Below are 144,179 nucleotides of genomic sequence, written 5' to 3'. Positions count from 1 at the left end.
TCGGGTTTACGCGAAATTCGCTCGTTGATCGAGTGACGAGCGGGACACACTGCTCACACATTATACCGTAAACGCGGTGTTCGCTGCAGATATAATGACAGTTATATCTGTAGACACGCCTAAAGCATGTTCGAAGCATGTTTGCGTCACATATATGTACGCTTTGAACATCTCTGCAGCCAGTTGTTTTGCCTGGCCAGTGTGACAAGGCCACCAAACAAGGAAGAAATACACCTCAGACAGTGTCTGCACGCTGTGTTGTCTATGATGCATTAAATAATAAAATAATTATAAATAAATCTCTATTTCTATCGATAATAATGATGGGACCCGAGGAAAAAAATACAACATTGTCGAGCTTAAGGCTCGACCCGTGACCCATTATCTACAAGAGCTTTTCGGAAGATTATCGCTGAACATATGACATCTTGCAGACCAATAGCCGAGCCTCTCGAATATTTGCCGACGTTACCTGCATCAGTTGGTCTTCATCTCTAACTGTTTTAAGGCTGCGGTCCCACGGCAGCCATCTTGAACAAGGCGTTAGTTCAACCAATAGATGGCGACACGCACCCGTGGGTGGCCGAAACATTGGTTCACAGTGGGATGGCTCGAGCACCATCACGTTCCCCTCGTGGCCTTGCTCGCGCCGCTGCCAGCTGTGCTCAGCTAGCTCAAGTAGCGTAGCCCAGCAAACGGATGTATGCGAGAATGTCAGGCTGGGTATAAATTGTTCTCTGATATAGGGAGATGCGGTTCGGCGGTTGTCACGGGCTTTCGCAATAAATCTTACCAAGAAGGAATCAAATGTTGATTGACGTGTTAATATTCTATCAATAAAAATTTCTTTTGCAGGAATGCACGCTCAGTAGACTCAATCTTCCAAGACACCAGTGGAAGCGGACGTCAAGTAAACTGCTTCGCGATTTACGGTACTTACCTCGCCATTTTATTGACGACTGAAATAACGTCACGAAATATTGTGTTTCACGGGGTTCGGAAGATGTTGTAAAGGTTGTTACATTATAGGTTCCCAGAAAACAAACGCCGTTGCAATATTTTCGGAAGTACCGACACACATAATGTTGTAAGTACAGCTTAGGAGGAATATGATGAAAACCATCAGAAGAAATAGGGAGACGTTTATTTGCAATGATGACGCTATGAATGAACGGCGTTTAGCGACGGCAAGCTATAAGCGTTCGGGAATTTATAAGTTCACGTGATTGCTAACTATGGACATGCGTTTTTGTCGTGAGATGGTGTTGCGGTGATGACCTGATATCGGACGACTCGTGGCAGACGAACAAGCAAGTTTCTTCTCAGCGAATGGTAAGTGTCCAGTGTCAAGCACAACACGTGGCTACCGACGTTGTCGACGTTTCGAACACTTACCGCTTTCGACAAAAGTCCTGGCACCTAGGCTAACTTTCTGGAAGTCCAACGCCATCATGAACAGTAACTGAAAACGATCCACTATTCAATCGGTGGGTGGCGAAACTTATCCGCATCTGCGGAGTCACGGGCGATGCGTACTCTAAGTGGCTCGAAGTTTACACGACGCCTGCCACGACGTCCAAACACGTCATTGACTTTCCTACAGTCACTTTTACCTACTTTTGCCCTACCGAAAATACTTTTCTCTGATAACGCGCCAAATCTTGCTTCGAACAAAATAAACAAGTTTGTGACGAAAAAAAAAAACGGCATCAGGCATCACATTAGTGCACCACACCATCCTGCAACTAACAAGCATGCAGAACAGATGGTGTGCGAAACAACAAAAAAAAAAAGCCTTTTTGAAGCTTACGGAAAAATCAGTTCAGTAAAGAATCGCCAGGTTGTTGTTACAGCAGCACGCGACGGTCTCATCTTACACGATAAAAACACCCGCCGAAGCAATATTCGGCGGACGAAGAGCCACACCCCTCGATCTCATAATACTATGGCTTACGAACGAAGATCGAGAGATTCTCAGATCGGGAGTAGGTAATTGCAGTTTATGCGGTCGGACAACTCGTCTACGTAAGGAATTTCAACGGAAGTCGGGCCTTCCATGTAAAACTTGAGTAGAAAAGGCTCTATGTTGGTTGACCAGAAGGTGTCATCTCTCTGAATACGTTGGATATCAATGCCCTCGAGTGTAAATATAACTAAATCACAAAACTATTTTTGTGTATTGTGTAACTGCCCTTGTATTTGATAGTAGAAGCTATGGTAATGACTTGGACCTTTCACACCAGGCTTATTTTTCTTATTTTTCGCCCCATACTCCTTTGCGGTTTAAGTATGCTTCAAGAATGTTTTGGAACGGGGACACTTTACGTCAACGAGGCCATTTGTTTCAAGTAGTCAATCAGGGAATGCTGCTAGAAATCCGTCCCTCCTATTGACGAATAAGCCGCACTTCTGCACAGTGCAGTTTTCCTGTTCCACGTACAGTTGTAAAGCAGCATCCTCATTGATTCTAGGGTGATTTCAGATAAGATCGACCAAAGGATGGCTAGTCGACATTTTCAAATCAACTGATGTTTTTATATGTTATTGTCTAGTGTCTGGTATGAACGAATCCAAACTTAGTTTTGACTAGAAAAAATACTTGGGGACAGGAAAAATCGTAAGGCATGAGGTGGTGGACAGTTGCATTAACGCGCACTGATGGAGGGGGCCCGTTTGAGAGTGAATAACTAAAGCGATAACATTAGGACAACTCTAATACGTTTTAGGCGCAAACTATGGGTATAGCTTGCTTGTAATATAAAGTAATCATATTTATTTAAAATTTATTTATTTTTCTAAAAATTGACAAACATGCCTGCTCGAACGGCAAATGGCAAACTTTGGAGGTCTGTATCTCATGAAATAATTTAATCATTATGATATAATTTGCAGATATTATTCTACTAATATATAGCTAATATTTAAAAAAATAACTAAGGTATCTGTGTGATACAATAGTTAGGATATATTTCGTCAAACATGGAAAAAAATCAAACAAAGAAAAATTCCGATGCGAATAAAAAAAAAAAACACCACCCTCGATTTTTTTTAAATTCAGGTAACCTGTTATACTCTATTTCGGCATTCATTTCCATTAAAAACATGTTGCATCATTTTATTGAGAAAGAAGATAAAACTCCCCAAAGTAGGGTCCTTTTTCAAAGCCTACACTTAGCAGTGTTTTATACAAGAACTGACTCTGAGTTCCAGTTTCATGAAACCAACACACATCTTTTATATATTTTTATTCAGATGAGGCCAATGATAACTAAAGAAATCGTTCACACACTTAAATTAAGGAGAAACTACTGTGTACAAAGAGGTATCATATTACGGACTAGTGATCCGAGAAAAGATCATGCAGCCATCGGCCACTAGGAACTTTGTTTACTTTATTCTCCTGCGACACTATATGCTATTCCCTCTTCCGCTCTACCTTCATCTCTCTCTCTCTCATATATATCCCTGATATATATCCAGAACAAAAACATGTTCAAGCATTCCCTTTCTGCGTGGTAGTGTTCTGTGGCTAGCAAAAATCATTTCCTCGTTAAGCTCTCGATTATGGCAAAATAGTTGCCGGAAACCGCAGACGACACTCCTCGCTAGTTCTGGCAAAACGGCCGATACAATCTTTTTTTCGCATTTCCCCGCTCGCTGTCAAGGACAAGGAGGTTCGCTTCAACCAGCAAAACATGGCCGCCGACGCCTGTTTACTGAGCAGTCATGCCTGTCGCCATCTCACTCGCTGGCGTCACGGGCGATAATATCAGGCACAAAGGGGCACACCAACCGGCAGCATTATCCCCAAATACTCGAGCCTCGCGTAAATACATAGAGTGTAAACGCTGTCGCCATGTTATCGTAGTAAGACCGCCCCCCCCCCCCCTCCCCCAACGGGGGACTGCAGTACGCGACGGCGTACTAACACAACGGCGACGATATCGACATCGCGGGCTCCGAATTTTCCCATAGTTCTACTCCACGGGCATTTCTCGAAACGCTTGATATTGTGTACGCCCGCCTGGAAGGATTTCAGGCGCGTAGTTAAGATAAGGCGGTTCTCCGCGGCAAAAGAAAGCAATTTCACAAAAGCTTAAAAGCGGCGGCGACGCGTGTGCGGTGAACGCTTGTAGTTTTGGTGTAGACAGGGTGTGTGTGTTCTCGTTGTTGACACCAGCCGGCGATAAGGCACTGCAGGCGGTAGCTCAGTACAGCAAGGGCTAATCCGAGTGACCATCAACGTAACCCCACCGCCAACCCCTCGCGAACCGGTCGCCGACATGGCTCAGGCTGTGTCATGAACCACGTGGTAGAAGCTCGGGTGCTTTCATATCAGCGCGTGGAGGGACGACAGTGCGATTCCGGAAAGTCTTTTTCGAAGGCCGCTGACCACAATTTTTTGTCTGGAGACTTTCCCTCTTTCTTCCTTTGACGTGGATCAAGCTTTGCCGACAGCCTCAGTTGTGACCTCTCTTTTCAAATGTACGTTTGCAGTGAGTGAGCTCCTCAGCCTCGGACTTGTCACTTGTGCACCCAGTAGTTCTTTCACTTGGCAATTATATGCCATCAGTTGGGGTTTAATTTCTATTATTTATGTATACATTATGAAGACGTCCTGGAGCTCCGAACGAGTGTTTTGTGCAGATTACTTTTGCAAACACAAAAAGACTATACCAAAGCAGCGGAATTTTCGAAGTGTTGGCGAGTTGGACCTAAACTCGTTGAAGCAAATTCTTCCGCCTGACTGTTCCACCAAAGTGAGTGCGACAAACTACCTGTGCTACCATTGCTTCATGCACATCACTAAGGAGATCTCGATGCGAAGCTCAGAGCAGTGCCCTGACATATTTGTGCCAGCTGAAGAAGCAATTGAAGATCTAAATCGCAGCATACTACCTACAGATGTGTCGCCGCTGAGACAACCAAGCGTCGTAAGAAGTCGGGACAGGCCTGCCTATGTCAAGAGAAAGCAGACAGAACTGGAGCATGCAGGTTGCTGTCAAGAATATACGCTCAAGGCTACGTATTGCGTACGACAGGGACGCACCATCGGGGTCGTCCGAACCAACATGCTCCACATGCACTGAGTGGGTGGACAACTTTCGGCAGGCCTTTGAAACCGCCACCTCTCTCCGGGAACGTTGTCAACTGCTTACACTCCTGCCGTCAACACTGACGAAGAATGAGGTTCAAAAGATGATTCCACAGGCCTCAATGTACCTCATCAGTAAATCCCGAAAACTCAAGGAAAAGCATGGCGTGTGGTATGAGCCGGATCCTTACACGAGGTGCAAGGTGAGCCCTGAGAACCTGTCTGCTGCCCTAGAGTACTTCACGAAAGACGAGCTACAATGTTCGCGCCAAAGTCCCAACCAGAAGGACGTCATCTCTGTCATGCTCAACGGAGAGAAAACGTTCGTGCCAAAGCGCTTCATGACACGCTCAATACGAGAGGCCTTCCGTATATACAAAGACAAGCATCCCAATTCCGGCGTTGTGCTGACGAAATTTTATTCGTTGCGCCCTAGATGGGTCCAATGTATTCCACACCAGGAAGTGTGCGTTTGTGTGCGCTGCGCCAATTATTATCTTTGTATGGCCGCTCTAGAGAACGTTACAGGCTCAACATTCAACACTGGTGAAATGAACTCGGCATTTCTGTGCGACCCAGCAACAGAACTGTGCCTTCAAGGAGACTGTGATCACTGCCCAAAAGGCCAGTTTCTTACACTCCAGGAACTTGATATCCCGGAGGATGAAGAGATTGTGCTTGCAACATGGGAGTCCGGCGACCTTGTGAAAAAAACTTTGGAACCTGAGACTTTCCTAAAAGTCATCCAAGTGACGGTTGGAAGTTGGGTACTTCACAACCATATCCGGCAAACGCAAGGTAAAGCGATCTACGATGAAAAACAGTGCATGCAACGCGGGAGCATTGTCTTTCATTTTGACTTTGCTGAAAACTGGACCATCGTGCTTCCTGACGAAGTGCAAGCATATCACTGGAAAAAAAAAACAAGTTTCGATATTTGCATGTGTAGTGACAACAAGAAAATCTACAAACAGCTTTGCCATCATCAGTGAGGACCTGTGTCACGACGCCGCTCACGCTTGCTTGGCTAAAAAAGTGAAGGAGTGGGTTGAAGACAACGTTGCGGTATACTCGTACGTGACGTACGTAAGTGACGGCGCCGCCAGTCATTTCAAGAATCGCTACCAGCTTCACCAATTTGTAAAGGACGATTGCCCACAAGCGTAGTGGTTATTTTCTGCATCTGGACATGGGAAAATTGCATGTGACGGAATTGGCGGACTCGTGAAGCACCAGGCCACGCTGAACAACCTGAGAGAACGTTCAGTAAGCGCAATTCAGACGGCCAGGACAATGGTGAGCGTTCTATCAAAGAAACTGAAAGGCGTGCATCTTGTATATATGGACGAAAATGAGGTTGTTCGGTATCGTGAACAAAAAAAAGAAGAGTGGCTGACGGTGCGCGCCTTCCCTGGCATTCAGTCCTGGCACGCGTGGCGGCTCAGCAAGTCATCAACAGAAGGGACCTGTGACGTATATGTAGCACGGACAGTCGGATCTGCTTGGAAGCAACTTTATTAAATGGGTACAGCGAGGAAAACCTTAGCGTAAAGTGCCGAATTTGATTTCCCAAGGACTGCTCATTTTGAATGCAGGGACATCTTATTTATCACATTTTTCTTCACGGGGTATTTAACCTACTGTTTTTGTTGGTGGTTACTAATAATTTTTATCTGATCACTATAAAAAAAAAATCCCAAAATGTTATCCTCGAGCAGGATAAAATATATCGGCTTGCCACGATTCATTCATACACCGAGTGCATCGAAGCTGCTCCAGTTAGGCACTATGGCATCCGTCACCTGAAATTGTTTGTAATCGTAAATACACAGCCAACCTAAATATCTTACTATTATATCTTTGTTTTTGTGTGTGGAAGTAAAGTTATTTATTTTACTCTAGATGTAAAATATACCGGAAGGTACAACTTCACACTGCATCATCTTTTCTCAAATCATTAGTCTCTAATATGATACCACTTTGTACGCTTATGTAAAATGCTGTATATAGTTTCTCCTCCCTTTTACTGTGTGACCGATCGCTCTTTTTATCAATGACCTCATCTGAATAAATGTATATAAAATATTTGTGCAAGTTTCATGAAACTGGAACTCAGAGTCACTTCTTGTATAGGACACTGCTAAGTGTAGGCTTTGAAAAAGGACCCTACTTTGGGGAGTTGTTTCTTCTTTCACAGTGCAATGATGCAACATGTTTTTAATAGAAATGAATGCCGAAATAGAGTATAACAGGGTACCCAAATTTTAAAAAAATCGAAGGTGGTGTTTTCTTTTTATTCGCATTGGAATTTTTCTTTGTTTGATTTTTTTCCCATGTTTGCCTAAATATATTGTAACTATTGTGTCACTCAGATATCTTATTTATTTTTCAATAATAGCCATATATTAGTAAAATAATGTCTGCAAGTTATGTAATAATGATTAAATTATTTCATGAGATACAGATTTCCAAAGTTTGCCATTTGTCGTTCGAGCAGGCATGTTTGGCAATTTTTAGAAAACTAAATAAATTTTTAATAAATATTATTACTTTATATTACAAGCAAGTTGTACCCATAGTTTGTTTGTAAAACGTTTTAAAATTCTCCTAATTTTATTGTTTTAATTATTCACTTTCAAACTTGCCCCCTCCATCATTGCGCGTTATTGCAACTGTCCACCTCTCCCTGCCTTACGATTTTTCTTGTCTCCAAATTTTTTTTTCTGGTCAAAACTAAGTGTGGATTCGTTTATACCAGACACTAGACAATGTCATATAAAAACATCAGTTGATTTAAAAATGTCGACCAGCCACCCTTTGGTCGATCTTATCTGAAATCACCCTCTACCATATTATGTTGCGGGTGAAGAAAGTCTTTGGGTACACGATACTTGAAACAAGACTGGCACTGTACGTTGTGGTTCGACACCCACTAATGTCGTCGTCCTTATAGAGCCTCCTCATTTAATCATTACCTCGTCGCCTCATATTGCTCTTCATCAACAGTAAGTACAATAGGCTACCGCCATATTACAATCCAAGAATTGAAAAATCGAGTCGTTCAGTCCTTGAACAAGTTTATTATTTATATAATGTTATTACATAACATTACGTCGAGACGATCGACGTCCATCGTCGATCTTAAAATACTTACCTATACCTTACAATTGAAAACGAGGGAGTCAACTTTCCGAGGGGGAAGGGGCCCGGTCAAGATGGTGACGACCGATCATGTTGTTCGCCCGATGGTAGCCCCCCGGGAAGTCGAATAAGAAAAAAAAACTAAAAGTTGTTCGATCCCGCTGGACACATTACGACGTTGGTAGGTTTACGGTGGCCAGTGTGGCCACGTTTATTTTCAAAACAAAACGACAAGTCAACGGTAATACCAAAACTTCCAAAATTAAAACCCCATACTTTAGTCCCCAGTCTCAAGAGCCGAATCCCCCGAGAACTTTGAACTTTGAACTTTGAACTTTATTTCAGCATCGTTATGCCGAGGACACCGGACAAAAAGCTAACAGAAGCTAGCTTGACTGGGTCCGGTGCCCTTGCATGTACAGGGAACACAATCATATTTAAACAATCCTAAATAGTTCTTACAATATTCAAATCAAACAATTTAAAATGTTAAAATAAAAATTTTAAAATCACCGACATTAGAGAACATTTTTTTTTTCTTAATTTAACAACACAAAAAAAGTATGCAATGTTTTCTTAGTTATACAATGAATATCGATGCGGTTCATTACAATGTTGTTAAGCAACGTAGGTAGATTATGAGCAAGATACTGCAGTGCATAATTTGTACGGAAATGGGGAACCTTCCAGAATTCTCTACGACGAACATCGAGGACTGATTCACGCTCAGTCAGGTTTGCTAGCTGTGACAAAAAAGCAATAAACTCCAAAGTTGAAAAGGCGTAAGAAAATAGCAAACGATAGTCATAAATACAAGAAACTTTCATGATATTGCAACTCAAATATAATGGTTCAGCACGTGTGTCGTACGGAGCATTAGCAATGAAACGAATAATTTTTTTCTGAAGAGTTATTAGTTTGTTGACGTTACTTTTGGTCGTTCCGCCCCAAACTAAATGGAAGTAGTTGATTTGTGAGCCGAACAGAGCATGATAAATTTGAATCTTTACTTTTGTAGGAAAAAGAGAGCGACAGTGACCGATGATGCCAGCTACCTTTGCCAGTTTGTGAGTTAGAAATTCTATATGATGATCCCATTGCATAAACTCTGAAAAAATTATGCCTAGCGTTTTATGATGACTTACTATTTCAATTGCCTTGTTTCCAATCTTAAGAGCATAACTAGCATCAATATGTTTATTTACAGGTCTAAAAACAATCGCTTTTGTTTTGGTAGTATTTATTTCGAGGCCATTTTTTTCTGACCATAAGAGAAACTTTTCTAAGATAACATTACCTTTAATAATCAGTTCATCGATATTCGTCGCAGAAATAAAAATACTAGAATCATCTGCATACATTATAAAACGTGAGTGTTGACAAATGTTGACGATGTCATTTATGTACACATTGAAACGAAATGGGCCAAGTATGCTGCCCTGCGGAACACCAGACTTCAATAGAGGGAAAAGGGCTGCCGAGAGAACCCTCTCGGCAGCCCTTTTCCAGCCTCGTAGATGCCTCCTTTTCCTCCAGAGATGGACCAATCACTTCAAATTTCACCACTCCCACGTGGTACACTGTCGTCCAATGGTCGGCGAGCTGTCATTATGTCGCTGTAACCGCCAAACCTAAATTCCTTGTAAGGTTGTTCTCTGCAGTTTTTCCAGTCTGACTGGCGCCAACCGCTAAGTTATTGCATCGGGCAAAAAGCGACAATTTTACCCTAAGCGGCGAAACCCTCTATATACAGGCACATTCGGCTAAAAGCCACAACCAGCTGCAAGAACGGATCTGTCCGAGCAGACTACCGAAACCCGAGACGTTTCTTAACGACCGCGGGGAAGCCGCTCCCCACTCCCGGCCGCTCTGCCCCCGCAAATGCTCCCTCCCAAACGCCGACACTCACAAAGAAAGCTAAAAAAAAATAAAACGATGCCGACGCAACTGTAGAAAGATAGACTTTTCTAAAACAAATCTTACTTATTTCTAACAAAAGCCTTCGTTACTTAACAGAGGGTGTTGGTTAATAGATACAAAACTTGAAAGTATAAAAACAGCGGGGACGACGACGGGAACAGGACATCTTTCATTTAGCAACAACACAGAATGGCACAACGATAAATATCGTTGTGCCATTCTGTGTTGTTGCTAAATGAAAGATGTCCGGTTCCCGTCGTCGTCCCCGCTGTTTTTATACTTTCAAGTTTTGTATGTGTTACTTATACCTGTATGTAAATTAGACGCACAAGGGGGAAGGGGGGGGGGGGGGGGTCGGTGGCCGAGTGCATGGTCTAGCGCACACCAGCTCGGAGCACTTGGAGCGAAAGCTCGCGCTGCAGAAGCCACCCCGCCCCTGCCCGTTTCGATTTGGAAGAGCATCGTACCGGTGTTCGGTCGTGTATCACTACTGCATGGTGCACGTTAAAGACCCCAGGTTTGCGGTTGTACCGCACTGGCTAAATTGCTCATCTACAGCTGAGAGTCAGACGCCCACCATGATCTTAAGCCACAATATGGCCAAGTGTCACTACTCTGACGCGTAGCTTATTTAATGACACTATTCATGCTCTTGTTCAAGAGGCTTGTAATACCTGGAGGGGCCATGACTTAAGCCCCGTGGATTCCACAAGCCACTACTTTTTGACACCTGCCTCTTCCTCGTTGTTCCCGCTTGTGCCAGTAAATTAGCTACGGTTCAGAGTAACGACACTTGGCCATATTGTGGCTTAAAATCATGGTTGCCAGTTACCTGAAGCTTTATGTAAAATTACAGGAAACGCTTTTCCGTCCACCACAAATGTTTAAGCAACCCGCGACAGAGCATTGCAATATTGCATCAGCTTCCTAGCACCGCATCTAATGCTGAGGAGGTCGTACTTTTGGATCATGACGATCGGCAGTTGCGTTTGCTCTGAACAAGACCCAAAATGGCGGCGCCCGAAACAATTTTGGGGAACGGAGTGCCGATACTTTAAAGCTCATTTAGTGACTCTAGGCATGAAGTGAACTCGGGTGTATTATTTTCCTCTTCGTCTTTATTGTTTATTGATTTTAATCATATCGAATAATGAACACATGATATCACGCTACGCGCGTGTAATTATTTGTCTGAGATTTATTAACCTGACCCAGTACTTAAACCATTCATTTATCGATAGTAAATCTTCCAATATATTTTTTAAATGTGAGGGTCTAAAGACACGGAGATTGATGATGATACAGACGCCAACGCCGCCCTCGGAATTTTTTTGAACACTAGAAATCAGCAGTTTGTCTGCCATCCGCCAGGTAGCGCAACAAAACACCCAAACAGGTTTTAATTGTTTTTAAAATTACCTTAGCTCTACACCTATTAAGAAACCAAAGCAAGATCATTGCGGAAATTTAATGCATCGTAATGTATATCTATTCCAAACAATAAATGTTATTAGATGCCAATAAATCTGTTTGACGTCCAAAAAAGATATGCGTCAAAAACAGGTAAGTTTGAAGGGCTCCTGGAGCGTTATGACTTTGAAAATGAAAAAAAGCCATCGTCCACCTCTTGGGCAACCATTGTAGCTCTAAATATTTTGAAAGATTTTATCATAGTTTAATTATTTCCTCAGCGGCATTTGAAGTACCATGACTCGAAGCACAAAAAAGTGCTACGTTTCATATAAAATATCTAAACAAAAAAATTTTACACAACATTAAATTTTTTTTTTGCATATTACCAATTATAGGCACTACATCTGTAGCTAATTTCATTGCCCTAGCGCTTGTCGTTAAAAACATATTTGTGGTGAAAAATGTCAATTTTAAGGCAATATTTGGAGGGATGGAAAAAACAAAGTAGTGCAAATACCAAAAAAGTGTATCGTTACATTCTGCTCCGACATCATCTTAACAAAACTGCTATATTGGAACCGTGTTATCTTTAATGGATCGTTCATAAAATATGAACTAGCGGAGCAAGTGAGGGTCCGCGCCATCATAATCGCAACGCTACAAACGCGCATGAACAGTAAAAACCAACACATACATAATATCAAATGAAAGAGGATTGCATTGCCTTTCGAATGACATCAATCCCACAAGACAGTATTTAAAAGGAGATGAGTAATGACCTGCCAAAAAGTACCTAAACTGCCACATTCAGTGGGACCGTGGTAAAAGCTTCTGCTGCGATACAAAACCTCGGAGCACCAGCTTTGTAGCTTTGACCTCCCCGAGCCATTGGACCACAGATATGCCACGGACATCCCGTTTAGTGATTTCCCTACACACCACCTGGAGTGTGTGTGTGTGTGTATGGGGGGGGGGGGGGGACAACCCCTTTCCCTTGTTTTTCTGAAGGCGCCCTTTTAGTTCGCGACGACTCCTCTATTCTCAATGCACCCCCCCCCCCAACCCCCCTCCCTAAAAATTTAGACACACCCCTAATTTCAATTCCAGGGGAAACCCCTGATACCGTTAAGATCCCAAATATCGGGTCCTGAACAAGGAACAAACATAAATGTCTACTCCAGTAGACATCCTGCAAATGTTCACTCATGAATTTGTCTGATGGGTGCTGTTCGAGTTATCTTTACAACGTCTGTTGTAACAATACATCATTTCGATATTACGCGCGTGTACAAGACGTCCTCATATTCCTCACGAGTTCCCGCGCAAGTCTTGAGCTAATGTGGCGATGCAGGCGAGTTGGTTATGCATGTTGAAAGTAGTGAAAGCGCACAATAAAGACGAATACGAAGACGGAGAGGCAAACAGGACAGCGCTCGTCCTGTTTGCCTCTCCGTCTTCGTATTCGTCTTTATTGTACGCTTTCACTACTTTCAACATGCAAGTCTTGAGGACTGGATGTAATTGATTGCTGGAAGGCAGTTGAATTCAGGCTTATTTTCTTCTACACTGCACATTTGCTTCTGAAACTCTGTCTGACGGATCGCATATACCATCATTGTTTGCTTCCCCCTGCTTCTCTGTGAATACTCGCCAACCAGCAGCTTTGTCACCAGCATGCCAGGTATGCTGGTGAACTCCTGAGGTGTTTCGTTTCTAATTTTGTCTGGCTGTACGGAGATCACCATGGCCGTTTCCAATGTACATTGCCTCATATACCTTGTCTCTGATGTTCAAAGGCCTGGGGAGCTTGACCCTTTCAGTCCATTCTCCTTCGAACGCAACGTGCAAGCGCTGAAAAAGCTGCTTCGCAAGCATGGGAAGCCTTTGGAACAGCTGCGCAGTCGAAAGGTAGAGGCACGATCAAAGCATGCAGACAGCCTTCTGATGGTGGGAAACTGGTGGAGCTCAGTCGTCCTCACTGTTCATGGCTGCTGTTGCCGGAATGTTGCCCTCCTCAGTACTGGATGCTAACGTGAGAAAACTTCAAAATTTCTCTGAGTGAACAAGAGAATTGTTTCTTGAAAGATGGCTATGTAGTCATTGCCAGGAACATAGCCCACGTGAAAGGCTCGAAGGAGCCATGCATAATTGTCCAGGGGCCCTAAACTCGTCAAACACAAAGTTGGAGCCGAAAGTTCGCGGAGCGCGCCGATTGGATGTTGGAGACAAAAGCGCCAAGTCATCGTCGTGATCGCCCAATCAGTGCGCTCCCTCAACTTCGGCCCCAACTTTGTATTTGACGAGTTTAGGGCTTCTAGAATTTCTCGTCAAAAAAAAAAAAAAAGAACTGTACTCTGCCTTTTGAATCCTCAAGACTTGGCATTTGCGTTGTTTCACGCCTTTCTGAGCCAAAGCCATTACTTTTGGTAACATTCAGAAAATGGTAAAGTTGCCTTGGGCCAGCAAGTCTGTTACTCTGCCAGATCTGCACACTGTTTAACGTCCTGGAGTTCGTTAGATCATACGACATTTGCGGCCTTGCCTGGACTGCAAATGCAAGCGACATCTGTTTCGTGCACTTACGTTAGACTTTTTCATAAGTTAGGGTAAACGAAAGTTAGTGTAAACTTTCTGCACCTTGCACGGAATGTTTAAATTTAGATGAGATGTTTCCATCATATGAAACCCACTTGCTTCCTAACATGAACATGCCTGACAACATTTTGTATGCTATTGAAGCCTCTTCAATTGTCAATAACAGATTTTTTTATTTTTAGGTGCGATATTCCATTGTTGAGTTTTAGGCCTAGAGCAGGTTGACGTCGTGCCTGCCTTGTGGGTCGGCGATAAACGTTGCGCGTTGCCTGAACACATCAAATGGGATAAAGTGACGTGACAGTGTTGGTTTGGAAGGCGACACCACCTTGGGCTTCAGGGGGGCAGTTTGATGTGTCAGTTGTTTGTTATGTACAAATACAAAATACAATAATACAGAAAGGTGGCACTACTAATCCTTTTACTTTTAGCAGCGTACGAAAAAGCACAAAAACGACTTGAAAGCAGCCAGTACACCTCACGCACCTCACGCACCTGAGCTTGATCGACTTCTCTTGGAGAAGTCGACCAAGCTGACGGTATGCTTCCTGCCAGTCTGTAGCTTAAGGCTTCCAAACTTTTGTCGCTACTGGTGCCTATAGGCCACAGCAAGCGAGGTCGAAATTACTTCATGGGCAGGGCTCCTTCAAATAAATATCGTCATCCATCGCTCACATAATTGCCACAGTATTGCTTTAATACACTAGAATCATAGGCATCCCCCAGTTGAGGCAGTAGCTACGCCGTTTCAGAATGGCTGCAGATTGTGGGCTGAACTTCCAGCGAAGGCAGCCGCATTTTCATGAAAGCAGATCCTCAGATGCCTAAAAACCTCTAGAGCGTGCACCTGTGGTATTTCCAATAGCTCATAGATGCGCCGAGTCGTGATCATACTTAACTTTCCATGTTGATATATGATACAGCTGCAATAGACAATTTATATGTTAGTCCACCTTTTGGCAGAAGTGGCCCTACAATTAGAAAACCACAGACACATGGAGATGTAGAATAAAGACTGTCCCATTACAAGGGGAACACTTGTACTACTCACGGTTACTAGCTGCCAGATTGGCCTTGTGGCAAAGTGTCAGCCTATGTTTTGGTTTCCAGGGATCGAATCTTGTTCAACTGGGGCCCAGCGCTACGTTTTACATATTTTGCAATCTACTTCGAGGTAGCCGGTGGATAGCAAAAATATGTGCTAGGACCAAATGATGCCTGTGCGCTCGGTATTTGATTTCAATGTATTCGACTATTAACATATTTATTTTTCATTTCAATCTTTGTGAATCCGCAACCTTTCTTTGTATTCAGGGGGAGATCTTTCAAAAACAACTTTTTCCTATATTTTGTTTTTATTTGTAGTCAAGAGAAAACCGTGCATGCAATACATTGTTCGGATCAAAATAAAAATTTCTAAAATAATTTGGGAATTTTGGCGTGTTTTTGGGGAAGAACTTGGGAGGGAGTTATTATAGCGAATTGTTTATCGGTGTCATATAGGGCCTAAAACACCACATTGTACTTTTTTTTCAGCATATTTTCATTTTTGCAGAACATTTTGTAGGCTGCCTGGTTAAGACACTTGTCGTTCCCCAGATTTCCATCTATAAACTGCCATCGTACTTGTTCAGCATAGTCTTTTAGTTCATAGCAGCTGAAGTTCTTTATTTGTCGAATGGTCACTTTCTCACTTTTTTGAACCACATCGTGGTCGTTTATATTCACTTAACCGCGGGGTCAGAAGGGCCAGTACGCAAGAAACACCAAAACGTCATCTATTACCTTTTTTTTTAATTTCCAGATTCCGAGTAAACGGAGCCCACCATCGCATCTGCGACGCCGTCAGAGGGCTGTAGCGAGCAGCACCAAGTCACTTGTTTTTTTTTTTTAGAGCGCAGCACTTAGGCGCCTGTTTCCGGCTTGAGCGGCGTCGGCGTCGGCGTAACCGTGAGGTCACGTGACCTCAGGGGGTCACGTTACCTCCCCACTGAAATCCCGTGACCCCCTGAGGTCACGTGACCTCACGGGGGCAACATGACCTCAGGGTGGTCACGTGACCTCAGGGGTCTCCTGTAACCTCACGGGGGTCACTTGACCTCACGGGGGTCACGTGGCCCACGTGAGGCCACGTGGCTTCCGTGGCGGAGTAGCAGGCAGGATGACGAGGTGAGGAGAAGGGAGGACGGGTATACCATCCTTTCAGTACCATTCCATCCTCTTCCTCAAGAGCTGCGCTCTAATTCGGCGTTACAGGGAGTTGTAAACGGCTTTTTTTTTTAAGTACTGCTGGAGAGGAGGTTTCTGTTCTCTAAGTGCAACTTTTATGTCATTCACACCTTGTTTTCAGTTTGGTTAGCACATTTTCTTAGACTTTTTACCGTATGTCAGCAAGGAAGCTGGGCATAACAGCGCCCACCAACACTGCTGCGAGCAGCCTATACTTTGTCTCCGCTTAATGTGGGCCTCTGCAGACGCTGTGGTTCACTTTAGACTTTAGATTGGGGAAGCCTATGCTGCACCAATGTAGTTCCAGGGGCGTGACACATGAACGTGCAGTTGAATGCCAGATTATGTGGCGCTGGTCGTCATCCCTTCCAAGCCAGATTGTCTTGGGTGGCTCGTAGCGCCCGCCATCATTCACTTTACGATATGACAAAGTGTAGCAACTCTGACAGTGTTGAGAACTCTAGTCTTTAAAACTAGGCTTATAAATTAAAGCATTTCATTGTTAACTTGAGCAAATTTTAGTTTCAAATTTAGTTTCACCTTCTGTGACAGGCTATGAACCAGATAGGTGCCACTTTAGGTAGTAAATGAATTGTGAAGCTGTCAAAAAATAAACTTGTCTCAGTCAAAAGCCACAAATATATGAAAGGACATTTGTTAGAGCCCAAGTAAAAAATGTGGGCTGTTGGGATATTTTGTTTAATAACAACAGTGAAGGGAGGGGAAAAGGTGCTTTTCATTTCGCTTTGGTTCCCTAGTTAGTAAAAAAAAATTACACCCAGCAACATTTTTTTCTCTTAGATGAAATAGATTTAATCACATATGTCCATGTGAAATTTACAGCTTTAATCTGTCTAAGGGAAGTTCTTTTTTTTAGATTTGCTTTTACGTATCAAATCTACCACCTTTCTTTACAATGTGCCTACATGTGATTGTAAGTGCTGTGGCTTTTTTCTGCTTTTTTAGTTCGGCTTTTGTGAGAACTTGCATATACCTCAGTGTTAAAAAAGTTTGTGGAGACTCAAGAACTGACAACCGTTTCGCTGGTGTCCACAGCCGTTCTAACCCGCGCTCGTCCTGAGCGCGAGCTAGCTTCACCCGCCTGACATGCCATCTTTATTATTTTCCTTTCGATAAATCCCCACATCATTCCCCCTCTTGGGGAGGGGGGGAGGAAGTTTCTTTTGCAGGTGGTTTTCGTTGGTAACCTCCCAGGAGCAAGCGCCATGATTGCGGAGATGTTGGCAAGGGGCATAGGGATGCCGTAGTGTGTCCAGTCACTGCACAGCCTCTGTCGACTATAGGGTTGCGTTGGGAGCAGTGGCCTCTGCAAGTGAAGCTAGGGTGGCCAGGACAGACGTGCTTCCTTGGTCACCACTCGCCGGTGGGGGGCGGTCGGTGAGGCCTTGGCGATAGGCGGCGGCCGCCCATCGTCTTCAGAATGGTCTACCTCGCTCCAGAATTTGATGACTTCTACGTGGACGTAGCGGAACCGTTTGAGTCTTCCTTTTGCTTGTGAGGGTTATAGGGTTCTTTGCGGAGGTCCCTGTATAATAATCGCCGCCCAATCGGTATGCGCTCCGCTGGTCACCCATAGAGTGACATCACACAACGAGAAGACAGCGAATGGGTTTACTGTACCTGTCGGTTGCCCGTCGTCGAGAGCCGGCAGTCCAGGCCCGCTGACCCTTGTTGTCGCCCTTCGTTCAGAGCTCACAGTCGAAGTCCGTGTCCAGGCCTGCGGACCGTCCTTCCCACGCCAGCGCTGCGAAGGCTGGCTGTCCCGGGCTATCACTGCCCGAGTCTCGCTGCAGAACCACCCCGGGATTGTTGTGGCCTAGGCCAGATGGCCAGGGCTCGCCGTTTCCACTGGTCCGGACTTCAAACTTCGCTGGCGGACCGCTCCGGGGTTCGCCATGGGCCAGGCCAGGCAGCCAGAGTCCGACGTCTCTGCCCAGCTCCAGCCTCGCTCAGCAGCTGTCTCGCGCCAGCTCGTGTCTTCTCCACCGACCGCCTGTCACGTGCCCTCTGCCTTGTCTTTCACTCTCGGCTCCCCCCCCCCCCCCTCAACACCCGGACTTCAGGGGACTTCATGGGCCTCAGGGAGCCACTGGGCTCCATGGGCGGCCGCTGTTGCTGTTTCCGGAGTGGCCACGTTGCAGCGTCCGAAGGCGGCGTAGGTGGTGGTGGCTAGCGAAGCCGGCAGACAATGCCGACCTGTCCGTCGCTCGCTGTCCCACTCACCGCGATGCAGCAGGGGGCTTGCTCTAAGCTGGTTCGCCCGACGCGGACAGACTTGCCCCGTTCCGCTTACAGGTCGCAGCGGGCTTAGAACTGCCCGCCGGAACCGTTCGTCACGCCGAACAACTGTCAGCCACCCTGAGCACTTGGGAAAACGAATGGGCCCGTCTTCCCTCCCGGTGGGCTTCCTGGGTTACGCCGTCTATGGCCGTCTTTCCAAGAAGCCATTCTGCGCAGAATAAAGTGTTAAAACAACACACAACGAACAAGTACTCTGCCGCAGACTGTGGCAGTGGCCATAGCCTCCTCCACCAAATAGCTTGCCGACGGGTTCGTGTACCATGCGGCTGACTCGGCGAGTCTGCAATCCAGAGCTCGCTCCTGGGTCGCCAGGAACAGGAGACTTGTTGTGTCCTACCGCAATCTCCTGTTATACGTCTTCTCCATCGCGACGACGGTAGTGTCCTTTTAAGTCAGCGATGTGAACCGGGCAAGCCTTTTTGTTTGTATCTCGCCGAGTAAGCCTATAAGTAAGACACAACGCTCGAGTCTTTATTCCTCGGGTGCCCTTCTCACCTCGGAGCAAGCGATGCGGCAAAACCACTAGCTGCGTTGCTCAATGCGTGAGTTTCCTTCAGAACAAATAACGATGGTGTAAACCTAGTCCATCTTTTGCGCAAGCGATGGAGATCCAAAGCCTGTGGCGCAATTGCCATATACCATACCCGCGTTCCGCAACGGCTACATATACCATGTGCTACTCGATGTAAGCGTCAGCGTCCCGTTTTGTCCACGTGCATGTGAGCTCTAGGGACTGCTCGGTCCTCGGAGGGGGCGGCAGCTCAGCGAGCAAGCCCGCTTCAATCGTTCACGCCTCAAGGCAAGCAGACAGCTACAAGTCACCCAAATGTCTACCGCTTCATCCCCAACCAGGTCGCGACGCGACATCACTTATTAAAAGTCTTGCTGTTACTGCCACGACCGGCCAGAGTGAAGTCGAAAAATAATCATATAAATCATTTCGTAGCTTTCTTGGAACGACTTCGCAAGAGAGAGCCATCCCTCTGCCCTTCGTGGATTGTTGGAGTGACGCGATGCGACTAGCCGTCTTGGCCCAGCAGTTACAAATCATAGTGCCCATTAACTCGCCTGCCAGCGTTCCCGGTGTCAACCGCAATTTCCGCCAGTTTACCCGACACCCGCTGACAATCTCGTCCGCCAGTGTTCATGGTGTCGACTGCCATTCCCGCGATCTTTCTAACACCCACTGCACAAAAACCCACCTGCACACCGGGCCTCGACAAGCGCTTACTTGCCTACCGCTTCACCCCAAGCCCAAAATCCAAAATCTGCAATGAGTCCTGGCTGTTTCCCCTCCTACCAGTCCTTATCCTGACTTCCAGCGAACATGCCGTACGTGCCTCTCTTCTGCCTCCTAAGACGACTTTCTTACATCTTAACCGCGCTCTTCGGCTTCCCCCGGTTGCATCACCTCCTGCCAACCACTATTCTGGGGTACCCGAGGAAGCGCGACCGCAACCTCGTCTTTTGAGCCCTTTAAGTACTCGATTCGAGGAGACACCTGCTGAGCTCTGCTGTGAGACAAGTCGCCAAAATTCCAACATACTTTGTCTCAACGGGCATTGTTAGCGTTAGTGAATAACCCGCTAAACGGATCCGTGGGACACCCTGAGGACGACTAAAAGCAGAGGCATACCGAACGGGCCCCACGTTGGGCGCCAATTTAATGTGGGGTTCTTTGCGGAGGTCCCTCCACTAATACAATCTTGTGCGCAACAAAGACAAGGACAGCAGCAGAGAAGAGGACACAACAAGGCGGGTATAAGATGTCAAACCAACTCGCCCAAACAACCACTCTCCCTCCACTAATAATCGCCGCCCGATTGGTATGCGCTCCACTCGTCACCTAGGAAGTGACATAGCACAACGAGAAGACAGCGAATGGGTTTAATGTACCTCCCGGTTGCCCGTCGTCGAGAGCCGGCAGTCCAGGCTCGCCGACCCTTCTTGTCGCCCGTCGTTCAGAGCTCACAGTCGGAGTCCGTGTCCAGGCCTGCGGATCGCCCTTCCCACGCCAGCGCTGCGTAGGCTGGCTGTCCCGGGGCTATCACTCACTGCCCGAGTCTCGCTGCGGAACCACCCCGGGATTGTCGTGGCCTAGGCCAGATGGCCAGGGCTCGCCGTTTCCACCGGTCCGGACTTCGAACCTCGTTAGTCGACCATTCCGGGGTTCGCCATGGGCCAGGCCAGGCAGCCCGGCTCCGACGTTCCTGCCCAGCTCCAGCCTCGCACAGCACGCACTGTCTCGCGCCAGCTCGTGTCTTCTCCGCCGACCGCCTCGTCTTTCACCCTCGGCTCCTACAGGGTATACGGTTTAATGTGGTGGGTATATTTCGTTATATCGCTGCAACGGCGACAACAGCCGAGCCATAGCAATGTCTGGAACTCGGCGCGTGTCCTGCGCTTTGCCAACCCCAGCGCGTGGCTATGATCAACACTGGCGGCATATAATCGGCTCCAGATCACGTGGCCGCTTGTTCTGGCTGCGAGTTGAGGGAGTGAACGCTGCTCGTTTTCTTAAATTTTTTTTCTGGGACTTCTACTGCGTGGGGTGAAGAACGAATGCGTGTTTCATTGGTCATTAACGTTAGGGATCCGTTTTAAGCGGTATTTGCGCAAAGTACAAAAATTGTTGCATCGCTCTTTTAAGCCAGTTCTGGTGGTAAAGTTGGTGTTGGGCGCAGGCGTTCGAGGGCAGACACGGCCGACAATAACGAGCGCGGCCTCGATGTCGGCAGGTGTGAGGGCCCGCGATCCAGCCAGCACCAGCACCCGCTAGCGGTGTTTTCGGTCGTGGGGAAGTGCTCCGTGATAATGTTATTCACATGAAATGAGTGCGACGCGGCAAAGTTCACAAATGTCGGCGTATTCTTCACAATCGTAGACGGCGAGCAGGTCTGCACCACAGGGCTCCGTCAGTGTCCATCGCCGGAAGGGACGGGGAACGTCCTCTGGTGCAGACCCTTGTAGCACTTGAGGTTGGTGCTTCCAGGCCATCCGGGTCGCGAATGTGACGATTCGCCCGGCCTCCCTCACGCACCAGGTGGCAGCCTCGGCAGTCCGTGGCGGTCACTGACGGCGGCCATGTCGCCCTTCGCGGCGAGAGGGGTCTCGTGGGTTGAATGGGGGATCGGGAGCGGCTCCGAGATCGCCTGAATGAATGGGTGTTGCTGCGTCGAGGTGGCATGCTTGGATAGAAAATAAGCATGAGCAACGATTTTTCGTGTGGCGAAAATTGACAGGGGACTGAGTTCATTAAGGCATCCCCAAAGGGTGGCATCTCTAGAAACAAACGACTTCAGATCCCAAATGTTAACGGGCCAAGTTAACGACCCGTCTTCGACATGTCGTAACCTATACACAAAATGTGATACCCGTGAAACAACTTCCAAAGGACCTTCCCAACGAGGAGCTAGAGGCATTGGCCTCAAGTTGGTCGCCAATGTGGAGACTCAAGAACTGACAACCGTTTCGCTGGTGTCCACACCCGTTCTAACCCGCGCTCGTCCTGAGCGCGAGCTTGCTTCACCCGCCTCACAATGGACCTTTTCCAAATACCGACGGCACCAGGCGGTGGCTACACGAACTAAAAATCGAGGAAGTGACCTACCTGCGCTATTAATCGATAATGGGACCTACGCTACAAGTTGCTTCGCTCTCTGAGATGCGCGTGCCCAACGCGACTTTAAAGAGGGAAATCCGTAGCGTCCACCCCAATGTCGTGTTTTTCTTTCCGTCTACTTTCTTTTTTTGTGTAACACAATTATATATATGCTGCAATTACGTGTTCTACTCGTCAATCTACAGCCTCATTCCGAATTTCCTCGATTTTTCGTGCCGACTTCCACCGCTTGACATCGGGCGCTCGCGCGTGCGCAGAACGCTTCTCGGAAAAGGTCCATTAGTCTTTAATATTTTCTTTCGATATATCCCTACGAGTTTAAGGTTTGATCACTAGTGACGCTGCTTCAGAATGTGGCACAACGGCGAAGCGAAGTGCTGCACGTTCCTACATTTGTATTCCTTTTAAGTCTCTGATATGTGCACTAGCTGAATTTCCATTGTTTTGTGTCAATCTTCGTGGATACCTGTTTACCTTATTTTACCAGGTTCCCATTAGATCCAAAAATTAAGTACATGGTAGGATGTTCTTTTGGTAGACTGAATAAAATGTTCGTCTTTACATCACCGAAATACTTGGTTTCCATATTTATATAAGACCTTGAGAATGCCATATTTAATCTTTCAGGAAGAGCTATTCCTCAAAAAGGCATTATATATTTCCCATGCTAATGATTTCAGTTATCAAAGTGACTGAGATGCCACTAAACAGTAATGTTTGGAGGTGGGCTAGTCGGTGATGCATTGTAAACATACATTGTAAAGCCACTAAACATTTGAGGTACAAATTCTATTCTAGAAGTGAATTTATTCATCCATGTCATTTTCGAATTGTGCATTGTATTTATACACATATCTTTTTCACCGCTGGTTGGAGGCTGCAGATTGAATTTCTGAAGATCACTGCAATACTAATATATACAATATTTCCACGACACCATTCTGTCTGTAATGGTAGGATCTCTTGGAATCAAAGCGGCTGAGATACTGCTACTCAACATCTGGAGTGGGCATTCTCTTCTGGAAGTGCACCGATTCATGTGCGTACCTTTACTCGCGAATTGTGCACTGCGTGTGCGTTCCTGTCTTGTATCTTCACGGTTGGAGGCTGCACCTTTCGATTTTATCAACAAGCTTTGCTCCAAATCTAGCATTCCCCCTATTGAACCGCACGAGGACTTTCCCGACTTCGTGTCCCTTTGAATAGTAGACTCACACTGAAACACAGGTGTGCATGAGCAACCTCGAGACCTGTCGCAACGTTCCCAAACGTGTTTCAACACGATTGCTATTCTTTGTTTTAAAGTCAGCCGGCAAAGGCCAGCTGCAGCGTCAGCAGAGTGAGAGCCCACTGTTATACCCTGCCTCGTTATCACTTGGCAGAGGGTGAACGCTACGCCCTACATTGCGTTCCGACGGCTTCGATATGCTTTACGTATAGGTATTTGCGAAAATCGCCTTCTGCGCGCTGCCATCTTTGTCTGCTGGGCTGTGAAACGCCTTTTGAGCATGCGCTGTTGCTCTGCTGTGCGGTGTATCAGACGCTGCGCATGCGTCCACAGCCCAGTGACTCAGCATTTTTCGCCTGGATGATAAGCGATACAAAGGTCTATATGAGCGCAACGCACGCATATTGGAGCATGACACAGCGAAAAGCCTGACACTTCTTCGCAGTAAAAGCGAACTCCGGCGATACGTAGTCACGTACCGCACTCCGTTGTACCGATTGCTCCTATAGGGAGTATTCACTGGACGCCATATTTGTGGGTGCTGTTTAAGGCGTATGCTCAGAACGAGCTCACATCAATAGGCTGCTAAGATCGGCACTCTTGATGGTGCGGAATGCACGTTGCAAAAGAACTGTGCAAGCTCGCCATCAGCACGCGCTCAGCAGCAGCGCACACGGATATGGCCGCCAGTGAATACTCCCTATTAAGGGCTGGGGGACGGACACGCTCGAGGCCGGGTTCGGGCTATATTTTAATTATGTTTTAATAGGAAATGATTTGATAGAAGGGTTCGATGGTAAGTCCCATTGTCTCTGCCGCGCGTGTCCGTGGGTTCCCCTTATATAGCCGCGGTGACGCGACGATATTGCGTCACCGGCGGGATCCTGGTGTTATTGAAGAAACAATAATTGGGGTTGTGTGGATATCTAGACAGCGTGTAGTTTTTTTTTTTTTTTTTTATTTATTTGTTTGGCGGGTTTTTTTTCGCCCAGGGGGCAGAGATAAAGGAGTGAAGCCTGACAAAGTCTCTGCCCCCCCAACAGTTCAACAGTAAACAGTACAATGAATATAATCAGCAAAAAGTATATTCAGTAGAAATTTTAAAAAAAACGGCACAATCAAACAACCAGCAAAAACATGTTACACAGCAAGCATGAGTCGAGGCGTATAACACATGTAACGTCGTATGACACAGAAGCATCATATCACTAATATAAAAAAAGAATAAAACGCTAGAAGAAGGTTACAGCCTAAAATAGGGTTGATGGCAGCAATTTAGTCTAGAAATGAATAATGATCGAATATATGCCAAGAGCATATTTGTAGTCAAATATAAATACATAATAAAAATAACAGCTTAGCCTACATATCACACAAGTGAGAAGCTCATACCACTGCCCACGAGAAAGCTTCGGCACTGTACTTTGAAGGCATAAAATGTTTCATTATAATCTATAGTCATGTCTGTTCTGTTTAGCAACTTAGTTATCTGATATGACAAAGCAGTGCGGCCATAATTGGTTTTTATTGAAGGCATCCTTCGTTTTGGGTCTCGTAGTTGGTACGGACCTAAACTCGATTTTGGTGTGGAGTATATTCTATGTTTGTGAATCCATTGTAAGAGTTTAAAATAGTATATTTGGTCTGCCTGAAGCATATTATATTTGATGAATAGAGGTTGGGTTCTTATGTTTCTAATATCTCCTTTATAATTTTCGCACATGCGAAGAATCCTCTTCTGCAAGGTGATAAGTTTGACATAGTTCGAATTGATCGTCGTCCCCCAAACTAAGATACCGTAACTGATTTTATAGTAGACCAAAGAATAGTACAACGTCTGTTTTAGCTAAGTGGGCAGCAAGTTTCGTATTTTATATATACTTCCCGTAACACGAGATAATTCACCTTTGAGTTTATTCACGTGAGTGTTCCATGAAAGGTCCTCGGTAAACCATACACCAAGAAATTTTTGTTCCGACACTTGCTCAAGCACAGTGTCTTCAAATTTTAAGCTTATGGGGCTGCAGTCGAGTTTATTTATTGGCTTAAAAATAATATACTTAGTTTTGATTGTATTTAGTTTTAAAGAATTTGTTTGTAACCAGTTGGATAGCTTCAATAGATAGACATTTGCAGCATTTTCTAGGCATTTTTTCGTCACTCCAGAAAAGAATACGTTGGTATCGTCTGCATACATTATAAGGTCGGGGGAACCGGATATAGTCGTTATATTATTAACATATATAAGAAAAAGAAGTGGACCTAAAATTGACCCCTGAGGGACACCATGCTGTATTTTAAGTCGATTTGACGATTCGCCGTTTTTTAGTACATATTGGTAACGATCCGCAAGATACGTTTCAATTAATTTTAGAGCTACTCCGCGCACACCGTAAATTTCAAGCTTTTTAAGTAAAATATTGTGCTGCACAGTATCAAAAGCTTTACTTAAATCTAAGAAGAGACCAAGAGTAAATAATTTGTTCTCAATATTTTCTACTATTTTATCCTTTATGTTAAGAAGCGCTAGCTCCGCCGATTTTTGCTTTTGAAAGCCGTATTGGGACTTCGTTATTATATTATGCTTCTCAAAAAAACATGTTAATCTATCAACAATGACATGCTCAAATACTTTAGAAAAAACTGGAAGAACTGAGATAGGTCTGTAGTTATTAATGTTTGTCTCACCCCCTCCTTTATACACTGGAGTGACCCTGGCTATTTTTAGCTCGTCAGGGAAATCACCGGACTGAAGCATCTTATTTACTATATTCGATAGAACTGGACTAACTACGGTCACAGTGTACTTAATAGGTAGGGTTTTTATTTCATCTACTCCAGCGGCGACGTCATTTTTTAGGTTTCTGATTATTTTATCAATTTCAAATGGTGTCGGAGTAAGCATAACCGACCCAATTTGGTTTCCCGCGTCAATACAGTCATCTATGTTGGAAGCCCTCCCAGTGTACGCACCCATGCTAATAAAATGTCTATTCATTTCATCGCCAAGTTCTTTCCCAGTGACACGTTTATTATCTATTAGTATTTATTTCAGATTACATCGTGCCTGTTCCCTGTTCGTGAGTTTGTTTACTGTGTCCCACACTTATCTATGGTCATTGTGTATGCGTAGAGGTTCTTTTTGATAGTATTCGCATTTTGCTTTTTTTAGGTCGGCATTAAGTTTGTTTCTGCATTTCTTGAACTCGATAAGCAGCCGCGGATCACGATGCTGAATGAAGGCATGATACTTGGCATTTTTTTGCCTTATTCTTCCATACAGGTCTCTAGTCATCCAAGGCTTTCTCAATTTTTTACATTTCACTCTACGTTCCTGAAGAGGGAAAGCTGCATTATAGTACTGTCTGACTTTCATCAGGAATATTCTATAGGCATTTCTAGGATTGCACTCAGCATAAACGTCATCCCACGTTTCCTCTTCCATAAGGCAGCCGAAAGTTCTTAGCGTTTCCTCATTAATGGTGCGATGCCAAAACGTCTCTATGTCTTTGTTATTTTCTCTAGCAGAGGAGGACTCTAGGCAAAAGATTGGAAGATGGTCACTAATATCACACATGATTGCACCTGCTGTAATATGACGAGTATCGGTATTTGTTATGCATACGTCAAGGTACGTGGCAGTGTCTGCAGTTATTCTAGTGGGCAATGTTATCAAATTGCTGCAAGCATACTGGTTGACAATATCACGAAAATTTTGAGCGTGAAGGTCATCTGAAATTGTGTCTATATTTATGTCGCCAAGAATAAAGAATGGCACAGATAGCGATCCCAGGAAAGACAGTGCATCATCAAGAAAGGTCATGAATTCATATATATTACCCGAAGGTGGCCTGTATAAAGCAAGAACAACAGTATTTGATAGTTTAACACACAAGCTTTCAATGTTTGCATCAATTTTGGACAAGTCATCTACAACCTCATGCTGTAGTTTATCTTTAATATAAATAGCGATACCCCCACCCCTTTTCTTATCTCTGCTCATGATTTCGCACTTATAACCGTCCATGATTGGCGCCATGTCCTCTTTTGTCAGCCAGGTTTCCGTAAGTGCCATTACATTAAAGTGCACATTCAACGAATGCAAAAATATTTCTAGGTTATCAACTTTATTCTTTATGCTTCTTATATTTAAATGAATTGCTGAAAGTTGGCGTTTACCTTCTTTGTACTTTTTATTGAACGCATTGTAGTCATAATAATAACAATCGGGTAGGGCAGTTTCCATTATTGAAGTGTCGTGTGCACTCCAAAGTACTAGCTTATAGTTTAATTCACAATTTTCGCCACATCAAACATGCCAGCGATTCGGACTGCGTTGGCATGTTCATCCTTTCGCGCAAACACTTTTCCCCCAGATGACCACACAAATTTCCACCCAACAAGTTTCTTTTGGGCGATCGCAGCTCCCAGTAGCTTTTTATTTGCACCCGTTAAATGCTCATTCACATATATGGGGCTGGGGCTTCCGCCATAGTCAAGGTCTTTTGTTGTCAATCTTTGTTTTTTGCTCTTCTGCAAGACCGCATCGCGTTTGGACCGTCGCACGAAGCGGACGATTATGTTTTTTTCTGTTGTTCTGAATGTGGGTACGCGATGGCACACATCAATCTCAGAACCTGAGATTGATTCGTTCAGAAGCGTCCCTATTCTTTGAACTATGTCGTATGCATCACCTTCCTCTGGTACGCCCTTTATCTCGAGGTTGTTGGACCGCTGATACTGTTCTAGTTCTTCGATTTTAGCATTTAGCTTACGGTTTTCAGCGATCAATTCTTCATTTTTTTGGAATACGTTCTGGACCTCTTTCCGAAGTTCCTTCATTTCGTTTTTAATCTCGGCCAGTCATTTCAAATTTGCGACGAGTCACTCGTTGTACATGAGGAATTCAGCCAGTGCAGTACAATTCCGCTAGCCTGGCGTCTTCAACGTGCTTTTTATTGGAGATGACTGTCGGCATATACGAATATGAGGTCCAACAGTCCCTCTCATTGGCCCGGAGGTTTATGGCTTCGCAGCAACAGCAAGATCTATCGACGTTAAAGAGGAAGACGAAGACCCATTAACGTTAGTTACTTCGGCAGATGTTCAAAACCTTGGTTCCCGGCAGCGGCGTACCAACTTGTTTTTCAGTGTGTGTGTGTGTGGGGGGGGGGGGGGGCAAATCAGACTTCCTCTCCCCTCCTTAGGGCCGGAGGGTGGTGCCCTTGGTATCCCTTGGGCGCCGCCGGCAGTGTTTGACCTGCCCAGTGGCGGCTGTTTCACGGGGGGGGGGGGGGGGGGCAAAACACATGCCTTGCCCCCCCCCCCTCTGAGAACTGGGGGGGGGGGGGGGGGGGAGGGGGGCAAGCGCCCCTTGCCGCCCCGGTTGGTACGCCCATGGTTCCGGGTCTTTGAGAGGGCCCCTGTCGAGCGATGGTGTTGCGGATTGTCCCTGTAAGTGCATTGTAGATGGAGCACGGCCTCTCCGGAGTTAGAAACAAAAGCCCGCAGGGGCCGTAACATCCATCGTACTGGCATGTTATACGCCCACGGCTTCCTGGACAACCCAGCAATTCTTGCTTTAGACAGGCTAAGCGATGCCACCAAAAAAATAGCTCACGTTTGAATACTGCAGCCGCCACTTCCAGGCATACCCAATGTTTTTTTCTTGAGTAGCTAGATAGCGCCAAACCAAAGAGCATGGCATGTTGCCTATTCTGAGGTAGATAAATTATTGAACATTCCTCGTACACCGCAGCACTACATCATTATTAGAACAGCGTTGATGCAGCGCTGACTTGATCATAACTCAGCACAGATTCAGTGCCGTATCGGCGCTGTATCACTCAAAGTTAGCCCTTTTTCCAGCGCTGACTAATAGGGCTGAGGCATAGCACCGTGGTGTATGCATGAACTGCTCCATAACGGCACTTTAGACACGCCAGAAGTATCTTTAGCAGCCTGTCGACTGCATAATAAAGCTCACTCCATCCACGCGTTCATAACTCTTCCGCCCGTTCACAGCGACCTCGAGCCATCCAGGACCGAAAGCACGGGGCTATCCAGCCAACACGACGAACGGCCGGGTCACGGGAAAGTCCGCAGGGATTTCCAAACCCGGCCCTGCCATCGCATATCGCGCGTGTCCTCCCTAGCTCCCTCTTTCCCCACGTCACAGATACGCACACACATAAAAGAAGGCAGACACAAGAGCAAAACAAAGAACGGTACGGGATTCGCGGTATCCGAAAAAAGCGGGGCGGTGTCGACTGACCCAGTTTCAAGTGGGCCGATCGCGACGGGGCACCCCCAAATTAATTGCTCGAAATTGATATGTCGGACGACGGCGATTTTAACCCCGTTTCTGGGACGCGCACGTCCCGTTGCTCCCGTTCTCAATTTTTTTCTTATTCATTTCTCGCTAATTCCCATTGTGTTGATTTTTTTGTTTGGTTTTCAGTATAATTGGACTTGGTTCGCGTATTTTCTGGCACAAGCCGGCCACTGCTATAGCTTTGATATCGGTCGATGACGGTCGAGTTTAGTTAAAGGAGCTGTGCAACGATATTCAATTGGAATGTTTTTCTCTCTACACGAGCTTAATGGCACACCTGGGACTCAAGGATACTCACACGCAACGCCATTGTCAAAGAAACTCCTATGTTGCGGTGTAATTTCAAGGACAAAAGCGATCATTTTCATTCAATCTCTCCTTTGCAAAATTTGATGACGTAACTCGGGGATCGCAGTACACCCAAGTGACGATATTTGAATGCGGTTCATAGATTGGACCCGAGCATTGCGTGGGCACTCGACTTGGGCTCGTGACAATTGCTAGCTCGAGGAGCATTCGGGTTGTGAGCCGTGTCCAATCGCTGCAACGATGACAACAGCCGAGCCATAACAACGTCTGGAACTCAGCGCGTGTCCTGCGCTTTGCCAACCCCAGCGCGTGGCTATGATCAACACTGGCGGCATATAATCGGCTCCAGATCACGTGGCCGCTTGTTCTGGGTGCGAGTTGAGGGGGTGAACGCTGCTCGTTTTTCTTTAATTTTTTTCTGGGACTTCTATTGCGTGGGGTGAAAAACGAACGCCTGTTTCATAGGTCATTAACGTTAGGGATCCGTTTTAAGCGGTATTTGCGCAAAGTACAAAAATTGTTGCATCGCTCCTTTAAGGCAAATAAAGTTGCGGAATAAATAAAATTAAACAAAGTTTGTCAACATGTTTAGTCAGGAACGATTCGGAGTTCTGCTTTGTCGCACCAATGACAACGATAAAATGATTGTTTCAAACAGAGTGAAAAAATATAATATTAAAAACGTCAGAATAGCTGCCATCTCGATGGCACAATGAGGAAGCGTGCGTTCCATCTAGTACTTCTGTACGGAGAGTGATAGAACTACAAGAGAGGAATAATAAAATTCAAATTCACTGTCTCTTCAGAATTTCCCAAGGGGGTTTTTAAAACGCCCGTGTTCCCGTCCGTCCGAAACCATAACCCGTCGCGCAAATTACACACCGCACTGAACGGATTGTCGGTGAACTGGCGGTAAAACTGGCCGCTGACCAATCGCAGCAGACGACGTTGTCCCGGTTCCTTAATCCCGCGATGTAGCATAGGGACCCTGGAGACCGCACACAAAACACTTGATGCAAAAGAGAACTCCACTTCTAGCAGTGATTCGCTATTGTCATCACGGAAAATAGATGGACTTCCACCGCAAGAACTGCTCACACTTCACCACGGTCTCATTCTTTCGATGATTCTATACAGCGCTCCAGCAATTATTGTAGGAACTTACCGGTTGTCCTGCTTGCAACGAATTCATCGGGTTGCTCTACGCCAATGTCTTGGTCTGCCAAAGCCAAAGACCAAACAATCGACATGCACATTCAGCTAAAGGCGACGAACCAAGTAACATGGATCTCCATTGGCATTGTCTTTCTTAACCAACAACATGAGACGTTTGACTTCGCAAAGAGGTCAACATGTATGGGAATTTGATCAGTATATAGGTCCGCTTAAAGAACACCATCCTCCCTTGCCCCCTTATAATAACCGGGATATGGGCCGTTTGTCGAAAGACAATTTGTAATAGGGCAACTCGTAGCAGGGCGATTCGTCACATAGGGCAATTTGTCATAGGGCGATTCGTCACTGGGAAAACTCGTCGAAAAACCGGAGATAGTAGGGAGTTTTAGTAGACCGTGTTTCCCCCTCCGCTACGAAGAAACCGCCACTGCGCCTGCGCGCCGATGGCCTTGGCTGTAGATTCCCGGGTAGCGGAGGGGCTTAGCGGAGGGGGACACACGGTCTACTAAAACTCCCTAATGTTCGAAGATCTCGTTGTCCACGCACTAGCTTTTTAGCGTTCGGTCGCTTTTGTTATTCAGCTTCCGTGCAGTGTCCAGTTTAGAAAGTTTAGTCTTTGGTTTCCTTTTATGCTGATAAACATTTTAGGGCATAATTCAACGCTTGGTGGAATGCCGCGGATCAACAACAGTGTGGAGGCATTGCGCTACGGGCTACAGGTAATTGTTGATCATATTCTTTATCCACCTTATTCCTCGCGCACGCGCAATCGGCAATTTTAATTTCTATTTATAATGCCCCCGATATAATTTGGCAGATCAACGTAAGTTGTGCTTCATCGAATCTTTGGGCGTTCCTCAAGTCCCTAAAAGAGAGCAAGCTATGACGGAAATGAAGCCCAGCCAAGCTGCGAGCGGGGGGGGGGGGGGTCATCTCCACGAGAGCGTCGGCGAAAGCAGGCAGCATACGCCAGGCGACTTGGGGCGATTTTCCATCGCTATGACGGGAGCGATAACATGGACATCGTCGAGGCATGTGCTGAGAATACATCGTTGTGAAAAGATATCCCATCGGTAGAGTGACGTGAAAAAACTAAACTTGTATTTAACGTACTTAAATAAGTTTTATTTATTTATTTGTTAACGTGAAACGTTCTTTAGCTCTTCACTTGAGTTTTACGGTGACGTGCCGTGGCACGTGCATTGCGGAGTCTATGTCTGTGTCTGCGCAGACACAGACCGCGCATGCGCCACACAGAAAGGGGCTGCGCATGCGCGATAAAGAATGTAGCTCGTCCACGCCCACTGTCAACTTCAAATTTTAGAATTAGAGAGAAGAGAAAGGTAAATCCCAGATTCACGAGCTCTTCCTGCTGCCGTTCTTTCGAAGGCGTCAGTAGAACGACTCTTCAGCGTCGTCGGAGATGTATTCTCAAGCAAGAGCGGGGAAACATAACTGATGAAATCTTCGAGAGGCAGCTAGTGCTTAAGTGCAACGACTGCTAAACTATGAAACAAAAGCAGTCGTCAAAGTAACGAGAAAAGTAACTCGCTACTTTTGAGGTAAAGTAACACATTCTTTTTTGTGAATCGGTAGCGGGCAACGTATTCAGTTACTTTTCGAGCAAGTAACGAGTAACGGTATTTAGTTACTCTTGGGGGGTAACGTGTACATGCCTGTTACATATATACTATATTTTTGAAGCAAAAAAAAAAAAAAAGAATACCGACCCCGACACGCGTGTTCGATTTCAAAACGTTTCTGACAGGTAATGCATGCGACACACGCCTTGCGTGCTTAACACTGCACCAAACTTTGATGGAAGAGCGCAAGTTTCATTCGATGTTTCGACTTGAGGCATGTCTTCGTCAGTAAAATAAAAACAATGGGCTAGCAAAGATTAATAAGAGAAAGGTTTGTACTGTAAAAACAAATACCAGAGTTTAATACGACGTTTAAAGACTAACGAACTTCAAGGGAGCTCAAACAACTGTTCGCTGAAGAGTTCGCTCACGTGTGCATATCGGTGCTTGCTAGAAGAAAAGTAAAGAAAGCTTGTGACGACAAGAAAGGAGGAGCTCGGACATTGAGCCCGCCGTCTGAACCTCGCCCCTAAGCGATTCTTGGCGATTATTAAGCGCACACAGTTAAAAAAGTTTGCGAAAAAAAAATTGTTTTTATTCGTCTTTATTTAAAGAAACAGGCACACGAATTAAACGACCTAACACATCATTTCGTTCTCCAACACTGCAGGCCTCGCTACGAAGACACACAATAGAGATCATATATCGTTTCTTTTTGAGAAAGATTAAGATCACAAAGGTACATACATATTATATAGAGGCTTTACACACGGGCCAGAATACAGTCGCCATTGCTGACCTTCTCTTGTTTTACCGAGATACCGAGCCACTGAAGCGGGTGTTGACGAGCCTCCAGAAAGGCCAATGCTGGGAAGAAGGACACAATGGAATCTAAGATGGCAAAAACCTAGACTGCTGTGGTAATGACGAAGCGAAGAAAATGGAATAAGAGGAAACAAAAACTGAAGGTCAGTTAAGGCGGCGCCCATGCACAACTGCTGCAAAGCGTCTATATGTATAGACCAACTCGACTCTCTGACGTCACGCCACTGCGGTGGCGCTGCTGTCGGTTCTGCGCATGCGCAGATGCTTCGCCTCGGACGAATCAGGTTTCTGCGCGCGCAGTGCCTACACCCTGTGCGGGCAAACGCGGGCTTGTTTGTAAACAGTGTGTTGGTCGATATCGGGGATCATCTAACGATGACGTCATCCACATGCCTTGTCTTTTAAGGTACCGATCGTGTACACCGTTTTAGTTTTTACAAATCCATGGCATGGCGTGCTGGGGACATGCAACGATTTTTGTACTTTGGGCAAAGTGTGCTTGGAACGGATCCCTGACCCATGAAACACGCGTTCGTTTTTTAGCCCACGCAATAGGAGTCGCAGAAAACATTAAAGAAAAACGAGCAGCGCTCACCACCTCAACTCGGAGCCAGAACAAGCGGCCACCTGGTCTGGAGCTGATTATAGGCCGCCAATGTTGATCCTAGACACGCGCTGGGTTTGGCAAAGCACAGGACACGCGCTGAGTTCCGGACATTCTTATGGTTCGGCTATTGTCGTCATTGCAGCGATTGGACACGGGCCATTACCCCAACGTATCTCGAGCTATCGACTATCACGAGCCCAAATCGAGTGCCCATGCAATGCTCGGATCCAATATATGAGCCGAATTCAAATATCGTCACTAGGCGGTACTGCGACCGCCCAGCTACGTCATCAAGTTTCGCGAAGGAGAGATTGAATGAAAATGATCGCTTTTGCCCTAGAAATTACATCGCAACAAAGGAGTTTTGTGGCCAGTGGCGTTGCGTGCGAGTATCCTGGAGCCCCACTAGTGCCAGTAAGCTCGTGTAAAGTGAAAAAAAAAAAAAAAAACATTCCGATTGTATATCGTTGCATCGCTCCTTTAAGTGGTCGGAAATTTGCGATAGGAAAATAGTGACCGACGAAAGCAATGCATACGCGAGGCTGAATGACGCAAACTACCGGGAACGGTATTATAGCCTGCGTCATTCGGAAAATAAATTATGGCTTGAATGAGGTAATGGTTAGCTCCGAAAATTTGGTATGCGGTTCGGACCCGCTCGGGTTTTACGTTTAATTGGACGGAGACTGAGCGTTCGGTGATGTGTAATTTGTTTTTGTAATATTTTTTTTTTCTTTCGGGGAACACGTTGTGTATGGTGTCACCGTTGCAGAAGGGCTCTCTCCCGCTGACCGGCGTTAGGGATAATAGGGACCAGACTTGTACACGTTACTGAAAAATAGTAAGGAATTACATTTACAATTACTCAAGGCTAAATTTTAATTTATTGCAATTACATTTACCCTCTCATAAAAGTAAGTGACCGTTACCCCAAAAAGTAATCCGACTTTCGATTCATGGTTTTGCGCAAAAAAGACGGCATTCATGGTTTTGCGCAAAACCACGAATCCAATCGTTCACCAACTCGCCCAACAACAAACTATTTTACAATCCGACTTTCGTGGAGTTACTTTCAACATTATTGTATTCAATTAAGAAACAAAGGGAAGAGGGTTATTCAAGTCCTTATTGTTGCAACCTGTTCCATTTAATGACAGTTGACTCTCGAAAGTCTCGTCAGACATTTTGCGCTATTTCTTATTGAAGATGTCGACTGTTACGCTGAACACTCTTTGAACTGAGGCACTGGATGGGAGTGGCACATTGTGCCGCACGAATGATTCATGCTCTGCATTAAGCTTTTTCAGCGAAGCAATGGAAGTACTAGTTACCTCGAAGATAGAGCAAAGCTTCTTCACTGCAGCCGTTGCCTGATATTCGAGAGTTTTAGTATATCGTTCCAATACCTCCATACCCCCGATAACGATATGATTAATGCGCAAAGGCGGCGGCGGAGTATCGGGTATCGTTATCGGAGTCATCGGACCAATCTACTAAAATTCTCCATTGTCGAAATCGCGAAGCTGTAGAAGTCACAATACATCTAGCCAAAACTAGGATAAGAATTGATTTATGTCCATCTTATTATACCGGCATATACTGCCAGACAATAGCAAAACATAGTTGTACCAGTAAGGTATTATCGATATTCTTCTTCCTTTGGTTCTGAACAGGTCGAGCCTCGGTCGAGACGTTGGTGAATAAAAAAAAAAAAAAGACACTCATAACAACAATTAATTAGAACGTCGGTTAAAACAAGGAAATATAAACACATGTTTGCCGTGTATACCTTTCTTGGTGCCGTTCGAAAACGCACGGAGCACGAACCGACTGCAGTTTACTCCGGTCTCCAGAGAGACGTTCGCTGATGCCACGGGCAGCGAAGGGCGGCATATGAGTAAGCCGCGCTATGGTTTCCACTCACGAGTTTCCCTCTCTTCTCAAGCCCAGAATATCAAATCTACGTCAGCCACCATTATGTTTTATTTGTAAAAATATCTGCTTGAGATAAGATGCGTCCTGCTGGGGCAAAAACAGGAAGAAGAAAGGAAGACTATTACCATTAGGGATGCCGCGAACTTTTTTCGAATCGAAGTTTCGATGATCGAATCAAGCGGTTCGAAAGGTTCGAAAGATTTCGATTTTTCGAATTGTCTACATCGTAAAATTCGACGGAAGTCGAATTTCCGAACTTTTTAAGCTAAGAAGTTCGACGCTTTTCGAACCGTCGAACTTATTACGCTAAAAAATTCGATCTTTTTCGAACTTTCGAACTTATTGCGCTGCAAAGTTCGATGCTTGTCGAACTTCCAAACTTAACTGACCAAAAAATTTGATGAATTTCGAACTTTCGAACTTATTTATCAAGAGAATTCGAAAAGTTTCGAACTTTCGAATCCTGAAAAGTCAGAAGTTCGACGACCTTCGAACTTTTAGGGTAAAAGTTCGACGTCCGTCGAACTTCGAAAGACCGGCGGACGGTTTCATTTGAATTCAAGTAGTGAGGTACATTCGTAATATTTTTTTCTTTAACTTTTACACGCGGTGCTGCGTTCCTTACGAAAGACAATGCCGTTTGTTTCAATGTTCTGGCATGCTTAGTTTTAAAGAAATAAATTCCCGAAGGGGCGATGAAAGACGACGGGTTTTTGACGATTATCGTTTGTGCCATATTTGAAGCGCGCTGTAGCCGAAGCTATTTATGGTAGAGATGTTATACTTTTTTAAAGAATGATCTATGTATAGCCTAGGTAAGTGCCGTCTTAAGATGTGATAATTGTTATTCAACGTGAGTTTCGAAGAAATGTCCAAACATGTATCTACATGCAATTATGCCCTAAACTTGATATTTATTTGCGTCTAAGTTGTTTGAGGTATCGCATTTAAATTAACACCACGGACAGTACATATCATTGCCATCTGCAGAATACAAAATAATGCATTTATTGTTTTTTCACGTAATTAACTCATGGGAGAAGATTTCTAATAGTGTTCAAGTTCAGCACGTCATTAAAAGAAAACATTTTTTTTTTCGCTTCACGTTCCTGGGACGTGTTTCTTTTAGCCTGTACACATTTTAGTAAAAGAAACTTGTTTCGAAGTTCTGAACCTCTGAATATACAAGAATACAACACTTCAGACGAATTCTTGATAGTTTTTTTTTTTTTTTTCTCCAGCTTTTTATCCCCGCATTTATTCTTTTTTTTTTTTTTTTTTTTTTTTTTTTTACTATTGGCACAGGTATTTAGGTTGAAAAGACATAGCTTTGAACTTCCGAACCACTAAGCATGTGACGAGTAGTGCCTTCTGACAACGAGTTTCTAACAATGACCATCTACGCAATATTGTATGCAGTGAAGAGCAACATAAATAATTTCAGATTAAAATTAGCTCGACCACGTCCTCTTTCCCCGTATTGTTTTCTTTAACAGTCCAAAATATCTGGAAGGGGGGAAGGAAACTGAAGCCCCCCCCCCCCTCCCCCCGCTACCCTCTTTCCCCCCGTTTTTCCTCTTCCGACGCCACTCGTATGGTAGAACGCTCCTTGACCTCGAGTTGTGTCGGCTTTTTGCGAGGCGATTCCTCCGTCCCAGAAAATAAACCTCCGGGACAATTACAAACTTAACTTACTAAATGCCAGCGTCATTTGGGCGGCGTTCGATCGGATTACTACCAGCGTGCAAGGGGTGGCGAGGTAGTTTGCCAGGTCGCTACAAGGTTTTTCTGTGCCTCAACCTACTGGTCGCCCCTGGCCGTTTCGAACTGGATGAGTCTCGTGAAACAGTGTGTTCGTGTGATCACTACTGCGTGATGCAGGTTAAAGACCCCCTCCCCCGGGCTGGCAGTCACAATTACTGATCTATGGTCACACGTCACTCTGCACTGCCAAATATTCCAGCACATCCGGGACACTCGTCGTCTCATTTAATTGCCTGACCAACTTCGCAGAATCTAGATATCACACCCTAACTTTTCTAAACTTGATTTTGTGAAAACCAGTGAGTCGTGAAAACGTTATTTGAAACAAACTGTGGAGGAACTTGAAAACCGGACTTCGAACTTTGAAAACTTGGACTAGAAAGGAATTCAAAATCTTCGAAGTTTTTTTTTTTTTTTTTTCGAATTTAGCGATAAAAGAGAATCGAAACCTACGAACTTTTCGAACTTTTTGCAAAAAGAAATTCGAAATCTTCGAATTGTTCGAACTTCATGTCTATAAAAATTCGAAGCGTTCGAAGTTTTCGAATTTTATTTCCAAAGAATTTCGAAATATTCGAATTTATCGAACCTGAAGTAAAAACATATTCGAAATATTCGAATCCGAAATTTTAGAAACCGTGAAAGCTTCGAACTTTTTGAATTCGAAACTCCCCTGTGATCGAAAGTTGCGAATTTTTCGAATTCGAACCTCGGTCGGTACGAAAATATCGAAATTTTTCGAAATCGAACCTCAGTTCGCTTCGCAAATATCGAAACCTTTCGAAATCGAACCTGGGGTGGTTCGCGACATCCCTAATTACCATTTTCGAAATGCTCGCAAAAAGCTGACTCACCAAAAAGGGTGACTGAGATGCAGATAACCTGGCTGGAATTCACAAATAAAGTGGGCCAACCCTAGAAGTTGGACTACAAAAAGTAAGTAGCTTTTAAAACAGGGCCAAATAAGGTGAAAGAAGCAGAAAAAAAGTGAAAGCCGTTTACAACTCCCTGTAACGCCGAATTGGAGCGCAGCTCTCGAGGAGGAGGAGGGAAGGGTACTGAGGGGAGGGTAGACCCCTCCTCCTCCTCCCCTCATTCTTTAATATGCTCTGGGGGTCACCTGACCTCGGGGGAGGGGGTCGCGTGACCTCGGCGGGGGAGTGTCACGTGACTTCAGGGGGGGGGGGTCACGTGACCTTGGGGGGTCCGGTTACTCAAGCCGGAAACAGGCGCCTAAGAGGTGCGCTCTATAAAATATGCATCCTGCCAGTGGCATCACGAGGGCCAGCGGCACCCTGGTCGGTAGCCTGCCCCCCCCCCCCCCCCCCCCCCCCCGCTCTCGTGCAGCCCCCCTTCCTTAGCTTAGCCTCGCTCTTGTGGCCTGCCGCGACACCCCCCTGAGCGCTGCACCCGGGGCGGTCCGCTCGCCCCCCCCCCCCCCCCCCCCCCCCCTTTGTGACGCCACTGCATCCTGTTTTCTAAGAGAAGATAAGTGTGCAGCAACGAACGGGGATGCTTGTGGCAATAACACCTTCACATTGTATCTCATCTCTTTTAGTGGAAGAAAGGGTAAAAGCACAGGCGAGCTGGTGAAGAACTTCCATCGTAGACCGGAGACACGACGAAATAAAAAAAACGGACGAGACAACGTCGCAAAACTTGTCTCGTCCGGTATTTTTTTTTTTTTTTATTTTGACGTGGGTTTGGTTTGCGATGGAAGTTCTTTTAGTGGGTTTTAGGGTAGACGGAGCGTTGTCTCGTGTTGTGACATTATGAAAATGGTCTTAGTCAGTATAACCGAGGACATTGTTAATTCTTGTCCGTGCACGGAGCTTCTCGAAGAGGCACACAATCACTTGGCGTCCTCCTCTCCCCGTCTTCGATCGCAAAAAAAAAAACAAAGGGACTAAAAGAAGCGGATACCACTTGCCCCCCCCCCCCCTCCCCCCCAAACCCATTTTTTTTTTTCATTTTCGTAGTTGTTTATTTAAATTTTTCGACATTGTTGTTAGGGTCTAAAAAAACAGACTCAAGGGCTTAGTGTTGCAAAAAAAAAAAAAAGGCTTTGCGGAACTGAAGTGTGCTAAGCCTCCCTTTGCGCTGGTCAATTCGCGTGACAGTGTCACTGCGCTCGACTTTAGCGAAATAAAAACCATTTCATTAGAAGTGTGTGTGTGTGTGGGGGGGGGGGGGGGGATTGTTTCTGAAAAAAAATGCAATGGATTACAACGAATCCGTTACGTAAAAAATATAAGAGAATTACTTTAAAATGAGAAAATATGTAATTATTCCGTCACTAAATTACTGAAAAATGTAAGGGATTACAAGTAATTTCGTTACTTGTAACAGATTACGTACAAGTCCGCATAGGACCATATCGACGACCAACGATGTTCTTGTCAAAAGTAGCGGTATCAGTCTCTACCGTGAGGAAGTTCTGTGTATCTGTCTCATAGTAGATACCATTACGAACACGCTCGTTCTTTAACTCAACTTTTGCTTGCGCTACGAGTATCAAAAACAGAAACAAATTGCACCAAGATTCACGTATTAAACGCATTCCATGTAAAACTTTTCACGTATATGGCCAAAGTACTACCGCAAATGTTCTTCAATGACGCTCCGATTGTCTAACAAGCCCTTTTAGAGCAGGCTGCTTGCATAAAACACAGTTAACCGTCCACGGCACATCAATACCAATTTCCTCTACCCACACCTTGACCAGCAACGTATTGGTGAGTAACTTAAAAAAGAAAGATGTCTAGGCGCCCGTTTCCGGCTTGAGCGGCGTCGCCGTCGGCGTAACCGCGCGTTGCATTATGGGACGTTTCCCATAATGACGTCGCATGTGACGTCACTCGTGACCCTCGTGACGTCACGAAGGTCACAAGTAACCCGCTCGTTGCATTATGGGACGTTTCCCATAACAACGTCACACGTGACGTCACGTGTGACCCTCGTGAGTCACGAGGAGGAGGGGAGATGGAGGACGGAGGAGGGGGAGGACGAGGGAGGAGGAGGGGAGATGCCAGCTACCCGTTGTGCAGGCAAGTGATATCACCACTCATAAATCACAAAGAGGCACGTATGAAAACGTGGTGTACTCGTCCAAGTAACCAGATACATGGGTACGGGTCTGTACCCATCGATCTATGTCGCATGTCAGACGAAGTTGGTAAGGTGGGTGAGGAGGAGTGGCGAATCCCGTGCGCCGACACCCGGGGTCCCGAGTGAACAATCGCAAAAGAGAGCGACAGAACACGAGAGAAAGAAAGCAACGTTGCCATGGTAAACGCGAAGAGTGAAAACTCAGCAATTAAAACAGTGATATTTTAACGTTGTAAACTAAATTCTGAGCTATTCTAACGCTTATAAAAAGCAATAAAGTCATCACGCTGCATTAACTTCCCTTCTGTCGAAATCTCGGAAATCTGGTGGTTGCGCAGTTTCGTATTCCTCAACCGCGCCCACCCGCGCCCCACCGGCGAAGCCGGGTATATGGTTTAGTTTAGCGTTAACGCGAGGCCGTACATCTGCGCGCTATGCAAAAAGAAAGCTTCGAAAGGAACGCGAATATCTTTCCACCGGTAAGTTCGTGGATTGTTGAAGTTCACGAAACTGCTCTGATAATGTAACCGTGTTAGGGAACCCCGAGGGTCTGCCTCCATGATCCGCCGCTTGCGGCAGCCAGAATGTATGGGAAAATGGCGGACCTTTTCCTCTAGAGTTAGTATGTATGATCTCTATGATTGTGTGCCGCCAAGGACGACAATGTGGGGGTTTAAAGGGTAACTACAAAGAAAAAAAAGTGTATTTTTAAACATCCTAATTGGGACAAGCATGTCGCAAAACAATTTTTTCAACAAAAACAAACTTTTTACAGCAATATTTATTGCACGGGACTGATTTTAGTTTGCGGCTATTTCGACCGCTTTAAGGGTCTTTAAATGGTAAAAAGTTGGAGAAAATTCACTTTTGAGAAAATGGTTTTTCTGGAATTTAGACATACCCACCCAGCTCTGTGCAAAATATTATTGCTCTAATTTTTAAGTATGAAAGAAAAATATAAAGTCTTAATTTTCTATGAACATTCAGTAGGAATACACATACTTCAAGGGCTTTTTTCTCTCTTCACACTTTTTTCACAAGTACCGATGCCTTACAGGCGTTTTCTGAAGTTTGTCTTGGACAATATTAACACGTTTGGTGCCATTTTAATTGCGAAGAAAGGAGCTGTGCGGTGATGCTATTTTTATAGTCTTCCAGCTTAAGAGTTCTATCCAATTAATTACTTTCTTAAATAATGAGAAAGCATCTCTTTTACACTATAATTGCAATCGTTTTTTAGTGACATAACCCTCTCAGTTAAAATCTAAAATAGCATCACCGCACAAATTACACCTTTGTGAATACAGTTGCATTAAAAATTTTGATAATTTACGAATACTTTTCCTCTAACGACCCGTAAGAAATGACCTAATCAAATTAGGCCAATCTCCCATAACTCTGGTTCTAGTAAAGATATTCAATATCTGATTGCATATTTGGAATAGGTGTGAGATGTGTTATACCAGTGTATAATATGATAAGTATTCCTTTATAAATAAAAAAATTACTCTAAAGCCCCACATCACCCCTTAAAGGGACACTGACACCCCCCAAAATTTTTTTTAAATTTTTTGCCAGGCGCTTTATTATGGTGTCGGAGGACTACCCAATTAATATTTTGCAACAGAGTAGCGTATTTTTTTAATAAAGCCAAAAGACGCAACTGCTCGAAACCGAAACCGAAACCCGACGGAGGTCGGAGAAGTGGAGAGAAGAGAGCGAGTGGCGGAAGTCACGTGGCTACACCCGACCTTGCGTTTTTTTTTGTTTTTTTTGTTTTTGTTTTCTCCTCTCCGGTAGCAGACGACACGACATGCGGCGTGCGATGCGGCGTGAGGGAACTGCTCGCCGTGCGATCCTTTTGCAGTTATGTTTGTTCCGCTCGTTGTTCTGTACTCCAAGATGAGTTGTTTTGTACATTGAGGATTTGGAGATGAGTAGTGAGTGCCCGTGGTGAATTTCCATGATCGGCTCCGAAACGAATACACCCAAGATGTTGCGTGAAAAGCTGGCTCACATTTCCTGCATCCGAAAAAAAGTGGCATTGTGCGACAGAGTTTCCGAAAGATCAACGGGATCGGGACCAATGGCTGGCAGCAATTCCTGTAGAACATATACGGGCACCTCGGAAAGCGGAGGCTACCTGATTTATATGCTCCTTGCATTTTGTGGAAAGTGATTACATTGAGTTCGCAGGTGTCAAAACGGAAATCCCAAACCATTTAATTCAGCGAAGTATCGTCCACAACATTTGTTTGTTATTTTTTTGTTTGTTTCTTCAGTGATGATTGTAAAAAAAAGAAAAAGATATGTAAACATCGGAAAATGTTTGAAAAAAAAAAAAAAAGTGTCACAGGGGATCGAACCCGGTCCTCCCGCGTGTTAACCGGACGTCTTTCCCACTGAGCTACTGGGGCACCTCATTTCTGGTGGATCTCTTTCCTTAGTAATTATTCAGCCTGTAAACTGTAAGTTGGAAAGTTTGCTGTCGATTTTTCTCTAGCAAAAGCACTCCCGGGTCGAAGTCGGGAAGCACCACGCTTTGGGGACATTCGCACCTAGTAAAGAAATCGTACGCGTGCATATTCAACTCGAAGTAGACACGTCGTGCTTGACGTTTGCGCGAGCAATGTCTTCAGCCACGAGAAGGGAGCGACGGCTTGGCGACGTCTTCGTGCAAATCGGCTTTGTGGCCGGGCGTGTCGTACGGGATGAATACCAATTCTTTTGATCAGTCCCAAATTTCTCTTTTAACGGTAGACAGAATTCGCCGGTACCGCGAACGACAGTTCTGAAATAGAGGTCCCACGCCCGTCGTCCGCTGCCATCGCCGTCCCCGCGAGTCCCACGATACGCGAAACGACGAACGCACAGAATGCTTCCGGTTGTCTGTGGAACTTTTTTTTCAATCAACGTATTTACAGCTTTTTAGAAGCCACAAAAAATGGGTTTCATATTTTTTTCTATTTTTAATATTGAGTGTGTGCCTTCAGTGACCCACGACTTTGATTAAATTTGGTGGTCGCATCGATACCTTAGAAAATGGCCCGTGACCGCGGAAAAGAGAGTGAGCGAGACTCGAACCGGCCAGTTCTTGATCGGCGGTTTTCGGGCGGAAAGAAACCGAATTTCGAGCCGCAAATTCTGTTCTGGGTAGTTGAGCTCTCATATGTCACGTACAACAAAAAACCTCGGCGAGCATAAATACCCTGTCAGTGTCCCTTTAAGTAAACCCACACTGACCAAGAAACTCCTTTGTTGTGGTATAACTTAAACGACAAAAGGAAGCGCTTGCTTTCAGTCTCTTTCCCGCAAAGCGTGACGACAAACACGGTCATTGCGCGAGCACTTAGTTTGGACTTGTGAGAAGCAATGGCTTGACAAGCATTCGGGTAGTGGTTAGTGTCCAAACCCTGCAATGTCAGGAATGGCCAAATCCTTGGAACTCCAGGCATGCACTGTGCTTTACTGACCCTATCCGGCCAGCACATGGCTATGATAAACATTGGTGGCATATAATCGGCTCCAGGTTACATGGCCACTTGTTCTGGCTGCAAGCGGAGGGAGTGAAGTACACGTAGCAGAGCGCATTGAATGTAGTTTATACAGAAAGAATCAAACACTGAAATGGACGAAGGACAGACACTCACATTAATTTCAATAAGCAACGACACATTTATGGGCTGTCTGAAATACCCAGGCTCGATCTAAAATAGTTCGTAAAAATCAGTGCCTGCACATTGCCATCTTAACTTTTTGTCAAAGGTGTACTTTATAGGTCGGTTTTATTATGCAAAATTGCAAAGCATAGCTCCCTTTTTGTAAAAACAAATAGGGCCAAAAAACTTGCCAGGGCTAACGGCGGACGGTGATGCAGACACCGTCCGTGCAGTCGAGTGGGGGGCACCAAACGGGCCCCGCCACTCGATTCAGTCGTCTGCGTCTTGACCCCACCAAGTATATTTTGGCCCTAATTTTACATAACAGGTCGGTTTTGTAATTTTGCGTGATAAAACTGACCTGTGAAATACACTTTTGACGAAAAGTTTAGATTGCCATGTGCAGGTGCCAATTTTTAAGGCCCATTTTAGATCAAGGTTGGGTATTTGAGACACCCTATATATGATGCACATTGCACTAAGGATACCACTGTGGTCACAGAACAATTGAAGGAAAACGAGTATACTCAGGGGTGGAACTCATGAAAGGTATTTGGGAGCAGCCACGGGAGCAGCTGAAACCGCTGTTTTGGAGCAGGTTGGGAGCAGCTAAAACTGCATTCTGGAGCAGGCTAGGAGCAGCTCAGATCAGTTTCCATTGCACTTCAGCTTGTGTCTTAGACGAGCACGGGAGCAATTTCAATTCTGCTTAGCAGCACAGATGAACATGAGTGGTTAGGGACCTAGGTAGATGGGATAACAGTGTAGCACATGCGAAAACTTGAAACTTTGTGAGCCTTAATGAGAACCAAAAAGCAACTACTATATGTTTCTGAAGATGGTGTCCTTGATATTCTCTGAGTGGCTTTCAGCTGCTCAAAATGCAAATCAGCACTGCTTATCGCACAACCCACACGTGCTCGAAATAGTAATTATATGTGCGAACCTCTTGACGTGCGAAAGCAACGGACGTGCAGTTGCGTGGAGGAACAGGGAAACAAATTTCGAGTTTATCCTATTGTGCAACTCAATACCGAAGCAGCAGACTACAATTAACGGAGTTATCGTATTCAAAGCGATATGCAGGAGCAGACCTACCACTCGGCTAAGAGCTGCTGGCCGGCAAGGTTTCGGATCGGACCGCGTTTCAGTCCTATCAAATCACAATTTATCTTGCAGGAATGCGGTTCCAACTTCTAACGATGAAGTACTAAAAGGAATCTTTTGCTCATTTATTTTCAACTGGCTGACGTACGGATCCTGGGCCGCAGAGCCTCAGGCAATCTGACGCTTAACGACTCGACCTCACCTCGGCCGACTTGCGTAACCGCTTATGGTAGAAGAACAACAATCCAGTCGCAGGTGTAGCACTTCGAATCCGATCCCCGAGTTTTTTTCGCGCGCTTCCGACTAGGGATACACAGGGAGAATAAACAGAACAAAGGATTGCAAGGCCGACCAAGCTAAACGCGCTAATCGTTGCCAATCGAGTCGATAAAAACCGAAACCAAGACAAAATACTTTTTTTTTTTTTTTGGCGCACGTTGTGCGATTTGGTGCATAATGGCGCAAGGTATTGGCTATGGCGCAGTTTCCGTGAAATGGCGCAGGATGGCGCAGACAAATGCGTTTGGCGCGGAATGGCGCAAATGGCGCAGCCGTTCCACCCCTGTATACTAGAAGAATACTACTGCATTCCATACGTGCATAACACCACCCACCACCTGAAGTGTCTCGTCCTGTGAATTGTTTACTGTACCATATTTTCCGGGGTATAAGTTGCAGCTTTTCCAAATATTTTTCTAGGTGTGTCTTATACAACCATGCAACTTATATGCATTTTTTTTTTTTAAATTCAGGGTGCGACGCCATTTTCTTTATGTGCCATGCACCATCTTTCGTCGAGCATCATAACTATGCAGCCATAGGTGGTGTTGCCACCTCCAGGAAGCACTGCTGTTTCCGCACTCTCCTACACTTCTCATAACCGACTCAAAAAGCGAGAAATTTTATGGTTTCCCCGAAGGGGATCAATGTGGATAGGCAAGAAAGTGAAAATAAGCTTTTACAGCTTGTTATCCATGTTGCCTAATTCAGCCATAGTTCCATTTTTTGTTTTTATTTTGCTTCAGTTCAGTAACTCTGAAAGGTAAGTGGGCTGGTATACACGCATCGCAGAATATTTTCTCGAGTCTTTCTTTGTTTCCACTTAATGAACAGCTTTCTTCTACCATGCTCCAGCCGTGTTAATACATGCAAAAGGAAGGATTGTGTCTAGCTTATATTTTAGAGGTACCGAAAAAAAAGTATGTCAAGGTTTATCTTTCTGCCTGCGCATCGAAGCTTGCGCCGTCTCCGAGACTTGCCGCCGAACACAAACCTCACCCCAATTGAGGCGCGGCGCCCCTCCACTTTTCTCAAGGAAGGCGCAAGGACGGATAAGCAGCCTAGGCCGCCTATCCGTCGTCGTGATTGGCCAGCGCCGGCCCTCACGTGTTCCTTGAAAAATGATTGGTGTGAGGTTTGTGAATTCAGCGGTTGGCCTAGGCTAGGCCTAGTGGTCCAAAGCTTTGTTCATAAGTGTCTAGCTCGTTAAACTTTCATTCACATGGCGTGTGTTTGCTCGAATAAAGGCCACTACCTTCTCATATTGTGCGTTTTACGTCCTTTTGTTGCAAAACACGCGCGTGGAGTGGCTGCTATACGTCACCGAGTGACGTATTCCAGCCACTCCACGCGCGTCGGAAGAGCGGGAGTTTCAAATGTGGAGAGGCTGTGACTCCGACTAAATTACGTACTGTTGCGTAAATATTGCTAAAAAATTTTTTTTTCGCAGATTTGTTTTGTGACATGTTTGTCCCAATTAGGCTGTTTTAAAACACACTTTTTTTTTTCTTTGCAGTTACCCTTTAAAGGGATACTGCAACGAAATTTCGGCGCTCATTTTTTGGTCTATATGTGTTCAAAAGAGCAGTATCGCATGGAACATACCAATATCTTGTTAAAAATGTCTCGAAAAGGAATTTTAAAACGAATTAAACGATTAGCAAAGAGCACCTGGTGGATGTCGCTAACGCCTCGTTTGTAATGCTCGTCTAGGAACCTTGACAGCTAGTGACGGAGGTTGTCTCGTCTCCGGCCACGACGAGAGAAGGGGGGAAGGAGGAACTCCCCTCTTCCCGAGAATCCCTTTTGTGTGTCGCAGAAGTCGCTATTGTCCCCCTAGAAGACTATAGAAGATTAACCCGTCACTCAAAATTCGTACAAAAGCAGCCGCTTCGGTGGCTGGAACGACTAGGCCATCCTCTCGACGTCAGCCTCGCCGTAGCTTTGCTCGTCTTGAGACGACCTACGTCACGATTGCGTTGGATGTCACGTGCTCTAAGCTGGGCCTTCTCCGAGCGCTTGCCAGGGTGGGCCGTTTATAACGAAAAATACAGCCACCAGGATCGAAATACAAACGTGCGATTGTCATTTACGGATATTGTGGATCATATTCAACCTATCTTTGAACACGACGGGAATATTTCAAATTTCGTTGAAGTATCCCTTTAATACCTCAAGCAACTTATGAGGTATTAAACCCCCAAAAAAGTATTCAGATCTAGGTTCTAGATCAGGGGAGGCCAAGCTGCGGCTCTTCGCGTGTTAAAGTGCGGCTCGTGGCTCCCTCCCCTCCCCCCTTTCCACTTCCACGCCTCCCTCCCGGTCACACAAGCACTTCCCCAAATGGAGAAATGGAACGCGTTTTACATTCAAATAAAATCAAAATGCTTTATTTTTCTCTATTTGGAGAGGGAAGACAAAGAAAAAAGCAACATAACAGTTGCTTGACAGGTCTCCATCTCCCCTCAGCAGCAGCTGAGAAAGACAGGTTGCGGTTTGGTAGTCTTGTGCTACTGCTACCTTATGCACACCGAGTTCTTTTGACTCGGAGAGATCGAAAGTAGTTCGAATTTCGTTACTGCTCTAAACAAAAGTTGGTCGTCGTCGTCCCCCCCCCCCCCCCCCCCCCCCCCGCGACTCTTGGAAGATTCGTGGTTTTGTTTGCGGCTCTTAGAGTGGGTCAGCCTGGCCACCCCTGTTCTAGATCCCAAAATACCATGAACTTAAAAAAAAAAAAAAAATTAATTCTGAGAAAACAGGAAAAGCTTTTCAAAACTGTTACAAACGGCCGGGATATGACTGAATTGATGCAACTATATAAACGGGAACTTCGCGAGTGTAGCACTTACATGTTGTTAGTAACTTATAGATCAAGAAATACCGGTTTAAATACAACTTTTTTTTTTTTTGCAATTTTTGCATTTCATGAAGGGTCTAGGACATTTTGGTGCAGGATGTTTCGGTGCATATCCTTTGAAATCATGGTTACCTTTCATTGTCTCTGAACCTATGTCACATATTTGATTATACTGCTTATACTTACATATTAATACAATATTTCAGTGACCTCTCGGTATGGATGACTCACCATTGCATCCACAAATAATGATTATTTAGGCTTGCTTGTGTCAACTCTCCACTCTGTTGCCAGTATAGGTGATGACTTTCTTATGCCATCGTTTTGTCTTATCTAACCAAACTGATACTTATTATACCTTTAAACTGCATGAACGCCTGTCTAGGAAAACACGTTGCAGTTTTGAAAATTGTATCACTTGTTTAGTTTCTCATACTGACTGCCTTTACAATTGTATTCAGATATCTTTCTGCACATTGAAATGACAATACATTATTGCTGGATCTAAGATGCAATTAGTTTTATTTGTTGAAGTCTACATTTCCTATATTTTTCATAAGACAAAAGCACAGCTAAATTAAGACAAATCTGCAATTCCTATCAATAGATATCGTACCTTTCATGCATCAAAATATTCCAAGTTTACAAAGGTTTGCGATTTCACATGGTGGTACAACTATTCATCTTCCAAACATGTATTTACACCAAAATACCCACGAACTGAAACGTTTGTGCACCAAGAAGATTACACTGAAAGTCCTATGCTGAAACGTCCCACACTGAAATGTCTGGATCCTTTTCAAAATAGGTTCTCTTCTTAATGCACTTTAAATGCGACAGAACTTGATGGAACAACAATTTGAACTGTGAACTTTGGTTTATTAGATACCCTAGCTTCCTACAACTCTAATTCTTGTTGTGAGGAAATCGCCATAAAGCAATCAATCACAGATGTAACAAATTCAGTGGTTGCTGGGAACAAACAAATGCAAAATTATTTAAAATAAGTTTAGGTCATCAAGGTGAAAAAAAAAAGCACCACACATACTATATACAAATCGTGTCCCAAAAACAAGTTACAATACTTAGCATCACGTGTATGACCATTCCTGAAGGCCAGCCAACATGTACAGCATGGTCGCAATCCTTTTGAAGGCACGAAACCAAACACAAATTCGTCACACATCAAATGCCCGGTAGAGTGTGGACGAGGGACAAGCAGCAAATAAGAATGCTCAAACCTCGCCAATTCAAATGCTCCGAAAAAAAAAAGAAAGCAAAGGTAATCCGGAAATAAATAAAAAATATGTAGTACTTCTCGACGTGCCACCCGTTAACCTCGGCAAAACTATCGGGCTCCCAGCCCCGACTTGCCTTGCACAGTGTTTCTGCATCGCTTTCGACAGCAACGCTAAATTGCCACTTTAGAACCTCAAAGCATTGGCTTTCCTTAAAGCAGCATTGTTTGTATTAATAAAAAAAGAAAAATCAAAGAAGGTAAAGAAAGCAGTAAAACACAGAAACAACATAGCAGCATATAAAAAGAATGGTGCCCTCCTTTCAAGTTTCACGAAATACAAAATCCCCCTTCGACAATTTTTTTGCCTGCAAAAAGAGAAAAAAAATATTTTGTTGGGGGATTGTTTTAAATGCCGGTTCACACTTGCATCGCAGCAAATATACCTTTTGCACGCAGAAACTATGAAATTCCATCGTTTCTTTACACCTTGCCATCCTTACTCAATTCGCATACTGATTAGACAGCAAACTTTTTCGTCTGTTCCTCCGTTCGTCTGATAAGATTTTGTTTTGTTTAAGTGTATTATTGGTTCAGTGTACGTTAAGTGCTGTATAGATTGTGATTTTTCTTTTTAATTATTTTATAGCACTGCTGTCTCTGATCTGAACAAGGGCACAGACGCAGCCAAAACGCACTCCAGTGACTTTTTGTCTGCGCTCCCGACATCATAATTGTATGATCTGGTGTCAAATAAATTTGATTTGAAATCAACACTAGAAACAGCGCCATGTACCGCTGCATCGGCAAGGTCGGCGCTATTTCAGTCGCTAACAAACAGTACCAAGGTAGCGCAGTGGTGTATGTGTGAACAGGTTTAAGGTGGAACGAAATTTCCTATACTCCATTTCACTTGAAGTCAGACCTCAGTTGACACCACGATTCGGCTGACTCACTCGAGCTGGGCCAAAAGGGCATCGTCACGGTGCTTGTTGTCCGTAGGTTTGCCATCACCGGCTGAACAAATCACGCGCAGGAAAAAGCGCAGGATATCGAACCATCGATTGCGCGCGATTGGTTCAGTCCATTTTAGCTAACACAGAAAGGTTACGGGCACCGTGACAATGCACTTTTGGCGCTGTTCGATAGACTCCGTTGGATCGTAGTGGTCGGACTTGTGAAATAAAGCGTAGGAAAACAAAGTGTGTAGTGCGATAAAAAAACGAGAGACAAACGCAAGAGCAGCAGGCATTGCAAAAGTCGTTGCAAGACAGAAGACGACATCGCCGACGACAGGACAATGCGCGTCGTTGGAAACAGTGGGCTTCCGAACCGAACGGGACAGTGGGATTTAGGTGCTGGCTGGGGCGGCGCCGGTCCTAGCGCGCTTGAGGGGCGACGGCCCTAGTCACGAGGAGGCGGCACGCCTGTACAGGTACAGGTAGCCCAGATCCTTGGGCGGGCACTCGGAGATGGCCACCTTGTCATCGTTGTAGATGACCCAGCGGCCCTCCTTCAGGATGTGACACACGTAGTGGCCCACCATGGTCGAGGTGCCCATGTGGCTGATGAAGCCCATCAGCTGGTACTCTGCGCAACAGCGGCACGTGCAACGTCACTTTAACGCGTGGGACGAAGAGATTGTAACAGGCATGTCGTCCTAGATTTCTAGGACGACCTTTCTTGTCACATTACGGAAAAAACAAGTGGTGTCGGCGTTGTTGCACCCAAAAGATGAACATAAAAATATGTCATCAAGCGTCATCAGCGTGAAGTCATCAAGCGTCATCAGTGTAATGTCACCGCTGAAGCGCCATGTGCAAAAGGTGCGCTTTGCACTTCATCTCTGCTCATTGTGTGCTTCGTGCAATGGACTGTGAGGCAACCACGTCTAGCTCTACGGCCTTGACATCGGTAGCAGCGTCTACATCTACAGCGGCCTCCACAGGCAAACGTGGCTGCCCATGCAAATATGCCGCAGCCTCTTTAAGTGTCCTCCTCATGGCGCCGTTCTCAACGTCGTCCTTAAAGTCGTCCTAGAAGAAGTTCTCGACGTAGTCCTAGACGGTGTCCTTAACTGGCTTTCGCAATCCTACATGTAAGCAGTCCTAAGTGTACTAGTGTAACTTTTTTTTGGCCATTCTTGTCCAGCTCGTTTGCACCTTTGAATTAATTGCATTATCATCATAACCTTTAAATGCAGGCTGTTCACCTTGTTGGTGTCAGACCGGCGGAAGCTGATAAAACCCGTTTGCTCTACTGACATGTAACTCCTGGCTAGCTCAGTTGGTAGAGTGCTCCACTGGAAATGGAGAGGAAACTGGTTCCATACCAGGACCAGGCGGATTTTTTTGGTTGCGCACCAGTCACCTAACTGTGTTTGGAGATTTGTGTTCGTCCTTTGTCCCCTTCGTTCCCTCTATCCAGGAATTATTTTCATCATTCTTGTCCAGCTCGCTTGCACCTTTGCATTAATTGCATTATCATCATAGCTTTAGCTACTTTGGTTGGCTTTTGTCACACTTGGATGCCCATTCTTTCGCACTGTGTACATGCCCACAATGGCACACAGTTTCTCAATAATAAATAAAAAAAAAAAAAACAGTTTCTCAATAGACTTTTCTTTGGTTATATGATGCCGGGTCTGCATGTGTCTCCGAGGCGCTTCCGGACCAGAGTCCGGAAAATGTTGAAATTCTATGCAGTTCGAACTATACAAGGTTTTGTTTTTCAAGGTTGTCCATTATGAAGAGACATCATGAATTTCTGTGAGTAAGAGATTACTCATGTTAATTACGATTTCTATAAGACGCAAGCTTTTTTTTGTGCGCTACCAAAGCAGACAGTTGCAAGGTGTATTGCGTAGCGTGGGCTATGATGAACAGAGTGCAAACTACCTAAAAACATATTTTTGGTCAAAATCTTTTTTTGCGGACTACACACCGGGTGCAGACTACGGTCTGGAAAATACGGTAGTCACTGTAGAAAGAATGCTCAGTGCTCGATGCACGTTACACTAGACCAGGTGCACCGATACGCAGAAAGGAGACTTACTGCCAGGGCCATCCTTGATGTTGGGTCCCACAGTGGCGGCATCCATTCCCATCTCCATGGGTGTCGAGTCCAGCTCATCTGCCCGGCTAAAGATCCAGTCAATTGCCCTCTCCACATTGTTGTCCTGGAGAAACCAAGAGAGCACATTCCCCTAAACAGTGAGCTAAATGTAACGATCACGGTCCTTAGATAAACTACTCACTAGTCTGGAAACCGTTTCCAGCCTAGAAAACTGTCCCCATAAGCAGTACTAAACCATGTAGAATTACCGCCAGTGCTAGAGCCAGTATTGTCCCTGGGACTGACGATAAGGGAGAAAAGCTTTGCCTTCACATTAAGGACAGTGACTGTGAGTCGGTTGGCATGAGGTTCACAGACTACTTGAACATAGAATAGAATGAGCAAACCTGCTACGCGGACCTTGAGAGCGAAATCACTGACAGTGTGATGGCAGATATTGATGCCGATGATGAGCTGCCTCGGGCCCCTGCTCTAGGGGAAGTCATACAGTCGCTGAATGTCGTCCGCAGCTTTGCGGAATGTAACGGCGGTGATTCCGAGATGTTGCGCCTAGTTAGCCTTCATGAAAATATGACTGTGGACGCTGCGAATTAGAGAAAACGGCGGTCCCATACCGACGACTACTTCAGGTGATGTTCTCTCGTTTTGACTACTCGTTTTGAATAAAATCTTTCCTTCAAGATTCAAGCCTTTGCGCACAATTTTTTGTCATTTTCTTTGGTCTTGGATAATTCGCAAATCCGCTTAATTCACATATTTTACGCCGTCCGACCGACTTCAAATTAACGAGGTTCTACTGTAGATGTATATGGTGATTTTCTCCACAATGGGTTCTCTGAACCCCATCTATTCATTAGGTTCTCCGAGCGATCCGATTGGTTTACTCCTTATGTCGGCAGAGCACCTCTGGTGCTTCTATTTGTCCATAAAAAAATCTTTCCCGTGGCGCGACCAAAAAATTCCAAACCAGGTAAAAGGTAACCTAAGGACCACGCACAAAATTTTTTAGGTTCCGCTTTGGGCTACAAATGCTCAGTGCCTAATCAAATATTGATGAGCACTGGAAACCTTAACCCATTGCATACTCTTTTTTCACAAGACACACCATGAAACTTTATTTAAGATAGGCATGTGTGCGCAAAAATTAAAAGAAACATTTTACTCAGCTTCCAGATGTCTGTTGCTATTAGTATTAATCCTGGCTGTCTGTTCTTCCCTTTGTCTAACTATTGAAACCGTTGAGGAAGGTGGAAAGCAACAGACAACATCTAGAGCCCAAGTAAATCTTCCCTTTATTTTCATGCGAGTTACTATTAAGAAGTGCGAGTTATCAGAAAGGTGGTAAGACTCATCATCAGCAATGATCACATCTAAATAAAAGTATCTGTATTCATCAGCTAAAGCAGATGAATACAGGTGTCAGGACATGTCACCATGCTTGAGGACATGTCGCCGTTCCTCGTGCCTGGAGACATTGAATTTATTTTTAAGGCGAAAGACTTGTATGCTTCATTACACGAAAAGGCATTGGAATTGTGCTGTAAAAGATGGCCATAAATATATGTCATCAAGCACACACCGCTCAAGGTCAAAGCTGACCTGCCTCAGAAATAAAGCACCAAGAAAAGCACAGCAACGCAGATGCTTCGTCACGAAAGCCGTGAAGCAGGCGGGGGCGTTGCTGGCTGCTGCTCAAGGTCAGAGCAGACGTGCCTCAGAGATAAAGCACAAAGAAAAGCACAGCAAAGCAGATGCTTCGTCACGGAAGCGGTGAATGAAGCTGGCGGAGGCGTTGCTGCTCAAGGTGAAAGCAGACAAGCCTCAGAAATGAAGCACAAAGAAAAGCACAGCAATGCAGATGCTTCATCACGAAAGCCGTGAAGCAGGCGGGGGCGTTGCTGGCTGCTGCTCAAGGTCGCAGCAGACCTGCCTCAGAGATAAAGCACAAAGAAAAGCACAGCAACGCAGATGCTTTGTCACGGAAGCCTTGAAGCTGGCAAGGGCACCGCCTGCGCAATGGGGGACCGTGATGACACTGCCGGAGCGCCGCGTGCAAAAGGTGCGCTTCGGATTTCATCTGTGCTCGTTGTGTGGTTCCTGATTATTACTGTGGAGGTGACCACGCAGGGCTATAATGCTTTTGCATTCTTACACGTAAGCAGACTATAGTGTCCTGTAATTGTTTTTCTTGTACAATAGTCTTTTTTTTTATGAAAACTTGAAACAACAAAAGAACTTGAAGGCAGAGAAATACTGGTACTACTGCAATCAGTCAGAGAGCGCACAAAACAAGCTCAGACTAAAACACGTCCCACTCATGATTAGTAGCCAAAGGGTTAATGAACACAGAGCATGGCTAGCTCCCCCGAATAAGCCCTTGTGCACTCACAGTGGCCTTGAGTGCCTTGACAGCCTGGTCGTGCGAGAACCCCATGGACATGACCATGGAAAGTGCTGCCGGATCTGGCTTGAAGGAAGTCTCGCTCTTGGCCGCATTAGGGGGCATGAAGGGGTCTCCGAAATCTTGGAAAACAAACGGGCGCTTTGGTCAGCTGGAGCGCGACTTCAGCAGAGAAACATAATGCTAAACAAACATCAAGTACATAAAGGATTGAAATACTTCTCACTATGTTATAAGTGACCACTTTTCATAAACGGTGCCTTTTGATCTCGCAAGTACTCCTTCGATCTAGTTATATGTAGACTGGAAGAGTTCCAAAAGTATGCGGTGGATGGCGTTAAGGGGGGACACTGGCTGGAGATTTAACTTCTGAACTACTCAAGCGATCAGAACGAACTTTGTAGGGGAGATTTAACTTCAGATGTAGGTGTACTGTGCAAACTTTAAGCTCTCTAGGACAACTTTACATTTCTGCATAAGATGTGTCACTCTTCGTTAAGAAATCTATGATATGCAAATGAAGCTATTAAGCACCATTTTGACTGCTTGAATATAAAGTGGGGGATGTAAAACTTCGGGCTATCTAGTTTTTATAACTCTAATGTAGGTATTTCAGGAAGAGTGATTACCTCAAAATATGAGATGCATATCTGTCCTATGTCAATTCTAGAAAACCTGTTTTTTTTTTTTTTTTATGAGGACTTCAATTTAAAACAAAGTAAAGTAGATAGCCCGATTCCCCAGTAAATTTCAGTTCAGAAACATCTTGATTGTGGCATCAGAATACTTTTACCTTCGAACAAAAGATTCCTTCGTATGAAATTTGCAGCAAAAAAGGGAACTGAGAAAACTGCATTCAAACATTGAACTCCTCTATCTTGTTAGTGACTCCAATGTGGTGAAAATATTTTATATCATTGCAACTGTTTGGCGTATGGTTATCAAATTTAGTGTCAGGTTGTACAATTGGCTTCTAAAACTGAAAACCTCAAATTTGAAAAAATTTTAAATTTAGGCCTCTGTCCCCCCCCCCTCAATACGCCAATGTCTTCTCGTCGTGAGCAATCGCAGGGAATTGCAGCGCACTTGGGTCACACTCAAACGCAACTGTGCGAGGCAGCTTTAAAGAAAAAATGGTCTGGTTACAGAAGAGCCAGAGATCAATGCTATCAGCTTGATAAACTGGCACACGCTTTGAGCTTCACCTCATTGCACTGGCATGCTAGGAGCAGCGGCTGACACGGGAAAACACCTGCTTCAGCTCGAATGCCTCACAAATTTTGATCATTTTTATAGGTCGACATTCTCCGATTAGGGCTAGTGTCAACCCCCAATTTTAAAAAGGCACTGACAGGTTGAAATCATCCTTTTTTTTTTTATTATTCGGAACAATTGAAAACCATACCTGGACATTACTCTCAAAATTCGAAGCTTGGGAACTCTGTATTTGTGAAGTAAAAAAAGAAATTTCCAAAGCCGAATATGAAGTTCCTGCGCAGCCCATGCCAGTGCTGTGACGTCAAAGATTGAGTTGTCCTGTAACTGGAGTTTCTAGGAGCGATGTGTTTCCCCGAGTCCCGCGATCCACCAGATCAACAGCGCTTCTCTGTGCGTGCCGCCTATCGCTGTAAGGAGACCGCGCTTCACTTTCGAGTTTGAAGTTGTTTTAGGGCCCCTTCAGCGATCTCAAATTCTTTGAAACGGTGCGAGGTCGGAGAGGACGCGCAGTGGACCTTTGCGAGCGACGCGAGGTGCCAAGCCACACCGGTGCTGCATGAAAGGCTACCACCCCCCAGCAGAGGCACTACCAAAACTACGGTGCACAGGCACCAAACCCAGTTGGTTTGACAGTTTGATGATTTCCTTTTCAAAGTCTGAGAGGTTGTCAAGCAACGAAAAAAGAACTTAGTTTGATTCCCCGACTCCCCGATCGTGCCACATGTGCCGAGCGCCACCGTGATTTCCGAAGCAGGCGAAATCATTTCCGGACTCTCACTCCATTGAAAAAACATTTTACAAAGGCCGTTATTAAATATTATAGAAATGTTGCTGACAGAGCTTCTAAATTTCATAATTGAATATGTCACAAATAAAAAGAAGTGAGGTAATGAAAAAATGAAAAAAAGTGCGTCCAGAAAATTTTTTTGTTTTGCGTTGTATTTTTTTTTATGTCTGACTATACACCTTTTTTGTTTAGCCTCGCACCCATCCATGTTTTCCCCGTACCCGATATGCATTCCAAAAAAAAAAAAAAAAGCGATAACAACTTGGTACAAGTAATAAAATATAGAAGGGACATAACAAGAATGACTGACTGTTGCAATTAAGATGTTAACACGTTCCACTGGTGAGGTGAGAAGAAAGCAATGTTTTCACTCATACCAGAAGTTCCAGAATTTACGATGGCGGCGCCCACGTAGAAAAGGTGTATACTTGAATCATTTTAGACAACGAAAAAATATACAAGCTTTGGGGAGTCAGTGCCCCTTTAAGAACAAGGCCGAAAAAAGACAGACCGAAGTATGAATAAATAAGGCAGTTTTTTGAGGCTGTAAAGTTTCAATGTGAAGTAAATTGTGCAAGGGTTACCCGTCATTTTGTTTTCTGAATCATACATTATTTTATCGCGGTCCCCTGAAAAGTGTTTAAACATGATTCTACTGCACATCCACGCAGAAAATGCACAAATGCCATTTTGCCCGTCGCTATCATGGTTTGCTTACAGGTAGACAGCCTACCAGAATATTCTCATGGCCTTAGATTTCATGAATTGGGTTAAAATGTCAAAAGTAAGGGCCTGACCAGAACTTCACATCTGGGCCAATGGCGTCAGAAACTGCCACATCCACAGCTCCGTTTAAAGGGTGGGAACCGACCGGTACGGGGTCATAAAAGTACGGCAGACTAAAAATTGGCCGTCTCTGTCATTTCCCAGAACCATTCTTGTAAGGGTTTGTTAATATATACCGTAAAATACCGAGGGACAGCCCAATTCATATTCACTGAACACTGGGATAATCTAGACGTGGGTGTTTGTCCGGTCAAATCGGGTGGTTAATGTATAATTCGCAGAATTCCCAAGTTTGGGAAAGGTTATTAGTGGGCGCTTGAATGAAGTAGGCGCTTCTGCGGTATTTTACGGTAAAGCCGTCGCAGTGTCACAGGATGTTGCAATGTTGCGTCATGATGCTACCTAGCGTCACAGCGTCACGTGACATAACGCCAACGTGAAGCAACATTGTGGTGCCATTTGACATTATCGAAGATCTAAAAATACGACGCATTTGAGTGCCTTTGGCGTAATGTCAGTTTCATGTGATACCGTGATGTCGTCGAGGCTACATGCCAGACTGACACGAAGTCGCCAAGACCGGCTTGAAAAACACCCTGCACTTTAAACACAGTTCCCACCAGCAGAACGCCAAACACAAAAAAGGGGGCACTCACCGGGATCCTCGATGTGCTCCATGACCCAGGCAGTTGCGGCCTCAATGCCCGAGTTTTCCGTGAAGTAGACTGCCTTCTTGCAGGCCTCCACGGGGAATCCCATGTCACATAGGTGGGCCACCACCGATTCGTCCAGCTCCACCGCTGTAACCGAACGGGACCAAGGTTGGCACACTTGAAATGAGTGCAAAAATTTGCAGAGAAGCGAGCGTGGAATGGATGTCAAGGCTGGTTCACGCGTCTGCGTTCGAGTGCGATTGAGAGCGCCAAGCCCGCCTGCAACCACTTCATCCCCGAAGTAATGCTACTTCCATTAAAAGTAGGGGTGTGCGAATATTCGAAACTTTGAATACTTCGCGAATAATGCTTGCTATTCGATTCGCTTCACACTTTTGCTGTTCGAAGTATTCGAGTTCTGCGAACACTTAGGAAACTATGAATAACGCTGACTCGCCGATTCATGTCAACTCGCGGTCGAGTTCTCTGTTTTGTTTTTGGACTGCGCAATATGGTTTTGAGCTTGGCAAACCCAAAGGCCAACCTAAGTTCTTTTTTTTTTTTTTTAATATGATGCACTGGAAATTTTTTGCGGTAACACGGTCTGTCCTGTAATACTGTTGAAATTTGGGCTACTTGGTCAAGCATGTTTACGGGTCTGTGTGGATGTTCTCTCTCCTGTGTCCTGCTTGCGCTGTTTCACCCGTAAACGATCTGTCCTCTGCTTGCCATTATGTCTGGAATCCAGGGTTGGCAAAGTGGTCGTGACGCAAACGCTGCGGTAGATTTGATGAAGTTTGCAACGGCACGTGCATCGTTGTAAATACAAATGCGGCGGTCCACTCTCACTAGGGTGACCATATTCCTCAAGGTAGAAAACGGGACATCCCAGCCCGGAGGGGGGATGGGGTGGGGAGGGGGGGTAGAGGAGGAGGAGAGGGAGAGAGGGGGGCATACTAAAGATTGAGATTTAGAGAAAACATTTAATGCAAGATCTGCTATTTAAAAGCGTTAACATACTACATGCGTGCTGTATTCAGTAACAAAAAAAAAATATGACGAGTCAATACAAAGAAACGTGTTTGTGGGCAAGAACAGTTCTCTCAATTTTACTGGGTAAATATTTTAAAGTACCTACGCTTTTTTGTTAAATATACTTGTAACAAGTTGGCATAGTGTCCGCTTGCTTCAACTCGCTTTGTGCCAATTTCGAAATTATGCACTCCTGCGAAAACGGGACATGGTTCTTTATTGGGACAAAAAGACGGGACGGCCGAAACGGACCTCAAAAACGGGACTGTCCCGGCCAAAACGGGACGTCTGGTCACCCTAACTCTCACTACTATGGATTCGGATATGGATTTACGGTTGACCTCGGGTATCGGTGATACCTGGATCGTGTTATTTTCCGCTTGATTTTCCGGTTCATCAGTTTGCCGGCATTTCTCGTGTTACTTATTTCTACCCGTTTTCACAAAAAAAAGTGAGACTTGCTCCCTTTGAAAAAAAGAAAAACTAACTAAAAAAGATGTATTTTTAGTTTATTCCTTCTTTGTGTCACCTTCTATCGGCAGAACTATTGCACACGGAAAGAGATGGCGCAAGGTCAGGGCGGTTGCGCGGCGCAATACTGTAGCACGATCAGCACGATCTCCAAAAAAAATTAGGTAGTGTGTATGTTTATACAACCTAGACCATGGTCTGCCTCCAGGCGACGAGTCTCCTAGCTGTAGATGAGAAATTTAGCCAGTGCAGTACAACAGTGCAGTACAGCACAACTTTTACGTGCATCACGCAGTAGTGATACACGCCCGCACGCAGGTACGATGCCCATCGAGATCGGAATGGGCAGGGGGTGGGGATTGAAACCCAGGATCCTGGGTTCCGCAGCGCGAGCTTTCGCTCTACGCGCTCCGAGCTGGTGTGTGTTAGCCTACTTGGCCACCGAGCCCCCCAGCACAATATCCAACTCTGCTGTGGCCTCCCGATCCACCTCCACTTGTGTACTTTGGTTTACGTTCACATGGTTCCAATCACCCGCGCAAAAAGGTTTTGCACCAAGTCGGTGCAGCAGCGCAACGTGGTCTTCAACTTTGTATTGTGGCTTGCCGACTCGCCTCCACTTGTGTATTTTCATTTACGTTCTGTAACTTCACACCTTGGATGGTGTTTTACTGACTAATCTTTTATTTCATCTGTTTTTTATCGGTCACATGTGTGACATTTTTCTTATCGCAATAAAATTGATCTTCTCATAAATGTTTGTTGGAAAACAAATTCAGTTGTGTTTTGATTGAGCATTCTTGTTTAAGAGGCAACACTGCTTCTAGAGCTTTTTTATTACTTAACTTGCGATGCAATTCGAATTAAATTTACATAGCTTATCTGCCATTACAATCTGACTACAAATATGTACTTGGTACTGATGTAACCTAACTAGTTTTATTAGTATTGAAAATTTAATTTGCAAAGTTTAGGGGAAGGAATAAGACAAAACGAAATACTGAAACAAGAAAATAAACAAATATCAGTGAACTAAAATGTATGCAAAATACAATAAGGCATAAATGAAAGCTCTAAGATGCTTCATAAACGTTTTAGGGCACTTCTGAACTTTCCAGTTTCAAAATGATTTATCAGAATATGCCTAAAAGGCACCTAAAAAAGCCTGATGCCCTATTTATTTTACTTGTACCCTTTATTGCATGTCACATATACACCTACCAGAGAAAGAAAAAAAGTGTGGAGGCTAGATATGTGCAAGTGGAGATATGGTTTCCATAAAATAGTAAAGGGTGTAAATAGTTCACTCATAAATAATATAAAAAAACATCCACTGACCCATTTTACTTCGTTTCCAAGACTATTTCAACATAATAGACTTATTTAATGAAAATCGTTCAGGACAAGCCGACAAGTGCCTGCATATCTTCAAAAACCACAATTAAAGTGTCTCCCCTTAATTCACACCAAATAGAAAATAATTTTTTAAAAATGTTCTTATTCGAAACTACTATTCGTATTCGAAAATATTTGTTTCGATTCGTAACCTTTATTATTAGATTCGATTCGCTTCGAAAGATTTTGATATTCGCACACCTCTAATTGAAAGCTGTCCTTGTGTTGGCTCAAAACGCACCATGCCAGGAGCATTGATAATTGGGCAGTCAATGCAGTAAAAAATAAAATCTTTGCACACTAAAGAAATTCTGCCACGTATGATAAATGAGGTTACACTCATTTTCACAACATCATAAACAGCTTCCGTGCGTCCTGTGCCTACAAAAGACCAGTGGCCTTGAAATTGATGATAAATTGTTGTTTTTGTGTTAAAGGGGCTGTGTAACGACATTGGGTAGGAATATTTCTTACTTTACACCAGCTTCCTGGCACTAGTGGGACCCAAGAATACTCGAACGCAACACCACTGACCAAGAAGCGTCTTCGTCGTAGCGGAATTCAAAGGATAAAAGCGGAGCTTTTCTTTCAGTCTCTCCTTCGCGAAATTTGATGACTGAGCTGTGGGGACAATGGCAACAGTACGATCCCTGGGAATGCGTCATCGAGCTTTGTGATCCCAGCTGTGACGATATTCAAATGCTGCTCACACAGTGGACGTGAAGACTGCATACGCATTCGATCTGGGCTTGTGAAAATCAATGTTTTGACATGCATTCGGGTAGTGGCCGGTGTCCAATCGCTGTAATGACGACAATAGCCGAGCCATAACAATGTCTGGAACTCAGCGCGTGTCCTGTGCTTTGCCAACCCCAGCGCGTGGCTATGATCAACATTGGCGGCATATAATCGGCTCCAGATCACGTGGCCGCTTGTTCTGGCTGCGAGTTGAGGAGGTGAACGGTGCTCGTTTTTCTTTAATCTTTTTCTGGAACTTTATTGCGTGGGGTGAAAAACGAACGCGTGCTTCATAGGTCATTAACGTCAGGGATCCGTTTTAACCCTTCAATCACCAAGTTATTTTCGAAAAAAATGTAGAAACTTTACCAAATTTCATTTCCACATATTCTTTCTTACGTCATTCTGATATTGAAAATACATTACTTGATTGGTTTCTGATTGGTATTAACACAAAAATTTTAAAAGAAAAAGTTGATTTTTATGGAAGCTTTCCCCAGTGCATGTAAGAGTAATAGAATAACATGTGCTGAAATGCGCAGTATTTATTTTGAACATACGCACCATAACAAAAGATCAAGTGCCTAGACGTTTCTCCGTACTAGCGCTAATAAACACATCTCAACGTGCGGTTTGCCAACGATTCCTTGCAAAATTTTTAGCGCAAGGAACACCATCATCTCTTCGCGGTCCACCGGTTTCCATGAAGAACCCCTCGCTGTGAAATGCGGGACCGCGTAGCGGTTTGTCCCTGTCACAATAAGGTCGGCAAGGTCCCAATAAAAAAAAAACCTTGAACCAGCCGAGAATGTCTTTTTCGTCAGTGGGTTGCCGCAGAATCCCAGGCACTGCACAAAACGGGAAACCTTGGAGGCGCGGGTGGCGGGTTTTCAGTGTTTACGCGTCGCGACACTCGAACACTACCCAGCGCGTCGTCTTCTTTGTCACTGTAATCGTCGTCCAAGTCCGTTTCGTATTCAAAATCCATGTCCGACTCACTTCCAGAGACAAATTCAACGTCTTCACTGTCGCTGATCACTGTTACAAGGCTAGATACGCGATGGATGGATGGATGGATGGATGGATGGACGAACCTGTCTCCTGTTTGCCAGTGAAAACAAACCCTCATTTTGGCTGGACGAGTGTGACTCGTCATCGGCGATATTGGTACAACCTTTCATGACGAGTACAGCTCGGGCCGGGTGGTTAAAGGGTTAAGCGGTATTTGAGCAAAGTACAAAAATTGTTGCATCGTCGCTTTAATGCAAACAAAGACCAGATGAACACAATTACAGTTGCATTGAACTGCAAACCATGTCATGAAAAACTTTATATCACAGTTGTCTTCCATTCGGTCTTGGGTAGGTTACTTTTAAAAAGTGATTATTGCAGTCAGCATCAAAAAAAAGTAATGAAGCTAAAGTTAATTACCAAAATAAAAATGTACTATGGTTGCTGTTCCTTTAATTAAGTAATGCCATTACTTCATTACTTTTTCACTAATCACACAGATAAAGTGAGAAGTCAAGAACAATGAAGAAAAAAATCATGAGCTATTCCACTCTGTGAAAATGGATGACCAGCGAGGCTTTTTTTAGCGCACGACACAGACGCGACACAAAATTTTGAACAAAGGTACAAACACATTTATTGTTCTCTTGATCGGTGGTCATTATTTCACTTGGACGATTATCCCTGCCCTGAGGAGCCCGAGAAAACTAGACACGCGCGACAGAACCGCCACCCCGGAAAAGTGGAAGAAAAGGAAACTAGGCACGCAAGCGCTTGGAACGACGACGAAGAGGGCGGTGCAAGCATAGACATGGTCAACATGCGTCGCACAGCGGCAAATCTTTGAGGAACCTTTATCATCTACCCGAGAGTCTACTGATGTTGAAAATGGTGCCTATTGATAACTAATCTACTGAATAGACCTATTGCTAAATTACCCAAGCATCAAGGAGAATGCAGGAAATGGCACCGCACGTGCCAGATTCTGCAGCATTAACTGTTCTAAAGCAAAAGCCTAAAACAAATGGCCTCCTGTACGTGCGTTCATCAACGCTTTATTTTGGTTATTTACTTCGAATCTTTTAGATGGGGAAGGCGTGCCCGTGCGGCGGTGCGAGCGTAAAGTTTTTGGTCAATCACGCGAAAAATCCGCGGAACCCTAGCCATAAACAGCTTTGCTGCAAAATGCCACAGCAGCTTTACTATATGGGTCAAAGCACGTGTGAGAATCTACCTCACATTGCTACCCCCCGTAGTAGCTGTTCCGAATTTTCAACTGACAGCTTCTGTCACTCGATGCCGAATATGTTCCTGCCTTTGCTGGGAATGCATTTTGACTAGCACACACGATGGATAGGTACACCGAGTTGCACGAACAGATGTTTGATTGCCAGGAAAGCCTTGCGACTACACAAAGCCACTGACACCGAGACTCTAGTTCTCCACTGCTGCACCTCACCAGCAAAAGCAACACTTGAAAGAAATGTGGAAGAAAGGATTACTGCTGTCTTTGTCTGTGTATCAGGGGCGAAGCTCCTAGGGGTCTAGCCTTGTCCATCCGGCACCCGTGCTCAAATCTTGCTGGTGTTCGTGCTCGTGAGCTCACGTGCTTGTGTAAAGCAAAAAATAAAAGGTTGCGCAGTCGAAAGGATTCGAACCTGTGCGGGGAGACCCCAATGGATTTCTAGTCCATCCCCTTAACCACTCGGCCACGACTGCGGGACGAGTAGGGGGCTCTGAGATATGGTAGTAACTCAAGAGCTGGGGATGTCACGGATGAAACGTTGCATGTAGCCGCTCAACGTCTATACAGGAGAGGGCTCTGCGGTCAAATGCGTATATAATCGCGTTAAACTTTGCATGCATTGCCTCAACGTTTATAGATGAGACGCTGCGGTCATATGCTCAAATGCGTATATAACCATGTTCCATACCACAGATCCTCTTTCCGACATGGATGAAAACGAACGAAAGGCTCTGCATGCAGCGGCTCGGAGTCTACGCAGACAAGCACTACCAGAGCTTCACCCCAATCAACATCATTCACCACATGGAGATGCGGTCAATTTTTTTGTTGCCTTTCTTTAGAGTTTGCCAGAGCACCACCACGGGTTCCCCAGACTACAACCATTGGCTCCATAAAGCATCACCACGGGCTCCCCAGAGCACCTCCACAGGTTCCCGAGTACCGTCATGGGTTCACCAGAGTATCTCCTCGACCGTCCTGGCCCCCAGTAAGTTGTTTTTCCAGTTTGAGCACCATTTAGATGATTCAAGCCCACCAATTGATCCATAACTACGAGTCAAACGGTCTCTACTGTTTGATTCAAGGAGAGGCCAGGCTCTTTAAAGGGCAACTCCGCTTCATTTTTGGTTTTGAAAAAACAATGCAGTCTTCTTTAGTATCGCCTAGGACGATCACACGTCAAATATTACGACGCAGTTCTGTCTAAACGTTTCTTAAACGGTCCGGCCAACTTTGCAACTCGCCAAGCTGCCGAAATCGGCTGACTTGAGTGGGCGAATTCAGGCGCAACCAACAGCGCAGTCAAGGCTACGGCATGGGTGGAGCCAACATTGAGCTCAACGCCATCTACATGGCCCCCTTTTGCTTGTTTGCACTTTTCCGGGCGAGCGTAGCGCATGACGTCAGCAACGCTGCCTCTCTGCGCTCAGCAGTGTCCACGTGATTGGCGTAACGCACCTGCGCAGCGCGTCTTGGGAGCCGTCCGGCCGCCCGCCGTGGTCCCGCCGTTACCGCCGTCTTCCGTGTCACAACCGCCGTCGTCGTCTCACTGATTGTGATTATTGTCTCTCAGAGTTTCGTCCACACTACGGACACCACGTGCGCGCACACTTTTGCCGCAGTTGTGCAGACTTCGTCGAATGCCGTAGACACCAAAACGTGGCGAAGAGTGCGGTGCAGACGACACTCGCGCCTGCCACACGCCCGCCCCAATCCCGCCCGTCGTTGGGCCGCGGATCACGTGACATCTCGTACCACGTGACGGCCATGTACTCGGCGACCCGAGGCCAATGTTGCCAAGTGGAGCCGAAGTTTCAGTTTCGATTTCCGCTCGTGTTTAAAATCAGATTTAAAAATATATATCCCATTTTTCGCGAAGCAAACGACGTAGTGTGTTTTACTAGGGCTTTTTAATTCGAAATCAGTCATTATCCCGAATTCTTTGGAATTGAGCGGAGTTGCCCTTTAAATCAACCGCGAAATTCGGTTTCTTAACCTATCGCGCTACAACTTTGTGTAACGTTGCCCACAGATGGTGCATATATTTTTTTGTAGAATTTGCAAAGAGCGAACTTACCTGAGGAAAAAGTAAAGAAAGAAAAAGGCTCAGCTCCTATGGGGACGCAGTGACGCCACTGGTCTTCAAACAACACGGCGCCGTTTCGCGAGGGAGACAAGAGATGGCGCAACAAACACTGCTAACAAACAAGCATACGGCGCCGAGAGCCGGCGTCTCTAGCAGACAATCTTTTCGACTCAAAAGCAGAGCGCGTTCCGCAGGCGGCGACAATCACAGAAACAAAAACAGGCGCCGTAACAACAAGGAACTGCAAAGCAGATGACATCGGTACCCCGAAAAAAACAGTCAAAATATCCGACAAACCATTTTTCTAATCGATTAAGTGTCCATTCAATATGTTTTCTCAGTAAGGACGACAAAATAAAGCATTGGCAACTGATATCAGAAAACTTGCGCTGCTTTTGAGTCGAAAAGATTGTCTGCTAAAGACGCCGGCTCTCGGCGACGTATGCTTGTTCGTTGGCGTCACGACCGCTTGCCCCATCTCGTCTCCCGTGCGAAACGGCGCCGTGTTGTTTGAAGTCTGGTGGCATCGCTGCGTTTCCATAGGAGCTAAGCCTTTTTCTTTCTTCACATTTTCCTCAGGTAAGTTCCCTCTTTGCAAACTTTACAAAAAAAAAATGCACCATCTGTGGGCAACGCTGCACAAAATCGTAGCGCGATAGGTTAAGAAACCGAATTTTGCGGTCAATTTAAAGAGCCTGGCCTCTCCTTGAATCACCCTGTAGTATTATGTGCCTCATGGTTCACAATGACCCTAGGCTTCTGGAATGCTTTATTATATCAACGATGAGACCAGCAGGGGTTTCTCAAGATTAAGAAGCTTGAGAACCCCTGTCCCTGGGGATTGGGGGCACTGTCCACCACGAGCCCAAGCCATGAAAGGTGCTTACTTTGAGTGGATCCTTCGTGGGTGGACTTTGATTCCGGCAGCTGCTCCTCTCCAGGCTGAAGTCCGTGGCCCCTCAAGAAGTTCAAGTCGAGCTCCAGCGGCATGGTCACAGATACGTCTGGGCAACAAGAAATATAGAAACATGCAAAGAGGGCTTCTTACCAAGGGCTACTTGCCAAAAAAACTGGCAAATTTCGCAGAGAGAAACCTACAGTTGACAGACATGCACCGTAACAAGACGCGTATCAATCATAAGTAGGGTTCAGTGATTGCAGGGTTTATTTTTATTCACATTCAGGGGGGAGGGGCTTTTCCGAGTTTACTTTTTCCCACAAATTCAGCATTTTTCAACGTCCATTCTCAACAATAGACAAAAAAAAAAGTGTTTATTGAGGTATTTGTTGCAGAAAACAGGACACAACCATGAAATTTCCCAACCTCCGGGGAACAACCGTGTGACACAAATAAGTGGAAAATGTCCCAGTGCTGATGACTTATGAGAGAAGGAGACGAGATAAAGCGGTACAATCCACGATGAAAGCAGCAGTATTGCAGACAGTTCGGGGGATGTGGTGGCTGTATTCTGGGTCAGCTCAAAATAAAGCTGCAGACCAAGATTTCTTCCCGTGAAGCTTGGGTTTTTCTTATTCCGAGGGCAGCTACAGTTAGTGATTTCTTGATTTCTCCCCGATTTTGATCGAACGGGGCCATGGGTTACATTTTTTTTGATTTACCAATGTGTGCCGAAAGCAAACCCCCTACTTATAAATCACAAGGTGGTAGGTAGCACCGTATGAGCAGCAATGCTGATGCCAATGTGTGCACCATATTTACTCATGAACCATACCTTGTTTCAGCTTAAGTCCAGATGCTGCCGACCCTACGAGCTATTGAGACCAATCAAGCAAGGCCAAAAAAGCAAGTCACTGGGCCTTTTCTGTTTATGACTGGTTCAATGATGATAGAACATGTACAAAAACATGACAAACACCATGATAGCACACTTTTGACGCTGTCTGATTGGTCCCATCAGCTCATAGCATTGGCTGCATCTGGACTTAAGGTAAACAAAGTATAGTCAAGTCAGTCTGTTGACAACTCTAGTGAACAGTGGTGCGGTGGCCTACTGCCTTGGGTGCTGCTGACCCTAGTGACGCTCTAAAGAAGCCAACACCACTATGTGACCAAAGCATCAAGCTTTGTGCATAAAGCTGTTTGAGTTAGCACCTTCATGCTCAACCACCCTTTAAAAGTATTGATGCAATGCAAACATGGCTCTACACGCAATAAAAGAGTGCATTACAACTTACAAAGCAGCAATGATAGAAAAGTAGATTTCTTACCTAACTTCCTTGGTACCCAGTCTTCACCTATAGCAAATTTCTTTAGCTGAATCATCAGGTAGTCTGGGAAAGTCTGTAGTCTTGTGGTTCTGTCGAGTAGTAAATTTCCAGGAAATGAGAAGACAGAAGCGTTAGGTCAATCACTTTCTGCTACCACTACGTACTGATTAGCAACTCTTAGTCCTCTTAATTCAGTGAACTTGCAAGGAAACATACACCAAAAAGCACATCCCTACTCACAGCTATTAGTGCTCACTTAATTCAGCAAAGTTAAAAAAATGAACACTGATAATAACATCAGGTATAAACTAGGAGCCATTAAACGTTAACAATAAAAGAACAAAACTTGCTTACAAGGTGTGACTTAAAACAAAATTAATGTTACCCTCGGCATCTACAGCCTCTCATAATACCCAAGTTCTCGTTAACTTACAGCACTTCCCGCAACACTTACACCCATCACCTAAAAAAAAAAAAAAAAAGCGGGGGGGTTTGCATAGTTCACATGCCCGCCAAAGTAGACTGCAATTGACTTATAACGATAATGAGAAAACCTGAAAATTCAATCGTTATAACCGATTATCTTTGTATCTGGACAAGAAACTGATTGTTTCTAGTCTAGAAACTATAGAAACTAATCGTTATAAGCAGTACATCGTTATACGTGGTATCGTTAGAAATGGATTGCACTGTATTTCTTAACGCAGAATTGCATTCTTCCGGAACTAACCCTGTTTTAGCCTAGAAAACAGTGAGTGAAGCGTGACCGGCTGTCGAACACCTGCGCCACGAGCTCTGCTGGCCACGGAACGAAAGAAAAAACAAAGAAAAAAAGAAAGGAAACCGAAGAAGCAGAAAAGAGGACCCCAAAATGCAGCAAGGAAAAAAAAATCCTACAAGCTTGATCATGTTGACAAAGACCGAGAAGTACAGTATCTGCCCCACACAAACCAGTGTTCAATGTACGACTTGCGCTAAACTGCGTTTCATTTGATTTTTTTTTTATTTGAACATTTTATTATATAATTTTGCTATTTATTTATTTTTTGTTGGTTTTATGCTTATTGTTTTATTTATTCTATTCCTAATTTTACTAATGCCCTTCACAACCTGCCACTTATGCTGGCACGTTTGCGTTAAAATAATCAAAGCACGTAAGCTTTGGTAAAATGAACATACTATACCAGTGCCTTTATGCAGATACAGTAAAACCTCGTTATAACAAAGTTGAAGGAGCGATCATAATTATTTCGTTATAACCATTAGTTTGTTATAGCCAATGTCCATTTCTTCCCTATTAGCAAGCAAGGGGAATTATGATTGCTTTGTTATATCCATTAGTTTGTTATATCCCATTTTGTTATAACGAGGTTTTACTGTAAAGGGGTTAATTAGTAATCCTCTGGCAGAAGCCAACCTTAAAGGGGCCCTCCGGAGCGTTCTGCGATGGTCTATTTATGGCGGTAACTCAATCTACAGGCCCTAAGGATCCTAAAAATCAAAAAATTACGGTCATGCGCAGCAGATTTCCCTATTAAAATTGCTATCAAAGTCCCCGGCACGCCCCCCTTTCTGAGATGACCCGGGAAAACTGGAGGGCCATCTCTTTACGCGTCAGCCAATAGCAAGCGAAGGATTCTGGCGTCACTGCGCATCACCAACGCGGCCGACCGCTGACCCGCGGAGGAATCTCTCGAACGCGTGCGGACCGTCGTCAAGGGACCCGGACTTTGTGTTCGGCAGTCGTCGTTCGTCGCACCGCACCGTCGCGCGGCTACTGCAATACGCAGTCGCATTCCACAGATGACAAGGAAAAGTGGAAGGATCGCAAAGCTGGCTTCGGAGTCGGGATCCAGGGGGAAGAAGGAACACGCGTCCCACAAACGCACGCCTGCATATGCCCCAGGAAGCAGACGAGCCGACGCGCCGACGCATCACCTCCAAGCAACAAGCTTGCGGGGAGAAAACGTAGTTCGCTGGTTTTGGAGCGATAATTGCGGACTATGTTTCCCGCACCACAATCAGTTTACGTTTTTCTCAAACTTTAATTTACAACAGGCTTAAAAAGTGTTGCAATAATAACGTTCGTATTCACCGCGAGATGCAGCATTTCCATTGGTCAAGTTTTAGCGATGGGCAGGGAATGGGGGAATGTCTTCCAAGAGAAAATAGTCCTGATATATTTCTACTGCCATCTGCTTAATAAACGGCTTTCTAATCAAAAACTTTGTATACATATTAACTTGCACCTACTACGCAATATAACATAAACAGACGATCGCAGAAAGCTCCGGGGGGCCCCTTTAACTGACCACGGTTCTCGAAGTGAAAACTAGTAAAAGTGTTACGAGACCAGTACAGATAGGTGACAAAGCAGGAGCCCCACTCACTTCTGCGCCGTCACCTTCTTGTTCACGGCAGAGCTGTAGAAGTCGTCCACCAACTCGTTGCCTGCAAAGGCCTCCAAACAGGCCGACAGCGATATCTGGGACCTCACCACGGAACCAGGGTCCCTGCAAAACCACCACTTGTCCTTCTAAATGTTACCCCTTACCATATGGTTCATTGAATTAGTTTAGTGAGCTTTAGATACTATTTTAGAAAACTACAGAATAGTAGTACTGAAGATGTTGGCATGTCACAAAAAAATTTCAAATCTGTATGCCATCACAAATTTCCACAAAACTGGCGTCTCAATCTAGTATTCACAGCTATATGGTGGACTCCATAATGATGACCCCGAAACTTGGTAAAAAAAGATTGGTCGGGGCATAGGTTCACTATGCTGCATAAATTTCCGTAGAACTACGGCCACAGCTGAAGAAATGTCCACGGGCCTCTGCCGCATGACGATGTCGGGTGTGCAAGTAGCGAATGCCCGTGGCTCGGAGTCTGAGACAAATGTGCAGCCCCCGCGCTGCCATCTCCGAGGCAGATATGCAAAATTGCGTGTGATTGTTTTTAACACTTCGCCGAGTCGCAAAAGAGAGTCGAATGAACTGCTCGTGCTACAGAGCACGCGAGCTCGGCCACTGTCCAGAGCGATAAGCAAATATTGTGGAATCCCGGCTGCCAGAGCAAAGTCTATCGCCATTTCAATCAGCGTTTCAATCAGACAGGAGCGCGTCGCGTTGAAGCAAGCAAGCCAGCAGATAAGAAAGGATGCGCATGCGCACTGCACAACTCTCGGCAACAGCCGAGATGCCATCAGGGAGCGAACGTGTGTGTGGAGCGCGGTGATGCAATTCGGTCGGCACAGTTGTCTGTTTGACGTCACTTCCTTGGCCAAGTTTCTATGACCTCGACCTCCCAACTCTGCACCCCCTCCAAAGCGCAAAACAATATGTGTAATTCTAAGTAAAAAAAAAAACAAGCAATTACACTTGATATTTCAACTTTCTCGAACGTATGGCAGTGTTCCAAACCATATTCAATTTCAACTAAACAAACTACAGTAATCCCTCATTGTCATAAAATCGCTTTTATCCAAGTTTAACGTGGTCCCGACCGAAATGCATGCATTTTAAACCAGGTTACTCTAAGTGTATCGGCGGCCGACCATGATTGTTACGAAGGCCGAGGTGCCGAAAGCATGCAAGCCCACACGGAGGCGCATGGAGACCCTTGCGTTCCCTCCCTCTTCTCCACCGAGGCAAACGACAAACTGGGAAAACGTCAAACAAGTAAATGAAGCAAACGGGTGACAAAGGGCAGAGCACCGCTACCGATGTCGATGCGCCGACGCGAGCAGGAGCAACAGGAGCAGCGTCTACGTTCCGACGCTACTCAAGGCGTTCGCGGCTAACGCTGCCCGACTCTGTTGGAGTCGGGTCAAGGGAGTGGTAGAGCCCGGAAGAGATCAACCCTTCGAGAGTCCCCGATGCACGCGCTTGCATGGGCGCGCCTGCGGCGCACCACATGCTACATGCACATGTGTCATGGGAGTGAGAGCGTTTACCGAAAGTTACGTAACCTGCAAGGTTGAGAAAAGTGGCCGGCCCAAGTCTGAAATCGCCAAAGAATTCGACATTCTGGCATCAGCTGTTCTGTCCACCGTTTTACAGAACAAGCAAGGCATAATGGATGGGTTCGAGAAGTTTCTCATGCAAGAGAAAGCATGCCCGCGACTTAAAGATGAAAGATTGCCAACTGCTTTGCGCATGTTGGATTTTCTCTCGCGAACATGACTGCTGAGCAGGCGCACAATCCCCAGAGCTGCAACGGTCTCTACAGGAGTGTGTGAAAACATGTCGGCAAAGCCATTGAGGATAACTCATTCGTTTGCACTTGTCAATGCAGACATTCCTGTTGTTGTTTCTGTCACGGATGCTGCGATCGCAGACTTTGCGTGCGGCCAGGGTAAGCACGAAGCGACGTCGGAAAGGCACTTCAGGGAGCTCCGACGACTACGTAGACACGAAACATCCTACGGCTGCTTCGAAACAAAGTGGAGTGCAGCGGTGGCGGCAGTGTTCTTGCGAAGCCTGGAGCAGTTCAAAGAAAACTGATGCCTGGATAAAATTATTGGCTAACTCCACTTAATTATTTTCTCGTTGGTGAAACCGCTGCTTGTTGTTCATAACCAAGGATAGCTAGTTTGGCTAGTTGGTTTTGCATAATGGTGTAATATGCCAAAAAAACTGACGAAAACGAAGGAAGAACAGGACACGACGCAGCGTAACCAATCCAAGCTTGGTCTTGGCACCAAGCTTGGCCTTGGCACCAAGTACAGCCTTGGCACCAGGCTAAACTTGGGGCCTTTTTCCGAGACACAGGTCACATCTGGCAGTTCAGAAGCATCTCCCAAAAAGGTGACACAATCTGGCAAAACAGATCTTTTCTGGCAGCGACACTCAAAGCCTATCCCAGAGGAATTCCGTGACCTGGAAAGAGAGTAACAGGTGCTCACCGTATATTTTGCAGGCCTTTCTTTCAGTGGTTGTAGATTCGTGACAGAGCAACCACAAAGCGTCCTGAAGTCTGCTTATTTGCTTCCACCTCTTCAAACGAAGTATCCTGCAGATCTTTTTTCCGTGACTGGCAATTCGCCACTGCTTCAACCCACCTGAAGTGCTCCGTCTCCTTGGGGGTGTGCCACCTTCAGCAGGTCACGGAAAAAGGATATGCAGGATACTTCGTTCGGAAAGGCGGAGGCAAATAAGCAGACTTCGGGATGATTCGTGGTTGCTCAGCCATGGGTCTACAGCCACTGAAAAAGAGGTATGCAAAAAAATATGGTGAGCCCCTGCGACTCGCTTCCCAGGTCACGAAATTCCTCTGCGATAGGCTCCAAGCATCGCTGCCGAAAAAGGGAAAATCTGTTTCGTCAGATAGTGTCACCTGGCAGATGCTTATGCAACGCCAAATGTCACCCAGGTCTTGGAAAAAGGCCCCAAGTACAGCCAAGGATGAAGCCCGTGGACAAGCTTGGATTGGTTACACGGCGTTTTGTCCAGTTCTCTCTTCGTTTTCGTCTGTATTTTTTGGCATATTACATTATAACCAAGGTTTGTTTGACTAAATATATGATCAGTGTTCCTCAGTGTTCCCATCTACCTCGAAGACTGCTGGCGCTGTTTTTTGGCTCTAAAGCTTTTATTGAATTACCACTTATATCAAATTTTTTGCAGTCCCGTTGACTTCGTTATAACGTAATATCTCTAGACGGTCCCCAGAAATTCGAAAAAAAAGGAGTTTCTTCATGCTTTAAAAGAAAAAGGATGAAAATGTGCTCTGATACTTTACCAGGCAAAGCCAACAGCTGAATAAAATGTACAAATGTTGAGCTTGGTACATCCAGGTGCCAGTATTTCAGACTGACTTCATGGAACAAGAAATGTAGAGGGAAGGCTATACTGGATGGCAATTGGTCTTCCTTCAAATTTTTGCATGGACACCTTTCAGGGTATTAGATAAACCACTATGTAAATGGTACTACTGTGTGAACTTGTATGCGCAAACACAGAGGACGAACACGAAGTAGTGGACAAGGACAAGCGTAATGTAAATGGGACTGCTTTAAATGCTATTCATAATATATTACTATGCTATTCATAAAATTGTACACTGTAGACCTAAACAACAAACCAAAAATGTACAAGTTAAAAGTTCTCACACTCTCTCGCCTTTCTTCTGAAGCTCTGCCCGCTGCATCTCGAAGGCATCAACTTCGGCTGAAACAAGAATTCGCCCATGCTGAGCAGACAGACACAACAGATAGCCAGCTCGATTGTAGCTTGTTTATCACTGGCATTACTAAGAAGCAGGGTTGTATGTTTTGCATGGTGCCCCTACATAGTCTCACAAAATGGTAATGTCATAGACTTTTCCCAGCATTAAAAAGCAATACTGATCAAAAATTAATTTGATTAACTTTATCACTGAGGAGCCAAGGGAAGCCAACGCTGTCTTTATATTATTCATTATATTTCTAACATACTGCAGCTCATTGCAGGCCCGAACAAAGTGGAACAATAATAAATTTTAGAAAAAGAATTCTTGGTGTGCCATTGCAACAAAAATCGCACAGGTGCCACTGACAAAAGGCATATGCACATCTCCAAACACTCCGTCAACAGGGCAGCATGCGAGCAAGAGTGGACACATGCAAGAAATACTGACTGTAAAACAACTAAGAAAACGATGAAATGCATAAAAAAACTAATGGGATAACATCATTTCACCCGTTTAAGGGGGGACACTACCCAGAAAAAACAATTTCTGCAAAAAAAAGTTGATTTTGAAAAATGTCATATTTACATCCACCAACATCTGGAGAGTATTCCCAGAAAGTTTCATTAGTTTACACTGCATAATTAATTTTTTATAAATTATTTTTGGTCCACCGATGCTAAAGAAAAGGTAGAGGTTGGAGCACTTTGAACGCATTTTTCTCCATTCCTCTTTTTGGCATAAATTTCACTTTAGGAAAACTATCGTTTTGTTATTATGCAACTTAGATTAATTTTCATGAGTGTTTCTGGGGTGAAATTTTAAGGGGAAGATAACTATAAGCTTGTATTTATTATTTTTGTCATTTTTCATGCTCAAGAACTAAAAGTTTGGACAAAGGATGGAAATCTAAAAAACTGTATTTGTGTTTATATGGCTTTTTTGTCATGAAAGATGGTGTAACATAGAAATATAGCTCCATAGTTATCTACTCTGAACTTTCCTAATGCAATGTAACACATGAAAACAACAAATTTATAAGTAATTTCAAAACGATAGTTTTCCTAAGCAGACACGCCCACTTTCGTCTTTGTACGTTTGCAATTTTTTTTGTACTTCACCCAGGTTAACAAAAATTGGCAGAAATGTTCCCAACATCAACAGAAACAAGCCCTGTAAATATAATTTAAATCAGAGAAGTGGTTCAAAAATTACTTTTTTGGGTAGTGTCCCCCCTTAAGCAATATGTCGCAGACCATAATGCTAACATTTCGATTGAAGCAGCCTGCTTTGAAAAGAAGGACTTCTTGGAGACGAGCAGAGAAAGACAAGCCTCAAAGAAAGTGGACCCACTCTTATTGATGGCGGTCTGCAGGGGAATAGGCAGAGGCAGCAGACAGTCCGTCCTCTTGGTGTACTGCACCTTGCCAGATGCCATGCACTGGATGCGCTCTTCCACCTCAAACTTGAAGCACTCTGCAGGGTTCATCTGACCTCTGCAATTCCTCTAGAAGGACAGCAAGACAACAGCAGCTAATTACAGCTTTCTTTCCATATACAATGTGTTTATATGTTCATCTACACAAGTAAACCACAACGTTCCAGCATCAGATTCCAGTTTTACACACATACTGTATAAGCCCCATGGGGTCCTTTATAAGTAAAGTTCCGTGTTTTCGCTAGATACCGATAAACCCCGAAAGAAGACTGCCAAAACAGTTTGATCAAAACACATAAAAACCGAGAAAAAACAAAACAAAAACAACTCGAATTGACCTCGCGCAAAATCTAAGCGATCCTAGCAACGTGGTGCCGTGCAAGGCATCTGGTACACCTTGCCCACAGTTTCGGTTCCGATTTGCCAACCTCGCTTCATGACATCCCGCTACGATCAAATGCAATGCTTGCATTTTGAAGTATGCGACTTTCTTTAAATTTGTATTAAAATGGAAGTGCTGCCTACCAATACGAATAAAATGCTGGGCCATGTTTTTGCGGGGGTTCCCGACGTGCCAGAGTTTGCGCACATGAAAACGGGACTACGAAGGCACTTCTGGACGGACAGGAATTATACTGGTCCGGTCGTCCTGTTCCCTCTCTTCAATGGGCTTCCTGACTTATCTGTCTACCAGTAGGGTCACGCTTCGCTCTGGACTGGTAGCCAGACCACCAGAAAGGTAAGAGACGCTGCCAACCATACTCCTACTCCTCGCTTAGCCTAGGCAGGCCCTTACGGTCGCCGGAGGTCTGCGTTTCAACGGTGGCTCTCCAAAGATGTATGGGTGCAATCCAAGCGAGCACCCACTTTATTTTCACGCAGTGCCAGGATGTACTACTTTGTAAACGGGGCGATCGAAATCGAAATTATGCCACTCTCGTCCATGGCCAAAGAGGTACCATAACGCAACGCTCGCAGTGTTGCATACGAGGATCTTTGGAAGTAGTCCATTGGAGCTGTCCCCGAAGAAGAACCCGAGTTTAAGAAAAAAAGTCATTATCGGCAGCAATATTTTGTGATCTGAGACACAACCCGTGCTGAACAGTTGAGTTTCTCTTAGAGAATTACACCCACTGTTTCGTTTCCTTCTGTAATCTGTCCTGGGAATGTTCTCCAAGTAAGCAAGTCACGTGTGAGATCCTGCAGGTTGGGGGATTCCGTGCTTCTTCAAAATATATTGCCCCAATAAATGCAGATTTTCTGCTCAACACCGGAAAACGTGGAACTTTTGAGAAAACATAAACCCCAAAGAAACGCCCCTAGATTCCAAAAAAAAAAAAAAAATAAATAGCCCAACACGGAACCCCACTTATAAGAGTATACAAGCCCATAAAACCCATGGGATGTCGTGATGCCAGATGAAGCCGTTACACCCTGATGTCACTTGACAATATGTAACATCTGTCACAAGGTCATGTGTCCTGCGACATTACACATCCATGATGTCCAGTGACACCACGATACACGTGCACGCATTTGCACAGCATATGCCCAGCTCATTTTCAACACATTTTGTGCATCTCCGTGTTTATGAAATATGATGACGTTTTTTCAACATCTGTCACAAGGTCATGTGTCCTGCGACATCACACATCCATATGTCCAGTGACACCACGTTACACGTACACGCATTTGCACAGCATATGCCCAGCTCATTTTCAACACATTTTGTGCATCTCCGTGTTTATGAAATATGATGAAGACGTTTTTTTTCAAAGGCCCTTCGCCAGGAATGTTCAATGGAACGTACCTCCACCAAATTGAGAAAATGCAGGAAATACTCCTGGGCGTCCTGTTGCCGCTTGGTCGAGAACTCAGGGTGTCCTTTCCCCACCAGCGTCTTGAACATGAGCGGCTTGATGCCTTGCTGTTCCTGAGGAAGTACACCACATGCCGTTCGAGAGGCCAAGTCCAATCGAGTTGGTGCATCCGACACAACCGGGGCAATGGCAGGGTGTCCACGGTATGGTACCAAAAAAAAAAAAAACTAAAATGTGCCAACTACCAAGTGCCTTCCCAATAAGAGGCCACTTTAGCTCCTACAGAGAGGAGGAGGCAGTGTTAATGCAGAATGCATTTTAGGGGTGGGTTCTAAGGCCCGGATGGCCTTAGAACCCAGCTATAAAATGCCGTACCAATGAAAAACTTTTAAAACGGCCAGCTGCCTTTACGAAAAACTGTCTCCGGCGGGAATCGAACCACCGATCCCTCTCAGCAATCCACTACCTTATCCACTACATTCGGAGAGTAGCTTTGGTTAGCATGGTTATAGTTGGTATACCTTTGGTTCCAGAAAAGCTTTATCACTCGAACGATGAGAAGAGCTCGAAGCATGCTGCACTTCCGTACAGTCAAACCCAGTCATAACGAAGCCGGGAATAGCGAAATATCCGATATGGCAAACAAATTTTCATGTCATGCTCCTGCTGGTATACTTTCAATGTGATTTAAGCCCACTTTTAAAAATCACTCGAAGCGGCGGTGCAGATAGAACAAAAAAAAAGTGATAAATCTGCGAAATAATTAAATGAAAATAGGCAAAAACTGACGTACAAGAGCTTCAGCATAAATTTTAAAAAAATCTTTTATCCTAAAATGCGGTGCGCTTCGGCGCCGGGCGACTTCCTCTACAAAATTCACGGCGCTCGACGGGTCCGGCTTCGCTGCAATGCACATCCCGGCGATTACCCATCTCGCGAAGTCGGGGGTCAGGTGCAGCAGGGAGAACAAGGCAGGCGAAAGAACAAAACGCACACGGGAAGGGAAAGGAACGGAAAGCGGGTTCAGTCGCATTGAATTCAAGAGTAATCCGGTGTGGTAAGAATTCTGCGAACTACCACTGAAATTGAACCAAGGGAAATGAGAGGACACTAGTTTTTGTGAGGAGTGTCTTTCCCTTCTATCGCAAGACCCGGACTCAAACAGACTTTCTCGACATTGACCCGGGTCGCTTCACACCACTGCAAAGCTCCAACCGATGGGCCAGGGTGTGATCGCGAACTTGAAAGTTCACTACCGTCGCTGCCTGATCGAACGCCTTTGATCAATATTCGCACCAACAAGACTAAAAGAATGGAAAGTTACAATGGCCAAGGCAGTGCGTTTCGCCAGTGGGGCATGAAGGGATGTCAAGCATGAGACCATTGCCCATTGCTTAGAGAGCGGCGGCTTCTCCTGAACACGGGCATCGCAAGCAAACGACGGCACAGACAAGGCGACTACAGAAATCAGTGGAACTGAAACCGCCTGCGAGCTTTCTGCACTCCTGGAGCAGCTCCGAGAGAAGATGGCTCAAGAACATCACGTCCCAGCGGGCGTCGACCTTGATGAAGCACTGGCCCACTGCGCTGCTGATGCGGAAGCAGAGTCTACAAGCGAGAGCGATGATGACAGCAGTCCTGCCGCCAAGTCAGCATCTGCTGGAGCAGCTGTGTCAGCAGTTGATGTGCTCGAAGAATACTGTGTTGGCACATCCGTCGGACGCAACCTTTTTTCTCAGCTGGACACGATCGAAGCACAGATCATGCGGACAACTGAGCCGCCGCGGGCAGTTGAGCATCAACACCTACTTTTGTCCACAATAAAACCTGGAACTTGCTGTATGCTGTTTTCTTTGTTTTTGCCTGGATACGTTTCAAGTTCATTTCCGAGTGTAGCATTAGGAATATGACAATTCACTTATGGAAAGATGAATGTGAACACAGCGATAATTTAAGTCACCTTTGCCTAATTTAAGAGCCACGGGATTGGGCGGCAAGCTGTGCCGCACTGCGCCGTCTAAAAAAGCTGATCTAAAATACCTTCCCAGCTCTACAACAGATGGCGTTCTCTCTCTTCTCTCGATTCTTTCCACTGCCACCCTACTTGCCCTTTTCTTCCACGCTCGTGTTATTGAATCGGCGACCTTAAAGCAAGGCTTCCTCGTCTGCGTTTTTTTTTTTTTCTTTTTCTCTCTCGCACGTGCTAACTGTGTGGTTTCTAGGTTAATGTTCGGATGACAAATGAAGATCAAACTGTGGGCCGCCTCATCTCTCCATCGAAAATTTTGGAAAGCACGTGAAGGCGTTTGGTGCGCCTGTCACAGCGAATGATTGTTAAAGCTGCCTTTAAAGGGATGGTGAACCGAAATTCGGATTTCAAAAAAACAATGCTAGAGATGTAGGCGGGACGCTAAAATCCCTACAACACTACTAGTAAGGCGATATCTCAAACGGACGGCCGTATTTTTGGAAAAAGAAGTCAAAATTGGACCAGGCCGACGAGGCGCGTGACGTCAAGATACCTAGTTTCCCTCTCTCTTCGCTTCGCTCCCTCAAGGCTGCGAGGCGGAGAAGACGCCAGGCCGTTCTCTCTCCTTCTCGGAGAAACATGACGTCAACATTCCTGCCAAATGCGCCTCTTTTTTTTTTAAAATACGGCCATCCGTTCGAGATATCGCTGTATGAGTGATGTTTTGGTGTTTGTAGTATCCCGTTGCACGCTTTTGCGGCGTGTTCTGGGGAATCCAGATTTCGGTTCACCGTCCCTTTAAAGGGACTTCCATCGTCAAAATCCTTATTAAAACGTCAGAAAAAAATATCTTTTTTTGCACGAACCTGGGTGCTCCAAGACTGCGTACACGCACCAGCAAAACATGCTCGTGCAGTAGCTGATTCCCGTTTCTTGTATAGACTCCCAAAGGATTGTCACCTGTTAAGTTTCTCTAGTAGTAAGCTCTCTTTCTCGGTCCGTTGAAAAGCGTGTCACAAGAGACTGCCATATTCACCACACTGCGATCTGAAGCCGCGCTAGCTGAATGTATGCACCCCGCTTATCCGCTGCTCCTCGCTTTCCCGCATTGTGCAAATTGTCAAAAGGAAAAGTGCACCTCCGGGAGCGTTAACATGCACGTGCATGGCCACAATTGTGATAAACAAAACTGCGGCTTTATTATGGCTACTTTACAGTAAAAATCTACAAAAGTAGGACAGTTGTTATAAAAGCCTGTGCTATATGCTGCATGCCACCAGTTGTCCGATGCATTAAAAAAAATCGTGATTTTTTTTTTGCAGATTCTTGATGCAACGAATTTCGGATATAACAAACATATTTCGGATTCGCAAAGACTTTATTATAACCGGGTTCGACTACACCTCCCAATTTTTTCCAAAGGACTAAGTTGCATTTGTATGCCCGATACTATTTGCTATAACGCAGGGGCTGTATTTTGTGTTTTGGGGATAATTGCTCGTAATTAAAATTGCCTACTGTGTCTTTTTACATTTGCATCTGGTTTTTATTTCAATTTATTTGCAAGTCTGTAGAAGAATCCCAAACATGACAAAACTGAACTCCAATAAATGCTAGATTTTCAATAAAAAAAGAGACTAAAAAGGGCCCTCTCAATTTCATTCAAATCATCTCTGAAAATCCAGAACCATAATTAAGACTACACCAGATAAAAAAAAACATTTGCTTCACTACAAGTTTAAATATCTAGTAGTGCTTAGGATCTTCTCCGACATTGTGCCACTACAGTGGTGCTGCTGTCGACACTGCATGTGCAGACGCTTCCTTCGTGAATCTGCGGTGCACAAACCAAATGTGGGCAATTGCGGGATTGTTTTTAAACAATGTGTTAGTGTGCGAGATTTTACCATATTGAAGAATGCATAAAAGCACAAATAAGCAGGCAAACCAATTCCATAGTCCCACGAGACAAGAAAAAAAATTAAAGGAACAAACGCAAGATCCTTATAGGTATCTATAAAGACATTGTGCATGTTAAACAAAAACTTTTCAGCAAAACATGCATTGCATCAGATCAACCAACATCAACAACAAGCAACAAAGTTCTTTCCAATGTGCATAAAAAGTTGCAGCACAAGTGCAAGCGACCCAATATGCTTGGGACATTCCCCCTTGCCTGCAGGGCTCCCCATCACCCCCAGCCATGACAGCGTGCACACCTTGTTGCTTACCACCTGACCACTGCCTTCGTGGCTTGGCTCCTTGGAGTAATCTCCAGAAAGAACACCAGCAGCAAGCTTGGTCCTGAAAAAAAAAAGGAACAAAAGGTACAGTTTTAAGGTACAGACCAGGAAAAAATGACCGCATCTCCACGTGGTGAATGATGTTGATTGGGGTGAAGCTCTGGTGGTGCTCGTCTGCGTAGACGCTGAGCTGCAGCATGCTGAGCCTTTCGTTAGTTTTCATCCATGTCAGAAAGAGAATGTGTGGTATGGAATGTGGTTATATACGCATTTGAGCATTCGACCGCAGTGCCCTCTCATCTATAAATGTTGAGCCAATGCATGCAAAGTTTAACGCGATTATATACGCATGTGACCGCAGCGCCCTCTCTTGTATAGACGTTGAGCGGCTACATGCAACATTTCATCTGTGACATCCCCAGCTCTTGAGTTACTACCACATCTCAGAGCCCCCTACTCGTCCCACAGTCGTGGCAAAGTGGTTAAGGCGATGGACTAGAAATCCATTGGGGTCTCCCTGCACAGGTTAGAATCCTGTAAACTGCGCAAACATTTCTTTTTTTTTTTTGCCCTACAAGAGCACGTGAGCTCACGAGCACCATCAAGATCGATGTGAGCACGAACGCTGGACGGACAAGGCTAGACCCTAAGGAGCTTCGCCCCTAAAAATTGCACGGACAATTACGTGACGTGATGCCAATGGAAGGCGTCCGCTGGTGCGACATTTCAATGACATAGCATCATGATTGACTGGAAATTTCGGTGATGTTGCGTCATGCGGTGTCTCTTGTACACCACAACCAATCGCACACAAAACACTAGCACCAGGCACGTAGCCAGGATTTTGTTTCGGGGGGGACCCGCCCATGACAAAATGCTGTATGAGGGGGAGGGGGGAGAGGAGGACCCAGCAAAATGGAAGATATCAGGGGGGGGGGGGGGGGGGCGGCTTCATGGGTTACCCCCCGGCTACGTGCCTGGCTAGCACCAAACACGTCCTCGCAGAAATACACTGCACAAATTGCTCGGTCGCACCAGCGTGTTCATTCTTCGCTTGGTAAAGTTTTCTTCTACATGCCGCGTCGCATTCACGCGCAGCATGATCTTGACGTGAAATGCATTCCATCCTAATACCCAGGGTGAAACCGTCGGTGCCCAAATGTCGACGACGTTTTCTCAAGGGTGCGTTTACGCTGTCGAACAGTCACTGCTTGCTTCGGCCGCCCCTTTCTTGCGCAGAAGAGGCCTAGGGCGCCTAAGAAACAGGCGACCGAAGGCGAAAAAGAGCAGGTGACAAGGACCGTCATCACATGACCTCCAGCACAATCGCGATTGGTTGAATGTACTGCGCCTCAACTGTGACCATCATCGGCGAGAGGGCAAGGGTATCACTGCTGTACTCGCCCTCTCCTGGCGCCAAAGCCACTTGCAATAAACGCGCGCATCCTTCGCTTGTTTCCTGCCACACAACACTCGCCCAGCCCAACAGGCCCAGTGGAGCTGACGCAGTAAAAGGCATTCTCCAGCATTGGATGTGAGGATGTTTCACAGCAACAACAAAACATAGTATGATTAGCAACTGAAATGTTGTGTTTGGAAGTAAGAATCTTCCAGAAAATGGTTGTTTTAAGTACTTTCTCTTTCACTTGTAGACCATTCTGGCTGGGTGCACAGCTACAGGGTGAATAGGAATGAGTATGCCAAAACAGCATTTATATTTCCAAACACTCCGACTCCTCCGAGACAGATGCTGGGCTTGCACCAAAAGAAGCAAGACCACGAGCAGCAGCAACTTACATCTGGACGGTGAAGTCTTGAGTAGGATCGGGAGGGGAGTTGTCAAAGGTTCGGTTGGCGTCCTCGTAATACCTGGGGAAAGAATGGGGTGGAACAGCTTGTAGTGCGGCGGAACTAATGAACAGTACCCAAATATTAACATCCTAGAAAGAGTAGAAAGAAATGCTGCTCGCTTTGTCCTGGGCAGTACGACCGATAAGAGCTCAAATTCATTTAACATTTTCCGAGCGACCTGAATGGTCCCATTTCATTTGCCTCTTAATACTCTCAATGACTTCGGCAAGGACAATTATATGGCAATCTTACATCTACAATAGGGTTCTCTTTAAGGGGGGACATAAGCTAGAGTTTCAAATATTTTTAAAAAATTTGCATTTTTCAATTTTGGCGTTTTCGGTTCAGAAACTAATTATACACCCTTTCAGTAAATTTCATAACCATGTGCCAAATAGTTACGTTGATATAGAATAGTTTTAACACATTGTGAGGCAGTAACAAAGTAAAGGAGTTCAAAGTTCAAATGGATTTTTCTCAGTTCCACTTTTTGCTGCAAATTTCGTACGAAGGAATCCTGTTAGAAGGTAAAAGTATTCTGACACCGCAATCAAGATGTTTCTGAACTGAAATTTACTGGGGAATCGGGCTATCTACTTTATTTTGTGTTACATTAAAGACCTCATTGAGAAAAGAGAATGTTTTCAAAAATTGACATAGGCCAGATAGGCATCTCATATTTTGAGGTAATCAATCTTCGTGAAATATTTACATTTGAGTTATAAAGACTAGATAGCACGAAGTCTCACATCCCCAACATTATACTGAAGCAGTTAAAATGGTGCCGACGGCAGCAACCAGACAACCAACAAGCCAGTTGTCTGGTTGCCACCATCGCTTATAGATGGCGGCAACCTTTCGAACCTTTCCACTGTGGCTTGCGACGGCGGCCACCAGACAAGCGGCAAGTCGGTTGTCTGGTTGCTGCCGTCACTCATAGAGGGCAATAGCTGTCCAGAGTTCTGTGTCATCAGGTCATTTGAGGACTGACACGATCCTGGGGAAACTAGCCCTTAACAGCTCCGCTGTAAAGTTTTAACTACGTGCCTGCTTCAGTGTGACATTGGCGGCTGTGAAAATTGCCGTAGTGAAATCTCGGTAATGTCCACACCTCGAGCTTCTCAATTTTATATTTCTATGAAAAATTAAGCTACAGCGTTCAGACATAGCTCAATGTTCCTCCCAAGAACATAGCTTTCACATATATTTCCTACAAACATATAAAAAATATGGCCCAGGCAGTCATAGTACGATCAGACGTGGGAACACCCTTTGAAGAGATTATGGGCTTTGGCAAAGTTCAGCTCGTAGAAACATTTAGTCTCTTTTATATCTTTTGACCTAAGTCTAGTAACATTCTCAAACTCTCACATTTCCTCACCATTGATAGTGTCACATTCACGCAGAGTTTCGGCTTTCTGCACCAAAAAAACTAGATTTTGCTTTCTCTCGTGAACCTGCGGTTTAAGATCAGCTCTTACAGTTATAGTCAACGAAAGATAAGAATGGCAGGGTGTCTCTTTCAGAGGCCCAGTCTCCAGTGTGCACTCATTGCCTTCCACCGTGCTTTGGCTGCACATGCACACACGAGGCTCAAGAGACGCCAAAGCGTCGGCGAAGGTAGGAAGGTCAAACGGTGGAGAAGTGGAGCTCCTCCCTTCCGTTCTCGTCCCATCAGTTACTTAAACCTACGGATCCTCACGATTTTTCCTGACCCTTGGTCAAACTAGAGCGAAAGGACAGGACCCTCACTTGTTCTGGAACTCGGGGATAGCGAGGACCACCTGCATGACCGAGTTGAGGTAGCACGAGTTGCCCAGGTTCGCCAGGCCAGTGTACGAGGGGCCATACAGAGGCACCAGCTGGTGCCCAGACTCCTGGATCACCGCCCACTCCCCTATCCTCTGGTTCATGTCGATCTCGAGCTCCACCATTGACTTGTCCGTCTGCAGAGTGTGCCACGAGATGACGGGGTCAATCAGCGCCGCCAATTAAGCCGACAAGCAAGGGACCGGGACCTTGTGCTATAGACCTTGTCACCCTAGGTTGCAGGGGCACCGCCATTAGATTGCTTCAACTTGTTGCTCCACTCTCCCCTCCGCATTTTGGCGGATATGCTGTATTCCTGCTTTTTGTTTAATTTCACTGTGCTTTCTTTACTTACTCTAAAAAGCGTAGTCCGATACTTGTATACACCACCTAATTGCATTACGTCATAATGTGCACAACTTCTGTGAATAGTTTTGCAGCATGATTTTACCATTTTTACTGTCGCATACCCAATGCATGCGAGGATGAGGCACAGGAATTAGCGTTAGCACTGAGCCAGAGTGATGATGTAGATGACAGACACCACAAGGGTTCAAAGGTTAATTACTTATGGCAACTGCTCAGGCTTGTTTACTAGTAGTAGGAAAAAATTTGCAATAAGAAGATATATATTTATGATCTTGCATTTAGAATCAGAAGGTGACAAGAATAGTAAACGTAAGGAGACCATGTGTGTTTTCTGAAAGCATCATCCTTAGTATTCGTAATACTAGATAGATAGGAAACAGTTTTTATTGTGAGGGAACTGGTGGAGGAAATAGGCAACAAACATTTACCGTATTTACTCGAATATAAGTCAATCGCAAATATAGGTTGATGCCTTTATATTAAGGGGGGACATAAACCTAAATTTCAAATCTTTTTTTAAAAAATTAGTTTTTTAGATTTGAGCTTTTAGGTTTTAGAAACTAATTATACACCCCTACACTAAATTTGATAAACATAACCATTTAATTTCTTTGATATAAAATATTTTCAACACATTGTGAGGCACTAACAAAGTAAGAGAGTTCAAAGTTTGAATGGATTTTTCTCAGTTCCACTTTTTGCTGCAAATTTCATACGAAGGAATCTTTTGCTCGAAGGTAAAAGTATTCTGATACTTCAATCAAGATGTTTCTGAACTGAAATTTACTGAGGAATCGGGCTATCTACTTTATTTTGTTATTAAAAACTCCTCATTGAGAAAAAAACATGTTTTCCAAAATTGACATAGGACAGATATGAATTTTCTATTTTGAGGTAATGACTCGTCTTGTAATTTTTACATTTAAGTTATAAAAACAAGATAGCCCGAAGTCCCACATCCCCCACTTTATAGTCAAGCAGTCAAAATGGCGCTTAATAGGTTCATTTGCATATCATAGATTTCTTAACAAAGAATGACACATCTTATGCAGATATGTAAAATTGTCCTAGAGAGCTGAAAGTTTGCAGAATACACCCGTGCCTCATGTTAAATCTCCTGAAATTTCATTCCAATCACTTGAGTAGTTCAGAAGTTAAGTCTCTAGCCAGAGTCCCCCCTTAAACTTGCCGAGAATAAAAAAAGAAAAATACTTTGAATATAGGTAAACCTTGTTTTTTAAGAACAGAAGTTTGGGCAAAATAATGAATCAAACCTTTATTTACAGCCCTCTCAACTAAATCACAGCACAATTCCAAAGACTTAGTCATCTACAGAACTTCCAGACATGTCATCGTCGTGGGAAGCTTCGTCAGTTTGTCGACATCCTCATTAATTCGCAACGATACCTCACCGACACCCTTGCAAAATGGCGACAACAAGAAATGCAAGAGGGTGGAGATGGGCAAACAGTGATGTGATTGGCCTAAGTCTTTTTGGAGCAGCCAGAGCAGTGTTTTGGAGCAGCAAAAGGGGCATTTCAAGCAGCCAAAACAGTGTTTTGGAGCAGCAAAAGTGGCTTTTGGCACAGATATTCTTAGAAAAATAAATATATTTGTTTTAAGTGCTGGACAAATGAAGGGCACTTTGTGCTGTGTTGTGATGTGAAGTGTTTTGACGAAACGCACTGCTTGTGTTTTTACTGTCGAGACATCCGCAAGTGTACAGTGCTGTAGGCGTTGCCGAGGGATTCCGAAAAATCGCATGCCACCGCTTTATTGGTTCCCGACGTGCCAGATTTTTGTCAAAAGTAAGCAAACGTAAAACAATGGATTGCAAGCGTCCCGGCTGGCGCCTCTGTCGTGCAATCATGTTCACATGCACATGAGGGCAACTTCGGCAGGCTTGCAGTAGCACGTACTTCGTCGCACGAGCGGAGACAACGGCTGTTCAATCGGAACCGAAACCATGCCACTCCGTTCCATTGCCAACTGGTTTCCAAAATTGTATGCAAAATGTAACTGTCCAGCATACGACAAAAAACAGTCCAGCGGCGCGTGCTTGCCAGGCTGGCAGGCAAGGTACAAGCTAAACACAAAGAATTAAAGAACCTGAGCGCATCGATGGTTAACATCTCAAACAAGGGTGAAAACGTTCTTGGAGCACTTCGTCCAACGACTGAACTTGAGGCAAACAAATACGCTGTGCAGGTTCAGCGTACAGACATTGCCTTCTTTGCTTTAGCTCACTTGTCTTCACCAACTTTCTTTCACGGCAGATTTTTAACGTAACGAGGTCCGTCTCGAAAAAAAAAGCCCACCGAGAGAAACTTTGGTAACCAATCTCAATCTTTCGACAAACAGTCCGAGTTAAGAAAGGATTATTGTAGTACCGTATGATTTAAACAAGAACAGAAATGTTGATGAACATGTGGCAGTAGTTACGTTTCAGTTTAGAAAGCGCCATATCTGCAGCGGCGTGGGGACGACAACACCCGACGTCGCGCGAACACTGACTGTGGTCGCGCGAGTGCTTCAGCTCACGAAGTAACTATCGCCACGCAAAATTGTGGTTTTGTTTCACAGCACGACGGCATGGCTGGCATCCGGTATACTAGCGTCGGAGCGTCCGCACACACCCGCGTCCATCGTTGAAAATATTTTTAAAAAAGGACGCGGGACGAGACCCTTAGATCACGCAAGACCGGATGGTCGATTGGTGCAGGGTACTTCGTGTCAGGCTGTCACTTGCGCCACCTACCTCACGCATGCTCAATTAGGTTCTCAGAATAGTTTCGGTTTTGAAAGGCGACCAAAATTGGTCCTTTGGTGCAGGCTTGGCACAGATTATCCATTATTTGGCAAAATGTAGCAGGGTTAGCCCCTTGGCGCAGTTTGGTGCAATTGGTGCAGCAATCCCATCACTGGGCGGAGCGGCGAAAGATTGCATACAAAGACATAAGCATTGCAGCAAGCTGCAAGCGTCGCGAGCAACAAGAAGGAACAAGAAGGGAAAGTAGCCTCCGTACGGCTCGTTGACTGGATAGGGTCGTGAAATTTTAATCACAATTATAGGTCGACCTTTGATTTTTGACAACATTTCGGGGACAAAAAAAAAATTAGATATGTATTTGAATAAATATGGTAACTTGCATTTATCTGATGCTAGCAATAAGCAGGTCAACGTCAGGTAATGTGTTATTATTTTTGAAATTTTCTTTAAAATAAGAGATCAACCTACAGCCAAGACCAAAGAAGGTCAACCTGCAATTGTACAGAGCATAATTTCCCAGCTTATCATGCTAATCCATGTGCTTCCCACATCAGCCGCTTCTCCTAGCACTCCGACGCAAAGGTGTGAAGCTTGACGCATGCGCGCTTCTGTAAGACCGTGAAGGTTGACGTTGACGCGAATGGCATATATGCCACGTATGGTGCACTGCAGCTACAACATAGAGGCAAGTGGCAGACATCATAATCAAGTGGTATTGTCAGGAGTAAAAGACCCTGGTTCTGTCTTGTAACAGTAGTCACCATCCCACTATTTTGGAAAGTTTTTCTCAAAACTCGGCTCCTGACGTTGCCGCCATAGTCTCGAAATTCAGACGATGATGAGGCCAGCGCAATTTATGAGCAATGTCTACACCTCGTTTCATCTACAGTCAAAGCGCAGGTGACTCTATGAGCCGAAAGACCAATCAAACAGCATCAAAAAAGCTCGAGGTACCCTTAAGCACTTGTTATGAGTTGTGAATGCCAAAGCATGCAAGCCGCTCGTCCGCTCCCTTTCTCGTCTGCTGCCTACTTTTCGTCGCCGGTCAGCGCGCGTGCTCCCCTGGTGACCTTGGACGCTTCGTGTTAACGGCGCGCTGATGGACACGCAGTGCCATGGGGTGAGCGATCGTGGAAACTCACGAGCGCAGCGGCCAATGGAAGCGCCGTCGACGCGCACCAGCCAATGGAACCGAAGGCGATTGCGGAAACTTGGTGCTGTTTTGGCACTTCAAAGTGATGACGTCAGCTCGCTCCATAGGACAGTTAATGCTTTTGCATTAAAGCCTGACATCATAGCATGCATCACTTATCTAAACGTGCTCTTTTATTCGCTAGTATGTGTCCCAGCTTTCGAGCGTGCTCTGCTTAACATGAAAGAAACTATACGGTTGGTAGAGATGCAATGAAATATGTATTTGTATTATTTTCCTTTCCTTCTACTTCCTCAAATATTGAAATCAACTAATAATAAAATATTTAAAACTTTTTTACAGTGCAAACAGGTTAGGTTTGTTCTCGTCATCTGCTCTTTGTCTCTTCCGTGTGGATGAGCTCGGAGAACGGACAATTTGAGAATGTGTCATCGCGTAATCAATCAGTCTGCGGATCAGTCTGTCGCATGAATTGCCAATAACAGATAGAGAACAAAAAGCTGTTGTCTGTTGCAAACAGAAAGCAGTGGAGAAACGAGATATAGGATGCAGGGTGAACTTGCAATTGTCCGATACTTCAAGTTACAAGTCATTCACAGCCCACACTTCTTTCGTAAAACTCTCATCTCAAGTTGTACCGCTCCCATACACAAGCTGACATCCACCAGCGAACGAAGCAGTACTTACGACAAGCGCATCAGAAATCGCGAGAACTCTCTTGCCATTTGTGTTCATGAGAAGTTCTCGCCAAATACCGCTTAATTGTGGACTTGCAGGGGGGTCAAAAATTTCACTGGTCTTTAACGTACACCTAGCTGTAAGCTGCAACGCCAGATCCAATGGGCAGCCGAGGAAGCTCTCGCTCTTTCCTCGACCAAAATCAAACCTCAAGAGCGCATCCCCGATTGGTGTGTTTATTGCATCCCCAAATGTGGTATCTCCATTCCCGCTTGACGTCATAAAAGTGTCACGCCGTCGCCTGCCGTGATCCTGGCGGCGTCACGGCAGCGGTGGAGGATGCAGTAGATGCTTAATCTGCTACAGGTCGGTCTCCAGCTTGATAGTCTACGGAAGTCTCGGCAGACACGAGCTGGGAGTCCGCGTCAACAGCAAGACTCGCGTTCGCTCTTACTCTCTGCCGGGGCTTCTAGCATTAACTACAGTGGCTTAAAGGGGGTAGTGTAACGATCGAAACCGCAGAAGCGGCACAGCGTTGGAAGACGGCCGCGGGTGGCGCTGGCGCTTGCACCACCGTCGTTTCAGTTATGGCTCCGGATTAGCGGCTTGGTCAGCTTGGCTCCGGCCAGCTCCGGCCGATTCGCAGCTGTCGACTACACTGTCGTCTGCTAGTTTCACATTTTTATTCACCTTCAACCACAAATCATGTCGTTGGAAGTTCACTGGAAACAAATAATTGTTTTTTATGTATTTATATTAGTTATAAAGCGTGTTAGGGTGCCTCTATCTGCTGGCCGATTGAGGCACCCAACGGAGCTGCAGATCGAAGCGCCACCTACACCGTCTTCCAAGGAGCAGCCGTTCCCGATGCATGGTGGAGGCTACGCGGTAACTACACTACCCCTTTAAGCCTCTGTACACCCACCATCAGGATTACGGCATTTGCCGACTTTCGATGCAAGTGCAGTGTAGGATGTTGAAAACACCGGTTAACCCTTTATTGATGATATATAAAAATTCTTAAAACATTAATTTTTTTAAATATTAACGTTTAACAATATCAAATAAAAAAAAGAGCTGAAATAATGAAAACAAAAATTTGTAAGGTTAATTTGCAAGTTATTTTTCTGTTGTCTGTGGGCAACACCAGGCGAAAGTCCGAAGGTGGCTCCCTTGCGTAAGCTCCAAGGGTAACCATAAAATTTCAATATCTGCGCATACGATAGCCTCGAGTAAAATGGTCACCAACTGTAAAATATGAGTGGCGAGAGAAAAACACTTATCCACATTTTTCTCCATTCCGCCGTTCTGGTATCTGTGCGCCAAACTTTTTTTTTCTTGTCAAATATTTGGGCGTCTTTTCATTAGATGGTGCTGCAGTTTAAATCTTCAAGACAGTTGCCCGACTACTAGATCAAAAAACATGATAAAACCGAAACTCATAAACAAAAAAAATATGTGGTTTGTTGCCTGTAGGCAACATTTGTCAGCAAAAAGTTAAAGATGCGTTCCAGGCGCCGCACCTGAGCTTAGCGTGTCTCGCCGGTGGGGAGGGACGAAAGGGACCGCCACTCACTTTGTGCATCTTGGATATCTGGATCCCAAAATGCTCGAGGTGCTTGGTGAGGTTAGAGTCTAGTACCATGTCGTCCTCGTCGTAGGAGTACACGTCTAAAAATGAAAAGGAAAGAAAAAAGTTGTTTTATTTCGGCATTTTATTGAAAGGTTGGCAGCGCAACTTTCACTCGTGTAAAAGATCCAAGAAAGGTAGGTATCTTCGGAGACCCTGTTCAGCATATGTCCAACTTCCTGTCTTTGCATTTCAATTTCTTAGCTCGATCGAATCGCAGGCTCTCATTATACGCAACATATTTGTTGTTCTTATTAGCAAACAGCTTTCTGCCTTTTGATACTGGCCCTGCTTTTTTTTTTTTTTATAACCACGCTGGGTCTGCTGCAGCACCCATTTTTCGACAGATAAAGTCACAGTGGTTAAGCTTCAAAGGAACATTGTCCTACAATTTTGTACAAAAAAAGATAAAGTTTGAAGAATGATACTAGCGAAAAAGACGTTGAATTAAATTTTAACAGCCTTTCAACTCTCAGTGGTATACAAAGCCTAAATGCTTCTTAGTGCTGCAGGAACCTGTTTACTTCTTCCTCTTACCTGGAGGAAATTCCCGAAGTAGGGTGACCATGTCAGTAATATAAGAACTTTCAAATTCAATAAAAAGTTTTACATAATTTGCTGCAAACATGATTGTTCTTCACAGCAACTAATGTTACAACATGTCCCAAGTGTTTCTTTCGTCTCTATATTTGCAATGACTGCGGCCCTCTTCAGTGCCTTTGTCCAATAGCACAACTCTTGGCTCCAAAGAGATGACACACCGCAGCCTCCATTATTTTTTTATTTTTTTCAATTTGCAAAACGATCTGGATTTTATCAAAACCATTCAATCTCGACCTGGGGTATGTTTACTGAGCACGGCCAGACTCCACAACAAGAAATCTATAACCCCAACCAAACTGCCCCTTTTGCATCCCCATAAACAGAATCCACAAGAGTTATCTGCACGAGTCATGCACTCAGGACATCCCAAGAGACATCCACAAGGGATATCAGAATGAGAAATGAAACATCCACATGTGACTTCCACATGAGACATGCACATGAAACATGGATGTCACATGTAACTTCCACACGAGACATGCACATGAAACATGGATGTCACATGCACATGAGACATGCACATCAGACATCCACATAGGCCATTAGAATGAGACATTTGAATGAAAAACAAAACACCCTACACGGGACTCACCGGCGCCATCCGGGTTGATGGTGCCCAGCTTAACAGCCAGGGGAAAGCCAGACCTCTTGTAGTGGTCCAAGGCGTGGTTGTTGCCCCCGCTCCCGTCAAAGAACTTGCGGCCGCACATGATGGCTCCGTCCGTCAGGTTCATCCAGAGGTTCTCCGTCAGGTTGCACATTTCGCACCGCCAGCCGTGTGGAGGCACCTTCACCCCGTTGTCCAGCTGCTGCAGGGTCTCGCTGTGCCTGAATGATTGAGGGGATACAAAAACAAGTATGAGGACTGTTAGACAACTAAAATCAACATTTTTTTTTTCTTTAAGTAGCAGTGCAGTCATAGTTCTTGGTAATCAAGATTAAAGGGCTACTACGGTTAATATCTTTTTAATTTGGAATTACGACTGTTTTTAGCTGAAGCAGTGTCTCTGAATTACAAGGTATAATTTTTTTCTATATTGTGTATAGCTTTATAAATATCACGGCTCAAAGTTTTGTTTCAGGCATCTTCGGCAAAATTGAAACTACCTGCTAGAGAGAAGGGAACAGTCATCCTCAGCCATACGGCGACGACGTGATATCACAAAGGTGCTGCGGTACACGGTACAACCAATCAACCCCAACTCCACCACGACGTGATGTCACAAGGGTGCTGCACCAGTGTTCCTTGACTAAAAGCTAACCCGCTTGGTGCCTGCTAAAGAGCAGCTGGTCGCATCTTTAAAATCGGTTTCACTGGAGTATGCGGCATCACTGACGTAATGTTTCAGCTGTGATCATATTTCCTGCCACTAAAGCGATAGATACCAGTCGTTTAGTTTGGTTTCGTTTTCGACCGAAGTTGTTCTTTAAGTAAAGGCCCACTAAACACGAAAGTCAAATTATTGTGGGAGCTCCCAGCTCTATGCAATTATTTTCCTTAGTGCTGGCAATATTAAATCTCTGCCTATTCTGTTAAGGCACATGCACAGGTGAACTCACAACTTTTTTTTTTTTAAGTAATTCTAATATTTACTGCTAAAATTATACTTATCTTACAACAAAGAAAAACAACAAAAAAAAAACAGTAAAAGATCTTTAGAAATATATTTATTACAATTGTGCCAAGAGACAATCGACCCCCTAAATTCTTGAGAAGATAGAGAACTAAAACAGGGAAGTGGTTTAACTTGAAAGAAACACCCATAAAAAATTTAAAAAAACATGTCTCTTGGTGACCATAAGATACAACATTCGACGCAAATTGCTGAAACAGTACACGTGATGGATAATTCAATGGCACATAAAAAAAAAACACCGAACTTCAGAAATTCGTAAGACCACACATTTCCTTCCCCTAAACCTCCAATTGCTGTGCACAAGAAACACTCCTATCGAGAATGCAAACCGGAAATGGGTTATGGTCCCTTGAAATATACCCAAACAAGTAGACAAAAAAGCTGCACTCACTTGGAAACGGCCCTTTTCTCCCCGTCCCAGGTGCCAGCCATCGCCTGCTGTTCGTTGAGCTGGTTGGCCGAATCCGAAGCCAGGACGGTGGCCACGGACAACTGCACCTGCGGAAGGAAGTGTGCGGTGACGCAATGGTTTCCGCCAAAGCAACTGCAAATCCCCATGCCCGTAAAAAAAAAGCAAAGATTACAACATATTTTATTTCCCGTTACGATAAACTGCAGACGATGTCGCAGCCGTTAAAGCCAATACGGCAAGTGCTCCAAAATGTGTCTTTGGCATGTCGGAATGCAAAGAGGAGCATGCCAATCAAAGGGCAACATAGAGAAGGCGCCGGGAACGTGCGATGAGCTGTGCAGTCAAGGCACACAACATTGGTTGATGACAAGGGGAAAAAAAAGAACATGGCCGTGTTTGGAGGATAAACAAACGCACGAGGTGCACAAGAAGCAGACAAACTTGCACACCGCACACAATGCCGTGCAAGTGTCACACGATCTGGGGAACGGGTGCAGCGACAGATAGTATTGCGAGACTCTCGTGGCGGTGGATTGGCGTGTAGCATCTGCTGCAGTCCATCGTAAGGTGAAATTCAGCATAGAAAGAGGCAAACAAAGGTATTCATCTTCCTAGGATTGAGTGGTCACTTGCGTGAAGCGGCTGCTCACTTAGCCAGCTGGTGCTGCACTGGATTTGGTTGTGCCTGGCCAAGCGATATTTCTCAAAAGTGTAGCTTTGACGGGACACTGAAAGGATGTAATCTTGTCCCGAACGTTTTGCTTTCAATGAGATTCAAACATGCGGCCCCTTTCTTTTCAGAATGTATGAAGTAATATTCCCGCATCAAAATTCAAAAGGCAAAAATCAGCAGAAAGCACTGGAACAAACTTCAGCTCTGGATGCACAAGAAAGACAGAGATAGAAGGAGTAAAAAAATTTGAGCTCCACAGTGATGACATAACTGTCTCCTCCCAGCATTTGCACGGCACCACCAATATGATGGTTCATTGACTCCTTAAAGGGATACTTCAACGAAATTTGAAATATTCCCGTCGTGTTCAAAAATAGGTTGAATATGATCTACAATATCCGTAAATAACAATTGCACGTTTGTGTTTTGAGCCTGGTGGCTGTATTTTTTGTTATAAATGGCCTACTCCGGCAAGTGCTCGCAGAAGACCCAGCAGAGACCACGTGACATCTAACGCAATCGTTACGTAGGTCGTCTCGGGACGAGCAAAGCTGCGGCGAGGCTGACGTCGAGAGGATGGCCTAGTCGTTCCAGCCACCGAAGCGGCTGCTTTTGTATGAATTTTGAGTGACTTTTGCGACACACAAAAGGCATTCTCAGGAAGAGGGGAGTTCCTCCTTCCCCTCTTCTCTCGTCGTGGCCGGAGACGAGACACTCACTGTCACTAGCTGTCAAGGTTCCTAGACAGGCATTACAAGCGAGGCGTTAGCGACATCCACCAGGTGCTCTTTGCTAATCGTTTAATTCGTTTTAAAATTCCTTTTCGATACTTTTTTAACAAGATATTGGTATGTTCGCTGTGATACTGCTCCTTTGAACACATATAGACCGAAAAAATGAGTGCCAAAATTTCGTTGTAGTATCCCTTTAATAATTGGTGTGTGGCACAAAAAATAGTCTGTTTTGACTATAGTCGGTGACAGGTTCAGAGTAAAGTGGAAGCTCCTCCTAGCTCATTCCACTTTAGCAGAGTGAACGTTAGAGCTGGAGAGGAGGCTGCCTCCTCTCCGATGGTCGCTCTGCTGAAGTGGAATGAGGTGGGAGGAGCTTCCACTTTACTCTGAACCTGTCACTGACTACAGAACTTGGGTCAGTGCTGTCTCAAATAGCTTTGCAATGTGTTAAAGTCATAAAATAAAACTTTGAACATCAGCTCAACATTCCTTTTAAAGTCAAACCAATGTTTAAACAAATATTCATTTGTCACAAAAAAATGTGACGAGGAGATAAAGCAGAAAAATCAAAGCCAGTAGTATTCCAATACCTTATAAAATGATGCATGTTATTCTGTGGATGAAGTGATGTAGTAAGCAGCTATGCAGTAAGAAGTGATCTAGTAAGAGCTTACTTAGGCCACCTGTCATAAATCGCCTTGTGCCAATCTACAGCCGGAAAGTGCTTTACTTTTCACTTTAACAGAGCAAATGCTGGAGAGGAGGTGAGCCCCTCCCTACCTCCTCTCACTTTGCTAAAACAGCAAGAGCAAAGGGTTTTGTGGGAGAAGCTTGTATTGCACCCTTAACCCGCCACTGACTACAGAGCGGAATACACTGGTGCCGCTCCAGCACTAACAGCAACCTTACCTTTTCTGGAAGTTCCGGATTGGGCAGAGGGATCACGTCGAAATGGGGGAGGATCGTCAGTGCATTGTGGTACTCGTATTCATACTTCTTGCCCTCAGCGACGTCAAAGCCACCTTCCAAGCCTAGAAAAAATTAAATCAATGTGAGCTCCTCAGCTGCAACTTGAGCAGTTCGGCGGGAATATTCGCTCATTTTCAAACTGAAAAAGCAGCGACCATCTGCAGAAGAGAGATGTTGGGGTGTGCCGAACCAACAAGTGGCACCCCAAATGCTCCAGCAAAGAAGTTTCGATTACTAATCGTGGAACCTACGAATGAAAGCCTACATGCCAAGACAGATATTCATGCCATCTTCATTGATTTTTCAAAAGCCTTCGATAAAGTTCCCCACTGTCGATTGCTTCAAAAACTTCACTCTTTTCATATCGACAGAGGCGTTATAAATTGGATCGAATCATTTCTAACATGTAGAACACAGTATGTTTCTCTTCATGAACAGTCTTCTACGACCATGCAAGTAAGATCAGGTGTACCGCAGGGAACCGTGCTGGGACCGTTATTATTTCTGATTTATGTTAATGATTTGTCTCTCTGTATTAACTCGACTCTAAGATTGTTCGCAGATGATTGTGTGATGTACTCTAGAATTCATAATGTAAATGACTGTAGCACTTTGCAAAATGACCTTGTCAAGATCGAGTCTTGGTGTGGAAAATGGCAGATGGAGATTAATGTTAAAAAAACTAAGTTCATGGTCTTTAGTACTAAACGTGTTCCGACAAAATCTAATTATACTCTTTTCAACAACCACATAGAACAAGTGATGCACTATAAGTACCTCGGAGTTTTCCTAAGCACTAATCTTTCTTGGGAATATCATGTTAACCATATATCAGCCAAAGCTAACAAATCGCTCGGTTTTCTCCGACGTTCCCTTTACCTCGCATCTCAAAAAACTAAACTAACAGCTTATACCGCTCTAATACGACCCATTCTGGAATATGCTTCAGCCATCTGGAACCCTCACCAAGTCTTCTTAGAAAAAGAATTAGAGTCAATTCAAAATAAAGCAGCTCGTTTCATTTTGCGAAACTACAACTTCCCAGTAAGTGTAACCTCTCTAAAATCATCTCTACAGCTTCCTCTTTTGAAAGACCGTAGAACGTTAAACAGACTGAAATTGCTTCACAAACTTTTTTATCACTCTCCATCTCGTAAGTCGATCTATTGTAAACCTGCTCCTTTTATCTCACGCCGCCTTGACCACCCCTGCAAATTACACCTTGACATTCCCAGAACTAACCTTTACAAGTTCTCGCCTCTTCAGCTTGCTATTAGTGACTGGAACCAACTACCCGAAGCCATTGTCACAATAATAGACCCACAGAAATTCGCCGATAATGTTGCCGTTCATCTCCATCTGTGATAATTTTCTTGTTTTATATTACTAGCGTTCTTTTGTTTTGACACTGTCCTGCCAAATGTCCCCCCCTTTGTAATACCCCTCGTGGGTCTTAAGGGGAACCAATAAATGAATGAAAATGAAATGAAACCAAAATCTCAGAAAAACGGTACTGGCACCACAATAGGCATCTGCTGCACTTAACACAGCAGGTTGGGAAGCTGAGCAAGCACTCGGCTCGTACTAAAGCTGCCGCCGGCACACTGAAAATGTTCGCAATCGGCCAGAAAAACGTAACTACACATTGCAAATATTCTACACCTGCCGAGTGCAAAGACGAAGGGCCTTCGATGTTAAATATGACAAACCAGTTATTGCATCCTGGTTATGTATGGCAGCATTCTAACAGCTGGAAGCATTGCAATAAAGTAGCCTACAGCATTCACGTCTTTGCTGTGGCTACTAAGCTTCTAACAGTGATCTATATTGCCCCATAAGAATACTTTCTACCGTGCAGGGTGTCTGTCAAAAAAATATTTGTGTATTTTCACTAAAAAAATAAACTATGCATTGCCAACAGCTCAGTTTCTGCCTAAATGTAGTACTAGTAGTCCAGACCAAATGCCAAGGTTCGAGAGATTGCCCTTATCTTATCAAAAGTTATAAGCGATTTTCATGAATTTTTAGCGAGAAAATGGCAGCCAACAAAGCCCACAAATGCGTGGAGGTGAATGGCGTCGGATACCAGGTGTGCTCTCCATTTTTTCATGTAAATTTACGCAAAAAGCTTAGAACTTTTGAACTAGATAATGTCAAGCTCTGAAACTTCAGGCCACTAGCGCTACATTTGGCTGGAGACTGGAAGCGCAGATTATTTTTGCGGTGAAAAAACTACTGCAAATCTCTGTTCACAGACGCCCTGCACAAGAGCGTTTTCTGAATCACTTCCACATAACGTTAGAGGCAACTGTGCAACAAGTTACTGCACCTACCGATGGCCAGCCTTGTGGGGGCGGATTTTCCAGCAGAGTCAGTCTTCTCATTTTTTAACTGGGTGCAACACAAAAAAAAGTTCATTAAGAAGAGTACATACGACAAGCATAAACGCTCAAAATGAGGTAACGTCCGAGTGCAGAGAAGAGGAAATTAATACTACAGCTACCCACACACCTCTTTCTTAACAGTCTTCAAGTGCAGGTAAACGGCGTTTCCTGTCCTTGCGTAGTGCCGCTCGACGTGCTTCCTCCCGAATCCGAGGAAAGTGTTGAGGCAAACGTAGAGACCTCCTTCGGATTCCTAGAGACAACATTTGCGAGTTCTCAATAGAGGAACTTGACCAGAGAAGAAGCAACGTGGTATGGGATGACACTTGTCGTCACGCCCACATTCCCAAAACAAAAGCACGACTCGCACAAAAGTGTCGGGCAGAGCCATATACGGGTCTAAAGCGCAGTGGACGACATATTAACGTTACGCTCCAATTAACCCAAAACTAAGAACCGTGCAGCTTGTATTTGGACTTCGGTGGATTCCGCCAACCTAAGCCACAAGGCCGGACACCACAGGCTCCACTGACTACTAGTGACACATTTCAACACTTCAAAGAAACGCTGTAAACCTTTGTTTTCGGTGTAGTGCGAAGCTAAGGTGGCTCATTTAAAGCCATTCGAGACATTTCGCCACGAAGAGTAACAGTGCCGAAATCGGTGCGCCATGTGTCAATAAACGCTCCGACCGTACGGGACAGACAGCTCGCGGGAAGGGCGTTCAAATGGAAACGTGGGAAGCGGAGCTTACCGGGGTGTCGAACGAAAAGACGCACTCATCTTTGTAAATCTTTTCGCCATTGAGCGGAGTTCGAATTCGGGCAAGATGCGGCGCAAGGATTTCGCACAGAGCGGCCATGTTGATTAGAGAGCAAATGAGCAAATTCTGACTCGTTGTTGCCAGAAAGACGCCGGTCTTGTGCCAGCCCGCGGTATCGGCAATATCGGCCGGCGATGCAGAAGTGCTGAAGTGTGTTTTGTGTCCTGATAACCTGATGCCGGAAAAAATGACAAAACAAGATAGATATCGCTAGGGATTTAGCATGGATACGTGAAAACTCTAAACAAACAATTTGAAGTTGGAAAAAAGAAAGAAAACTAGCGTAGTTTTGTTTTGCAAATTGAACTGCTTCTGTGCGCTGCCATCTTTGTCTACTGGGCTGTCGAACGCGTTCTGAGCATGCGCAGTAGCTCTCTTCTGGGTATATCAGCCGCATCGGATGTGTCCACAGCCCAGTGACTCGGCATTTTTCGCCTGAGCAATGGCGTCGAGAGATCAGTGAAAGATGCCAACTTTTAAACACCCCCTTGCAAACATATGCAAGTCTTTCATGGTCATTTCTTTCCCTTGGCAGGATACATTTAATCACATTGCCTTTCCCACCCCCTCCTCACCCACCTCCCTCTTCCCACCCGGGTCCATATCACATGAGCGAATGACATTTTAGCGAACAGCGACATTTGAGCGAATCAATGTTTTAGCGAATAACGGGGGCGCGCGTTAACCCATCCGTTGCGCTGCGCTTTACGCCGCTTCGCGGCAACAGTCTGCGGCGGCTCATTACAAAAATGTGAACCCATTTGGCCCGCCCAAAAACGCCGCTTCGCGGCGTCCGACTATTCGCTAAAGTTTCATTCGGTGAAACGTGGGCGTTTGCTAAAGCGAAATTCGATCAAGTGAGTGCCTCCCCCGAAGTGTACATAACATTGTTGAGCATTTCTGTTGATGCAAAAGAAATATTAGTAATTGAGACATTTGTTATCCCTTGCTATATATTACCTCGGCTTTGAAACTGTTGCAAAAAAATTACAGGAGTACGTTTAAGACCGCTTACATGTAGGAAGGCAAAAGCATTATAGTTTCGCACAAGAAATCTTTTCAAGTAATGTTTCTACACATATTTAACTTTAGGACGACGTCCCAGAGAACGACACCGAGCACGACATCTAGGACGACCTCTATGACGACGTCGAGGATGATGTCAGTGACGTCGTCTAGGACGACACCGACGACAACCTTGCAGACGACCTCGAAGACGACATCTAGGATTTCTAAGATGACCTCTAGGACGACATTAAGGACTATGTCGAGAAGGACATCTAGAGGATGTCTATGATGACGTCCAGAATGACACCTAGAGGACTATGTCTAGGACGACCTCAAGAACAACGTCAAGAATGACACCTAGGACGACTTCTAGGACGACATCTAGGACAATCTCAAGGACAACGTCCAGAACAACACCTAGAGGACGACGTCAAGAATGACGACTAGAGGAGGACACTTAAGGAGATTGTGGCGTTTCTGCGTGGGCATTGCAACCATATGTTTGCCTGCGGAAGCTGCTGTATATGTAGGCACTGCTGCCGATGTCGAGGCCGTAGATGTAGACGCGGTCGGCTCACAGTGCATCGCACAAAGCACACAGCAAGCACAGATGAAGTCCAAAGCACACCTTTTGCACACGGCGCTCCAGTGGTGACACCACGCTGATGACGTATGACGACGCTTGATGATATCACGCTGATGACGCTTGATGACATATTTTTATGGCAATCTTTCGGGCACGATGATGCCACAGGTTGTTTTTCACGTAATGTGACAAGTGAGGTCGTCATAGAGATCCAGACGACTTCTAGGACGACCGCAAGGACAACGCCAAGGTAATGGGATAAATAAGGTTGCTCATAGAGCAGCGCATGCTGCTGAATCATATTTTTTATCGTCTTTTTCTATGCTTTTTTGCTCAATGGGACAAGTACCTTAATACATATTTTTCATCCCCGTCGTCGCAAACAGCTCCGAACTCTTCTTGGTCTGCCAATCCCTGCAGGATGACGACTAGGAATTCCTCCTTACTTGGCAATTAACAATGTGCCCTGCACCTCACATTTCCCTAAAGAATAATTTGCAAAGATTAAGTCACCACTACACGCACCCAAAAAGAAAATGCACATCTCATCATGCCATAAGTTTCCTTCTCTTTAACCATCTCAATTACATACATTCAACATCACTCACCAAAATAAACGCCACTACATATTCGTGAAAGCATAATCTAAGAAAATAGGTCAGTCTTTTATCAGCTTGGGGAGTCCGATGCACAGACAGATACAAAAGGCAAAAAATGCTTTTCTGTATCAAGTCTCGGGGTACAGGCTAGTATTGCAGAACATCAGTAGACAGAGAAGCACTTGCCTTTCTCGATTGAAGAAAACTTACCTCACTAGACAGGAATATGTGTGCACTTAATTATAGGTTGCTGTTCTCCCAATCAAACATGGTACTACACTAAGATGATGAAGATATAAATATGGGTTTCGGTTCGTGGCACGACCGCAAGCTGAAGCCAGAAGTTATTATTTATTCTATTCCTGCATGCTAGACGACAGATTACTTTGTCCCAACGTCTTGGTGACCTGAACGTCAAGCACCTTTGCTTGCATCTTACGATTAAAGCAAAAGTAGCTTTTCCCAAAAAGCACAAAATAGACCCTTTAAAAAAAAAACGCCACTTGCCAAGTCCAGTGCGCTCCTCCTTGGCCCCCGACACTGAAGAGAGAGAGAGGATAGCGCAGTTGCTCGCCTGCCTTCACCTGCTCGCTGTCGTGTTAGTCATCTGCTACAAACCGGTTGTACCTAGAGTTCTCGGCATTTCATAGAGTGCCGCAGACTGTGCTACAGACTTTGCAAAAGGTCTATAGAAGACATGGGAAAAACCACAACTTTCACGATAGATTCCACGAGCTGGTCTAGTTTTTATATCTGTCATAGGCACAAATCTGCCTTTAATGGTTTTAGGCATACAATGGAGCTTGGTGTATCTCCTCCCAAACGACTTAATTTTAGAGAAGACCTAACATTTCCCAAATTTCACAGCTTAAAAATTATTACGAGGAATAGATCACGAAAATGTGTCACCCCATGGTATTGAATACATTTCGCTTAAAATCACAAATATTTATGTCCGTGAAATATGCCCGAAAGCCGCACTTCACAAAATTTGCGAAATATAGAGCCTGCATAAATAAAGGCCTTTGCATTAGAAAATTGTTGCTTGCTAAAGTGGGTTCGGCAACTTACTACACTTTTGTTCAGTAAGGATATTGTGAGTGCAGCTTTGTTTACAAAACCAGTCGGTTAGTGTGACCGCTACCCATGTATCACTTACCTCTTATAACAATGTTTAATTTTAATTCAAAAAAACTTATTAAAAAAAAAAAAACTTTCAGCTTTTTTACTTTGGTGGAAGGGAGACCAGGCGAAGCTATACTACGGTGGGAATGAAGTGATTGCCGGCCGCAAGTTGGCAACCCAGAGTGGAAAGGCCCCCCCCCTGGAGAGGTCGCCGCCATCTGTAAGCAACGGCGGAAACCAGACAACCGGCAAGCCAGTTGTCTGGTTGTACTGTCGCTCATAGGTGGCGGTAGTCGTCCAGAGTTTAGTGTCATCATTTGTTTGCTGACGGACACAATACTGGAGAAACTAGCCCTTAACAGCTCCACTGTAAAAAAAGTAGTGAAAGGCACACTTATGTGGTCTGTGCAGATGAATTATATGGCCAGGGAGACATAAAGCGCGAAACACATGTACGACAAAACCGTCCGATCCGACGTCCGACCGCGCAATACGACGGTCGGAGGCGAGGGTTTTCAACGCTCTCTGATGCTACGAAAACCCTCGCCTCCGACCGTCGTATTGCGCGGTCGGACGTCGGATCGGAGAGTTTCGTCGTACATGTGTTTCGCGCTTAATATAGGTGGCTCACCTTATTTGTTTTTGCACTGCCAGCCTTGTGCCTGCCGCACAACTGGTAACTTTAGCTCGCCCCTACACTTCCCTAATGCTTTCTTTCTAAAGCTGGCTGATTTTATGGTTTTCAATGACACTCAGCAAGTTTCTAATTGGAACCATATTTATTTTTACCAACTAAGAGTTATTTAACAGAGTTTAGTTAATTAGTTATATGACTTATCGTGACATTTAGCCCCCCTATTAAATCCCCCCCGGCTGTACAACACCTGCAGAGGCTGAATTAATAAACTTCTCAAAGATTTCTTTACATAAATATTTATTTCAAATAAAATCAAACACCCAGTATAGGTCTGGATCATTATCTCCTGTGATGGTCAACATTTTTGTGGCAAATAAAGCACTCTCTCTTCAAGAAAACAATCAAGTTTTATTTCCCAAAAGAACAGCGCAGAGCTCACGACAAACAAATATATATGCATCTCCAAGTTAAGTTTTTAAGCCATAATTTCACAAATCGGGCATCTACAAGAACAAAAAGGACCAAGGCATGCATCAAGGATCATATAACAAATACAAAAAATTATTTTTATATTACCCACAAAGACATTTACAATTAAAAAAAGTTTGATACCCACACAAAAAAAAAAACACTCAGCTTCATTTTTTTTCTTTTTTTGTACATATAGCTTGCGAATACTTAACAATACCTCCCCCTGCATACAGCAATTAGTACTTGTCAAATTCACATCATGCTTATCCCACTAAACACTCTTGTGTTAGCTATGGTCTTGTAAACCACCGAACCACAAAAATAGGCCGGGACGATACAGAACTAGCAGATCCAGGTCGCCAAAAGCATGCATGAACAAAAAAAGTGACATTAGAATCTCCGTAAACAAAATACTAAACCATATTTCGACTTGCTACCTAAAGAGAAAATGTAAGCTCCCCCTCCCCCCCAATGAAGACAACATATCTTGCACAAATTTTCTAAACCTCAACAGGGTCAACAGAATGGCTGCAGTACATTGTAACCGCTCTTGTTTACAAGAAAACATGCTACATGACATCTCCCCAAAAACAATAGAGAAAATAAAAAAAAGTATAAATGGCTTTGCAGCACCACCCTTGACTAACGTACATGTGCAGAGGCAGTATCCTTGTTCAGGACAGTGGCCTTGTTTGTTCTTAGGTGCCATCTATCGACCATTTCAAGGCCCTCCGAGGTTACAAGCCATGGAGACACACAACACATGTTGCTCCTTATGCATCCAATGGCCATGGCATCAATGGCGTCAGAAACCTCAGTCACGTGTCCGAATCCAATCTTTCGCGAGGTTTGTGCTGCCCGTCACAGCCGACATAATAGGCCGGGGACACTTTACCATCTTCAGGGCTCGTATTCCGAGACAATCAAAAGGCTTTCGAGGTAAAACGTATGCGGAGAACGACCTCTGCTGCAGTCCCATGCAACCTTCCTACTCGTCATACTGAAGGTACTGCTGGGAGAAGGTCTCAAGTTCACTCATCAGGTACCCCGCCTTGTTCCTGCGAGATTTCACCAAAACATGACATATATGGTCCACTGAATCATGTTTCAGGGCCAAAAGGCACAATGCTTAATACACCATGTATTATATATTGAATTGCAGGTGTAGAAATGCTTGATACAACATGTAACATATATTGAACTGCAGGTTAAGAAATGCAAAAGGAAACTTTTCCGACAAAGCCTCCTCACCACTTCCAGGTTCTTGGTACGAACTTCGGTGCAAAATTAATTAATGATGCAAACCTTTCAGGGCCTCCCAAGAATTTGCATTTTCCTTCCGTAGCATTTATCAGAAAAGACAATGGTGTTCTAGGAAGTAAGACTACCACCAGTTGCCGGTTTGGGGACAAAGGGAGTATGGCCCGGCTGAAAGGCTCAGTTGCGGATGGGTACAGCTGTTTGTCTGCCGTCTATGAAAAAGCAGGAAGGGTTTTTTTTTGCTGCCTACAGCGAAATAGAGCCCATCTGCATCTGGCAACACTGTATATAACATATGTACCAACTACAAGCAATATTTCCTACTGTTAGTAATAATACCTATTACCTGTTCAAAAGTTCTCAAAGACATTAAGTCATCAATAAAACCAGCTTAAGCCAATTCTACCTATTAAGCATCAGGCACATGAAAAAAAAAAGCATGGAAAAACTAAAAAATTTATGCAGAGCAAAAACAAAAGAAAATTTAGAGCAGAAAGCTGCCTTCTAAAGAGCTCACCTGAGGGTTCTGGCACATGTGGTGGCCTCGTCCATCTTTGAAATTTCGCTGTCCAACTTCTTGATCTCCACCTCCATGTCGTTGACCACCTCATCCACCAGGTGCCCCAAGCGGGCAAAGGTGCTGGACAGCTCTCTGCAATGGGGTGCCTCTGTTAGACGAGCAATGCACTATCGAGGCAGGCAGAGGGGAAACCCTCATTCATGTTGACATTCTTGATACCACTAATACAAGAAGCGTTACCCGTTTCAGCAAGAAATGAAAACTGTAAAAGCAACATGGTATAGCAAAAAACAAAAATTTGCCATGTGTGCTTGTGAACGGATATGAATGAGCTTGCCTTCAGATCTTTGGGGAAATACAAACAGAGGTCATGCCTTTGGACCATCCAGATTTGTCTACAGCAGCAAACAACTTCAACATATACATTAAACAGCATGTGGGTTCTATGTATCAAATGAATCAAAAGCTGAATCTATAGAATATTTAAGCACTTCCCAATGCTCACTACATTCTGTAAGATAGAGAGGCAGTGACAGTATTTTTTAAACCGTTCCTTCACGCTTCGAGGGAAGAAATTTTTATCGACGGCTTTATTCTGCATTGACCCAAAACACGGGCCCCACTAAACCGTCTTTGAGGTTGCTTTTTTTTTTTCTTTTAGAAAACCACGCCCCTTGTTGCATTTCTTTCTCTTACGAGTACACGGAGGTATTCCAAGTAATTTGGTTCACACACACATTCCCCGGAGAGATCGGGGAATCCCATGCGAGCCTCCCGATTTCCTCGACGTATGAGCCCCGGCAAGTGCCTGCGTTTTATCCAACGCCGAAAATTCCCACTGAAAAACACAGAATCTGCAGAAAAAAATAAGCCTGGAGGAACGCGTCCGAACCGGAAGAAAACTATACACCCAAAAAACGTGCAACCCTATAGTAGTGTATAGTAATAGAGGTAGGAAGCTTCTGGAGGCGACACGAGACCACCGGAGGTGAAGCCAGAAGTGAAAAGTTCTTTTCATCAGTCCAACGTGGCTTTAGGAAATATTTTTCTTGTGAAACACAACTCCTCTCTTTCACCAACAATTTTCATACTGCTCCTGATCAGAGATCTCGGGTGAACTGCATCTTTTTAGGTTTTTCAAAAGCTGTCAAAAAGGTGTCACATAAACTTCTATTGCTAGGTAAACTTAACATTGACTCTAACGTGTTTCATTGAGTTGTTTCATTTTTTCCCAATCGCTCTCAATTTATCTGTAATGGTGCAGACTCCTCTCTCGCATCCGTCTCTTCTGGTGTACCTCAAGGGTCCATTTCAGGTCCCTTACTTTTTTTTTTTTCCTTTATATCAATGACTTGCAGACTTTTGTTTTTTCTTCAATCGAACTCTTTGCTGATGACTCTGCTATTCACCGTGTTATATCCAGTGACTCCGGCTCACAAAAACTGCAACATGATTTAGATTCAATTCTGCAGTGGTGTGAACTCTGGGCAATGCAGCTTGATACTACCAAATGCTAAATTATGTGCATACCACGTAAAGCGAAATTCTCTGCTGCTTAAAACCTTTATCACACACACTTAGAGCTTGTTGATTTATACAAGTATCTGGGCATGATCGTAAACAACAATCTTTCCTGGCAGCTGCATCTTAATTACGTGACTAACAATGCTAATCGGATGCTTGGCTATCTCAAATGTAGCTTCTACCAAGCTCCTTCATCATTAAAGCTTTCTCTCTATAAAACGCTTGTGTGATCTAAACTCAAGTATGCAGCCTCCATCTGGGATCCCTATATTAATTATTTAACCGACTCACTTGAGGCACATAAGAACAGGTCCGCATGTTTTATATTAGCCAATTATAATTGCACTACAAGTGACACATCAACAAAAAATACTTTATTACTAATTCCAAGTCTCGCACAAAGTCCCAGAATCTCTCGCATTTGTCTTTTTCATGAGGTCTACCACCATATTCCTCAACTAAATGCACAGCTAATAATCCCACCAATGTTTGTTTCTGCACGCATTGATCATCATCACAAAGTCGGTGTCCCGTTTCGCCACTCCAATTCTTTTTCTGCATCCTTAATTTCTAAAACTTCCAATGATCGGAATTGTTTACCTGCCTCACTTATTGTCGACTACACTCTTTTTTGTACTAGTATAGCTAACTACCAGTTCCCTACCGTTAGAGTATTTATGTTGTTCCTATTATGCTTCATTTTTTGTATTTTTTTTAATTCCCTCTTTCCTCTGTAATGCCCCCGTGACTTGAGGGTAAAATAAATAAATAAAGTATGGGGGGACACGCCTTCAATGATGATCAAAACCAAGAGATGCTATCAGACAAAAAGGAGAGCTGACTTGGCTCCAACAGTTGTGGCGTTCACCCCCAGGCATACCCAAGGGTAACCACCAGAGCTGTTGGCGCCAAGTTAGCTCTCCTTTTCGTCCAATAGTGTCTCCTGGTTTTGGTCATCGTTGGGGGCGTGAGCCTCTACACTTTTGAATTCACCTCTGGTGGCCTCATGTTGCCTTCAGAAGGTTCCTACCTCCACGACTATAGTCACTGACAACTTGTGAAGCGCTGAAAGGAGTTGCGGTTATCCCACCTCCAGTGGGAGCTTCCCACCTTCGACAAAGCTTCGATGTCTCATGCACCTCGAGCGCGCGTGCTGGAGGCCGAGAGTTTGGAAGACGTGCCCCGTCGTTCTCATTCTGTCAGTGACTGTAGTTACAATGTACGGCGCATTGGTAGGCATCATTTGTCCTCGAATTGGAGCTGGAAGTTGGCTGGATAGTTTGTGAACTCACTGCTGCACTTGGTGGCTGCAGTTGGCACTGGTGAGGTCGACGATGAGACGCAGCTTGCGCGTGGCGTGCTGCACGTACTGCCGCTTGAAGGAGCGCTCCTTGGCGCGGTTGGTCCACGTGAGCCTCTCGAAGAGATAGACCACTCCGTACAGGCCCAGAGTGACTGCAATCACCTTCCAGCCCACCGTACGGACCATCTGGACCATGTGAAAACACCGGGTGAGTGTTTGCGATTGGTACCCTTCCCCAGTTATGCACACTTTCTGGACACGGCAGTTCATCGGCCATAGACTACTGGTCGCACAAACGGTGCTTTGAGCACAGGATAGGGAACAAGAAGGACCACAAAGGCATGTGCAAATAGTGGATTTGGAGTTCGAAGTGAGTTCAAAACAAATAGTCGGTCGAACATTTTCAAATCCAATACCGCATAGCTTCTCCAAACCTTTCACTAGTGTGCACCGTGCTTAAACAAAAATTCAGCTAAAATCATGAAGGTTGTTCTCAATCTTCCCCTTGTCCACTTCTAAGCTCAGTTTATTTTAACATAACTATATTTACGAACTGTGGCATGTATATGACAAATTTGTCATAGCTATCTTAATCGAGGCGATCTATGAATCTGCTTGCCATATGCAAATATTCTTTCTTTCTTTTTTTTTCATACAAAAAGAAAGCAGGAATGATGAACGAGGATTATCAAGATATTGCTGCCTAACATACAGTAGCAGACCAAAGTATCAGAAAAAAACATTTTTCGAACCATAACTTTTTTTCTAGTGGACTAAATCGGCTCATTCTTGTATATGATCTGTGTTTATGCAAGGGTTACAATGCCGCATAGGTTGTACTGTGATCAGAGCAATGTCGTCAGGCACCGCCATCAATGCACCTGCGCGCGCAAAGCTGGCTGAGCATGGTACTGTGAGGAATGAACCATGATACAGCAGATGCTTTAAGTTTTCTAATAATATTGTGTTACTGTACATTAAGAAATGGGTAAAACGAATGAGATCGTAGTTCCCATTTGCGAGGCAGTGATCAACATGAGAAAGTCCTGAATGAGCATAATGGACATTCTAAGGGCCCTCAAGATCCCACAGCCGTCTGTATAGGTATCCTCCAACGTTATAAGCAGACTGGGACCATCGAGAACTCTCAGCGATCCGGCAGGCCTTGTTCCACCAGTTTGAGTCAGGATACTCGCATCATCCACTGCTCCAAGGCTGATCCCACTTTGACTGCTGTCGACATCACCACCGAATTCCGCGCCAGAGACAACCGGAACGCCAGCCGAAAGAGCATCTTCCGTCGCCTCAGTGCTGGTGGGTTGAACAGGATCCGTCCCACCAAGAAGTCGCTGGTGGCAGCCAAGAATCTAAGTGCCAGAATTGCGTTCGCGCATTGTCATCGTCACTGGACCTCAGCCTACTGGAATAGGGTGCTGTTCACCGATGAAAGCAAGTTCAACTTGCTTGGTAGTGATAGCATCCAACACGTACGTCGTTCGCCTGGCCAGAGATTCAATCCTAATTTCATCCTGCCAACTGTCTAGCAGGGTGGCGGATCGATTAGGGTGTACAGCGCCTTCTCTAGCAATAAGATCGGCCCCATTATCAAGATTAACGGAATAATGAACGACCAAAGATGCAGGAACATGGTGGTCAACAATATCATTCTGTGGGCCAACCAGAAGATGCCTCCCGGACGGATCCTGCAGCACGACAACGATCGGAAGCACACCTTTAGGGTCACAAAGAACACCTTCCAGCGGCATCAAGTCTGTCTTCTGGAAGGCTAAATAACACGAGAGAGCACGACACTAGAGCATCGACGGGAGAGCGCGCTACAGGAGAGCGCCACGACAGCAGAGCGCCGCAACACCAGAGCACACGACAGAAGAGTGCCACGACATGAGAGTGCATGCCATTAAAGCGCACCTCGGGAGAGTGCATGTGCGTGCCTTCGGAATGATCAATATTGGGGCCTTCAAACTTATTTTCACGGAGCTGAAATTTTGACACCAAAGGAAGTCGCATTTCGAATGCCTCATGTCATTTATTCGACTGAGTATGCAGACTTGTGGAAAGTCTGAAGAATACAATTTCCACAAACTGGAAATGAAGAAGCAAAATACAAAGTTTTGGAGATATAGTTGTTTATTAATTACCGTTCCATAATATAAAAAAAAAAATTCAAAGACCGAACGATTGTGAAACACTGCGGAGGTAGTCGAGCACGCATCTATGGTCATACCCTTTAACTCTCAGATTGTTCGCTATGCGAACGTGGGTGGCCTTGCTGCTCTTTTGAGGCTCTCCACGAAGCAGATCCACCAGGTACCTAACTGCACTGGAGCACACGGTAAGCTACGGGAGCCTACCGTGAGCACAGATGTTACACCATTACCGTGTTTAATTCAGGCAAACGTCGGGAAAACGTCAAATTTGGAACGTGCTAAAAATCAATCTGTTCACTGATACAATTAATGACGAAAGCTGCACTCGCATATTGTGCAGTCCTGGCCATCACGTAACAGATAATCCAATGTGTAGCAACCCAGTTACTGCAGAAGAGGATTCAATACTTGAACGTTCTGCCAGGGGGAAAGGCACCTTAGTGACTGCAGCTGTTGTTCAGAGTTCTCGTGATGCGTGCTCTAATAACACGCGCTCTGCCGTCGGCGCTTGTGTCATGCGCTCTTGTGGCACCCTCCCCTTCTGAAGCGGCCTAGCCAGTCCCTGGACCTGAATCCAATCGAACACATGAGGGAGGGACTGGAGCACAGATTGGCAAACAAAACATGCTTGAATAAGGATCAGAAGTTTGACCGGCTGGCTGAGGGATGGGCACGCTACCCTCAGGCAAACATCAAGAAGCTTGTCAACTTCATGCAATCTCGTTGTGAAGCTGTAATGAAGTCTGGCGGGTTTCCGACAAAGTATTAGTTACCGTTTTATTGCTTCCGAGTCACTGTTGTTTGTTTTTGTTGCATAAAATGAATGTGATACACACCTTACTTGTCAATTTGTATGATTTTTGCAATTGGGCACACTACTCTATTTGTGTTAGTTTCCTATCCACATGAGTATGGGTAATGGTCAGAACCTAATAACCCATATCATATCCAGAATTTAGCAGATTTCGTATAGTAGAAAAAGTTAAGGTCGAAAAAGTGTTTCATCCAGTACTTTTGTCTGCTACTGTATATACTCTTGCATAATCGTGGCGGGTTAGCCCCGTCGAGTGCGCTTCTCACTGAGGACCTGTGCACTGCGGGGAAGCAATACCCGCAGAGCCTGCAAGCTCCAGGTGTTGCTTCCCCGCAGTGTACAAGTGCTCGGTGAGAAGCACACTCAATGGGGCCTGCCCACCGCGATCAAAACTTTGAAAAGTATTAAAATATTGCAGTTCACCTCGAAGCGAAATGGAATAGCGTATTCTTCGAAACTACTATTAGAAAATTCAAATATTCGCGCAACAATACTGACAAAAATGTTGGTGCTACCGCCATCCCTGTTTCTAGATTAGTACAGGCCCGTGTTTCCTTGATCTGAAGAAATTAGAGAAATTCATAAGAAGAAAACCCCAACGACAGCAAGCGAGTGGACTATAACTTTTTGTAGCTCCTTGAAATAATATAAATTATGGGGGCTCACTTTAAATTTAAATTTTACCAAGGGTTCATTTCCACGAACAGCAAGCAAAAATAGGATCATATACAGCATGCTGAACATACTGTAAATATACCATTTCCTTGTGTAGAGGTAAACGTGCATTGTCACACTATAATATAAGCCCAAATAATCCGCAATGTGATATTGTCATGGGTGGTGACCAAAAGCACAATAAATAAACAGGAACGAATAAATGTTTAATGTGGCGAACTTGTGCCAAAAAATGAAAGGGTACAAAAGATAATAACAGAGCGTCGAAGTCGGCGTAACAGCAGAGTCAAAGCCTGGGGCGAGACTGGCCCCACTCGCCTTGCAGAGTCTCTTATGTACCCTCGTGGGTTTCTGGATCGTTCGGCGTAGAACTTTCAGCGCATAGAATATTCGGAACTAGATCAGACGAGAATGCTCTCGAACTTACGAGAAGGTTAAATTGAAGGAATAAATAAAAGGACACTCCGCTGACTGGAATCGAACTTACACCTACCGCGCGAAAGTCAAGCGCGGTAACCACTCGGCCACGCACGCGCTTGCTCGCTGATGCGCGTGGCAATATAAAATGCTCATGCATAGCATGCATCCAGTCTATAATGTGCATCACCCTTCTACACAACTTTCTCCCAATGCAACTACTAATCTGCACATTTTCCAGCAAAACATGGTGTTCAGAATTGGCATTTTCATTTTAAGACCGGATATGCATGGCTCTGTAAGAGACACGCTGGGTGGCAGACACTGTTTTGACAAGTGGACGAACCGAATGAGTAAATTAGTTTGTGTAGAAAAGAATGCTATGCTCAGAATAATAAAGCAAACAGTTCTACTCCCAAGTAAAAAAGAAAAAAGAAGAGAGCATCGAACAAGTACTAGTAGGAGCATCTTTGTACCTATAGTCACGGACAGAAGGAGAATAGCAGGGCGCCTCTTTCTGACGCCCGGCCTTCGGCACCATGCTCAGCTCTTTCATTATACTTTGGCCACGTGTGGGGGCTCGAGGCTCGCAAGATGTCGAAACGTCATTGAAAGTAGATAGAAAGCTTGTGCCGGATGTGGGACAACCGAAGCTCCTCCCTGTCGTCCTAATCCCGTCGGTCACTACGCACCCCTTCCTTCAATGTACCCTAGACGTATCGGAGACTTGTTCGATTTGCGACTACAGTGCAATCCACTTAAAATAAAGACGAGAAAACCCGAAAATTCAATCGTCATAACCGATCATCGTTGTATTCAGACTAGAAACTGAGCGTTTCTAGTCTAGAAACTGGTCGTTAAGAGTAGTGCATCGTTACATGTGGGATCGTTATAAGTGGATTGCACTGTACATCAATCTACAAGCACACTGCAGGCATGCCCTACACTCGGAGGAAGAAAAAAAACGAAAGCAGTAGAGACGTACAAATCCTCCAATGGCAAGTGCTCCCACAGTGGTCTGTGAGCTCGGCGACACCACGGCCAGCTTGTGGACCATGCTCAGGTAGTCGGGAGGGGCCGTCGGGAATGTCTTGATCTCGTTGCTTGGCGTTTGTGGCGTGCTAAGCTGCGGTCTCGGCACCTACGCACCCACGTGTGAAAGAAACGTTGCACAGACCCGACCTGACTCTTCGGTTGCTTGGATTATTCCAACGAAGTAATAACGGTCCTCGATTAGGGTCCACTAGGGACCATGTCCAGCATTCTTCAGAACAGTGAGCAAGTGGCGAGGTCCCAGAATGAGTAGCCTCATCAGTGTGTGTGAACCTGTTATCTTGTCCGATTATACCTCAGCGACCAGGGTTCTCCCCGCGGTGGGCAAAAGTGGCTTTGCTGCCCACAGCTCCGACTGACCACCCATTGCTCTGACTGACCGCCCACCGCTCGATTATACCACAGGAGGACGATGCAATTTTGTCTGCGCACATGGCTGCAGAACGTCGTACTCAGCAGGCCTGCACACCGCCACGTTATCGCATATTATTGCATCGCCGACTACTGCCACTCTTTCAAACAAGGAGAGCGAAGCCACAGAGCGCCGCTGGCAATGCGGGGAGGGAGAGGGGGGGTGTGCTTGGCCGAGGATACACTCAAAATAAACAGATGCGATGAACGCACACCACGCAGCAGATCTCTTCGCATGCAATGAGTGGCAGAGAGTAGAAAGCCGAGAGAACTTTCCTTTTACTGCTCAATGTTTGCTCGCGCCGTGGCTTGCTTTATCTTCGCCTCTTCACTCACTGTGCCGTGCCTTTCCTTCCCCACTTTTTTTTTTTCAAAGGTACCGTATTTACTCGCAGAATGAACGCACTTTTTTTCCCGAAAAATCGATGCAAAGTTAGGGGGGGCGTTCATTACGCGAAGTAAAATTTAATTTTTTCGTCCGTATTTACTCGCATAATGAACGGACTTTTTTATCATGAAAAATCGACGTAACTTCTTATCTCTTTGCGCGCAGGGCGGGTCCCGTAACCAAACTGGGATGTGCAAAAAAAGAAAAAGCTCCTCTTGTTTTCTTTTTCTTAGCTCCTTGGGTTTTTTTGTTTTTGCCGCCTGTTTTTCGCAAGCTGTTTCGTTTGCTTAGGCGAGGGCTTTCCCGCTCATCTTTCTTATCTCCTTGCGCGCGGCGCCCAACGCACGACCCCCCCCCCCCCCTCCGTAACCAAACTGCGCTGCAAAAAAAAAAAAAAGGAAACGCTCCTCTTTGTTTTTGTTCTTTTTCTCTTAATTCCATAATTTCTCTTTTTTTTTTTTTTTTTTGCAGTCTTTCGCAAGCTGTTTCGTTTGCTTAGAGGGCTTCTCCGCTTCTCTTTCTTACCTCCTTGCGCGCGGCGCGCAACTCCAAAATCCAGACTGCGCTGTGAAGAAAAAAAAAAAAAAAAAAAAGCTCTTTGTTTTTTTTTTTTCTCTTAGTTCCTGGTTATTTTTTTTTTTCTTCTTGCCGCCTTTCGCAAGCTGTTTCGTTTGCTTAGAGGGCTTCTCCGCTTCTCTCACCTCCTCGCGCGCGGCACGCGACCCCGAAGTCCACACTGCGCTGTGCAGAAAAAAAGAAAAAAAAAAAGCTCTTCATGTTTCTTTTTTCTTGCTTCCGTTGGCTCTTTTCGAATTTTTTTTTAACGCCTTTGCAAGGCGTTTTGTTCGCCCATGCTGCCCTTTCATTCGTGACCTCGCTGCACCAGGATAGAAAAGTGCGTTCATTTCGCGCGCGTGGGGGGAGGGGGTCAAAATTTTGACGTCGGTGTTGGGGGTGCGTTTATTACGCGGGTGAAAAAAAAAGTCGAATTTTTGTGAGCCGACTTGGGGGGTGCGTTCATTACGCGAGTGCGTTCATTGTGCGAGTAAATACGGTATTTTGGTTTTATTACCGCAGAGTGGTGCCACTCACAAAGCCGCAAAGTTAGGGAGCCTACGCAAAGTGCATTCTGTCGGCAAGCCAGGTCGCGCAGCATTTCTAACGAACCCCCCCTCCAACAACTCGCAAGGTGGTTATGTCCACCCCTAAAAATTCCTGAAGAGAACCCTGTCAGCGACATAAGCAATTTTTCAGTGATCACAAAAATATTTCTTGCCTTAATCAGCCTTACACTTGTTCCTAACAGCTAGCTTACATTGCTAAAGAGTGCACAAACAAGGTTGGAAAAGAGGAATTACTACTTCATTGTGTTAGGTGCTGCACAACACTGTTAGCCCAAACAAATGATCGTTAATACATCCTGTTTTTTTCCTAATATAGAAAGGCCATAAAAACCAGTAGTGTGGTGGAAAGTCTCCATTGAGGGCAGTAACTTAAGCAGCAAATTTTGCTGACCCTCAATATTCGGATCGAGTTAAGCGCAAAAAAGTGCCAACATTGTGTTAGCACTAAGAGTGTTGTGTCGCATACATCTATTTTTGTATGTTACGTGATATACTTTTTGTTTCCTAAGGATGCATGCACTACTTAAAACAAACCAAACTGATGTCCATTTCAGACCATTAGTTTCTAAATTTATATGTAGCCGTTCTCAATCTCATTCAGCTTGGATGCTTGCGTTTGATTCTATGTATAATTTTCACCTGGGTCCAGACATTCGAAAACCGTTCATATATGAGCCACACTGCACTTTAAATACCGTAAAATACCGAGCAAGCGCCCACTCAAAATTATGGGATAGTCGCGGAAAACTTGGGGATGGGCGCTTGTTAGGTCCGAGAGCAAAAACGCAGAAAAATAGCATAGTCGGGTGGGCCCTTGCTCGGCCCAACCACCGAATTCAAAATGGCGGCCATTTGATGATAAGGCATCATCAACCTCTTCACTGAAGACTGGCGCCCCGTCACTCAGCTTGCGTTTCAGCCGTGATCTTCAATGGTTCTGTTGCAGGAGCAGTTCGTATTTTGAGTCCCACTCGCGCACTCTTTTACGGTCAATCTTGAATTCACGCGATGTCCGGCTTACATTCTTTCCGTGGCGCCTATGCCATTCAACAACTTCGACTTGCCTAGCGACTGTATACGAGTGCATCGTCCAAACAAGCGAATTGAGCGAACGCAAGCAATGCAGCGCAATGAACACGGAACTAACCGAACCACCGAACAAGCGGAAGCAGAGGGGCAGAGGCACACGGCACACGCGCTAAGCTCTGTGCAGCTTTCCATTCGCTAGATCCTCCTTTCCAACGTAGTGTATCTTCACAGCTTCACTCTTGCCACCGTGCCCTAGCCTCTCTTCCTTTGTACACCAGCTCGCCTGTATCTTTTGTTATTTCTGCCATTTGATCTTGATTCCCGCGGCACCAGGATGTTGCTGTGTTGCGTCGGAGCCCTTCACCCGATTCCCGCGGCGCCTTTCGCCCCCTTCACCCACGCTGTCGTAACTCATAACTAGTGCTGGTCACTTCAACTTCAGGAGATAACAGCCGTCCGCGGCGACTGGGCGCTTGCCATGTCCTTCGCATATTTTTTGAAATCTGCCGAAAATGGGGGGTGGGCGGTTGATGTTTCCTCTGTTTGTTTTTGAAATCGTTCAAAAATAGGGGTGGGCCCTTAATGTGACATGGGCGCATGCTCGGTATTTTACGGTATATACCACTCTACACTCAAGTTTTACTCACAGCCTTCCACATTAGAATTTACCCAAATGTAGGCCAAGGTCCTAATGTAGACACACAAGGAGAGAAGAAGACAGTGTCCTTTTCAATAACTGAAGAATGTTTGCGTACGGCCGCCCATAACCCAGCCTCGCGGCAATGCTTGGCCCTTTCCCCGGACGCACCATGGGGGAGTAGCTGCCTCCCATGGCGGCGTGTGCGCCCCGGGGCCCCATGAAGCGCTTCATGAGGTTCACGAGCCCCAGGGAGAAGCGGAACTCCAGGTCCTCCTGGAAGTCACAGCACAGACTCTCACAGTTCAGCCGGTACAGCACCTCAAAGTTGTGGCGCGGCAGGACGTTCTGCATCTGCGGGTGCTGCTCCTGGGGGATCAGCGGCGCCATTCGGCCTGCACCGTGCCAAGAAAATAGAAAAAGATGCGACAGCGTTATCGCGTGCATAGTAACCGACACTGAAAAATGCAGGGTGTCTAGGGCATCTCTCTGTCATTCTGAAGCCAAAGGGGATTGCAGCATTAGCCTATAAGGATGCCAAAGAACGAAGCAATCAGTGTGAACCCAATAAGCCACGCCCAGAATTTCTAAAGCTGTCTGTGAATAGAGTTACATCCACTTTTATGCATATCCACTCGATCATGCACAGCACAGCCTTGTGGTCACTAAAGTATGTGGGAAAGGGAACACACTGCACATATGAGTCAACGTCCCTGCCCAAGACTAACTTAAGAAAGGTACCACACACAAACCCACACAGTCGGATGTTGGGGTATGTCGGACACCGCGATGTCCTCCAACCTCGTGTAAAAAATGAAGGAATGAGATGAAATATTACCAATCATTTCCTTCTGAGAGCTCTCGACAGACATCTGCAGCGTGCTCGAGAGACGTGCACGGAGGTTGCTGCCAAGTCCCCTTTCAACGTAGCCATGCAGCTCCTGTAAAAAAACAAAAAAAAAAACCCAATAAATTGTGGTTGGCCAAGGTACTAGTAGCATAACACTTTGTATTTTGTTTCTGCCGTGTGTAAACCGGTGGTGTAACTTAGTCTCCTTATGTCTCCTTGTGCAGCCAAGTGCGGCAGACTAGATAGTCGATAAAGCTCTGTTATAGAAGAGCTCCTTTCATATCGGTTATCAATAAATTGCAGCACTTTGTTTAATAATTGTTTTCTAATGCAAGACAAGCAAGCAAAAAAACAATATTTTGCGAAAAGTGTGATTTTGAGTTTCAGTGCTTTATTATCCTTAAATCTTCCTTTTTATGTATGTATAAAAATATAAGGACCGAACCTGGTCACGAAATAAGCCAAATTTGCATTCGAAGACCTCCTGGCGACCCAGAAACACATACGAGCCAGGTTCAAGTGAGCGGTTCTTTAAATCGTGACGTCGCCCGTCATCACAATTATTTTGAGAAGAGTAGGCCTAGCCATCACCTCGCCATTGCAGTCTTTTGTAGCCTAAATTTTTCACCATAAAAAAAAAAAAAAAATATATATATATATATATATATTTTTTTTTTTTTTTGTTGTTGCAAAGGAGTGCCTTCTTTGTGGAGAAAAAAAATAATTTTTTGTTATTTTGCTACATATCTATAGTAATATACACTTTTTTTTTTGCAATTTTGAAGCATCTTTACAATTTGCACTCAAGAATTTTTGTTCTTAAAGGGATATTTCAACGAAATTTGAGATATATACCCGTCGTGTTCACAAATAGGTTGAATATGATCCACAATATTCATAGCTGATAATCGCATGTTTGTATTTTGAGCCTGATGGCTGTATTTTTCGTTATATATGGCCCACTCTGGGAAGCGCTCGGAGAGTAGCCAGCGGAGAGCACGTGACATCTGCCGCAATCGTGACGTAGATTGTCTCGAGACGAGCAAAGCTGCGGCGAGGCTGACATTGAGAGGATGTCCTAGCCGTTCCAGCCACCGAAGCGGCCAAAGCACGCCAGCAAACGAGCCACTGCAACTAACCCCAAAGCTGTTTTTGTATGAATTTCGAGTGACGGGTTAATTTTCTATAATCTTGTAGAGAATAGCGACGTCTGGAACACACAAAAGAGAGTCTCGGGGAAAGGGGAGTTCCCCCTTTTCCTCTTCTCTTGAGGTGGCCGAAGGCGAGACATTTATATGTCACTACCTGTCAAGGTTCCTAGATGGGCATTACAAACAAGGCGTTAGCGACATCCACCAGGTGCTCGTTGCTAATTGTTTAATTTGTTTTAAAATTCTTTTCCATGTCTTTTTCAACAGGACATTGGTGTGTCTGATGTGATACTGCTCTTGAACACGAATAGACTAAGAAATACGTGCCAAAATTTAATTGTAGTATCTCTTTAAAAAAAATCATCAACACCCCCCTAAAAAAATTTTTTAAATTTTTTGCATGGTGAATTAATATGGTGTCAGAAGACTACCCAATCAATATTTTGCTACAGCGTCACATATATTTTAAATAAAGTTAAAAAAAATGCAACTGCTCAAAACCGAAACCTGACTGGGGAGGACGAAGAAATGTACAAAAGGAGTTGCCGGAAATCACGTTGCTGCACCCGACCACCTCTTTTTTCCGGTTGTGTGAGGCAGACGAGAAACGCGCACATCGCACGTCCCATAAAGAATGCAACATTCATCCTACTCGAATGACAAGGCCATGTACCTTACGGTTGGAGGACATCCGTGACAAAGTAAAACGAAGAAGGGAAAGACACTTCACTTTGTTTACGCATTTCCTCACTGATTTCCACGACCCTGAAGTCTGAGTACATGCGTGCAAAGGGACAACATTGATGATAACAAAATGATACTTTGTTTCCCTTACAATAAAATTTGTTCAGGCAAAAATAAAAAGAAGAAAGATAACGCAAGCAGTAACCTATTCAGGGATTGCGAGGTCAGCGCCCCATATTCTGGAATGTAACAGCAAAGTATAATGACAAAGATGTAAGTCAAAGTCCGTCTACACCGAAATAAAGTCCCCGCAAACCCGCTCCTTCTCTTGGAACGTCGCGACCATGGTTGGTAAGGTTGTGCAATGTTTGAGACAAAGCCAATGGGTACATAAAGATTTACTGGAACGCCACACACAGACGTCTGTAAAGTGTCCTATTTCGAGCTCCGTGTTCGTGGTGCCATCCACACCACGCAGCAATGCCGCCCCAACCCACGTTGATAGAATGCCGCGTACGGGTGCATGCATGTATGCACCAAACAAGAAACTCGCACAAGAGCCTGCTCCTTGTGATTGACAAGGCGCCCAACATGGCCCGACGTCAAAATATTTGCCGACGCGATCGCCGGTTTTCCCGCTTCCCCAGCATTGGTCTTAGTCACTTCTCTCGCCTGCTTGCTCCCCCGCTCGTTGCACTTGGTTGGTTTTGTCTATTTTCTTGTTGACTTTTTTTTTTCTTCTAACAAAGATAACATAGCGATGTTAGTAATGTGCTTTTATGGAACAAACTTTCACGCTGTATGCCGATTGGCAGAACTCATTGTGCATATGCAAGCAACAGACTTTGCGATGATAAAACATTCCTCTGTGAGCATTTCTTGCATACAAGAATGAAACTAATTCAAGTTTTGAGTTTAATGTATCTCTTGTGCAGCTGCGCTAAATATGTACAAAAATATTGGCATTTTTTTTGCTTTTTTTAGCTACTTTTAAACATTTTTTGCTTACCCGCCGAGACATGGCCCGCCCCACTCTTTTTATGAATTTCAGGTGGCAGGGGGGTGGGCGATGACTTGGGATATTACGGTAGGCTCTTTTAAGTGTGTTGCCATAAAACATGTGCCTGAAAGAACATGTCTTTTTGCACGTACATTGCATCCAGAACATGAAAGACAAGCATACCAAAACTAAAATCAGATTTTACGAAAACGAGATCAAGCATTATAAACTTTGAAAGCTTGATTCAGTTATCACAAGTATAAATAAAAGAAAAAAAATTTTCCCCTGACGAATGTCCCCTTGATGCATGTTTGGGATCATCGATCTCATACTGTGTCTGCACACTCCTGGATGGGACAAATTAAAGTTTCGTATGCTCCTAATTTAGTCACCGGGGTGCTGTAGAATGTAGAATCTACAATTTTTTTATATGCTTTTTTAACTACTGCAATAATATGCGAATTCCAGGTCAGGTTAGAGTGTAACACCAAGGTACTTCTAATCATTGACTGTTTTTAAATGCAGCTGAAAAATCCCTCTAACAGCTATTTCCATATAAAAAAAAGATGACGCTAAGCGTAGAGGTGCGACCGAGCAAGCCCATACCCTCTTGTAGACACTGAGCACGAGGCTGTCCGGGTGGAAGGGCCGCTCAAACTCGTTCACAAGTAGCTCCAGCCGGCGGATCTCCTCGTTCAGCGCTCCGGCCACCTGCTGCTCCACCTGCTCCACCAGCTGGCTGATGCGCTGCTTCACCTCCTCTGTCAGAAGCTCCAGCTGCTGCTGCGTGAACTGAAGGCGGTCCCACTGTTCCCGGCGATGCTCTTGCTTGCTCGCCCTGCGTCACACGACGACATGGTCCGTCAACAGATAATGCAAATGAAGAGTCGAACTTCCCCTAGAATTTTAAGGACAGCCCTACGATGCCTGGATTGTGCTTTTGACTGGTGTGTTCAGCATCCAATGGATGGCTTCACAAAATGCCTTTTCACTTCCGGTATACTGCGTTCCAATGTGTTAGTAAACAGCGTCTGCCATTTTCCCCGTTTGTTTGCAAGCAGACGATTATAGTTATTCATGTCGTTTTCGGTTTTGGTTAAATTCAGAAGCATAAAGAGTAGCTCTGTCCACGACAGAACTCAATAAGTTCGACCGGGGATGTAGTTGGGCCTCATGAACATACGCTTAGGCTTTTTCTTTTTCTTTCAGAGTGGCCCTGGTAGCATCTACTGGGGCCATTTGGGTTGCCGACGCGTCGACTTCTCGATCGCCAACTCGTCTTAAATTTGAATAAAGACCGGAACAAAAAAAAATAAAGTGCCAGTCAAAAATCCTTTATGTTCCCGACTACTCTAGCTGGTGCAGTTGATCACAACAAAATAAAACTTGAACGATCTGAAAAACACCGCCTGTGCACATAGAAAGAAATGGGGCAAAAGTTCCTCAACATGGTGTCTGGCAAAATCTCAAGTCGCATGTTACGTCCCATGATATTGCCGTATACTGCACCTGCATCGAAAGTGGTCCCGAACTGGCAACAAATTACGTCGCAGGACCCAACATGCCATGCTGTCAGATGTTGCGGCATTCGGCAAAAAGTATGAAGTGTCGCTGTCGTCGTGGCGTCCCAACTCGTGGCTGCCGAAGTTTCTGCTGACTGCAATCTAGAGCAGAACAGACGTCTGCCGTCTCCTCCTCTGCTGCTGTGCAAGCCCCACTATCACAGCAGGCAACAGCACGACACTTCTGCAATGTCATCAGGCGGACATTGGGGAACCGTAAGTGAGGATGCGGTAAACAGACGAGTCGAAGGCGCAATCCAGGCACTACAGCGGCACAGATGTTTTATGCATGTCCACGGGACGTCCACAGAATGTTGGGATGTCCTGAAAACGTTTGCAGAACCACGTATGCTGTCAGGAAGACTTTGCATAGCGTAAGCAATTTATTTATATATTTTTTTTAAACAGGACGGGATTTTGACAGTCTTTAAGTTTCAGTGGCTAGCGTTGTGTCCAACAAAATATTTTATGTTCAGAATTGTGTTTGTGGTGTTTATATTCCTGTTTTATTATTTATTATGTTATATTAAGGGCCCAAATCAACCTCTTCGCTGGAAGTTGTGATAGCAGTGAGATCTTGAATATTTTCCAACTAGAAATGCATCATCAGCTGCATCTTTCGGGTAAATTATATCAATGTGCCTTATGACATTCATGTTCGCATATCAATCCGAAATGGGCTTGATTCACTTAGCTTATGCAATATACAATGTTTGAATATGAAGAAAGAATACATATTTCTGAATCGCATAACCTTTACAAATTGAAAAGTCTAGTAATCTACCATATTTTCCGGGCTATAGTCTGTGGACTATATGTACATGTTGTGGGGATTCCTCTGGTCTCCCTTCCCCGACGGCTGTGATAACGGCCGCGGGTCGGAACACTCGGCTCCTTCGCCGTGAGCTCCGACCTGTTCGTGAGGCAGAGGGCCGCCTGGCTTGGGCGGCCCTCCTCTCACTCTTTCCCGGGGGGGCCTTTTTCCGTCCCCCCGCTCGGTTGCGAATCACTGCCGACAGGCGAGGAGGTTTCGCCTCTTGTTTTCCCGCTTCGGGACAGGGACTCATTCGGGTGACCGCGAAAGAGATAGGACGTGTGTCGGCGACTTCTCCCGTGCTTCCCCGGTCTTGGCTCTCCGGAACCCCGCGTCTGGCCAGGTAAGGACCTTTTCTTGCCTTGCCGGCGCGGGGGCATTTTGGATGGGGACATATAGTTCATTTTAAGAGTATTCTAATAAATGCTCTTGGACTCTGTCCTTACTCTGGTACGTGTGTCTTCTCTTCCGCTAGATTCGAGAGAGTGAGACAAGGTAGACGATTATTGGCACCGAAGGAGGTAATTAATCGAAGTGACCCGCGGTGATGTAGCCCTAAAAGTCGTCTATATTACCGCGGAGATGTGGGGACTGCGCGCTACTAGGTTTGACGTCTCCTTTGGGATATCGCCGCTGTTGAGACAACCCTTTGGTTACTCTATCGGTACCTGTGTTGGTAGCAAAATCCCACAATGTTTAGAAGTTTAAACTTTTGGGTGTGGGGACTATGCATAAATTTAGTTTTTCAAGGTCGTTCATTATGACGAGACGTGATGGATATGTGAGTGATAGAGTATGTTAAGGATGATTTATGTATAATACAAGCTTCTTTGTGAGCTAAGAAAGCAGACAGTTGTCAAGGTCTGCCGTGTATGAGAAGAGATGAGAAGATTTTTGTGTCGACTAAGCACCAAGTGCGTACCATCTAAGCAAAATCTTTTATTTTTGACCCAAAATTTGCTTTTGCAAACTATACACCAGGTGCGGACTATAGCCTGGAAAATACGGTACTACAGTCGACTTCCGTTAATTCGGCCTTGACGGGACATGCGAAATTGGGTTGAATTATCTGAAAGTCAAATTAAAAGATGCGTGCAAACTTCTGAATATCCAGCGCTTTAGATGAGGTAGGTTACCATTTTTATACTGAGCCCCCGCACACCACCGCATGGCGGTGGCAGCAGGCGTGTATGTCCTTTGTGCATTCGTTGCGGCAATGGCAGCGGTGACCGGCGGCCAGCGCTGCACCGCCGTGGAGCGCTTGTTTTGTGTTGAGACCCGGCCGTGTTCAGTGTCTCAACATATGCTATTTTTTCTCTCCTCGAAATTCAGTGTGCGCTTCAAAGTTTTAAAACGTTTTTCTTCGCCGGCGCGGCCAATCGCGCTTGTAACTTGCCCACCGCGTAATTCAGAAAAAAAGGCCTGTTTTTTGTGTGTCACGTACGGCCAATAGCGATTGTAATTTGCCTAATGCCCGTGCTCTCTAGGTTGAATTAACTAATATTTTATATTTCAAGATCGAAATAACAGGTTTATTTTTCTATAGAAATGTATGGACTTATGTTAGGACCTTCGAACAGGGTAGAATTAAACGATAAGTAAATTTAACCATGGTCGAATTAACATAAGTCGAGTGTATATTGGTTCCTCATCACTTACAATATTTGCTAAGAGTTAGTCTGGCAGTAAATGAGAAAGATAAACTACTCTAAACGACTTTATATTTGCAGGCTCAATATTTCACAAATTCGTGTGATTTTCAATACAAATTTACGTATACGAAATTTCCTGAATCAGGGTGGTACGTTACATATTAATTACCGTGGGAAAACATGTTTACGGGACATCTTTACGGGACATCTTGGGGCCTCGCAAAAATAAACTTGCTTAGTTTACAGTAACTACAACCAAATACTGGCTATGTAATGTACAGACAGTTATATAAAATACCTTACCCTGCCTTGGATGACTTCCCCAGCTGCACTTTTGGACTCGCTTACTCCATTCATAGGTTAATTTTGTGAAAGATCTAGCATTAAAACGCTGCTGCCCTGAACAGCCAATGGTGCACATTACTACTTAACAAAATAACACTGATACCTGCTCAGTGACTGTGTAAGTACTTCTTCTAACACATGCACAGTATGGCAACAATCTGCAGGCACTCACTTTAACATAGCAGCCTGTTCATAGACCTTGTCCATGATAGCTCTTAGTTCGTTGGTGATTTTCTTTCCCCTCTGTGTGTGCTGCTCAAACTTTGTCTTAACTGCAGACTTGGAGAGGCACTCCTGGAACATTGGCAAGCAAAGACAACATGTAGCAATAATTCGTCTTGCAAAGCAAACTAGAGCTCGTGAGAGACAGAAAGAAAGGGCCAAAATGACAAGATACCTCAAATTTCCGCTCGAAGTCCTGAAACTCAAAGTACCTTCCTTGGTAGCCTTCTGCAAGCCCTACGCCAGCTGCAAAGAGCCCCAGAACAGACAGCTTATGAGTAGGGTTCCATGTGTTTGGGGTTGATATTTTCTTTTTAATTCGAGGGCGTTTTTAGAGGTTTATTTTTTCACACAGTTTTGGTGATTCTGCGGTGCCAACTTTTAGTCTCGGACAATAAATTAGTATTTATCGGGGCTCGTGTAAAAAAAAAACAGGCACATACTCGGAAAATATCCCAGTACCAGTAAGGAAATGAGATAAGTGGCGTTGTTCCTGAAGAAAGCATCAGCCTTGTGAACTTAATGGGGGTTGTATTCTGGATTAACACCAAAATAAAGTCATAGGTAAAGATTTCTTTCCAAGAAGTTAGGGTTTCTCTTACTCCAAAATCCTGTAAGAACGCCCACCAAAAATGGAAAGATAACCGGTGAAAAACACGAGGTGGACTATCTTTGGGCATGAGAGGGTAAAAACTTTCTAAAAAATTAATAATAAAAGACCAAGGCACCTGTTCAAAACCGTGTGACTTGGAAACCAGGGACGCAGGTCGCAGACTCCCATTGCAATAAAGACGCGGAAACTTGCTACCAATTCCTGTCACGACACGACGGACACACAGAAACCCTCTACAGACTTGCGTGCCATGGAAACTGACATCGCACGCACGGACGCGGACAAAAAACGTGGAAACTCGTGCGTCACGGAATTGATATCATGCACACAGATCGCGAACAAAAACATAGGAACCCACTACAAACTCGCTCGTCACACGTAGCGGTACCGCAGACTGTGCATTTGATGGGATTCTTGTCGTATGTCACGTTATGTCCGACAAAAATCCGGGGGTTGGGCGATGTTCCGCAATTTTTATGTTAAGAATATTTAGTCAGGAAAACGATATGAACTATCTCTTGAGGGAAGGCATTCGTACGGGATTTTACGGTATGCAAAAAAAACTTCAATTCAAAGTTTTTTGTTTTGTTTTTTTTTCTTTTTTATTTTGATAAAACTGCCACGAGGGTTATTTTCCAGGGTTTATCAGTATGTGCTAAAAGAATTACTAAACTTTACTTATGAGCCACATTTGCAGCATTATTTTTGGTTGAAAAGAAATTGTTTAGTAAATTCAGACCTGAAGGCTAAAAATGTGAGTATAGTAATAGGTTTTAATTACTGAAACAACTTTTTATATGCAGGAATAGTGTATGACCAAATTTCGCGAAGTGATGCTTTTTGAGTTATATCGCACAAGAGGAACATTTCATAATCGGGAATAAATGGGCCCATAAACACTCCGTTCACTTCTCTGAGGTAATTTATTTGCACAATATATTTTTCAAAATATTGCTCATTTCGCGAAATTCTTAGTAAACGCTCAGTGAAACTGCAAAGCAGCACAACTTATTTATACTGTTGCAATAAACCTGCAATGCAACGGGTACTTGCTTTGTAAATAATGCTAATGTTCTCTAATTTCTTTCAATGTAGTAAACTGTGCATGCTCAGTTGCACATGGAAGCAACCAGTAGGCAACGGCTAACATCAACAAGAACTGGAGTGGAGTTTCCTGCATGCAGCAACCCCAAGGAACATAAGTATCCTTTACTATGCATAAATCTTTTTGTGTTTCCTTGTCAAAACTAGCGTGGTTTTTGCAATGCTCCGGCACTGTCAAAGCTACATGCATGAACACCTGGCTTTGTTTAGTGTCTCCTTCACATGAGGGTGCACACAGATGAGACACAAAACAAAGCATCAGTGTACCAACTATGCTAGCTCTGAAAACATTGCACCAAAAAATTTATGCCAAGTGTAGCAAAGCATGCAAACTAAAACAGCAATACAAAACACTGAGGTCTCTGACCACCCTAATCAAGATTGAGTCACTGACGCTTTGCGGTATGTAGTACTATGGTGCCAGGAGCGCATCTGCTACAGGGGCAGTTTGCTAATAATTGTGGCTATCGCTCCCAATGGCTAAAATAGTCAAAAGAGGGATTTTCTGGCCATTTGATCAGCTCAGAGGGCAGGAAGTACTTAGCCGATTCCGCTCAGTAGACTTAAGGCTCGCCTGTTGTTTTCTTCTATTCTCACTTAACACGACCTTCCCAAGAAGTAACCTTACGTGTCGCTCCCTAAAGTACACAAATGCAGTTTATTTCCCTTACAATTGAAGCCTCTTCACGCTCTTTCTGTGCACAAACGCAGACTCGAATCACCAAAGCGAGAACGAGAAACTTACGTCAACCATTTGCCCGTCTCAGCGTGAACTATTTTGTGCTGCGAGGTCGAGGCCGGCGCAGCTCCCACGGCACGCCAATGGTGTCATAGTTACTTGCGTGAGCATGTGGCTTTGCTTACTGCTTCTTTCGTGCGAGGGGGCATGCGAATGAAACACAGGACAAAGCCACGTGCTCTCGCAGCAGTGCCAAGCTGCAGCATTGTGGAAGCTACGCTAACTTTGAACAGTTGACGCACATTTCTTTTTTTTATTATAAGCATGCCTTTTCCCTACGAACCTGGTCGTACGAACAAAAAATTCCCTTTGCGGCGATTTTAGCTGCTAGAAGAGATACCCACATCCGCCAGCAAATCGATCCTGGTGCGCTCACTGCATCCTAAGGTGTGGCCCCTCAATCTTCGCCCGACGACGTCACAAAAAGTGTCGCGGCAACCCTGGCAGCGGCACGGCAGAGGAGCTGGACGTGACAGAAGCCCATCCAGCTGTAGCTCGCTCTCAGCTCAACGGTTCACGAAAGCTTTTGCAGCGATGAGTAAGGACGTTGCAACGACGGCGACAAAAGTATTCGCTCCTCTTTTTTTTTACATGACTTTTACGACCAATCACCAGGATCGTGACGGCTCCCATGACATCGTACGCTGTCGTTTCGGGACTGCTTTCGATACGTGGCCGTGACATCGCACTTTCAATGCTTTCAATATGTGGGCAAAATAAGACGCTAAACAGACCAATGAAAGCGCATTCCAGGCACCATAGTAGTACTAGCAAGGTCACATGGAAGCTGGTAGTCGGGGTACGCACAGTGCTGGGGCAGACCCTGCTGCTTCCTCAGACGGGCATTGAGCACCTCTCGGGCCGACACAAAGAACACCCTGTCTTCGGCCTGCTGCCGAGTGGCCACGCGCAGTTCGTCCACCAGAAAGGCCACGTTGCGCTCGAGGTGCTGCTTGCGAACCTGAGAGTTTGGAGGTAGTACAACGAGGCAAGTAAGTCCTGGGCGGTAAGAGGTATCCTTGACACAATGCTTGAGCTTCAACTAGCCCGTTCAGATGCCGAGCAGGGGGTTAGGTAGATTTGGTAAGGGCTGAGGGGGATCTTAACTGCTTTCATTACATGTGCACACCCTGGTCAAAATGTAAACATAAGTATAATAAAAGCCAAACAAAATAAAACAGAAATCCAATAAGATTGTTGCGTTAATGTTATATAAAAAAAATATGCACTACCAAACAACTTTTTGTAAACTGCCTACGCACATAATAAAAATTGATTTCTCCCGCAGGAAAAAAACTTAACACTAAGTTTACGCTGCGACTCGCATTGGTGACAGAGCCATTCAAATGGTCTTGTTCTCAACTCTTTCCCCACCTTTTTACAGCATGTGATGGAAGGTATGCAGCGGCACACACAAGTGGGTGCACATCTCTATGCGCTTTTTCTCTTCGATGCCTAATGGCTCCCATTATGATGTCACTGTTACATGGACTTTGAAATTGGGGCCACTTTTGGTTCCCATTTCACTATCACTTAAACTAAAAATGACTAGCACAATAAGTACTGCAATAACAAATTTTTGTTTTTTTTTTTTCTTGGGGGAGGGGGAGGGGGGCAGTGCACTTTTTGATATTGTAGCCTATCCAGGACCAAGTATAAGTCAAACTCAAATGTCATTATTATTGGCTAACGCAATCTTTGTAAGCAATGGAAATTATGCCGAAAAGTTTCGGAAACAATGCAATGTTATTTATGTTATGAGAGCCAAATGAAGTTTCCCTCTTACCACAGAGAATGACCATTTAATGGCCTCACATTGGCCTCAAAAATGTCTAACTAAGACAAATAGAAATCAAGGCTTCTTTAGCATTTGCTAGAGCACCTCAATGTTTGTTTGCCTCAAGTCAATCCCTTCCACATCAAATTGAAAATCTGCAAGTCGGTCTTCTCAAGAATGACGATTCTCAGAAATCGTCGCTATTGGTAATAGAGTGCCTGAACTTCATTGGACTCTCACGTTGCTGACCTTCTCTTGGCTTCTTTACTTCAACATTTTTATTTTACAAATGCAGATATTAGGAGTCATGCATAGGCACCCAACAAGTCACAATCTGCAAGTGACACATTGAAATTTGCCACCTTCACAAACAACTCTAATGGTGCAAAATCTGTACATCTAAAACATAAAGCTAAACAGACAAAAATATTAGAATTTATAAACAGGGAACAATAATACCTATAAAACTCACTTTCTCAATGATCTCAGGCTCTGATGCCGATGCATCCCACCGGTTGTTGAGGATGAATATGTTTGGCTTTGAAAGGCGTTCGCTCACTTTGTGGAAAAAGTTTTTCTCCTGCAAGAAGGCATGGCAGCAATTGCATACTTTTGAAGACTCACATTCTCTTATATATGATTAAAAAAAAAGGAAGAACCAGTAGAGGTTCACAGGGTGAAGTCCATAATGCACTCACCGTCACCATTAGTGTAGACTCTGCATTGGCCACCAACACAAAAACGTCTGCATCGAGGCAATGCTTGTCAATCCAAAGGTCGAGATTTGGCGACACATCAATGCCTGGGCTGAATGGGTTAAAAGAGCATGGCGTTCTGTTAATCCTTTAAATATTGCCACAACCTTGCCGACAGTTGAGTGGTAAAACTCTCTAAAAGATTCAGTTTTCTTAATAAATAATTTTTTCTGGCATCTTTTTCTAAGAACCTTGTGCAATAATAGACCATTTGCTAAATCCCCCAAGTGCTTCAGCCCGCACTCGAGGAATCATGGGAACAGTGTTCCTTCAGCTCCCTAGTGATCGGCAATTTCGACCAATTCCATGATTACACAGTTTTGAGTGTAATTTGAAGTCACCCTGAACAAGTGTCATATAGAGCTTGTTCATATCACTTTTAAAATTTCTCATCAATGTCAGCATTAATGATACTTTACATGCGATCCACCTTTCAACCTGGCTGGCTGCAAAAATCTCTTTAAATATTATCATTCTCATGATTGTTGTTTTAGCTGGAATTGCTTAAAAAGCCGAGAAATCACAACAACCAAAACCAGGATTTAACTCGAAGTCGGCGGGGCTGTTTATAGCTTTTTTAGCGTTTCTAACTTAATATCAGCGTCTTTGAAGCTGTACGAGAATAACAATAGTGTATAAGAGACGTCTGAAGCTCAGCCAGGTTGAAGGTTGGACTGCATGTACAGAAGTGAAAATGATGACATTGACGAGAAATTTTAAAAGTGATACGACAGGTCCTTGGGTTCTATACGACGCTTGTTCAGGGTGACTTCGAATTACACTCAAAACTGTGTAACCACGTAATTGCTCGAAATTACCGATCACTAGGGAGCTGAAGGAACACCTTTCCCATGACCCCCCCAGTGCGGGCTGGGGCGCTTGGGGGGTCTAGCAAATGGTGTATTCATAGTAGGCAATGTCATAGCTCAAGACCGACACAATATCACAATTGGAGCTTTAGCTTAACTTTTGAAGACTATTAGCCTATAGCTGATTTATAACAAATGAATCCCCAGCCTATGGCTGGCATGCAACCAAGAAAAAGATACTTCTACTCAGACAGCAGTAAATGCGACACAGCTACAAGAGTAAGCTCGACTGCACAGCAAAATGTCTTGGCAAAAGTGGGCGATAACCTGAGCTCCACTGCACTTACCTGTCGACCAGAACAACATCGTCCCTCAGAAGATTGCACCTGTCTTTGGGCCAGAATATTCGGACCAATGTGCTTTCCCCTAACGATTCAGAATTCAGTGCATTCGCCAGTTGAAGTACAGACTGCAATAAGAAGACGCAACTGAGCAACTTTTGGCAAAACAAGCCCGCCAAATTCGGAAAGAAGAAATGTCCTGAGAAGTGACTTAACCAGGAATATTTTTTTTTGAGAGGGGGCTAAGAAGGGGGTTCTAGTCAACACCACCTAGAATAATGAGAGCCTAGGCACTATAATTTTGATGCAATCACAGTGAGATCGAGGGTAAGACACAGATTGGACACAAGTGCTGCGTCAGTATTTGGCTGGGTCCTCGTATCCAATCAATGCGTCGAAGAACGCTCGGCATCATGCTCGGGTCCTACTGCTGAGTTGGCACCATTTGACTGTGATGACGGCTCACAGAGAAGGAGGGCGTTCGCAGTCCTTGATTTTATTTTAGGTGCTGTCACTTCAGCCCCACAAACCCCCTCCTGGCTATGCTGCCGGTCCTGGGGTCCACAAAACTTACCTCTACATTCTTGGGCTCGTTCGAGTCCTCGGTGAGAAGATACGCTTCAGAATTGTCGGAGCCTTCGACCTGAAGGAAGCAGTTGGTGGTGTGGCCCAGTCCGCTTGGCAGAATCCTCTCTTGAAGCATAGAGTTGATGACCGTGCTCTTCCCGTTGCTCGTCCTGGCGGAGAGGCAGCCAACATTCGTAGGGGCGTCAAGATGCAAAGTGAAAACGAGGAAAACAGACGCTTCTGATGAACAAACAACTCACCTTCCAAAGAACACCACCTTCATGTGATCACGAGAGAGGACATCCCTGATGCCAGCCACCTTGTCCTTGAACTTCTCGACCTCGATGCAGTCTTCTGCCTTGACAGTCTCCATGCCAGAATTAAGAGCTGAAATACAATTCTAATAAGCTGCATGCTGCATGAGCCCGTCTCGTCCAAGTGCCCATAGCTGATCCAGCTGTGCGTGTTTGGAAGCTACAAGCTTAGACGTAAAGAAGTTTTTACAAAGTTCGCTTGTCAGAAGAAAAAAGCTATGCTTCTTTACATTTAAAATGTAAAAAGCATAGCCTTTTAGTTACTTGATAAAAAATCAAGTAACTCATCTTGAATGTCCATACAAGTACTTCAATCACCACATAAAATACGTAGATAGTAGCACTCCGTGAGAAACCAAGCTTTTTTTACTATGATTCCCGAGGTGGAAACAAGCATGAGAGCAAACGAGATTATCAAATATCAGACAGTCTCCCTCTAAGCTCTTGCACTCTTTCATCCCACTTATCCAAGGAGATGTGAATAATACTATTGCCTTCAAATTTAATGCTCTAGATAGTGTCTGGGGTTAGCTACGTTTCTCAGTCAACTTTAACCCCCTGGTCTGTATTTTCCGGAGAGCTGACCATCAGAACGAAAACATGGGATAATGTTCACAGTCTTGACAGCATTCCACTCAGAGCATCTCCATCTTTCTTCTTTGCAAAGCAATGTCTGCACCACCCACCGCTGCTGTGTTGCCACAGGTTCCGTGGCAAACGCCTGCGGTGATGCAGTGAAATAGTATTGTGTCAGCAGACCCCGAGTCACGTCTACTACTATATATATTTTTATGGTCAGTAAACAAAAACTCCAAATTTGCTGAAGTGTTTGTCTAACAGCCTAGCCTCACTAAACAACCATTCAACAAACACTGTAAGCTTGAGCATCACAAACTGATGACAAACAGTTGTTGGTGAAATAGCGGTTCATTGCTGTATATTGCTTGGGCCACCCCAAAGTTGTTTTTGTTATGTTCACGAGCAGAACTGGTCGTTCATAGTAAGTTTTCCTATTGTCCATGATGTCTTAAAAAAATCCATAAAGGAGATTTCAAATTTTTTTTTAAAAGAAAAATGTTTTTAATGCCATTCAAAAAAAAAAAAAAATTTTTAGAGCTTTGTGATTTTTATTTTTTTGCCTGCAAATAAATTTTCTAAACCGAAACAAGCATTCGCACGTGACGTCGAGGAGTATTGTCGTTGTTGGTAAAATTTAGTGGACGCTCAGCACAGTTCCCGCGGTTGGCAATTGTGCACGGCAGACTGTGAACTGGGAAAATGGACGACAACGCCACGCTCGCAGATGAGTTGCTCCCGTTCAGCTAGCTCACGCCCATGGAACAGGAGATGCTTTTCAGGACGCGAAACTCTGGATTGGCGCTTTACAAGGGCACCTAAGACTTGCCAATGAATCCTCAGTCACCACCTCAAAGCGCGTCACAGCGCATCATTCGTTTGAACCAACTGCCTGACGGGGAGCCCATGGTTGTCATGCTTCGACGTCACGCAGTTCTTTAGCTCACGTTTCTGCCGCCATCTGAGGAAAGAGGGGAAGGGGTCTCCTGCACAGTTCCTAATGCGATTATTATCATATCTGTTTAACTGACTGATGTGGCACCAAAACATCTGTACTAACTAGAACTTGGTTAACAGTGTCCAAGACGTGCCTGATGCCCATTTCAATTGTGAAATAAAACTTCCGAAATGCAAAACACTGACACCCCCCAAAAAATGTTTTATTTTTTTTATTTTTTGGCAAGCAATTCATTATGGTGTCAGAAGACTACCCAATCTATATTTTGCTACAGTTTCACGCATATTTTTAATAAAATAAAAAAACGCAACCGCTCGAAACTGAAACCAAAACTGGATTGGGGAGGAAGAAGAAATATAGATAAAAAGAAAGGTACTGGAAGCCACGTGGCTGTGCAATTTTTTTTTTTTGTTCAATCAACGTATTTGCAGCTTTTTAATAGACACAAAAACTGGGTATCATACTTTTTGTACATTTCTAGTATTGAGTGTGTGCCTTCAGTGACCCATGGCTTTTATTATTTTTGGTGGTTGCATCTAAACCATAGAAAACGGCACGGGACCATGGAGAAGAAAGTGAGCGCGACTCAAATTCGCCAGTTCTCGATCGGCGGTTTTCGGATGGAAAAAAACTAATCTCGACCCGCAAATTCTGTTTTGGGCAGTTAGGCTCTTAAATGTCATGTGCAAACACAAACCTTGGCGAGCATATATACCCTATCAGTGTCCCTTTTAAGCTTGGTTTTAGAGAACAAACTTGGGTATGTAAATCAATAAAATAAAAGTGTAGTGAGAAAAAAAAAATGCTTGAACTGTGGGCAAGTTGTATATTGAAGAAGGTGCTAAACCGTGAGACTGGGGTGAAAAAAGGGAAAACAATGAGACAAAAAAAAAAAGAAAAAGAAAAAAAGGAGGGTTGGGGACAGACAATGTGTCAAGCTCAGCTGTAATCACTGAGAGAGTAAGAATGGCAGGGTGTGTCTTTGGAACGCTCGGCCTCCACAACGCACTCCATGCCTTCACCGCATGTGCGCGTTCGGGGCGCATAAAACGCCGAAGCATTTTTAAAGGTAAGAAGCTTACACTAAAGGCGGGACAACTAAAGCTTCTCCTGAATAAAAGGTTAAAAAGCACGAACAAACGAGGACAATAAAGAAACACGGACGACAGGACAGGCGCTTCACTCTCAACTGGTTTTTATTAACACCATTGTCACCTATATATACACATTGCCCAAACCACATCGGATTCAATCGCGACAATCAGAGCCAACCTTCCAGAAACACCATCTCACTCTGGAGCAAATACAAAGACGGAGCGCTGACGCAATTGTTTTCTTTCTTTTTTATGTAGGACTTCTCAAGGCTGTTCGGGATAAGATCAACGAGTCTGGAGAAATTAGATTTCAAAGTTCCGCGGGCGTTAGCAGCGATCATTTTTTGGAGCTGCTAGTCTTTTATCTTCAGTCGACTGCCGTCAGTTTTGACGAGAGATATTTTGTACAAAAGTCTGGTGTGTGCATTGGGTCGACAGTTGCCCCTGTTTTGTGTAACATTTTTTTGGCATCACTGGACCGGCAAATTTCAGATAGACTTGCAGATTTCCATGTTTTAAAGACGTATAGATACGTAGATGACTATTTTTTCATTTTAGATACACACTCAGGTTTGGAGAAAACGGTTGAGAAGATTGTCGGACTGTTTAGGGAGGTGTCAGGCGGACTTAATTTTACCTGGGAATTGCCTGTGAATAACTGCATTCAGTTTTTAGACATTTTGATTCTTTTTTCTGAAGAACATGTCTGTTGGCAGTATTGTCCGCGCACTAAGAAAAGCCTGGTGATGTTTGAAAGTGCTCACTCTAAACTGGTAAAGAGGGGTATAGCCTTGACATGTCTAAGTGCGGCTCTGGAAAAAAGTTGCAACCACCAGATGAAAATCAGTTTTGAACGACAATCAAAAAGGTTAACAGACGCGGGGTACCCCCCTAATCTAATCTCTAGTTGTTGTGAGAGCCTTCTTCAAAAGCTAAAAAGAAGTAAAAAAGGCAGCGAGGCACGTAAAGAGAAGAAACGAGTGCAAGTCATTCCGTACATGCATACCCTATCTCATAATTTAAAAAAGGTAGCTGGTAGATACGACATTAACGTGGTTTTTTCTGCGCCGTGTAAACTTGCCAGGATATGTCCGATGTTGACAAGGCAGAAAAAGGCACCGTGCTCCAAGAAACGCGCGGTGCAATATACTGCGTGCGTCACCAATGTGGTGTACGAGATTCCGTTTAGTTGTGGCAGAGTCTACATTGGGCAGACTGGGCGCTGCTTCAATGATAGAGCACGTGAACATAATTTGTGTGTGCGCAACAACGCGGGGGGCCATCTCGCTGACCATTGTGGGCGATGTGGATGTAAACCTGACCTGACTGGCACAAAGTTTTTAAGAAAGGCAAAGGAAAAAACGGAAAGAGAGATTATAGAGGCATTCTACATAAAAAAGAAAGAAAACAATTGCGTCAGCGCTCCGTCTTTGTATTTGCTCCAGAGTGAGATGGTGTTTCTGGAAGGTTGGCTCTGATTGTCGCGATTGAATCCGATGTGGTTTGGGCAATGTGTATATATAGGTGACAATGGTGTTAATAAAAACCAGTTGAGAGTGAAGCGCCTGTCCTGTCGTCCGTGTTTCTTTATTGTCCTCGTTTGTTCGCGCTTTTTAACCTTTTATTCAGTAATGAACCAACTAGCCCAAACCCAAGTTTTAATAAAGCTTCTCCCTGCTGTTCTCACTTTGTCAATGAGCATACAAGCTTTATTTCAAAATAAACCTTAAGGCTTGTTCACACAGTTGCGTCGACCGCGTTGCGCCGCATTGCGTCGTGCAGCACAGCGCCTCACCCTTGCCTCATGGCAAGGGTCGCCATAGCAACAGCGCGACACAAGCAGTCTTAACGCAGTCAAATGCTGGTGTCTGAACGAACCACTAAAGGAACACTGTAAGGAAAAAAAGTTTTTTTGTAAAGGGCATAAATAGGACACATATTTTTTAAAATAAATTTCGCACGAAAAAAGAAAGTTTTTTGTACAACATTTACGTTGCTAGACGTAATTTAGGTGCAGAAGATGAAGGTCGCAGCCTGTTAAGCCCTGTCCCATGCTTACAAGGTGCTTATATCTCTCATTGGCTGGAGAAATGATTGACGTGTGAAAGGTTGGTTGTCAATTTTTTACCTCCATGCTTTGATAGTATTTTAATTAACTATTTTTTTTTATATTTGAGAAGCAAATAATCAAGATAGAGTCAGAATTGTTTTCAAATGTATTCTGAGATTGCTTATCCCGCTTTGGTTTAAAACGTTAAAAAACATGGCTGCCGGCGTCTGCAGAGTGCCGAATGAACGAAGCTTGTTGAGCTCGACCATTTTTATGAGTGCGATTGTTTTTGAGTTTACAGAGGTGTTTACAGGAAGATCTCCTCAACCGACATTGTTTGCAACAAACAACTGCTGCAAGTATGCGCCTTCAGGAGCCCTGTGCGAATGCTTGTTTATGTAGCGGGACTGGCCTAACTCTAGAGTCCCAGATATTGATCGATCTGGCTTGATTTCCTTCTTTGTGCATGTTGATGCTGAATAAAGATGTTGGTTCTCGTAAAAGCGGCTCCTCTGCTCTGTGAATTGTGTAACCGTCGTGATTGCAACCATGGTTTGAATACCGAGAAGATACCTAGACACGTAAGAATTTGCAAGCGCTTTGGATGGAGGCAATCGGGCGTTCAGCTCACATCAGGCTTGTCTAGGTATGTTCCCGTCATTGCACCTCGAAAGGCGAGCTTTTGAGCTGCACAGTGCACCTCGAAAGGCAAGCTTTCAAGTTGCGCAGTGACCCTGGCCTACAAAAGGAAATATTTTTATGCCACATTTTAACTGTTAGTCATAACGCTTACCCACCTTGCTCACAGAAGGTATGTGAAAAAAAATAACAAGAAGAGTAAACCTAAAAAGAATAAATATTTGTTGATTTTTTTTTTTATTTTTTATTTTCTCGGTTGTTAATTATGCACATGGGAGTGTCTACATCCACGCGCGGGGATGTAGCCATGTCGGGAGGAGATAAGGCTCCATCCACGCACTACGTCACTTCCGGCGCCCACGTCACTTTTTTGCGTGGACGGAAGCAGTTCTCCTTCCGTCTTGTCTCCGTCCACGCAACAATCAACCTGCGGTCTTGTCTCCCATTGTTTTGCCTTGTGCTCGGTGGCCATTGCTCCTTGCGTTCCTGCCGTGCGCGGACTGCTGTTCCCGCCTGGTCTTCCCCAAGCGGGTTTCTCTGAAGTGTTGTTTTTATTTTTATTTTATTGTTTTCTTGGTCGAGAAAACTTTGTGTATTCACACGGTCGCGCTTCTGATATGAACGCAGTTTTGGTTGCCGGGGATTCGATTTTGAAATACTAGTCCCAGTATTTCACATCGAATAACCGGGTGGCTGTCGAAGTGCGGGTGTTTAGTAACATTAGGATCAAGGCTCTGCTTCTCGAAGTGTCTGACGCCCTGCTCGATTTTGGCACAAACAACACCAGCGTTTGTGCCTGCGCGTACGTTGACAAGTACCGTCGGCTGGCCGCTCAGATCTTGGAACGCAATCCGACGACGCAGATCACTTTTTCTTCCGAGTTGGGAGAACAGGTTCTTTTCGTTGGAGTGTCAGCGTAGGCAGAGTGCAGTGATCCAGGTGTAGAATGATCGGCACAGAGAAGTGAACTGGCTCCTGCAGGAGTTCTGCCGCAAGAAGGGCTTCGTGTTCATCGGTGATCTCGTGGACGAGTGGCATCTGTGCATCGGCTACTGTCTTATTTGTCATGAAATAAACTGTTTCTGAAATCTTTTACCCAGTTTTCTCGATTGAATGCTCTCAATAGGTTTGTTATTACTGAGTCTAATGCATGCTTTCCCTTCTCACACAATCTTTGTGAGATAGCGAGCGTGCGTGCAAGTCAAGAACATACGAAGCGTGTGCTCGCACTTGTCCCCTTCGATGCACATAAGCTCACACTACAATGCCTTAAACGAATTAAGCCAATCACATACACGGCGAAGCCTCGCCGCCTCGCCTCAGCAGCGATGTGCACATGGGCGAAGGCCCCAGAGGCCGCAGCCGCGCCAAGCCAACTAAGCCCACACCACATGGCTGCAGGCTGCACGCCCCCACGCACGGATGGCACGCCCACACGTGTGTGTGACTCCTGGACAACATAAATATAAAGACATCTACGGATACTATTTTTATGACGCATGATATTTCCTATCAGTGTTAGAAAACAGTGAAACATTGATAAATTGTCTAAGAATTTGTAAGGTCACGTGATATATTAACTTTAAAACAACAATAAAATGTAACCTCTTTATTTTTAAATCCTATATTTAGTTGTAAGAAAGCATAATATGTAAATAAAAACAAATTATGTCCTTAAATTATAAGTCACGTGACCTTTTGCGTGGATGGAGCCTTATCTCCTCCCGACATGGCTACGTCCCCGCGCGTGGATGTAGCCACGGCCTATGCACATTGATAAACACTAACAGATGCTTGTATTAGGTCATGGCTCATGCATGATGGAATGCTAGGACACCGCTTTCATGGTTGCGTCTTCTCAGCGTTGCAGAAGTTTTTAGATGGCGGATGAATAGCAGACGGACGGAGGCGAAAACGGACACAGAAGCGCAGCTTTTGTGTTTACGTCTCACGTCATTGCAGACGATAGACGGCGGTGAAATAGCAGGCAATGCCGGAGGCTTCCGTCCCAGACTAAATGCACCAGATGACGCGGAAGGGGGACAATATGCTTGTTAGCCTGTTCGGTCGAGCAGCCAAGCCAGTCAAGTAGTATTAGGCGGGGCGAATGATTTGTGGGCGGGACTTGAGCGGGTTGTGATCTCTACCTATAGTCGGTGACAGGTCAAGAACGAAGTGGAAGCTCCTCCCACCCCTTTCCACTTCAGCGAAGCGATTGGTGGAGAGGAGGTCGCCTCCTCTCCAACGTTCGCTTCACTAAAGTGGAAAGGGATGGGAGGAGCTTCCACTTTGTTCTTGACCTGTCACCGACTATAGATTGTGTCTAACAACGTAAATATTGCGGAAATTTTTTTTTTTTTTTCGCCTAAAAATAATTTTAAGGTCATGTGGCCCATTTATGCCCTTAAAAAAAAAACAAAAAAAAAAACATTCTTTTCCCTTGCCGTGTCCCTTTATGCTGAGTTTGACAAGCAGCCTGTCGTCCTACACCCCCCCCCCCCCCCCCCCCCCTTTTCTTCCTTTATGTTCTCGTCTTTTTTGTGTTTTTACTTTTTCACATGCCAGTCTCCGGGTTTACTGTCAATGTTTGTATCTGTATTGGTATATTTATTTGGCTGACGACAGCGGCGATACCGAAGAAAAACCAGAGGCCCATGCCGAGGAAGCCCACGGCGCCGCGTGATAGTAGGGTAAAGCGTAAATAGTGATGACGAAGGTTCGCGATTGAAGTAACGCAAACGAACTGCGAGGGAACTTACCCGAGAGAAAGGCATGGCTCTCCTCCACATATCCCTGGATCCCTACGAAGACGTCGTTGATGCGTTTCTTCGCGGACACGAAGATTTTGAGCGGCGAAATGGTGAGGTCCGTCAGCTGGCGCGTGTCCTTCGGCAGTCCGGATACTTTGGGCGGGGAGCCCGAGCTCGGCTGGCCCGGAGGGCTCGGCTCGAGCGGGCTCAGCGACACCGACCGGCTCAGGGTGCCGGACATAGTGGCTTGCGACGCTGATATGGCAATCGTGGCGGTGGTCACCGGTCGAAGATAACTAAAGGAAAAAATGACTGGAAGAAATCGAGTGCCTTGAATGAAACGGTCGCGACAAAATAACGGCAACGGAGGAAAACAAGCCTATGTAGTTTGATTTGGATTGCGCGTACATTTAGACGGAGGGTGCGCGTTCCCGTTTAGGATAGTTTCTTGCGTTTACTTTAGGAAATGAGTAAGTACAAAACGTGTTTCTTACAAACGTCCTTCACGCAGGTTCTATTTCATGTGTACGGCGCCATCTTGCAAACGTTTGCTGGTTATCCTGGTGGCCAATGCGGGAACCAAGTACTCGTAAAAATCCCTTGTTTGCAGCGTTTACGGCGCATATGACGAAAAGCAAAATAAGAAGAAAATACAGAAGGACGTTTCAGCTTTGCCTTTAAGGGGATACTACAACGAAGTTTCGCCGCTTATGGAGCAGTATCACAGCGCCAGAGCCGTATATGCACAGCGCGATTGCGGCTATGAATTGCGGCAACCGGGCTGCCATCTTGCATGCCGTTTTTCTTCCTTTTGCTAGCGTTGCGAAGGCCGGCGGCAACGTGTTAAAGACACGTTTCTAGTTGTTTGTCGTCATATGTCGAAGACGTTCTCTAAAATCTTCTGTGAGGCGCGATACTTGCGATTGAGAACACGCGAAAATTTTTACGAAAGCGCAGTGCCGCAGGAAAAAGGCACAACTCGTCAAAAGCAAGTTTCGCCTGGCGGCATGTTCAAAGCTTCCTTGGCACGCCGAAGTGCTGTGTCTCTGTGCCTTCGCACGCTTGGATACCGATAAATAATATACGCCGCGTGAATGTGTTTTGCGAGTGCAATGTGCGTGAAGCCGTATGTGCCTCTGGATCAGCGTCTTATATACTTTACTCTGACGACTGTATACTTGCGACACTCGCGACGGAAGTGGGGGGAAGGTAAGTCTTGTTTCCGTCCTCAGACGATTTACAGAATACTGCACACAACAGCTTCTCATCAGTGATCAGTGCTGGCTTATTATCAACCTACTTAATCGCACTTGACGTTCGAGCGCGGCTCGCCCAATTGTGATTGCTCAACAGATTGCACACGACCATTTGGGCCGCGCTTCTAAGATGTTCATGCCCGCAGTCTTCTACTTTTGCCTTCGAAAATCCTCCTTGCTACACAGCGTTGCTCTATTT

The 144,179-nt window shown here is 44.8% G+C and overlaps 2 protein-coding genes across 4 annotated transcripts; both read right to left on the bottom strand.

Annotated features, from left to right (window-relative positions):
- Positions 1–49,966: 49,966 nt before the first annotated feature.
- On the bottom strand, positions 49,967–101,762 carry LOC8036929 (ubiquitin carboxyl-terminal hydrolase 5). 2 transcript variants are annotated; one of them, XM_029979970.3, is made up of 20 exons: positions 101,541–101,762; positions 100,914–101,039; positions 100,736–100,793; positions 98,343–98,464; positions 96,006–96,112; positions 94,570–94,805; positions 93,321–93,415; positions 86,718–86,911; positions 84,912–84,983; positions 83,091–83,175; positions 78,893–79,015; positions 76,998–77,151; positions 75,589–75,646; positions 71,864–71,986; positions 69,474–69,562; positions 68,132–68,248; positions 59,269–59,412; positions 55,810–55,943; positions 53,400–53,523; positions 49,967–51,935 (listed from the first exon to the last, which is right to left on the bottom strand). In XM_029979970.3, exons 1-20 carry the CDS (start codon positions 101,646–101,648, stop codon positions 51,754–51,756), a joined length of 2,451 nt encoding a protein of 816 aa, XP_029835830.1. In that variant the 5' UTR covers positions 101,649–101,762; the 3' UTR covers positions 49,967–51,753. The 2 variants fall into 2 exon arrangements, with proteins under 2 accessions (XP_029835830.1, XP_029835829.1); XM_029979969.3 differs by having other exon boundaries at positions 83,103–83,175; positions 101,541–101,721.
- A 4,190-nt stretch (positions 101,763–105,952) lies between these two features.
- On the bottom strand, positions 105,953–143,281 carry LOC8036930 (transmembrane GTPase Marf). Of its 2 annotated transcripts, none has more exons than XM_029979971.3 (17): positions 143,219–143,281; positions 142,734–143,036; positions 134,604–134,730; positions 134,351–134,513; positions 133,783–133,904; positions 132,570–132,678; positions 132,344–132,451; positions 130,902–131,055; positions 127,814–127,884; positions 127,589–127,710; positions 123,650–123,881; positions 120,197–120,299; positions 119,530–119,753; positions 115,702–115,857; positions 110,632–110,828; positions 107,813–107,947; positions 105,953–107,093 (listed from the first exon to the last, which is right to left on the bottom strand). In XM_029979971.3, the coding sequence occupies exons 2-17, from the start codon at positions 142,963–142,965 to the stop codon at positions 107,024–107,026; spliced, it is 2,325 nt and encodes a 774-aa protein (XP_029835831.2). In that variant the 5' UTR covers positions 142,966–143,036; positions 143,219–143,281; the 3' UTR covers positions 105,953–107,023. The 2 variants fall into 2 exon arrangements, with proteins under 2 accessions (XP_029835831.2, XP_040357383.1); XM_040501449.1 differs by having other exon boundaries at positions 142,734–143,020; positions 143,219–143,277.
- Between the last annotated feature and the right edge of the window lie 898 nt (positions 143,282–144,179).

The sequence above is a fragment of the Ixodes scapularis genome, unplaced genomic scaffold (genome assembly GCF_016920785.2).
Source record: "Ixodes scapularis isolate PalLabHiFi unplaced genomic scaffold, ASM1692078v2 PGA_scaffold1__304_contigs__length_218370807, whole genome shotgun sequence".
In the NCBI taxonomy this organism is placed as follows: Eukaryota; Metazoa; Arthropoda; class Arachnida; order Ixodida; family Ixodidae; genus Ixodes; species Ixodes scapularis.
The sequence above is the reverse complement of the archived record's forward strand: the minus strand, read 5'-3'. Positions and strand labels throughout refer to the sequence as shown.

Bases quoted from the DNA above. Each gene is read 5' to 3' on its own strand.
- LOC8036929 (XM_029979970.3), bottom strand. From the start codon at position 101,648: ATGGCCGCTCTGTGCGAAATCCTTGCGCCGCATCTTGCCCGAATTCGA. The intron at 77,152-78,892 runs GTACGTTCCATT...CTGTCCTTCTAG, and splicing joins ATTTTCTCAATTTGGTGGAG to AGGAATTGCAGAGGTCAGAT. The intron at 68,249-69,473 runs GTAAGAAATCTA...CTTGTTGCCCAG, and splicing joins CTGGGTACCAAGGAAGTTAG to ACGTATCTGTGACCATGCCG.
- LOC8036930 (XM_029979971.3), bottom strand. From the start codon at position 142,965: ATGTCCGGCACCCTGAGCCGGTCGGTGTCGCTGAGCCCGCTCGAGCCG. The intron at 131,056-132,343 runs GTGAGTTTTATA...CCAAACTCTCAG, and splicing joins AGCCTGAGATCATTGAGAAA to GTTCGCAAGCAGCACCTCGA. The intron at 120,300-123,649 runs GTATGGGCTTGC...GTTTTTTTACAG, and splicing joins TGCTCAGTGTCTACAAGAGG to GAGCTGCATGGCTACGTTGA.